General features: G+C 41.0%; 12 protein-coding genes across 31 annotated transcripts; 8 read left to right on the top strand and 4 right to left on the bottom strand.

The window, feature by feature from the left end:
• Positions 1–8,028: 8,028 nt before the first annotated feature.
• Positions 8,029–15,389, bottom strand: abtb1 (ankyrin repeat and BTB (POZ) domain containing 1). 2 transcript variants are annotated; one of them, XM_030424153.1, is made up of 12 exons: positions 15,110–15,389; positions 13,662–13,724; positions 13,507–13,562; positions 13,226–13,370; positions 12,940–13,099; positions 12,760–12,805; positions 11,243–11,359; positions 10,990–11,102; positions 10,799–10,897; positions 10,521–10,688; positions 10,021–10,221; positions 8,029–9,219 (listed from the first exon to the last, which is right to left on the bottom strand). In XM_030424153.1, exons 1-12 carry the CDS (start codon positions 15,163–15,165, stop codon positions 9,013–9,015), a joined length of 1,431 nt encoding a protein of 476 aa, XP_030280013.1. In that variant the 5' UTR covers positions 15,166–15,389; the 3' UTR covers positions 8,029–9,012. The 2 variants fall into 2 exon arrangements, with proteins under 2 accessions (XP_030280013.1, XP_030280014.1); XM_030424154.1 differs by lacking the exons at positions 13,226–13,370; positions 15,110–15,389 and having other exon boundaries at positions 13,662–13,726.
• Positions 15,390–15,911: 522 nt separating this feature from the next.
• LOC115585629 (deoxyribonuclease-1-like) lies at positions 15,912–24,371 on the bottom strand. 4 transcript variants are annotated; one of them, XM_030424161.1, is made up of 12 exons: positions 24,226–24,371; positions 20,230–20,281; positions 19,749–19,823; positions 19,567–19,657; positions 19,164–19,252; positions 18,987–19,073; positions 18,781–18,893; positions 17,952–18,064; positions 17,631–17,788; positions 17,421–17,517; positions 17,177–17,309; positions 15,912–16,117 (listed from the first exon to the last, which is right to left on the bottom strand). In XM_030424161.1, exons 2-12 carry the CDS (start codon positions 20,253–20,255, stop codon positions 15,996–15,998), a joined length of 1,104 nt encoding a protein of 367 aa, XP_030280021.1. In that variant the 5' UTR covers positions 20,256–20,281; positions 24,226–24,371; the 3' UTR covers positions 15,912–15,995. The 4 variants fall into 4 exon arrangements, with proteins under 4 accessions (XP_030280021.1, XP_030280023.1, XP_030280022.1 ...); XM_030424163.1 differs by lacking the exon at positions 20,230–20,281 and having other exon boundaries at positions 19,567–19,649; XM_030424162.1 differs by lacking the exon at positions 24,226–24,371 and having other exon boundaries at positions 19,567–19,649; positions 20,230–20,268.
• LOC115585627 (intermediate filament protein ON3-like) lies at positions 21,528–25,817 on the top strand. Of its 2 annotated transcripts, none has more exons than XR_003984730.1 (9): positions 21,528–21,857; positions 21,973–22,181; positions 22,304–22,364; positions 22,554–22,649; positions 22,791–22,955; positions 23,157–23,282; positions 23,622–23,879; positions 25,379–25,425; positions 25,537–25,817. XR_003984730.1 is itself a non-coding variant. In XM_030424156.1 (9 exons), the coding sequence occupies exons 1-9, from the start codon at positions 21,594–21,596 to the stop codon at positions 25,620–25,622; spliced, it is 1,275 nt and encodes a 424-aa protein (XP_030280016.1). In that variant the 5' UTR covers positions 21,528–21,593; the 3' UTR covers positions 25,623–25,817. The 2 variants fall into 2 exon arrangements, 1 of the variants encoding a protein (XP_030280016.1); XM_030424156.1 differs by having other exon boundaries at positions 23,622–23,842.
• Positions 25,818–28,062: 2,245 nt separating this feature from the next.
• LOC115585624 (NACHT, LRR and PYD domains-containing protein 12) lies at positions 28,063–32,668 on the top strand. Its single transcript, XM_030424151.1, has 9 exons — positions 28,063–28,285; positions 28,493–30,101; positions 30,181–30,342; positions 30,430–30,603; positions 30,700–30,873; positions 30,994–31,167; positions 31,262–31,435; positions 31,533–31,700; positions 31,798–32,668. Exons 2-9 carry the CDS (start codon positions 28,510–28,512, stop codon positions 31,865–31,867), a joined length of 2,688 nt encoding a protein of 895 aa, XP_030280011.1. The 5' UTR covers positions 28,063–28,285; positions 28,493–28,509; the 3' UTR covers positions 31,868–32,668.
• Positions 32,669–32,847: 179 nt separating this feature from the next.
• Positions 32,848–40,794, bottom strand: LOC115585626 (ceramide synthase 5-like). The gene is made up of 10 exons (XM_030424155.1): positions 40,306–40,794; positions 38,788–38,890; positions 38,504–38,634; positions 37,525–37,582; positions 37,339–37,389; positions 37,107–37,199; positions 36,499–36,627; positions 35,037–35,143; positions 34,710–34,866; positions 32,848–33,562 (listed from the first exon to the last, which is right to left on the bottom strand). The coding sequence occupies exons 1-10, from the start codon at positions 40,614–40,616 to the stop codon at positions 33,413–33,415; spliced, it is 1,290 nt and encodes a 429-aa protein (XP_030280015.1). The 5' UTR covers positions 40,617–40,794; the 3' UTR covers positions 32,848–33,412.
• A 59-nt stretch (positions 40,795–40,853) lies between these two features.
• slmapb (sarcolemma associated protein b) lies at positions 40,854–51,213 on the top strand. Of its 3 annotated transcripts, none has more exons than XM_030424159.1 (11): positions 40,854–40,994; positions 43,431–43,640; positions 43,948–44,007; positions 45,975–46,103; positions 46,201–46,275; positions 46,368–46,670; positions 46,971–47,241; positions 47,410–47,581; positions 49,106–49,240; positions 50,212–50,299; positions 50,718–51,213. In XM_030424159.1, the coding sequence occupies exons 3-10, from the start codon at positions 43,956–43,958 to the stop codon at positions 50,293–50,295; spliced, it is 1,221 nt and encodes a 406-aa protein (XP_030280019.1). In that variant the 5' UTR covers positions 40,854–40,994; positions 43,431–43,640; positions 43,948–43,955; the 3' UTR covers positions 50,296–50,299; positions 50,718–51,213. The 3 variants fall into 3 exon arrangements, with proteins under 3 accessions (XP_030280019.1, XP_030280018.1, XP_030280020.1); XM_030424158.1 differs by having other exon boundaries at positions 40,861–40,994; positions 43,427–43,640; XM_030424160.1 differs by lacking the exon at positions 50,212–50,299 and having other exon boundaries at positions 40,861–40,994; positions 43,427–43,640.
• Positions 51,214–52,871: 1,658 nt separating this feature from the next.
• Positions 52,872–61,768, top strand: abhd6b (abhydrolase domain containing 6, acylglycerol lipase b). 2 transcript variants are annotated; one of them, XM_030423818.1, is made up of 13 exons: positions 52,872–53,006; positions 53,151–53,280; positions 55,512–55,696; positions 55,911–56,025; positions 56,644–56,712; positions 56,893–57,024; positions 57,841–57,997; positions 58,296–58,409; positions 60,100–60,232; positions 60,648–60,805; positions 60,935–60,989; positions 61,070–61,170; positions 61,392–61,768. In XM_030423818.1, the coding sequence occupies exons 4-13, from the start codon at positions 56,012–56,014 to the stop codon at positions 61,569–61,571; spliced, it is 1,113 nt and encodes a 370-aa protein (XP_030279678.1). In that variant the 5' UTR covers positions 52,872–53,006; positions 53,151–53,280; positions 55,512–55,696; positions 55,911–56,011; the 3' UTR covers positions 61,572–61,768. The 2 variants fall into 2 exon arrangements, with proteins under 2 accessions (XP_030279678.1, XP_030279677.1); XM_030423817.1 differs by lacking the exons at positions 52,872–53,006; positions 53,151–53,280 and having other exon boundaries at positions 54,313–56,025.
• A 47-nt stretch (positions 61,769–61,815) lies between these two features.
• On the top strand, positions 61,816–65,498 carry kctd6b (potassium channel tetramerization domain containing 6b). 6 transcript variants are annotated; one of them, XM_030423822.1, is made up of 3 exons: positions 61,839–61,995; positions 63,470–63,571; positions 63,899–65,498. In XM_030423822.1, the coding sequence occupies exons 2-3, from the start codon at positions 63,545–63,547 to the stop codon at positions 64,583–64,585; spliced, it is 714 nt and encodes a 237-aa protein (XP_030279682.1). In that variant the 5' UTR covers positions 61,839–61,995; positions 63,470–63,544; the 3' UTR covers positions 64,586–65,498. The 6 variants fall into 6 exon arrangements, with proteins under 6 accessions (XP_030279679.1, XP_030279682.1, XP_030279681.1 ...); XM_030423821.1 differs by having other exon boundaries at positions 61,847–62,003; XM_030423824.1 differs by having other exon boundaries at positions 61,847–62,003; positions 63,470–63,526.
• Positions 65,499–66,709: 1,211 nt separating this feature from the next.
• Positions 66,710–72,355, top strand: tnni1a (troponin I type 1a (skeletal, slow)). Of its 5 annotated transcripts, none has more exons than XM_030423827.1 (9): positions 66,712–66,951; positions 68,838–68,868; positions 69,558–69,589; positions 69,738–69,744; positions 69,873–69,932; positions 70,158–70,289; positions 70,903–70,992; positions 71,106–71,282; positions 71,866–72,355. In XM_030423827.1, the coding sequence occupies exons 3-9, from the start codon at positions 69,576–69,578 to the stop codon at positions 71,968–71,970; spliced, it is 585 nt and encodes a 194-aa protein (XP_030279687.1). In that variant the 5' UTR covers positions 66,712–66,951; positions 68,838–68,868; positions 69,558–69,575; the 3' UTR covers positions 71,971–72,355. The 5 variants fall into 5 exon arrangements, with proteins under 5 accessions (XP_030279688.1, XP_030279687.1, XP_030279690.1 ...); XM_030423830.1 differs by having other exon boundaries at positions 66,713–66,951; positions 69,891–69,932; XM_030423828.1 differs by lacking the exon at positions 68,838–68,868 and having other exon boundaries at positions 66,710–66,951; positions 71,869–72,355.
• A 3,817-nt stretch (positions 72,356–76,172) lies between these two features.
• lad1 (ladinin) lies at positions 76,173–85,074 on the top strand. The gene is made up of 14 exons (XM_030421973.1): positions 76,173–76,421; positions 77,041–77,226; positions 77,566–77,878; positions 79,510–79,583; positions 81,161–81,332; positions 81,696–81,779; positions 82,104–82,147; positions 82,230–82,272; positions 82,588–82,631; positions 82,741–82,807; positions 82,908–83,042; positions 83,163–83,252; positions 84,735–84,860; positions 84,995–85,074. The coding sequence occupies exons 1-13, from the start codon at positions 76,384–76,386 to the stop codon at positions 84,831–84,833; spliced, it is 1,389 nt and encodes a 462-aa protein (XP_030277833.1). The 5' UTR covers positions 76,173–76,383; the 3' UTR covers positions 84,834–84,860; positions 84,995–85,074.
• An 800-nt stretch (positions 85,075–85,874) lies between these two features.
• tnnt2a (troponin T type 2a (cardiac)) lies at positions 85,875–98,861 on the top strand. Of its 3 annotated transcripts, XM_030423729.1 has the most exons (16): positions 85,875–86,032; positions 86,125–86,196; positions 87,037–87,047; positions 87,532–87,546; positions 87,931–87,999; positions 89,646–89,702; positions 93,465–93,494; positions 94,219–94,243; positions 95,730–95,793; positions 95,985–96,101; positions 96,208–96,285; positions 96,373–96,483; positions 96,583–96,692; positions 96,779–96,869; positions 96,962–97,002; positions 98,611–98,861. In XM_030423729.1, the coding sequence occupies exons 2-16, from the start codon at positions 86,159–86,161 to the stop codon at positions 98,642–98,644; spliced, it is 891 nt and encodes a 296-aa protein (XP_030279589.1). In that variant the 5' UTR covers positions 85,875–86,032; positions 86,125–86,158; the 3' UTR covers positions 98,645–98,861. The 3 variants fall into 3 exon arrangements, with proteins under 3 accessions (XP_030279589.1, XP_030279590.1, XP_030279591.1); XM_030423730.1 differs by lacking the exon at positions 87,931–87,999; XM_030423731.1 differs by lacking the exons at positions 87,532–87,546; positions 87,931–87,999.
• Positions 98,862–100,616: 1,755 nt separating this feature from the next.
• pkp1a (plakophilin 1a) lies at positions 100,617–121,258 on the bottom strand. Its single transcript, XM_030423728.1, has 15 exons — positions 120,872–121,258; positions 117,314–117,423; positions 113,982–114,182; positions 113,657–113,868; positions 113,057–113,198; positions 112,541–112,748; positions 112,264–112,432; positions 111,627–111,744; positions 107,669–107,833; positions 107,409–107,585; positions 106,959–107,112; positions 105,639–105,822; positions 104,066–104,150; positions 103,340–103,454; positions 100,617–103,196 (listed from the first exon to the last, which is right to left on the bottom strand). The coding sequence occupies exons 1-14, from the start codon at positions 121,053–121,055 to the stop codon at positions 103,380–103,382; spliced, it is 2,184 nt and encodes a 727-aa protein (XP_030279588.1). The 5' UTR covers positions 121,056–121,258; the 3' UTR covers positions 100,617–103,196; positions 103,340–103,379.
• Positions 121,259–121,896: the final 638 nt, after the last annotated feature.

Consider the following 121,896-nt stretch of genomic DNA (forward strand, 5'->3'; position numbering starts at 1 on the left):
CCTGCAGAGAACAAAAGCTCAGTCAGCAGGACAACTGCTTTCTGATGCCTGAGGGCAAAACGGCCAGGAAACAGGAAAGTGACTGAACAAAAAAAAAACTGCAAGTTTGGACGCTGACTGTTTGTAACTGTGACAAAAACCAACCTTGAATCTAAAGTAGCTGAACAAACACAGGGGAGAGAGAGCTTTATCTAACTTGTGTTGATTCACAACAGTGGCCATGCACACAGAGTAAACATCCTCAATGGTTTGATAAAGGCATGTTTGTAACAATTCGTTGGGATCAATGTCAGTTTTTATGACTCTCATTATCACGTTTGCAGACTGTTTTGTGACCTTAGGAGTATAAGCTTGTTATTCATATGAAGCTGTTCTTTGACAGAGTGTCAATATTTTTTTGTAGGTTTATTTGGACATTGGTGCATTCATTAAGTCTAAGTTGTGTCTGTAACATAATTCTCTATCTTAGCCCTTAAAGGTTCTACCTGCAATGCCCCAATCGGTACCCCAAATGTACACGAGGGAACCAGTCAGGTTCTACCTCTTCACCATGTGCCTCACTGCCTTGTTACTGAAGTGAGATATGGTGATGGTTCATGAAATGTTGCTGTGTTTCAGAGTCATTTTATCTGTCTTGTGTGAACCCGTTTCAGTGTTTTGCTATCATGCTAGTCGGCCTAGCTGGCTAATGTTTAGCCTGTTAGCCTACACAGATCATGCTGTTGGTTGTTTTCAAGATAGTATGATATGGTATGACATCGATAAAAGTCAAAATAGGTGAGAATCTTGGATAGATTTAGGTTTCTATGCTAATTGCTAAACAGTTTTGACCATTTTTGACAGTTTTGGTGCTCATTCTGCTGTACTCTAAGCTGGGTTTGCTTCTGTTAATGATTTGTTTATGACGTGTTAGCAGCAGACACACATTGATGATAGTGTATAAAGAGACGCTGGCATTCATGGCCCTGCAGCTTTGTTCAAGCAAAATTAGAGTTGAAGCTAATTTGTGAGCAGAAAAAAAAGAGCAGTCAAAGAAATGATTTCAACATCTCTGCTGAAAAAAACAGCATAGACCAGCACCAAAACACAACATAGCTGATCTTGCTGGTGACCAGTCATCCAGCGTAATCCGAGTCTCTGGAATCCCTGAAATCCTTTATTTCCGACTTTATTTCCACCTTTGACGCACGTAAGATGGGGCTGGCGCTAACACTTTTAGCTTAGCAGCTAAGCTACAGTGAGGCTCTTGGATTAAAAAAAAAACGCAGTTTGGGATCTGGGAGGCTTGTGCTGGATGAGCTCTATAATGCCATTTAATGTTTGTTTTTGTCCCCATCTGCTACAGTTGTTCAGGAGAATGCTGCAACTCTGGTTTCCTGTGAAGCTCCAGAATTGTTTTGTGGACTACGAAACTTCATGTGACTTTTCCGTTGGCGTGAGGGTGTGCAATCACTGAATTTTCATTTTAGGGTGAACTTATCCGTGGAAATTGTTGCGTGAACCAAGAGATGGCATGACAACCTTTTCTGCAAGATAAGAAAGACTTAACTGTCAACTTTTTTCCACAAGCACATTGCTTTCTGTCTGCTTAAGACCTTTTAATCCCAAGGTCAAGATTAGTCATCCTCACCAGCGCAGGAGCTCACCCAATTGTTTACATTTGAGGAGTTCCTGTGCCAGAGGTTGTTGTTCTGGATGGATTTAGCCTGTCTTTTGTTAGAGGTCTGTCTAAGGACAGACCAGTCACATGGTAACGGTGTAATCCTGTCTCACATGCAGACGCTGTTTGGATCTATCTGCAGAGCTGGCCCGTGTTCTCCACTGGCAACCTTGTGACTCACCTCGGGCGGAGCATTACATTGCATTATACACAAACACACAAACAAGGTGGACACATGATGAAGGATAAAGGGAAGACTTGTGAAAAATAAAACCACAAGTAAAACGACCCTGTGGCATGGGATGCATTGTTCCTGCTCCTGTGATCTGCGTGCTCATTGGCCGGATATTAACTCAGCATTCTCTTTGAGAGAGAGAGAGAGAGAGGGAGCCCACAGTGTCTGACAAAGCTGACTAATAAGAACACTGCTTGCTCGCTCGCTCGCTCATCTGTGTCCTGCTTGCTAATACTTCAAGGGAGCACGTAAGGCTTAATCCCATATTACCGTGGCTATGTTAAGTGTAAGCATCTGACTGTCACACACTTCCAAGAGGAGCCCCCATGCAGAGCCAGGAGATAAACAGAATTCCTGGTTGATAAGCTTGAGCCGCAATCAGTGTTTCTGAAACTTCATAGGCATCCTCAGAAAGCTGCCCGCATGTCAACGCAGTGGTAATGTGGAGAGTGGGGGGAAGTGACCGGCGGCTGAACATGAAGCCCTCTCATTTCAAGACAATCCTCTAAAGAGATCGTCTTGGCGGGAATCTATCATTCAGTTAAGTGCGTGTTTAGTCTTTACCGAGCCATTTCTTACGTAATGGCTGGCCACTAGGACGACACTGTGATGGCTCCTGTCCTGTCCTGAGTCGGTCTAATGAAATGTAAGCGCAGGCAGTCTGCGATGTCGAACCAGGACTGAACCTACAGCAAACGACACCAAAATAATCAATCTGCCAATACATTTGTCATACAGTATTGTTTATTCCAGGCATGTTCAACCATGGAAATTGGTGTAAGATGGAGCGAAGGAGTTAGAGAGAGAGAGAGAGAGACGCACAGCTTTCCAGGTCAGTCTCTAGCTAAGTATAGGCTTACCTCTCTCTCTCTCTCTCTTTCTCTCTCTGTCTCTGCTGGTAATCCCCAACTAATAGCAAATTAGGATAAAGGCAGTGACAGCCACCGTGAGTTATGTCTTCCTTCACTTGTGAGAACATATCAATACTCAGGGACAAGGTCACAAGCGTGTGCGTCGGAGCATCGCAGAGTTTAAACACCTCTGAGAAAAAGAAATGTGGCGCTGAAAAGTAGACGGTGTTGTAGAAATACAGCATCTTCACTCTTCAATTTCAGTTTATTTTTAGGCACTCTCGTTCCAATTTGTGACCCGCTGTGTTTGAGTTTCTTTGCTTTTGTCACAAAACCATGCCCGTTTCCTTTTTTATGTACTTTTCTTTTATGCTTCTTTCTTATTTAAATGGCAAATAAAGTTAGTTGGACTAGGAGTAAAAGCTGTGCACTCAAATGATATATTATTGTCTTATTATTACTGATTCATCGATGTGCAAGCGGTATTTTGAATTTGTAGTTTAATGCACAGCAATGCGTCCTGTTTTATAAGGTCATCATAGCTTCAATTGCATAACATTACATGACAGGATATTTACCCAGTTTTAAAGGTACTTTAACTTTTATACTTCAAAGTATGGGTGTTGCAATACTGAGATATTCATGATCACCACGATATTATGAAAGGAGATTTTGATATCGTGTTAATAATTGTAAGATCATCTGAATAATCCAGATAATGTTCAGCCTTGTGCATCTTTTGTTTATAAGTTCATGTGGTCACCTAACTACCTTAGCAGTTGATAGTAACTGTTCTTTTTATCAGTCAGTCACTGTAGGGGGCGCCAAATAGCGCATTTGCATTTTCAACATAATGTTGCTTTAAAGCACATTTTGCTATAAGACTTCTGTGAGATTTTGAATACAGGGCTCGTAGTATTTAGTTTATAGAAAATAAAGTTAAATTAAAAATTGTGCTTGCAAGACAGCTCATGTTAACAGCTTCATGTTCAACCTCCTGCAGCCTTTTCCATCTGTTCCAAGTGTAATGAATCCTACATGTGAGCCACATACACAGCAACATCAGCATGTTCCTGGAAAGACGGGCGGACAGATGGTAAGAATGACACAGCCCTGCATGATCTGGACACGCAGTCCATTGTATATAGCACCTGATATATAGAATGGATTACACGGAAACTCTGAAAGCTAAATGGAAGAAATCAGAAACATAAATTTGAAGGAGCAGAGAGACCTTTTATGTAAAGGGAAAATAAAATCCTCAAAAGAACAAGGAAAAAGAAAACAGTGAGACCAGAACCAGAACTCCAACACTGAGACGGATAATAATCTTTACTGTCAGGATGTGACAAACAAAACAACAAAACCAAGCAGAAATAGAGCTATTTCTCCATATGTCTGGCATATTTTTGCCCTTGCAGATTCTCGTGTGAGGAGAGACAGTGTCACGGAGATGTCTCAATGAGTCACGCAGAAGCATGAGGCAAGAGCCAAGAGATCTGACCCTTTCCTGCCCTGGTCAAGCTTTTTTTTTTCCCCCAGGAAAAACACATGGAAATCATCAAGGCATAATAATGCTTTTTAAGGACATTGCTGGACACATGACAAGAAAATACAGCATGAGTCATAACTTCGACAGAGAAAAGATGAAATGTAACTGATTTAGTAAAATCACTGTGTTCTGGAAAAGAGGCTGCGACTAAAAGATTGCAAACTGAACGCATGCCAGCAGGTTTAAATCCATTTTAAGAAGGACACACGATCATTTGAATCGCTGTCACAAGTGTAAAAAAGAAAAGGGGGGTAATGGATGAGCTGAAGTGCAACTCATAAACACCACGGGTCACATTGGATTATTTGGTGTCGTTAGTGTGAGAACATAGAGGACGCATGAATTTAATGCTATTTTACATGTGACCCTTTTTTTAATTCATGCCAGCTGAATATAATAACATTAAAAACAATGCCAGCGATGTTAGGCCTTTTTTATCATGAGTTTTTATAGGGCTTTGCTTGTAAACAAGAAAATAGCATCACAAAGGGCAAAGGGACAATCTGATTAATTGCTTGACAGGTAGCAAAGAGTTTTTTTTGTGCCACAGAGCCAAGATCCAAATAGATTTAGTCATGTTCACGGACAACAAAAGAGTTGTGCAATCACAGTGGACAAACAAGAGTCAACAGTCTGATGTTGGCACAAGATGAAAAGTCGGGATCATTTCAGTAATAATAAATCATCCTGAGGAGCATATGATAATAAAAATAGTGATTCTTATGGTGGTGCACTGAAAGAAAAAAATAAATCAGCGCCATAGAATTGAGTAGATGACAAGATCTGATGAGTAAAAACTTGGGTTTGTTTGTCAGCACAGTCACTCAGGTTTGTCCTCTGGGCATCCTGATATCAACACCAAATTAAGGATAATCTACAGAATAGTTATAGAACTATTCCACTTCAAATCAAAAGATTGCAGCCTATGATTCATCCTCTGGAGATATTGAGCATCTGTGCAACATTTAACACGTTCTCCTAGACATTATAGCGAGAGGCGACTGATTTACCTGCATCAAATAACAGATTTTCCTGGGTTTGGACATTTTTTGAAATAACGTAAGTACATTTCCCAACAAGGCAGGGTGACTTTATTGTCATTCTTTAAACAAGAGATTTAAAAAAAGAAATAATGATCAAGTCTTTGACTCCTGCTACATCTATTTTAGTCAATTGAGTGTTGAGGATGAGTTCAGGAGTCTCACCGCCTGAGGAATGAAGCTGCGCTCTAGATACTTCTGTATTGTTTGCCAGATGGCAGTAGGTTGAACAGACTGTGGCTGGGTTGGGTTGTCAACCTATCTTTTGGGCTCTGTGTGGACTTCTTACATCATCAATATTGCTGATGCTCTGCGGATGGTACCAATAATGTCCTAGGTGCTGTAGAACCTTCAACAAAACATTAAACACAATAAGTATAGCCATTTAGACATTTTAATGTGGACATTTGACATATTACATCTTTAATCTAAATTTGTCAGTAGTTAAAAGTGACATAGTGACAAGTAAATTGTAATGTCACAGTGCCGTAGTTGTTTAAATCATCTGCCTCCTCAAGTGGTTGCCAGTTTGGTTGCACTAGCTAATGATGCTAATGCTAGCTAGCAAGCAATAACATTATGCAAATATTTACATTGCTAACAGTAGGAAGCTATGGATAACATCCCTAACACTAGCTTACAAAAATTTTGCAAATCGTAGCTAACAGTGTTGCTAATGTTATGGCAGTACAGTCTGCTGGGTGCCAACTGTAGAACTCAGGCATTAAAAAAATCCATAAAAGTCCAACTACCACTGGCTACTGTTGACCGCTAACAAAAAAAACATACTGTGATATTAGTGACTTTATACGATGGCTCACAAACCAAAACCAGCCATCAGAATTCTTACATGGAGATAAACAAAACAATCATTTTGGACGCAACAAACACTTCAAAATGACTGATTCAGATCTAACAGTTTTTTGACTCAAGTATAAGAGATCATTTTATTCTGCACCTTTCTACAAGCTCTGGTTATGAATTATCTAAAAAAAAAAAAAAAAAGATTTGTCTACATAAAAATGTTATCAATATGACCTTTAAGTCTGGAATGTGGTGGATTGGCCGACATTGCCACAGCTAAAAAAGCCTTAGAGTAAACTGACCTTCTAAAGTCAAATTTAGCTGACAGAGTCCTCCTTTCAACTCGATCCAGCATTCACAGTTTATTCACTCTGTCCCTGCTCTGACTTGGGGCCGGTGTGGAGGTGTACAGACGCTGAATGGGATCCAACCGAGGCACCAAGCTGCCATCATAGAAAGGCTGGTTTGACTTGTAAACACGGTCTCCATGGAAATTACACAATGAAAAATATAAGTTGTTCCTGTACAGAGGATTAATATCTGTTTGACCACGCTGTGTACCGTCCGTCTGAAACCCAATAAACTGGACTTTCCCACCCAAGACCAAAACCACACCGAGTTGCTTAGCACCAACCACAAAACATTTGCAAAGGAAGCTTGCTGGGTAATAACTAATTGTGATGTTTACTCTTGTCTCTTTCAACATGTAAGCCTTCAACAGACTGGGCTGAAAGCCAAGGGTTTTGTTGTCTAAAGGATGGCCTCTGTGTTTTTCGGCTGAACTGCACTTTAATGCATCCTAACAGCGGGCCTGCTCCACAGTGTACTCCCTGTTGGGACGTGGGCTTACCCATTGTGCGGAACCTCAGGGCTCCTTTTAGGTGGTGTACAGCTTTGTCTGAGACTCTTTGAAATGAGAGTGATGGAGGCCGCAGGGACACCGATTATAAACCACAGCACAAGTACACTGACACACACATCTAAACATGTAACAGTACCTCACTGTTTACTGCCCGTCTCCACACCTTTGTGGACTTGTGATGAACGAGAGATTTGAAAAATGGACAACTGTCACAACACCCCCATTCAGAGGGCGTTCCCAGTAATTCAGAGACCCGGGTGACGGATTTATTTGTTCTCCACAATGCGTGACGAGGTGTGTCTCTTCTAAGAAACTGCCATTCTGTGTGATTAAATGCAACTCACCATTACCAATGTCACGAAAAGCTGAGAAATGGCGCCATCTTTAGGCTCCTTCATAAACTTAATGGAAGGTGTTCCTCAGACTGGCAGCTGAATTTTAATTAAGAACCAACTAATGGAATACAAATGGAAGAAAACCTTAAATTTTTTTAGTTTCATTCCACTAATTGCTGAATAAATAGTTAACTGGAAACTTGCACAGTCACCAACAGCTGTGTATGACTTTCTCAGGTGTGTTTTGAAAGTGCAAGCAGCCAACTATGACAATGCTAACAAGCTGTCGTCAAGCTGTTGGTTCACCACTAAGCATCTTAGTAAAGCACATTATGATATTTGCTTATTAACACAGTATATTGTATATTTATCTCTTTACATGATGATTAATACATTTAATAAATGGTTTGTATCATACCGTAATGTGTGTTTTCAGACGTTAATTAATGGATTGACACAACTTATGACTTGATTGGACTTGGCTTTGATGTCAAAAGGATCATCAGAGTCATCATAAATCATGCAGACATTCAGAACCATGACTGTCTGTACTAACTATTTTTGTAATCCATGTACCGGTTGGGCTATTTCAGTCCAGACCAAAGTGGTGGACGGACCCACAGGCTCAACAAGTCAATTTCATGAATACAATCAAAGTTAATGAGATATGTTAAATAAGACACCACTCATGCTTGCAATACCACGTTTAATTGCCGATAACAAAAGCAGTAATATATCTACTTTCATAACAGCAGGTTGAGACTGAGCAATGGGAGATATTCTGAAATAAATAAAAACAAATTTCTTCATTGATGGTGGATTTTACATGCAAACAATTTTGAAACAGCTTTACTTTCTTGTGCACAAAAGGCAAGGTTTGCTGTCTCAGAAGGCAGCACAAAATATATCCTTTTCCGTTTCAAGTTTAAACAAAGGACAGGAATAAGGTACGTTAGAGGCCGATAAGTGTTCACAATAGAGGAATGTTATGGGTCGAAGAGCAAGCACAAGTATTGCCACCATATCCAACATAAAATTTGCATGCTGCTGCGCATGAAATATGTCGTAAAATTATAATCTATGACACTTCAAATAAGAAGTTAGCGGTTCAAAATATTCTCTTGGATGAAGAAGCATAATGTGCTGTTCGTCTTTGTAGGCATAGTTTTCAAGTGCGTGTCAGTATATGGCAAGTACTTGTTAAGCTTTGAGCATAAAAATAAAATGTCATGGAGTTCCATGTGAGGGCTGGTGCTGAACCTTATTGGGCATAAGTACATTTAAAAGAGCCAAATCAGCAGGTAGTCTAAAATCTACCAGCTACAAATAATTCCTAAAGTGAATTTATACATGAGCAATTGAGCGATATTCTGTTGTAAGTACATAATCCACAATCCATAAGATTAATTGCCAATATCTTTTAGCGAATCTCATTCAAAGAAACTTTTAAGAGACAACATAAACAGCTTCCTCTGAAAATGTCCCTGTAACATAAGAGCATCCTTTGAAAATATATATTCCTTCCATCATACTGTTAATAAAACCTACAAACATACAGACATATGTTTTCTAACCACAGACTTTTGCACCACGTCCCCTCCCAAAGCATCCACCTTAAAAAACCTCAAACTCCGCAGCAGCTTCAGCCACAAACCACACTCCCTGCCGGCCCCTCAGCAGTCAAGATTAATGCTAGAGAGCAGCTCCTCCAGGGCCTCCAGCTTCTGATTGGCCTCCCCGATGGCGCTGTAGGTCTGCACGTTGCTGGCGATGTGGTAGCGGATGTCGTCCACCAGGGGGACGGAGTCGGTCGCATGTCGCTGCTCCACCATCTCAGCATCCTCTTTGATGATCTCGGCAAACTCGGCCTGCTCCACTAGCTGCGACAGACAGGTCAGACAGGTAACACAGGTGTGAAATTTATCCTGAGGGGCAATTGACAGTAGCAGACCAGAACATTCACAATGTCAGCTCAAAACATACAACACCAAATTATTATATAACTTCAGAGGTCTGTCTTACCGTAACCTTTGGTATAATGATAGTGATAGTTGTACTTCAGTGGCAAACTTATTGTGAATTGTGTATTTTTTACTTTTTTGGCTCTTTAGGTTGCTTCTGTAAACCATTTTATTAATCTGGTTTTGATGTTTTATGAGTTGTGATGCAGTTACCCACGATTTAAAACCAACAGCAGACATTTCATTAACTAGTTCATAACCAATGAGCTCAGTTTGTGTTTTTTCTGTGACTCTAGACCTCTGTACTGGTGTTTTTCCATACACATGTGCAGGCTGCACATCACTTGATTTGACTATCAAATGCCGCTAACAAAGCTTCGCTTATTTGGTTGTACACACGTTTTGTTTCCTATACATTTTTCACAATATAAGTCTCCTGTAATTATAGTTATTTAAAGGCTTATTATAAAGCAGCAAAATCTGGAAATGTTTGGTTTTCACTAGCATTAACTTGACAGCTAACACGATGAAACAGTCAAAAGAAGTGGTTATCTGAAAGGACAAATAGGGACTACAAAAAAGAAGCTACAATTGCAAAGCTACAAAATTACAGGGAGCTGGGAGCACAGAGAGACAATTTGCTTTGGCCCCAATACGCTCTTGTTATCTAGACATAATAAACCCGCCATCTACTGTCAACACAGAGACACGGACACTCACCCGATCAATTATCTTGGCCATGAACTCTGCGCAGTGATCCTCCAGTCGAGAGAGACGGAAAAGCTTTGCAGTCTTCCACATGAGCAGAACGTTGTCCTGACATATAGCCTTAGCGAGTGTCTTCCCACAGAGGCGCTTCAGCCCCGGCAGCAGATACATGTCGGCTACACACAGCAGGTCATACACGTTCTCTGTTGTTGGCTGGACATAAAAAGAATATCCAGTCAGCTGTCAGACAATAATGACAAGCATTCATGTTATATTAATATTATTATTAAAGGGGCTTTCATGTGCCCTGTGGTCCCCTTAACCTCAAAATGAAACCAGTTCACCTGCTTATTATTATCGACAGTCCAAAACTGACTAAAAATAAACTTGTTTAAATCTTTGATACTGTTGTACCAAAAAAAGTCACCATGCTAATGGAAATTGTTCAGGCAATTGTCCTATTCAAAACAGTTTGCCCTACTCTGAAATTCAAGTTTAATTGGTGCACTCACCTCTGTGTAATCGGTGTAGATGTAATACATGATGTGGATAAATATATCATGGGAAATGTTGTGTAAAGTAATGACTGGGGTGCTGGGCTGGGACTGCAGCAGCTCTCCTTCACTGAAGTGGTCCTCCAGTAAGGCTTTAAAATAATCACTGCGTCCACAGAAAAATGCCTGGGGGAACAAACAAACACACAGTAAAGCTCCGATATTCATTTTAGTGACAGGATGGGCGGGGTTGATACTATGACGGAGGAATGCTGTGTGAGCTTTGTAGTTCGCACCTTATGACACAAGAAATCGTAACCATCTACCCTGAAGCAGATGTCAGGATAGGTGGGGAAGCGGTCGACTCTGTTAAAGGGAAGTTCACCGAATCCAACCTTGGGAGAACCAACGGAAAAAGTCACACATGGGCTCATAAACACTGTTATTGGAACAGCTATAGTGTTAGTTTAATTTTTCATGTCCTCACTCTTAGTTCAGTGGGAAGTGCACAGTCTGCTAACTGAGCCATTTCCTCCTGAAGTTGACAGGTGTGAGGCTCCAGGCTGAGAACCTTCACACAGATTCCTGGTTTGTTGGACACTGGTATGAGGAAATAAAAAAAAAAGTAAAACCAAGCTCCAGAAAAAAAGGCCAAGAGTTTAATGAGACTGCTTGACAAGTTGTGTCTATTACATAACATGTATGAGAAGCGTAGATGTGAACCAAGAGTGCTGTCTTACCATATTCATACACCTGTTTGCATTTATTCTCCAGCGCCTCCATTAGATCTGCCATTTTGCACTGTTTAGCTAGTCGTCTTGAGTCCTCCACAAGGCTTATATCAATATCCATTCGTCCTGCATAAAAATGAAAAATAAGTCGGGACTCTTACACTCATGTTTTCATTTCAATGTCTCTCTTCCTGAACAGTAAACACACATACAGTAGATCAGTATGAGCATGGTTGTCTGTATGCTATGAAAAAATATCACATGGGGTTCATGATATTGGACTCACCTTGATAAAACTTTTTTTTTTTCAACTTCATCACTTTACTTTAGACCCTGTGTTAAAGCCATGGTCATACAGTACCAGAAGGACTAGATACAGTGTCAGAAGCAGAGCCCCATTTATTCCTATGAAAGCTGCTTAAGTGACACATGAATATAGATTTATAATAGAAATAGATAGTGAACACAGACAGTGGCGCCTGGTCAGTCCAACAACAATTTCTCGCCTGTTGGCCTCGCCCACAAGTTCCTGCGAGGCCCAGAGACTTAACATCGTGATGACGCCACAGATTTTTAAAATCCCTTTCCTCGGCTCCGAGACGGTTTTACAAATATGCAACCTCAACTGATCAAAAGCAGATAAAGGAAAAGAGTCACAGTTGTTTGCAGTTTGAGGTGTCAGGGCAACAGTTTAACAGACCTCTTTTTTTAAAAAGGGGGAAAATGCTTTTTGGACCACAGGGACTTCCAGCTGAGCTCTCGACTAACTTGTATGGGGATACATTTATTCTAGACTTTCCAAATGCTATCAGTCCAAATGGATTAATCATGATCATGAGTCATTTTATGGAGGTTGTGACACTCAAAAAAATGTATCCACCACATAACATCCGCTTCCTTCACACTGTAAGATTATGGGCAAAGTCTTTTTGGGTCACAGATTGGCTACTATGTCAAATTGGCTTCAAAGCCCAGCACACTTCCAGGGGGACTTGTTAAGGCCAGTGAGCTTGGATAACTGGCTTGCTAGCATTCCTTATTAAAAGCATTTTTTTCTTAAAACCTCCCATTCAATTAGTTGCTTGCTGAGGTATTTTCCTCACTTCATATTGGCTGTGAAGAGTTCCCTTCCTCCAATGAAGGTGAAGGATGGATGAAAATCAAGAGTCATGCATAAATGCATTCCGAAGTTCAGCTTCACTTAATGTGATGCTCCAGCAGTCCAGTTTGACTTAATCAAATTAAGATGGGAAGATGCTGAGTTACAATATCTTTAATGCAAAAATGTTTCCTGACTGAGCTGCAGTGGAGGGACAGAAACAAATAGCAGGGATTTGGTACAAAAAATACTAACTTTAATGGATACATTTTGTTTAAACTGGAATGTATCTTGCAAAGAAAAAGGAAAAGTGGATTTTTGTTCACCATCTCTTACATAAGGATGGGATCTCTTTATGGCCAGTATGAACAGGAGGCATGATTACAGCAAGAAGGGAGGAATATATACAGTTCTAATACACACCCACCTGTGTAGAAATATTGTAGGATGGCTCCAAAGGCTGCAGGGTTGACCTGAAATCATTACCACGGTTATCCATACCAGTATAAACACATCTGCTTGTATTTTAGTATATTAAACATGCCCCATCAAACAGCAACACAAAATCAATTAACCACAATACGGTCCAGAGATATGGGTTGTCTACCAGAGGGTGTTTGAGGGTGATCAGGTTCTTCCCTTTCCATTTGCTCTCAAACATGTCAGTGAAGTACTCCGAGCGTGCGCTGAGAACACATCGGTGGGCCGTGAATATTTGTCCGTGGACCAGGAACTTGACATCGCTGTGTTGACCCTGCTCCAACAACCTGAAGCGTGTACACATAAATGACTGGATTATATAAAGGCATGCAGGCTTACGTGCAAACTGTAAAGATGCCATACTGTGCTCATTTGCTGCTACTGAAACAGCTTTGTAAAGGAACGACCCTCACATGTGCAGGAAGTAGTTAAAATCATCCCGCTGCATCGCACGGACGCTGACGCACTTATAGTCTTTGAGCAGACGTCTCACGGAGTCGCTCAGACAGCCGTACATGCACCTCTCGCCATCGAACGTGTTGGCTTCACACTTGGCACCTGATACATTTTTTAAAAAGTCTGCAATTACACTACAGAACATTTCAGTGCCATTATAATGACACCACACTAGAACAGCTCTAACATTTATTATGCTTGCATTACTTCCAGTCAACCAGTAAAATGATTGCCGTACCACTCGCCAACAGGTACTGGACCACCTCCTCATGGCCACAGAGACATGCATAATACCTGAAACAAAAGACACAACACAACGCTCACTTATTAAGCTGATAGGATATTGATGCAGTGTTAGCATAGAAGTAGACAGCTTGACTGATTTGTACTTACAACGGGGTGCTGTCCCATTTATCTCTTACATTGAGGTCCACATCTCTTTGTTCAACAAGGTATCTTAGAGAGGAAACAAAACAAATGAGTGGTTACAGCACTGTGGTGGAACTGATTTATTAAAAACATCATCTATAGGTTTATTTTCTAATTCATATTCTAACTAAATGATCTGTATGTACAGCGCTGACTGACTTTTAAATGTATATAAATGTTGCGGTTTTTAAAGTTTTTTAATAACATGTGTTTTGTGATTCATGTGATTTAATTTTTTTAACGTATATATATGTGACATGTGATGTATATTATATTGTATGTGTTGTATTCAAAGTGTAGACCCCTGGAAGATTAGCTATTTGCCGTGGCATCTGCTAATGGAGTTCCTATACATAAACAGATACATTTTACGTTATCTGATGTCGAAAAGCAGAAAATCCTCACATTTAATGGGGCTCTTTGTAGTCTTGGAAAAGAAATTCAAACTCAGAATATGTAATAATAAGAGGTAATAACACTAATATGAACTCAGAAATATTGGTTTATTTTCCATAACTGAATAAACAAGCTGTTCTCAGAAGAAAAAAAGGCTCTCCAGAACACTGCTGCAGGGTAGAAAAGTGGCAGGGTCCGCCACATATAAACAAAGTAAAACAGTATGAAAGACTGTTGTCTTTTAAGGTCAGTTGGTTTATTCACTCGTGAAAACAAAGAGAGTTTGTTTACTTTCTCTTTCTCTTCTGATTAAAACTACTTTTTAAAAAATATTTTGGCTATATATATTTCTGTCGATCGACTAAACGATTAATCGACTTGCAGCTCTACTGATGCTGAAAGTAATATTACAATGTTTTCACCAGGACGACATTAACTGAAACACTTTTTAACTGATTTGATTTGATATATAACATTTGTCATATCCTACAGTGCTGCAGAAATGTATATTGCAGTCTGGACTGAGTTAAGTTGGTCGCGTCTTGCGTTACTGGAATACAATTACAGCTCTTCCATAAACAGAAGGACACGACTCGTCTGTCCCACAGCAGAGGACATGTCATACAGCAGCAAACACATATCGTCCTGTTAAGCATCCGACACTGACACGACTTAAGTTATTTTACCGACGCTGCATCTGGAAACTGAGCAGCTGACTTACATGTTAGCTAAAGTTACCTGCTGGCTCATCAATGCTAATGTTAGCAACCCTGCCTTCCGTGTTTACCTCCCATCTATTTACCAAAACAATGCGGCTAAATGTGGGTTAAGCTCCCAGACAGCAGTCCAGAGCAGGCCAAATACATCATTGTAACTGTTAGGCTGATGTTTGCACATTACCTAGCAAAGCAGGACTTGACAACATTGCTGTAGCCATGTAAAGAGAGTTAAATTAGCTTTAAGCGCACAGGCAGAGACAACCAAGCCAAAACAACGTTAGCTGAGCCGTTGGCTACCTGACTCTACAGATGTCGCCCTTCTTGCAACTAGAAAACAAGTCGTGCACGTCCATGATCCCCGCGGTGTTTTCGGTCCTCTGTAATGCATTGAGACGGCCTGTCTGCCGGACAGGTGGACGATGGGTCGGCGAAGCTTCAGAGTTTACTCAGTGGAAGTGAGAAGTTCGTCTTTTTGCTGGCACACCCTCGTCTCTTGCACAATTGTTGACAGGCTCGGTCGGGTCTTCTCTGTTTTGGTCGAAGAGGTCCGGCAGTCACGTGAGTAGGTTATGTCTACTTCACTGTGCGCGGAGAATGTCGGTAAACTGACGACGGTTCACAAAGACGGCGGACGTTCATCGTTCTCATCCAACAAAAAGTTATTACATCAAATTACATGAACCGTACCAACATGGATTTAATAAGGCGAAATAGTTGTCGTTTCACACAGCAGGGATGCCACTTGCAAGAGTAGCAACTTATATTAACGGCTTTAGAAATTGAAAATCTGAGCTCACTTGAACGCAGCACACGTCACTGTGCTGTATCGAACTAAAATGTGTCACCAGCTGTTTATTACGATAAACTGCATCAAAATACCTCATCGTTCATTGCTGTTTGAATTATTTCTATTTTTGTTCCATCAAAATGAACAATAATACGGAATAATACCATGTTTAATTCCCGTAATGACATTAAAAAAAATGCTTTACACATTCTGCCCCAAATTGTTCCTCTCACTGGGGTCAAACAAGTACAAACCACATAGTATGTCATATAAGTGCTTTTTACCTAATTAAAATAACAATGAAATGGTAACTAATGTGTATGAATGCTGTATTTATTAATTTGCAATATGCATTCTAAAGGAAAATACAATAACAACATTTTTTAGATCTTCTGGTCATTTGCTCAGTTGGAGTTTGGCAACCCGATGTTTTAATAATAAGATCTGAAGCTGAAGTTTCTCTCGCTCCAGCAGGAGGTTTTCCTTCTGCAGTTCCATCATATCAACCTGCAAAATCCCTGTATGTAGAATAACACAAAAAACATGTAAAATTAGTAAGTTAACAATATGTAACACATGCCACCTTGAGAGAATTCTCTACTCAAATAGGTGTATTTTCAATTCAACTTTTAAGGGAGAAAAGCACCCTGACACAGTGATTAATCAGTCAGATTTATGGCATGTTACGATTTATTTTCTTGTCATGGTCCGATGCTAACTTCCGGGTTAGCCTGCAAAAACACGTCATCACTACACCACTTTACTAGTGTATCGATGTTCTGGTTTGAAACCCTTTGAAATCTGGTATCATTTCATACATTTGCAGCAGAAGAGAAACTTCTAACTTGTCAGCAGATTGAGCTTCTATCTGAAAGGCTGATGAGTGTGTTGCTATTTACAGACAAGACCAAATTGTTCCTGAATCGTGAATAATATAAGCTTGTCTTTGCCAATTACTTCTTTTTTTATTCACTAAGATTAGATGTATCTAATGTTGTATTAAAATAGTAAAAACTAAGAGCATCATAATTGACTTTTCAGTCACAGGAAAGACTAAAAAAGGATTTTACCCTTTTTTACTTGTTACAACCAGCCTTAGCTAGCCAGGGTGCCCTCACTCCGTTATCTTGGCTCTCTCTGGGTTTTAAATTATGATTATCTGTTTTGGCTTTGTAGTGCAGAATAGAGGTCTATGGCAGAAAGTTAAAAGTTACATCAGGCTTTAGACACAAAGACAGTACTTGACATTGGGATCAGTTTATCATTGGTTTTTGATTTATAGAAAAATAAAGAATGTCATGTAATTTAGAAACTGAGTTGTTGTAACAGTATCTCTGCTCAACCACCAAAGTGGAAAGTTCCACGTTTGAAACAAGTTGAGCTGTAAAGTGAACTGACAAGAAAATTCCAAGCATTCCTTCTCATTATTAGCATCCACGCTGTTGTTCAAAGAGGCAGCACTGCACTGTAAAAATGTCAAAGAACAAAACATCTAGTACAACTATGTCTGCTCTTGTGTTAAATACGTAGTGTCTATCTGAGACGGGGAAAGAGTAAATTACAGTTTTGCTCTTCACCTGTGACAGCTCTGTTGTCTGATGCTCGCTGGGTATCGACGCTGTCACGTCTGTGGTAGCTACTTACCGCCCAGAAAGGAGGAGTTTTACGTAACTCTACCTCGACAGGGTAGTGGTCGCTCACCCTCAGGGCCTGGGGAAGGGTGCATACACTGAATGATGAATGTTCTAACAAAGGAGAACACTGAAAAAAGCCCTAGAAGAACATACATGTGTAACATTCTAGTTATAAATGACAACTCACCATTTCTTCTGTCATTGCAAACTCTTTGTGGAAATTGAAAGGCTTGGCTGAGTTTGGCACCATGGCTGCCAGCATCTCCTCTCCATACACAACAATCCTGTGAGAGAAACATAGAAATCGTTAATACACTCATAATGACAGCATGTGCAGTTTCTGACTAAACCATCCTCTCTGGATTTGCATGAATGGAGGTCATGAATGTGAACATGCCGGTCGTAAGTGTGGTCATTTGATGTATTCGCGGTGGTGTCAACGTCATCCCCAATCAGCCAGTGGAAATTCTTGTCGCTGCGAATACGGATCTTCTTCATTTCCTTACGGGTGACATACGCGCCATCTGCGTTGAAATCCCCCAGGATCATTATGTTCTAGAAAATAAAAATCAGAAATGGTATTTTAGTACTAGACTGATTGGTGTAGGAATACAGAGGAACCAACCCAAAGAACTATATGTGGTGTTAAATTTGGTTTTAATGTGTAGCATGGACTCATTAAAGTTTACCTTTCAGCTGAAACACTGATACAACTCACATCAGTTTTCCATTTGTCCTTAACCACCAGGAAGACTTCGTACAGCTCATCTAGTTCTTTCTCCGAGTCGCCCGGTTTGGTGTGGACTGGGATCAGCACTATATCCTTCAGCTCTGCAAACCAGAACAACCCTGTCAACTACTACAACAATGCTCGTCTCCAATAACATGCCCCACCGTTACAACTTCATCATGTATTCAAGCAGAAAACGCAGACTGACTCAACTTGATAAACCTGCCCTCTGATCCTTCTTCATCAGTCTCATTCAGCTAAGGAAAACAAACAGGTCCATATATAGCCATGACTCATGCCACAGACAGCAGCAGCCACAATGTCTGTTCAACCGACTGGAATAAAATCAACAAACACACATATATATTCAGAAGTCCCTGTTATTCGCTAAGGGATAAGTTCACCCAGTAAAGTTAATTAGCAATTAGCAAAACAGCGTTGTAGCATTCTCCTATACAACTGAAGTAGATGGGGACTTAAATGTAAACATTTTGATTTGAAAAGTCACTATTTACACCCTTGACATGGGGTTAGAAGGGGTGTATGCTAATGATTTTAGCTTAGCAGCTAAAGTGAAAATTGCTGCTTCAATAAGGGTGTAAAAAACATCTTTTGAAATCAATTCGGGATCTTTAGACTTCCAGAGACTTGGATACCAGTGTACAAGTTGTATGGACAGATTCTTATGTTTTGTTTTGTTTTGTTTTGTTGTGTGTCCCCATCTACTTCAGCTGTTTAGGAGAATGATAACGACTGAATTTAAGTTTTTCGGGATGAATTTATCCTTTCAACTCTTAAGTTAAGTGCAGGGACTGACCTGTGTTTCGTGGCTTGAAGTGGAGAATATAGGGCTCTCTGGCGAAAGCATCCATGTCGTTCACCTGGTTGTCTTCATACTGATAGCAGTCAATCAGGTCGACAACGTCATCCCTTTCAATAGGACAGCAACGGCTTTATAGTGCAGCTGTTTGACGATTACAGGACCAAAAAATATCATAGTGTGGTGATTTGATTTGATCTCACCTGTATAGGAACAAAAACTGTTCCTTGTATCTGCTCCTTCCCAGGCGGCTGCTGAGCTGCAGAGCATAGTGATGGGTTGTGTTGACTCTGAGATGGCATACAACAGTAAACGTAAGCACACATATGGTAAAAAGCAACAATCTTTGCTTCATTCATACGTCACAAATGTAAACTCACCGGTTCAGTTCTTCCAAAAGGACTTTAACAGACGCTCCGCTTATATCAACCACCTCTAGGATCAGTATGAGGTCGTAACGGGACACAATCTGCCCATAGAAAAGACTCTCAGTGTGTGAATTTTAGAGAAAACAAAGAAGAGCTCAGTCTCTGAGGAAATGTGTGACATTCAAGGCTTTATTTGCCCTGTGAACTTGTGACCGCCACACCAAAGACATAAATAAAAGGTATAACAAATATTTGTCATATTTCACACTACACGGCACAACCTTTTTTACGCTCCTCTTGGCTGCCTCCCAAATATCTTATCAGTGACTCCAAACATACATTCCCCAAACCCTTGTTATTAACGTCTGAGTTGAAATTTACCCGCGTGATGCTTTGAATGTTTCGCATATTTTACCTTAACCAGAGTTGACAGGACATCTGGATCCGAGACCTTCGCCAGACCAAATCTCTGCACGTTGAACGAAGCAATCTTCATATCTGACGAGCTCATGAAGAGATTTCAAATTAGTAAATGAATCAGTGTTGATTTAAATACACAGAAAGTTTTTCAAAACTCCTTCTCTCAACTTCACTCACCATGAATTGATGTTGTGACGGTGGAATGGCTTCAGTGGCACACGGCCGGGACAAACCTCTAGAATGAATGCCAACCTGATTGTACAAGAGACTTACTCTTAGTTGTTATGACAAAGGGAGGTGATTATTGCATAATCTGTCTCAGAAGAGGGAGAGGGAGTGAAAAGACTGTTTGACATCAAGAGGACAACCCGGTTTTTCATCTACAACAAGCTGTTGCTGACAAAACGCTGAAGCAAATATAGCAAAATACATTTGTTGCAACAGCTTGATTGGCCAGAGATTGGCTTAAAAACCACCGCATATCTCACAAACGTTAAAATACTGTGATAATCAATCATATGATATTGTGAAAAATACTGTAAACTTCACGTATAAATACATTTTTGATTCACCCAAACCAGCATATCTTAAATGGTTTTATAATATTTGAGCACATTTCCTTGGTATCCACAAACAGTCTGCAGTGTGTTATCATCACCTTTTATTTCTCTTCTTCTTCTTCATCTTTTTCCCCCTTTTCCTTAATGGTGCTAAATGTAAATTTAAATGCTAAATCATTACATAAAAGAAAACACAGACAAAACAGACTGATATACAGCAAGTCATTTGAAAAGTTACAATGAGATGTGATGTCTTGAAAGAGGGGTAGAGATTTTTTAGGTAGGGTGTGTGTGTGTTTGTATAAGATGGGTGTGTGGATAAAAGACAGTGACATAAAAAAATTATGTTTTTTTTGCTTCTGAGTTCTGTGGTCTTAATTTTTCATAAACAACGTGTGACATTCCTTCAAGTTAAACAACTCACTTCCTTGGCTTTTACTAGAGGCAGACAGATGTATCAGTTTGCCGATAATATCTGTCGATATCGAGCAATTACAAATACATCGGTATGGGCGTATATGTTGCTCGAAACATATCCTTTGTGAAGGGAGTGAACGTTAGCTGCTGCTTCGTATGGAAGTGCGCGGTCGGAAATCACGCGACAAAGGATCTTCCGTTAATTAAATTTACTTAACTTATACAGGCGCGTACAGAACATACAGTACAGCCGTTTACATCATGGACAGCAGTTATGCTGGGTAGTGGTCTCTAACTCGGGCACAGCACAGCAGGCTAGCACTGCAAATGCAACGAGCCGTGAGCACCGCCCAATCTTAAAAACTTACTAGCTCTCATGGACTCTTTTTTTTTCGCGTCACGTCAAAATACCATAGCATAAGCAACACATCTGGTGGACGAACATATTAATTGTGACCTGCTTAACAATATTTTTTCCACAAGTGTTTCATAACCATATTTAAGGGGTAATTGCAAAAAATGTCTAGTTTATGCATATACTCTGGCTCTACCTTATACCAGCTATGACCTACCTCCTTTACTTCAACTGTACACTACACTGACATCTCATACCTCAGCTGGACATAAAGCCAACATAACTATTTGGTCTGATTCCATGCATGCTTTAATCTATTACCAGATTCAAGCTCGGGATGACTTTATAGATCGCAGCTCTGTCTTTCCTGTCTGAACAGAGTGCTTACCTCGGAAAAAAAAATAAAAAATTACTGCAAAAATACAGCTCACCTGTAACTGCAGTGCATGCCTGAATTCCTGCAGAAGATCAGGAACAGTGCAACTTTTACAACAGGGGTAGGTGGGAGAACGAGTGGAATGTGTCAAACTGGTTTATCCACATTGGGGAGCCACATAACTTCCCTATCGGGCCACACCCAGATGTGGTTATAAAGTGTCACCCTAAAGATAGAGAGATGCACAGCAGAGCTTAACCCGCCGCCCGACATCTCCATCCTCTCTAGCAGTGCAATCTCCACACAGGATAACCATGAGTCTGAGGAGCAAGCGTAGCAGCCGCCCAGGGATGCGCATGTCCGCTGGGGGCTTCAGCAGCATGTCTATGGGCGCCTACTCCATCCCCAAGATCAGCACCGGGACTATCCAGGCGGCCCCGATTACAGCCGTGACCGTCAACAGGAGCCTGCTGACGCCACTGAACATTGACATCGACCCCACTGTTCATGCTGTTCGCACCAAGGAGAAGGAGCAGATCAAGAGTCTCAACAACCGTTTTGTCTCATTCATTGATAAGGTAAGAACTAATTTCACAAAAACTCTGATGTTTAAAGGCTAATGACTTAAACAACCTCTGTAAACGATGTAAGAACCTGTTTGATTCGTTTTGGTACTTCCTTCTGGTGCCACAGGTAAGACACCTGGAACAGCAGAACAAAATGCTGGAAACCAAGTGGAACCTGCTGCAGGGACAGACCGCCACCTCCTCCAACGTGGAGCCCATGCTGAAGACCTACATCAGCAACCTGCAGAGACAGCTGGAGTGCCTCAACAATGACAAGCTCAAACTCGACATGGAGAACGATGTCATGCACAAACATGTGGACGACTACAAGACAAAGTAAGACATTTTTGGTGAATGGAACTGAACAGCTGTTACTGTAAGTGTGTGAACTCGAGTGGTGTTTCAGACACATTGTGAGTGATAAGATCTGTAACCTGATGTGGGCTGGGCTGTTTCAGATACGAGGGTGAGATCAACAAGAGGAATGATGCAGAGAATGAGTTTGTTTTGCTTAAGAAGGTAAAGTATGCAGTCTTGATGGCTATAATAGATTATAGATCACTAGTCAGATTAAGCTCTGAACCATTTGTATTAACTCTCATGGAAAGTTTTGTCAGAAATGTGTTTGGCTACAAAACTTTCATCCGTTAGTGTCTGTTTAATACAGATCTGAGAAAAGGTTGTTAATTTTTTACTGATTGACCGCAGGATGTGGACGCAGGCTATCTGACCAAGGTGGATCTAGACGACAGGGTGTTTGCTGTCGGTGAGGAATTCAACTTCCTCACGGCTCTGTATGATACGGTACATAACCATTCACTGAAAATCTTCACAAAATGTTAAAGATATCAAATCAAAGAAAATATATACAGTATGTGAGACTGTTTTGCATTCAAGACCTGCTTCTTACTGTTGCTGTATGTGTTGTTTTAACAAAAAAAAAAGGAGCTGCGTGAGCTACAGGAGAGCCTGAAGGGGACCTCTGTAGTGGTCCAGATGGACAACTCCCGTGCCCTGAACATGGATCAGATCGTGGCTGAGGTTAAGGCTCAGTACGAGGACATTGCAGCCCGCAGCCGCGAAGAAGCTGAAGTCTGGCACAAGACCAAGGTATTAAGTGAATAACATTAATCTAGATTAAATAAATGAATAAATACATGTTGCTGCTGTTATTCCTGAAAGCTAGGGTAAACATATAACTAAAGCTCAAAAATCAACAAGAAAACCCTGTCTTTCTGACAGGAACCACTCAAACCTGTATTAAAACACTTTGTGTATGTTTCTTTCTCTGTTTGACCTGTGATGCACCAGTTTGACCAGATGACTGCTCAGGCGGACCAGTATGGAAATGAGCTGCGCAACACCAAGGGTGAAATATCTGAGCTCAAACGAATGATAGCCCGCCTGGAAAATGAGATCCTGTCTGCAAAGGCTCAGGTGAGTGAAAGGTTTAGAGGCTACCTGACAGGTTGGAAGCCAACTGGCAACTGGACTTGCAGATAGGTCTTAAATTTAGCTTGGTGCTGAAAGTCAGTAAGGAATCACATACAAATACGGACAAAGAAAATCAACTTCACCACAAGCAGCAAAAGCAACTCTTTCTCAGGCAGCATGAAACGCTTACCAGTCAGGACTGTCTAATAGCCTTTGAACACAGGCTTCAATAACATGAAACATCGTCAATTAAATATCTCCAATCCTCTATTTGGGAAGGGGTGATTGACAAGCTTGGATCTTACTGGATGCTTACACCATCTATCCCTGCTCTCTTTTCAGCGTGTCAACCTAGAGGACCAAATAAACGAAGCAGAGGCGCGAGGGGAGGGGGCTGTGAAGGATGCCGGGGCTCGCATCAGGGACCTGGAGCTGGCTCTGCAGAGGGCCAAGCAGGACATGGCTCACCAGCTCAGGGAGTACCAGGAGCTCATGAATGTCAAGCTGGGTTTGGACATTGAAATCTCCACCTACAAGAAACTGCTGGAAGGAGAGGAAGAAAGGTTTACCGAAGCACACATACTTACACACTGATTAAAGGTTATTTGGGCTATTACTTTTCAACAATTATTTTGTTTATTATGACTTTGCCTGGTGATGATCATTCATTTGAGAACGAATACAATTTAGATTTACACAATCTTGATATTGTCAAACTCACAGTGGAAAGTTTTTTTTTTTTTTTTAAAGCAGAACTAGATATATCGTCTTTTATGCTTCTTCGGTGACAAACCTTGCGCCTACAATACCCACAATGCAGCGCGACCCTCGACTCCTGCTCGACTATTCTCGGTTGAAATCGGGGCGACTCGTTTGTTATGCTAGTAGCAGAATAATGTTTCCATGACACTTTAGTAATGTTATCTATGTGGGAAGCGATACTTACTGAAGTTGGAGCGTTCAATAAGACGCGGATTCGCTAAATGAATCACTTAGTTTTCAACATTTAAGTCTTTTCTTTGTTAAACCGAAAAATGGTACGTTAAAACACTGCCGACAATCTAGTGCAGCCTCTTCTTCACTTCTCTATGGTGTGCCAGCCTGTAATAGGCTCATTACCGCCCCCCTGAGGCCGAGTGGGGGAAAACACCATGTGGTACTTGTTGAGAGTTGCTTAGATTCAGTGGCGGCAAAGGGGCAACATTGAGCTGATTTCACAGTTCAAACAAATTGAATTCTGCCAAGCAGTGTTCAACCAATTTTCTTCGATTTAAATAACCCGACAGGATGAATAAATAGGATTTAAACACTGGTCCAGACTCCGGAGCAGTATGCAGCTGTACTCACTGCCTTTGTTGGTTGTGTTGGTTGGATACAGAATGAGGGCCCTGGTTAGGTTTAGCCATGACTGACAACTGATGATCGGTTGACATTAGGGTAACAATATCAGGAAGCCAGTCAGAGACAGAGCAGGATGCTGTAGAGATCCGAGGTCGCGTCTCTTCCAGTGTTCCTCATGGGTTATTATTTGAAAAAACCTTTGTGTGGTAGAGAATGGAGAAAGACAAATAATTTTTGATCCCATTTGAAATGCGTTATGAATCACACATATGATGTTAGAGCTTCTTTTTTTTACTTGAGAAAGTCACATTTTCTCATAAAACTAATGAACTATGAGAATGTGTATATGTGTTTATGAAGACTACAAAGCCAACAGTCGTGTTAGTGGCATCTCTTTGAGCGACACAGTAGTTCACTGAGAGGTTTAACACAAAACTGGATGGCATTTTACTTTGACTGCGACTTTCTTCACATGGAAAATTATCTTTTAAATTGACAAACACCGTATGTGTACGGGATTTAAAAATTATTTGTCTTTCTCCATTCATTACCATACAAAGTTTTTCCGAAATTAGGTCCCATGGGGTCCACTAGAAGGGGCGTGACTTAGGCTCTTTATGACAGGAACAGAAATAAGCTTCCCTGATGGTTACCCAAGGCCTATGATATGAGCTTTAGACTTTGATGTGTTAAAACAGTGGAATCATTGTTTTCAGAAGATCAATACTAACAGTTCATTCCTGTCTTCTCCCCGACAGACTAGGTCAGAACTCTATTGTCAACATCCAAACAGTGCCTACCAAAGGTAAGCATTGTATTTTTAACTGTACCCCAGTATAACCAATGACATTGGGGTTGTTATGACAGCCTGCAGTGTGTGTTTTAATGATATTTTCTACTGTCCTCTTCCCAACAGCAATCGCAGTTAACTACGAGCCGAAGCGAAAGTCGGGTCCTCTTTACATTAAGACAGTGGAGACCAAGGACATATCATACAACTAAATCAGAAAAAAAACACATACTGAAGAATTCTATCTTGCTTGATCACTATTTAACTCTCACCTTGACGTGAATCTACAATAAGCCTAGTGCACCAATGAGCCAAATGTGTGTATTGTTTTTTTATTTCTCTTTAGGTGTTTGATGTAACATTATTTGCCACATGCTGTGTTTGAAATAAAGATGTACTCAGCAGCACGATCGTTTGTGTACTTTTGCTTGGGTGTAAGTGAACATCGAATGCTGCAGACTTTGGGAACAGTGCAACAAGTCAAAAAGACAATAATTGCTAACATCTACATCCGGTTGACTTTTTACACTGGTGGGTTTTTGGAAATATTTATATATTTTCAACCCTTGAAAATCTTGTCTACGCTGACCTCTAGTGGTTTATCTTCTCATCATGCTGCACCCTCCAGGCCTGGGGGACTTCTTGTGTGTGGTTACAGGTTGTCAGGTCTTTGGAAAGAAATAAAACATTGTATTGCTGCTGTCCAGTGCTTGTTCAGAGAAACTGCAGCTCACTTTACCCCGTTTCATAATATCAGACTGACCTCTGACCAGAATAGACCAATTTGAAAGGACTTGTTTTTGGGCAATGAATATTTTTTTACATTACCCTTTATTGCAAAATGCATTCATATTGAAATGGTCATATAAATATAGTATGGGTCACATAGCAAATGTAAGCATTGCATCAATCTATTGTATTTGGGTCTGTTTTTTTGCGCTATAACGGATGTAAGTATCCAAGTAAACCAATAAACACTAACCATAATTACACCACTCTACAGGCTTACGCCACAATGTGTCTGTTGATGGTAGTTTGTTTTATGATAGGCCACTGCAAAGTAACACAAAACTCAAGCTCAACTCAAATAAATGAAGTAGCACATCCTTTCCTTCTGAGATGTCCAATTCTAAACTGCTTTTAAACTGCTCTATCAAAAGTAACGTTTCACATAGTTGGACTTGGGGTAAGAGATGGTAAACAGTAAACAAAATCCAATATAAACAGGTGTTTCTCATTCAACTAGAAACCAAAGACAGAAGTGTCAAATGTTCAATTTCTAAAAATGTTCCTCCAGGAGGTGTTTAGGAGCCTGTTTCAGGCCATTTGGAGATGACTTGTGCCTACTTATAATGACATTTTTTAAAAATCACACATAGTTGGACTTAATCTCAAAATCATGACTTCCTTGCAGTAGCTTCCTGGTTATGTGACCCATTCACTCCTTGCCAATACCAAACTTTATTACTAGATACGAAAAATGAGACAAATTTGTTTTTATTACATTTTACTGTTTTTCTTTTCTTTTTATATTTTGAACTTCAGTTGTACTTCTTTCTTCTTCCTAATTCTAATGACCATAAACAAACACCCATATTGTGCTGCTCAAAACTGTTAAAAAATGTTTGCTCCAACAATTTTGCTATGTTGGTTTGTCCTATGTGGCCTGTGTGGTGATAAAAAATAACAGTGATGAAAATATACATAATACAATACAGAAGAAGCCGTGAAATCCATTCAAAAGAGGTTTGTCTTATGTGACCTCTCTAGGATACAATCCGGCATTGGTTTGGCGCCACTGGGTCACATGACATGGAAGCCATTGAAAAGAGATGCTGAACTTTCAAACTAAATATTAAGATAAAATAGCAAAAACAGTCAAATGCATTTAAAAGAGGTATGTCTCATGTGTCATTTGTAATGATACAATTCGGCATTGTTTTTAAGTCACTGGGTCACATGACATGGAAGCCATTGAAAAGAGATGCTAAACTTTCATAATAAATATTGATATGAAACAGAAGAAGTCAAATGTAATCAAAAGAGGTTATGTAGAGGTTAATTTGTCCAAATTATTAATACAACCCGGCAGGGTCACTGGGACAAAAAAAGAGCTATCGCGGGAGCAAGTCGGCTGTAGAGCAGTTGAGCAGTTGCTCTCCAGGTACAGGCGAGTCTAGACCCACCTTAATGACGTCAGGACTTTGCCCTAATTGGCTTTTTATCTACGCAGTTGTATATGACGTGTGTTTCGATGAATTTCCATATCCATAAGCGCCTCTTTTCTACTCAAATATCACATACTTTCAGATAAGTAGCAGCCGTGTGGCCGCACCTATGGGATATTTAACATGAATAAACCTATAAAATCCTTCATGTAACGCAACAACCCTGAAAGATCAGAATCAGAATCAGAATCCTTTTATTGTCATTGCACAGTTTGCACACATAAACAGAGTAAGTAGAACAAGTAAAAAGTACAAGGCATTAGTGCAATGTAAGTATATTCATCTTCGGCGCAGCGGCCGCAGGTTCGAGTCCTGGCCCTGGCCCCTTTGCTTTCTTTTGTTTTTTTACGACCTTATAAAACAGCTGAATATTGTTATTACTTGCATGATATTTACACTGAGCTATTTTTTTTAAAACCAGTTTACGTGCAGCACTTTCATGTCGCCTGTAAGGCAGCGTTCAGGGCTCTGAAGCACACAGCTACTTCCTGTTTCGAGCTGTTCGCGGTTTGTGTGGTTGTGGCGGCTGCAGACAGTGTCGGCGCGCCCCCACCACCAGAACTGCAGTCGGTGTGCTCTCCAGAGAATTCACCTTGACTACACCTTGTCTAGTTTTACTTTGCTTTGACAAGATCTCTGCGCACGAGGTAAATGTTTATTCTACTTCCGTGTTTTTAACAATTGTTTGTAGTCAGCTGTTACTGTACTTTGACAAACGTGAGTGTGTGTGTGTATGTGTGTGAATAAAGCTTTCAAAGCAGAATAAGTTCCTAACACTATAATTGCAGACAATAATATTTTTTTCCCCTGCAGACTATCGTGCTTAAAGTATATTTTATGTATTTTCACAACAGGGATTTTTTTTTTCAAAATGGACGAAGACACAGTGCTGGCTCACATCTTGAAGCCAAAGGGCATGTCGACACTCCTTGGTGGAGAGCTGCCAGCCAGTGTGATTAACAACTGTAAGTACATTTCCCCGCTGACTGATGAAGTTCAAGTCAGGGGGAGAAATGAGGAAGACAATCTGCCCTCCCTGGATAATGCAATCCTCACCGCTCTGTCGAAAGAGAAGAGAAATGTCATACTGAGCGGTCCTGAAGGCTCAGGTAAAACCACTGCTTTGGAGAAGCTTGTTGTGGACTGGGCCAAAGGAGAACACCTTCAAAACTTTTACTATGTTTTCCATTTCCGGTTTGGGGAGTTGAATTCTCTTTACGAGACGCTCTCCCTGGAGAAGTTAATGCTCCACCATCCCGGTCATATGCCTCCTGAGTCCCTGCCCCTCGTTCTGAAGAAGCCTGAGGATGTGCTGCTTGTTTTTGATGAGATGGATCAGTGCAAAGAGAGCCTGGACCCGTCCATCCACTCCCTCTGCTCTGACCCGACCCAGGCGACCTCACTGTTATGTTTAGTGGCCAGCTTGCTCAATGGATCATTGCTGAAAGGCGCCACCTGTTTGGTGGCTACCAGACCTACGGGATGTCTGAATTTTGTGAGTGGCACCCGGGTTCAAGTGTTGGGGTTTCTGAAGCCTCAAAGAGAGGCCTACTTTAACGGGTTCTTCACTGACCCAGCTGTTGCCAAGAAAGCATTAATGCACATGGAGAGAACTGTTGGCTTTTATGATATCTCTACCTCCCCAAGGTTTTGTTGGACAGTTTGTTCTATTTACAAGTCTCTGATGGATGCTGGAGCAAATCTTCCTGAGACATTATCTCAGCTCTACGTAGATATCCTCATCCACCTGATTCAGATGCTCTCGCTGAATGAGAATAGCAGAACAGAGTTAGTGTTGGCCCTCGGCAAGATGGCGTCTCACTGCTCCCTTGGCCAGCATTTGAGCTGCACCAAAGAGGAAATGGATTCCTTTGGTTTTCAACGGTTTCCGACCTCAGTCAGTGCCTACTTCCAGGTTTACGGGGACCAATCAGATAGACGTGTCTTCTCCTTCCACTCCCAGATGATGCAGCAGTTCCTCTCGGCCGTGTCTTACTTTTTGGACAAGTCGATGTCTGAGGGTGTGGAGAAGATGTTCAAAGAGCACAAAGGCAGAGCAAAGTTTCTATACGTCTTTTTGTCAGCACTCTCAGAACCAAATCAGCGCAGGCCGCTGGAGACCCTGCTGGGGGAGTTGAACCCAGATCGGATCACAGATTTCAGATGCTGGTTTAAAAGCAGCCCCGAGATGACACTGAAGAGATACTACAAAGAGCAGCTGCACCACTGCCTCCATATGCTTCATCAGGCCCAAAATGAGAGTTTGGTGAAGGACATCATCACACACCCAGCGCGAATGAACCTGAGCTATGGAGACCTGAGCCTCCAGGACTGCGTAGCTCTGAACTATGTTGTGAAGTGCCTCAGAGAGATCGAGCAGTTGGACCTGCGCGGTAACAGGATGCTGACAAAGGAGCAAGCAGAAGTGCTGGCTCCAGTTATGAGCTTGTCACATGAGATTAAGTAAGTAGTGAGATTTTCTAATCTCTTTTATATGTTCAGTATGCTGTCATATGTATGATTTCTCTTTTGTGTCATTCAGCTTGACAAACACCTCCTTGCTTATTGAGGCCAGCCCTCATCTGGCTTTGGCGCTCAGCAGAGGTATCACCAAACATCTAAGTCTTTCTCACACCGACCTCAGAGACGACAATTTCAAAATCCTCAGTCCTGGACTCAGGGACTGCAAGCTGCAAAATTTACAGTAAGATTAGCTCATGGCAATCACTTCATTGAAAGTCACTGAGTTCAGATAACAGGTCTTTCATACTTTTTCTTTTAATTTACCTAGTCTTCGAGGATGCAGTCTGACAGAAGCAAGTTGTGAAGATCTGGTGTCTGTCCTGAACTCGGGCGCCTCTCATCTGTGTGTGTTAGTGATGAGTTTTAATGAGATTGGGGACCAGGGCTTAATAAAACTCTGCAAAGCACTACACAGTCCTCACTGCAAACTACAGGAGCTTGAGTATGTATTTTTTAACAGGGCGTTTTTGTTTTTGGCAGAGTTTGAATAATTGACTTTCAGCTTAGAGAGGTAATGTTTTTTTATTTTTATCAAAAGGCTACAAGGCTGCAAGTTGACTGCTGCATCAATGGAGGCTTTATCAGCAGCTTTGTGTTCTGGCCATTCGGAGTTGAGAAAAGTGAACCTGATGCAAAACACTGTTGGTTCCAGTGGTGTGGAGGCTTTGTGCAGAGCCCTGCAGCACCCGCTCTCTAAACTGCAGGTCCTCAAGTAAGTGTTTGTGTAAAGATGATGAAACTGGGGACAGTTATGTCCCTTATCCCCCCCATCTGAATTAGTGATAAATATGCTTTTTTATATTTGTACATTTCAATTTGTTTCAATTTGTAGTGTCTTTGACAATGAGGTGACAGGTGAGTGCTGTCCTCATTTGATGGCGGCCTTGATGTCAGAGCGTTGCTCTCTGTCAGAGCTGGATCTGTCAGTGAATGATTTGGGCCAGGAGGGGGCGCTGCTGCTCTGCAAAGCCCTCAGTAGATCTGGATGCCCACTCAAAAAACTCTGGTACAGTAACCTGTATTAATCATGTTCTGACTTTTGATAAGCTACCACCTTTCACAAACATGCAGATGAATTAGTATTATTTTCCACCCTACAGCTTGACACGATGCGAATTAACCCAGTTGGTCTTCAAGGAACTTGGCTCAGTGCTCAGCAGTGGGGCTTCTCAACTTAAGACTCTCACTGTAGGTTTAAATGACGTAGGAGATCAAGGGCTAAAACATCTCTGGGATGCTGTTGCACATCCACACTGTCGGCTGGAGGAACTGGAGTGAGTCGACCCTCTAACACACCATTTGTATCGTTGTTATTGCAACTTTGCTGTGTTTTCCACATTCAAATTGCCAATTGCCTCTCCTTTATTTTAGCGTTGAAATGACTGGTTTGACGGACGCCAGCGTTGAGGACTTGTGTGCTGCCATAAGAGCCAGTAAGACTTTAAAGAGCCTGGAACTGAGGAACAACTTACTGACTGATGCCTCAGTCCCAGCCCTCGTCCAGGTCATGCAGGACAGCGAAAACATGCTGGAGATGATGTAAGCCTGATTCACTTCAGTTGATTGTGAGCCAGAGTACTACAAAAGCTTTTTTTAAACTAACACCCAACTCTGCTTATGTCTCTGACTCTTTTAGTCTGAAGTACAACGAATTCAGTGAAGATGTTTTTGAAAAACTGGACGAGTGTGATAAAATAAGATACTGAAGATGGATTAGTCCACTGAGGATCACCGACTGCAACCTGATGGATGGTTGATTTTTTTAATGTGTATCTGTGGGGGAATTTGAAAATCTAGAACTTTTGGTCAGTGTGGCTGTTCTTAAATTCTGATTGGAATTTTCTCCGGAAATTGTACCTATTAAGTGTTTGTTTGCTTGTTATCTCGTATTACATTTTAGCAATATATCGTTTACACTCATCACTACCTGTGTGTCCCATTAGTTGCTTTTTATAAATGTTTTATTGAATCTGTCATCACCTTCAATATAACAGTCTGGTTTGGTTCATTGTCCAACATACATCGCAACCCGCTTAACAAAATCATAAACATGAGCAGTAAAATAATTGGACTGGCACAGGAATCACTTCACAGCATCTACAATAGACGGACTAAACAGAAAGGTTTTCAGATAGCTTCAGACACTGCGCACACACTACATTGCCACTATAGTCTCCTACCTTCAGGCCTGAGATACAGATCCCTCACTTTTAAAACAAAGAGAGCGATGACAAGCTTTGTCCCAGCATCAATCAGATTACTGAACAGCTGACCCGGTCTGGCTTGTGTGTGGGGGTGTGTGTTCGTGTGTGTGTGAGCGTGTGGATGAGTGTCCTTCTCTTTTTAACATTTGTTTTGTACTTCTAATTTTTTTTTTTTTTTCTCTTTAACATTTGTATTCACCTTTATGTATTTATTTGCTTATTTATCTTGTCTAAAATTTGCACTGCACTGAAGCTTTTTACAAATGAAGTTCCTAACGGAAAAATAAAGTTCTTTGAATTGAATTGAATTGAATTGAATCTGTTGTGTGTGACAGCTGCACTTGTATGTTTGTATTGTGTCCATTGCTGTAACAATGTTTATGCCATTTACTTTGTCAGTCTTGAAATAGATAAGATAGCATACTCATTATACCCTCAAAGTCACCCACCATCACATGGTAAACATCCTGCACGATTATAACTCAATTTGATACGATAATGTTTTATTAAGAAATCTTTGGCAGTATAAGAGATATACAATATATCCAGTAAGGCAGTTGCAGTGATTTGTTTTACAGCTGTGTAATATATTACCAGTTCACAAATAAAGTCTATTTACATGTATAAAATTAGTTTTTAACTGTAGCAGTGTAGATTTGCACTTGCTGCAATTTTCTAACTTTGAACACACACACACACACACACACACACACACACACACACACACACACACACACACACACACACACACACACACACACACACACACACAGCGAGGTGCAGACAGACCACACACATTTCTCTGTCTACTCCTGTAAGCAGAAAGCAGATGTAAACCTCACACAGTGTAAACCTGACTCAGTCAGACAATGTCAAGTCTGTATTCCACATATTGACCTCCCCTGTATCCAAGTAATCACTCCATCTGAACAACTTATCAAAATGTTCTAATTAGAAAAAAAAAAAGAAAAACTTCTCAGCGGGTCAAATTGACAAGTTGGGACACACAGGTAGTGAACAAAATACACACTGGTGGTAAATATTCCCTCATTGCACACAGTGGTCATGTGTTTCTCCGTTGAGGTTACCAGTGTGACCATCCTTTGGTTTCAGGGTCTGACTGGGAGTTTTCCTGTTATTAGAGTTCATCTCCTCGTCTGAGCTGCTCTCAATGTCACTGCGGTCGTCTTTGGACACCTGTAAAATAAAAACATAAACAGGAGCAGCAGTTTTATTAACCTTTGGAATAGTGAGGAAAGTAAAAAACAAAACTAAAAACCTTTACAGCCACTCTAGCAGCTCTGTGAGGCTTTCTGCATGCTAACATATTCACATTGACAATGCCACCATCCTGACGCAGAGTGACTACAATGTCTTTCAATTTACAGATGTACCAAAGTATTACTTAAATGGACAAATATGAAACAAATTAAAGGGGAAACATTTAACTCAGAATGCTGATGGCACTAGAGGAATAGTCAAGGGATCACCAAAGTCGCTAGGATTCATTATCTGGCAACAAAGTATAAGCCCAAATCTTGTGACGATTCATTAAGTTTGGGGATAATTTACTGGATCAGGTGGTGCCCCCCCAAAAAAAGTCAGGGGTTCACCCAAGCTTGCCCCTGTCCCCTACGGAAGCCCTAAACAGCCATGCATTCATATATTTTATTTCCTCCGTTTTCCCATGAAAACGAGTTAATTTCCTCCGTTTTCCTGAGATAACGGGACAATTTTCTCGCAATCTCGTGATAACGAAACTTTGTTTTCCCGAGATAACAATATAATCAATTCGAGATCTCCAGAAAACAAAACGATAGTGTAGTATATTCAAATCATTGCAGGAAATATCATTAGGTGTAGCAATGTCAGAGGAGCAGGAGCATGTCGATCACTGCGTCACATATATTTTCAATCAAGGCCTGACACAGGCTGACATAGCATTATGCCGTGCCTATCTCGAGATCTAGAGAAAATTATCTTGTTATCTTGGGAAAACGGAGGAAATAAAATGTATGAATGCATGGCCGTTTAGGGCTTCCGTAGTCCCCTGGGGACCATGAATGACAAAATGTCATGACAATAGATGTAATAGTTGTAAAGACAATTTACTAAATTAGAAAAATGTCAACCTTATGCTGGTGCTAGAGCAAATGTCAGTAGATCGAAGTAAGTGGGAGTCATCCTGTGATGACCATGAATTTCATGGCAATCCATCAAATAGCTTAGATATTCTTAATGTGGACCAAACTGAAGCTCCTTTTTCTGATTATTACTATTTTATCCGACTGCTGGCAAGTAAATAAATTTTAAAAATGCACTACAAACAGCCAGTCCGACTGACCTTTCCCTTGAATATGGCTTTGATAGCAATGCGAGCGATGAGGTAGAACCAGATGATGTGAAGAGTCTGCAGCACCAATAGCAGCCCATTGAGTAACCACCAGGCCCGGTATGGCCCAATGATCTCCCAGCTGTCAATTAGGACAGTGTAAACAATCCTGCAACAAACAAACATTTAAGCATTATTGGAGCAAACAATATATTATTGCAACTCTTAGTTCATGAAGTGACACATTCAGTGTAATAATGGCTTATAAAACATTCAAATATGTGACAAGCTGGAAGAAGTATTTAATTTGATATATAAATAAGCACTCATTTGTCTCACCAGAAAGGATATATGACAAGTCGAGAGATGAAAAAGCTTATGCTGAACACCACAAACAGGCCATCGCAGAGCCTCTGGTACTTGGCATAGTTGGCCAACTTGGCAGCCTTTGGGAATAAATAAGAAATTAATGACAATAATGGCACGTTAAGAAAATATCACACCAGTATCTTTGCTGTAATTCACAATAATGACATGTTGCCACTTAAAAGTGCATTTGTGTTTCTGTCAGGCAGCTCACACCTACATTTTTTTTAACTACTACTACACAATGACGAATACTTTGTCCCCTTGGGTAAATCCTTTTTTCACTTTGTTAGTAACTTAAAGCACAGGTCCAAGCACACACAGAAACCTATACACAATTGATGTAGAAAGATGTCAGCGATGGGTCTACAGCCCAGTGCTCAATGTGAACTGGAACCTCTCAAGCCAACAGTGTAACCCCTGTATTGCCTGGCTCCTGCTGGACCATAACCAGCTACCCTCTGGTCCCTGAGCCAGGTTGCTATAGAGAGCCAATGTCAAATCCCTTTTGATGCGTTCCTTGGTACCTTATATCGATAAAAATGTACTAAGTTCTGTGAGCTAGCTTATATACAGGACTGGCTAACAAGGTATCAGTTATGGGTTTTAGTTAGCATTAAACAAGCTAACTCACTTATGCAACTCTTGGGTGTGTGGTCTTTCTAATAATGTAACTTTACAGTCTTACATTTCATCAGTTGTATGTCAAACTGCAACTTTCAAGTTGAAAAATTATCTTTTAAATTGACAAACATCCTAGGTGTAAATCATGTCAAAATTAAGGGTATCCAAACATTAGAAAGAGGTATGACTTCCACTCTCTATGGACTGAAGAACTGCTATCAAGTCACTTCAGTGCCATCTGTGCACCAATAAGAGATGGTTGTTTGTCAAGTCAGACAGGTAGCACAAATAATTCACTGCTGCTTTTACAACCTTGCACCTGTGCAACTACATTTCAATGGCATCTTGTCAATCACATTTTAATAAAAAATGCGTTTCTGTCAAGCAGGTATTACAAGTAGCTCACACCTATTTATATGACCTTCGACTTAAAACCACTACACAATGACAATTACTTACTTCTTGCGTCCCCTTGGGCAAATCTTTAGTTTCATTCTGTTAGTAACTTTAAACACACTGGTTTTAAGTGCACAACTGATGTGCCAATAAGATATGTGTGTGTTCAGTCAGACAGGTAGTACGAGTAACTCACAGCTACTTTTCCAACCTTTCACCTGTGCAATTAAAATGTCAATGACAATTTGCCACTGAAAGGTTGAGGTTAAGAGAGGTGCTTCCTTTGTTTCTGTCAGACAGGTAGTGCAGGTAACTCACAGCACAGCAATGCTTGTCGAGTCAAACTCAGACCACTCTTAAGATTGCTTCTTGGAACAGGCACTATAATAAAAATCATCATCTCTGAGTCATTTACCTCAAGGAAGATGTCGGACGCATCGTGCACAACCATGACCAAAGTGCCAGCTCTTATCATGTTGTTGGTATAGGAGAACGTGATGAGCATTATGGTGGCCAGATGGTGGACAAGCATGATCACAAAATCCTACCATCAAAGAAGACATAACAAAGAGAAGGAGACAAAGTGGTAAACAGGATGCTCAAGTTGCTTGCACTGTAAATTAAAATACATCTGCAGCTCATAGAACAACTAAATGAAGTTTCAGACAGACCCTAGCTGCTCGCTCTTGTACATCAAGATTGCTAGTTACTACACCAACTGAAAGGCCTAGTGTAAATACTGGTATGACAGGCAGAGAAGCTATATACATATGAATAAAAGGCATTGTAAACCTTTGTGGTGCAGCAGCATCTTATGTTTAACCTGTTCTGCCGGAGCACATAATGAATAAATGAGTAAAATAAACAAATCCTTATATACTGGTAACATGAAATGGTGTGAAAGTTAAGCCTGCAGACACACTGCCTTGATAGAGATATAAAGGGAATATAAAAGCCGTTCTGATAAAAAAGGTGTGATTGAGAGGCTGAACAATAGTGTCGGCTAAGCCGTTGTTGACTCACCTTACGTTTAATGTCTATGAACTGGGAAAACATCAGAGACCAGTAGAAAGCCAGTTCAGCTACATAGTAGTTGTATTGTCCAGAGCTAATAGCCTTAGGGAGGAAGTGAAGCAAAAACACCTTTTATAAATATTTAGCCCAACTGCCCAAATAACATAATGGTGCAGCATGGATTATAATCGTAATACTGGCAGCTGAATATGATTGTGAAGTCAAAATAAAAAATATAAACCTGAAAAGGATAGTTGTGCCAACACTCTCTGACATCCCACATCCAAGGCGACTGACGAAAATGGATTAAATGCAAATAATATTAGATCAATAATAACATTAAGCAGGCTTATTCAAAAAAGCTGAAGCTGTAGAAGACTTCAGTGCAACAATTTTGTACATTATACAGTATGCTGATTCAACTCACCACCCACAAATGCCGCATGGCATAGACGAAAATCCCGGAGTAAAATGTAAATCGCCACCTGAAGTAAAATAAGAGTAGAATTTAGAAAGAAAACAGAACCATGTCACATGTTCTCTTCCCAAAAAACAAGACGAGTTTACACGCAGCCTAGGAACAGCAGTGCTTTGAGCTTCATGCTAAGGTGAGCATGCTCACAATGAAAACAATGCTATATTACCATGCTCACCATCTTAGTGAAATGTTGTTAGAATGCTAACATTTGCCATCTTAACAGCAACATGTAAAAAATTGCATTTTGTGCAACACCACTGTAATAAATAGAAATCCTAAATTAGAAAAATACAGATAAAAAAGTTACATAATATTGCTTCAATGTAATCCATTAGTGTGTTAACATTTACCATGTTCACAATCTTAATGTAGTGTGTAAGCATGCTAATATTTACCATGCTCACTATCTTAATGTAGTGTGTAAGCATGCTAATATTTACCATGCTCACCATCTTAATGTAGTGTGTAAGCATGCTAATATTTACCATGCTCACCATCTTAATGTAGTGTGTTAGCATGCTAACAATTATCAATGCTCACTATCTTAGTGTGGCGTTTTAGTGTGTTTACATTTAACATATATTACATGATAGCATAATGAAAAGTGTATGTATTTGGACAGACATTTAATTTGACCTGATGATGGAACTCAATGAAAAGATAAGGCATCACCAAAATTCTTAGCCACTCAAGCCTGAGGGGGATATGAATGTCTGAACCAAGCATCATGACAATCCATCCAAAAGGTTGGATGAAAAAACACATTTTACTCAAAACCACAAGTGTCAACCCAAAGGTGGTCAATCCAGTACTTGCTGAGCTGGTTCAGTGTTTACAAAGGGGCTGGATGAACAGGCAGACAGCTGCAGGGCAGAAAAAATCCCCTTTCATTAACTGGGTGCACACAACAGTTTAGTAGGGAACCTACATGCTCTCACAGAACTTTATCTGCGTACTGGGTCTGTCTTGGTTCCGGCGGATGCGAAACCATCTCTGTAGTTTCCGCACATCCCAGTCCAGCTGCTTGGAGAGTCCATCCAGTTGTCTCGTGTCTGGACTCTAAAGAGACGGTACGGGTCAAATAGTAATCACTTGTCACTCCACATGTAGTATTTACTGAACATATTATTATGCCTGTGGTGGTTAACATCTGTATCACAGTGTGCAGAGGAACATTTCATGGAGTACAGAACAAACATGGGCCTTATGTACCGTTTTGGATTGATACACCCTCTCTAGGACATCATTGGGCTGAGCTCGGCGAGGCACTCCCGCCTGAATCTGAAGTATGTGGGCACAGGGCTTGGCCACTAGCCTGTGTACACACAGACCGTGGCACAAAAAAACAGAAAAAAAAGAGGGAGGGGACACAGAGAGATGGTGTGGTGTTAAGAGAGACATTCAGACAAGGAGAGAGTCAGAGAGAGAACTCAAGCACTTTGGTTACAGGAATGGATGAACTATTAGCTAAAATTGGCTACGGGCTTCCCCTCACTGACATGAACATAAACTGTTGAGCCTCAGCAAGTTTTCACCCCACAAGTAATGTTTGACATGCATGTGTGCGTCTTAAGACGGCGGGGGGGGGGGACCAGAACACAATAGGGCCTGTAGGGTGACACACGGGAAAGCGTTTACGAGGATTCCTGGGGAATGTAGCACCTCGTCTAAACAGAGCATAATGACCCATCATGTGAGGAGGGTGGGAGACGCAGATGGGAGGGCCGCCCTTTAACCAAAATACTGATGTGTATCACAAGATCCTCTGGTTGAGTTGACCAGTGTTCAGGCTCAAAACTCGGGAGCCATTTATTTAGATCGCAATCTCAGCGCAACCCAACTTATCTGGATGCATTCGTCCCCCCCCCCAAACATGGAAAGAGACTGAATGAACAAGAGTACAGACCGGAGGCCTTGGCTTCTTTCTTTTTTTTTTTCTTTCCCCCCCGTCACTGGTTATTTGATTTAGGATTAAGCAGAAAGTTTGCATGGCCTTTCAGTTTGGCTGGACTCTCCTTTCTGTCCATTTTGCACTGACTGGTTTCCTACAAGGCCAGGCTCAGTTTCTGTGTTATCGTGTAAGGGAATTAAGACTGTGTGTTAATTATATGCTACTTCTGGTTATTTCCCCTCCAGGGCTATCCTTAGTTCACCAAGGTAAACCGGTGTCTCAAGTCAGAAGGAGTTTTTTCATGTTATGGATAATCACAAAGGAATGTCAACACTGTTAATTAAGGGGGTTAAGGCTAAGACAACAACATTGGCTTCTTGTAGTCTTCTTGAGGGATTCCTGGGACCGGAAAGAGAGAGAGAGAGGAGGGCCATAATTATCTGTCACACAAAGCAGGCAGGCAGAAGCTGAGGCAATCTCATATGTGAATCCAAAAAGGAGTTTGAGCCCAACGTCATTATCACATCAAACTTTTTTTTTTCTGTGGAACACGCAGGGCACATGGTAACAGATCTAAGGGAGTCTTTGCACACGGTTAAAAAAAATGACTCACACGGTAAGATTGCTGCTGCTGCGGCAAGAAGGAGTGTCATTTATATTATTCCCATTTTTGAGGCTGCTTTTTCTCCTTCATGAACAACAGTTTCCACATGAGACCGAAACCCCCTCTCTTTCTCTCACACACACACACATACACACACCACAGGAACCGAAATGAGGAACTTCACCAAACATTAACAACAAAGAGGCCCTGTTGTTGTGTTTCTTTTTTTTTTTACCTTTCAAAAAGCAGTCGCAGTAGAAAAACCCCGACAGCCAGGGGAAAGGCGTACATTAAGTGTCCCAGCCGGGGATACTCCACACCAGGTGGCGGACGCTCCAGGTCCGCCCATGTAACATTTTCGGGAAACCAGAATCTCTCACTCCAAATCCAGGCTGAGATGTAGGAAGTCATCTGGGACCAGGAAAAAACAAAGCGGGCAAGTTTGTAGGCTAAACGCGGGGAGATTAGTTGTCGGACATCTGGCGGCAGAGGTGTACTGACAGAAACCTTTGAGCAGCAGTGATGTTTGCAGCTCCTCCCTGACATCAGCGAGTATCACTTTTTTTTTTTTTCAGTTCGCACTAACTCCCTATGAGTAAACTGCACGGACCGCAAGTCTGACACGTCAGGCAGAAGGGCAACACCCACCCCTCCGATGAGGCAACTTTAAAATGAAGTTGAAGGATGTTCATAATGATGTTGCCGGGGTGTGAGCCTCTGAGACCGCCACCTCCGGCGTCACCTTGTGCTTTTAACGTCACGTTACGGCCGTGATGCATGGAGTTAACAGCGGCTAGCGTTAGCTAACGTCAACTGCCACCTCCTGTTTGCAATTATCGTGAAACGTCATTTGATTATTTAAGGCCAAGTGAGCATTTACAAGCACCTAATGCTAACCTAAGCAACTTTTGGAGCTGTGTCGTGGTGAGTTACGGCAGCCGAGATACTTCTTGTCTTGAGCCACATGCAACTCTGTCATGTGTTAAGTAATTTATAAGGCAATAGCAGATAACAATCAAACAAGTAGCTATCAGATAGCCATCAGCTATATCCAGTAACGTTAGGTAACCAAGGCAACCTAGCTAACGGTTAGCTAGGTGGATAGTAGCACTCAGGTAAATTACTAACGCTAGCTAATTAAATAAATGCTAAGGTGATATACAGTGGTTAAATGTTAGATTACTTAATGGAATACGATTAAAGGCTACTTCAAAATATGAAAGGCACCAGTCATCCAGTTAAGTTTACAGCCTGATTAAATTAGTCTACATTACAACCTGATTTTCCCGAGACCCATATAGATTACTTTCTCTTCCCCTTAAAATAGCTAACATGCATTTCCACAACTATTCATATACATAATTACACACTCAGCTGCCACTTAACTAAACTAATTAAGTTCAGTGCAAGAACAATAAACAACAATAAACCCTGCATGTAAGAAGGTTATAGTCCTCATATGATTATAAAGTTTTAAACATGTCTATAGCTAATTGTAAACATAGAAGACATATACAAAATCCAGTGATGCATGTGTCATGGCTGCTATAAAATATGATGAAGCATATATAGGAGAAAAACCTGTAAGTATATGGCAGGAAGTGGATCTTGAGGTTTGAATTTTTATATCCTGTCTATGGGCCATTAACCCAGTGTGGGTTTACCCCTCACTTGTCTGTGTAGAGAACACTTTTATAGCATGCTCTAAAACTCTTAAGCTCCTTAACTGAATTTAAGCTATTTAGTGTTCTCTAGAGTTTAATAATGGTCCAGTGGGATACCAACAAACGGTTGGTAAATATTGTACATTTTAATTCGAAGTAGACTAGAAGGTTGAAATGGTTGATTATTGACAACTGTCAGTGATTCATAGTTTAATCTGTAAACCTTTTTACTAGTTTACACTTTCCACCAAGGTTAAGGTCTCATGCTGGAATCTGGCTACACAGCAAAACTCATTCAGAAACCTGGGTCTTACTTTTCTGAGCCCAAATCACTTGCTATTGCTATTCCTGATATTGTGTAGCTGCAAGCTGTAAGCTGTGACCTCATTGAACTTGCAAGCTGATTGTGTTGTGTTTTTTGTTTTTTTGTGAAAATGTACTTGTGATTTACACTCTTACAACTAGCTGGGTGACAGTCTCCTCTTTTAATACTGACTTGATAAGGTTTATGCTTTGTGTTCTCAATCATTCTCTGTGTAAAGCACATGATAGGAATTGCACAGCCTTAAATAGAAAGGTGAACTGATGTCAGAAAGATAATTTGGGCTACATTGATAAGTCAGCATTTCCACATCCTAGATTGAATTGAAAAGACAACATTTGCACCCTTGATGCACTGTTGAGCTGGGGTGTGCTAATGATTTAAGCTTAACAGCTACAATGAAGCTTAAAAAAAATGTCCTATACAAGCTGTATGGAGCCATTTTATGTTTTTTTCTGACGTCATTTATTTCCCTTTTAAAACAAGTCCCCATCTACTTCAGTTATTTGGGAGACTGCTGCATAGCTGAAGAAATGTTTTGTGGACTACAAATTCCTATCAGTATTGGGTTGAGTAGATAAGGACTACATTTCCATTTTTGGGTGAACTTTTCCTTTAATTGTGGATGTCCTCTAAATCGTGACCTCCCCTCTGCTCCCGCCCTCTTGAGGTGTGTGCATGTGCGTGCGTGTGTGTGTGTGTGTCTCTATCATACATTATTCAAGGAATTTGTTATGTGTCGCTACAAGTTAGAACAGCTTCCAGGGGTCAGCATTTGTTTGCTTACACATATAACCGGTATTTAAATATCGCTCTGACACTCTTTTCAATTCAGGCAACTGCTTTCTCACATGATGTCTATTCTACCCCGCCCTTATAAACTTTTCAAGGCACACTGAAGAGGCCAACTCTGATATTTCACAGTCAAATAAATCACAAATTAACCAAGCAAATTATTTCCCTTTAGTAGTTACAGCACAACTTCAGAATGACATGTAGCTCTAACCCTGAAGGCAAATAATTTATGTATTCAAAGTGACAAAACAGTGGCCTATAAGGTGGAAACGAGAGTGGAAACAGGATTGTGGATGACTCACACTTGGTTCTCCCTGTTCTGTGTCATCCTGTAGATTTTAACATCAGTACCAGTATCAGGCCAGAGAGCAGCTCAGCTCCCTGAACAAAACCCCTCTGTGTCAGTGTGCAGCTGCAGCTTCCGAGGTGCCCTACTCGGATGCATGACCTAGTGTGGAGGGGCTGTGGACTTGAGCCACAAAATAGGGGGGGGGTCGTATTTGAGGACACTCACCTTACACCCCTTTACATTAGCATTTTAGCCATACTTGAGGTGTCTGTCCTTCTTTTTTCAGTTAGATCTTTGTCTTCACTGGCTTCAGTCTAACATCAGCAGGGAGGTCCAGTACACAGCGTCTGCCACCCTCTTGGAGTCCCCTGCCTCCCCCTCACTGCTTGGACTATTCCATTTTGCATCTGAAAAAATCTCATAGTTGGAGAAGAGTTCTTCATGTCAGGGACTGCTGTAGCCTCAGCACACAGAGTACTGTAGCTCCCGGATCACCTAAGGTAATATTTCCTGCTAAGTGTTATTCTTGAACATTTATTAATCTGTTTTTTGCTGTGACCTAAGAGAATTTCTCAGTAACTATGCAGCTGCCTCTTCCATGAGTACTTGCTATGTGTTTATAGATGATGATGCATTTATGCGTTTACCTTTTTTTATGAATACTCAAATCCTTAACCAACGTCTTAATCATTTAAGACATTTATTTTAAAACTTAAAACAATAACACTTGATTTGATGCTGTATATCTTTATTTTATTGCCAGAATGTTTTCACACTTTTCTTTTTATTCTTTTTTTTCTTTTACAGATAAACAAATGGATGATAAAGAGCTGAGTGATCCCATGAATAACGTATCACTGATTAAAGGTAACCTTGCTGTATTGTTTTTGATTGTTTGTTTATTTCTGGAGAAATTGCCCAACAGAACTGAAGGGAATGACTTGGCAGTGTTTTGCTCATCGTGACTCTTACCTGACACAGCGTATCTTAGTAAGTGACAAGGTGGAGAGAGGGGAAAAAGCATGAGTCACACTTAAGAAGAGCGTCTGAAGCTATAAGCGCAGCTGGTTGGCTTGAGAGCTTTTTACAGCGCTGTGCTGTGATGGCCTTGTTTTAGAGGCTGATCTCTCTAGTGTCAACAGCTTATGAGAAGATGGAGTCTCTTTGCACGGAGGGCACTTCAGCTGACTAATGTGTGTTAGACACATTTATGGTGGCTTATTAACATAGAATGCAGCGGATAATGCATTGCCATGTGTGAGCATATCTGCGATGGAATCAATTTTGCATGATGAATGAATTTGTGATGCTACGCTGCACAGCATATAGGCAGCACAAAGCAAACAGTGTCCTCACAGCAGCAGTATTTTCAAAATGACAAGGGTATTCCTCAGTTTCACCCATATACAGCACATTCTGTGGCTGTAAATGAATATCACTCCCAGCACTTTGATCAGCAGAAATTCACTGGATATTCTGGGCATTTAGTCCAAGCAGTGCTAACCCGCCGTCACATTCATTGGGAAGGAAACCGACAGCGGGGAAAGCTAGAGCATGATGGCTCTAGCCCTCAGCACTTGAGCTAAAAAAAGACTTTCTCCTACATCTTTTTTTTTTTGTGTCATCACTTGAGGCAGCGTGATGCTCAGTATCCCCCAACTAGGCAGAGAGGTATTTTTACTCCCATTATTACTTTGTCATGTGTCAGTCTGACGTTATGTCATAATTGGTGTAATAACTAATGTTGCTAAAGATAACACGTTGGACGCCCTCATCTAATACCATCGTTACCTCGTCCGCTCCAGGGGATATTCATCTTTCATACAAACCAAGCACAGACGACCCTTCTTACAGGGAGCCCACACACATTTCTGAATCTCACTCATACATATGCATGCACTCACGGAACACACAACCTCATACACACATGCAGGACGGAGCACTGACCACCCATCCTTTGTCTGGTACACAGCAGGGTGGTCATGTGCTCGAGTCCGAGGGTGCCACCAGCCTCCAGTAGTCACTTCATACGCGTTCATTTTTGGGACATTTATCAATGCCACTGCTAACGACATGTGTGCGTATTTGTACATTGTGTTCATCCAGCCGTGTGTGCCAGACACAATGACAGTACAAATGCAGTTTTTCATAGCAGTCTCAGTCCTCTGATGTGTCCATTTATGGTGCACATGCTTGACCTGTCGCGACTCTTGTTTTCCCCTCTGCCAAATGCTCAGCCTGAGATGAGGTCATCTCTTTTCCTAGCCATGGTAGATTAGAGGATCAAAATATTCACTGGACATTGCAAAGCCCAAGTATTTGTGGGGTTTGTTTCCACAACTAGGAACACAACAGACCCTTGACAACGCTGGCTAGTCCATTCCCTTTGTGTATTGTTTACTGTAACACAATGTTAACAAACAAAGTAGATGTGCCAGAGACTCGTATGTTGCTGGTTTAATCGATGATTTTGAATGAAAGCTTGCAAAGAAAATGCAGATAATGCAGTTGTGTCTATTTCTGGGTGAGCAATTAGTTTATGTAATAGTCCCATTTTAATATCTTGGGAAATCATCTCGTATGTCAGCCCTGGCTGAATATTTGGGACTGAAGCAGAAAGAACATGGTGGAACTTATTCACTTATTCATCTATTTTTATAGTTTAATTGCCATCATTACTGCCTAATGTATCATTATGTTGTGAATTTTACATCCTTTACAGTGACTTTGAGAGAAGATAAGAATCTCTACCCTTTACAGCTAAATCCACTCATGTTTTGGAGAGAGGATGATCTAATTTGGATAATTATTCCTGTTTTCCCTCTCATCATCAGATGACTTGACCAGGTCAAACATGGGGTCCTCTGGTGACTCCGAAAAGGTTATCCAGCGCTTGAATGATGAGCTTCGAGAAGCACAGGAGCTAGCTAATACTGAGAAGCACAAATGCATGGAGCTACAAGGTGAAATAACATATACATCAATCACATCATCAAAGCTAGTACTGTGCACACGCAAGCTAACAACCACAGGTGAAATGAATGCTACTGTAATTCACAGGTATCCTGGAGGAAGAGAGGAAAGAAAATAAACACCAAGCTGATGAATCTGCAAAACAGATAAAACTTCTTCAAGGTAAATCCGGATGTTTGTGGATTGAAAAGTTTTCTCAATCTTAATCAAAATGTTTACACTCCTAATCTAAACACTGAACACTGTGTGTGCAGGCCAACTGCAGCAGCTCCAAGATGAAATGGGCGTCCTCAGAGAGCAGATAGATGTCTCCTCCAGTTCACACAGTGAGCTGCAGAGTGCACGTGATGAGTCGAAGGCTCTGAAACGTGCCCTGGAGGCAGCCACTGCTGAGCGGGAGCGTGATGTTGCTGCCATCCAGACTAACCTGTCATCCGCCTCAAAGGACCTGGACAAATGGCGTCAGACAGCCAACAAATATGAGCGTGAGATCGACAACCTACAGCGTGACCTTCAACAGCAGAGCAAGCAGTGGCAGAAGACTGCAGAAATACAAGGTACAACTGCACAAATACACAAAAATGATGATGACGATGATGGCAGGTGAAATGTAGTAGTATTTAAAAAAACACACAATATTCCTGAACTGTCCAATTTCTCTATATATGTAAAAACCCCAAAAGCAACATAATCTGCTCTTTTTGTTTCTGGCACTAACAGACTTGTCTACATACTTTAATGTACACTAGCCTGTACAAGCAGCTAGAAAATGTATCATGTATAATAAGTAAGCTAATTAAGAAAAAGGCATCTGCTCATAGCTTGCTACGTTACATAAAACCATGTATTTTTCACAGCCAGTGAGCTGCAGTCCATGCAGGTGGAGTGTAATGGCCTACAGAAGGAGTGTTCTGTCCTGCGATCTGAAAAACAAGACGTTGTCAATAAGCACCAGAAGGAAAAGAGCAGTCTGCAAGCGGAGTGTGCCTCCCTCAGGACCGAGAAGGAGGAACTCCTCAAGACTCACCAGAAAGAGAAGGGCAGCCTGCAGAGTGACTGTGCAGCACTGCGTTCTGAGAAAGAGGCAGCGCTGCAGAAACAGAAGCAGCTGGAGAAGGACCTTGCCAGGTCAGTGCACTGTGCTACATTATCCAGAGCTCAGCCTCACCCCCACCTTTGTATACTCCCTCTGTTTCATTTGCTTGACTCTGCTCCAACATGTTTTGCTACACAGTGCACCACACACCTTGCTTTGTGTAAGCCCTCACCCTTTTGAACTGTTTTTGTTTCTTGTAGTTCGCGTGCCCAGAATGCTGAGCTGAGCAACAGCCTCAAAGCCCTGGAGAGATCCCAGCAGGAGTTGGAGAAGAGGCTGGTGGCCATGCAGCTCCAGCACCAGGAGGATAGCACCAAGCTGCAAACCCAACTGGAAGAAGCAGACAGCCGCAGCAAGACTCTGCAGAGAGAGGTACGTTCTCAAAACTAAAAAGTATTCAACCAGGTGTCAAGTATCTCACAATCACTAGAAGGTTTTACTTCTAAGAATACTTCTACCTTCAAAGCTGACAGCTGAATATTGTCTACACTTGTTGTTCAGTCACATTTTTCACTCCTGTGACTGATGGAACAGATACTGTCCCTTTTTGTAACCAGAGCAGCTGTGTACTTTAGCTATACAATGGCTGGCACATGACTATGTTTATAAATTGTTGCCATTGTCAGTTAAATTTTCTGGTCAAGCTGAGTCTGTATATGTTGACTGCTAGATAACCAGTATGTTTTGATAGTAAGGTTTCTCTCAATTTAGATTTCATCCTCCTTTATGTTTGTACCAGGCGTGGGACGATATGAAAATGTCATGTAATGAGTATCCTGGCCCAAAAATAGCAGTTCAGGATACTTTCCTGATAATGAATATGTTTACAACTCTTAAAATGGCACTAAAACATTCCAGTGTCACTTAATGTTACATTTGGTCAAGGAGCAAATACTTTGATAGTTCACTAAAAACTAATACAAATCAAACTGAAATAAGGTAATCATAAATAATATTGTCTTGCATAAAAAAAAAGGATAAATAAATGGTAGGCACCTCATCTCTGTGTCGTTCTGTAAAGGACTGTATGTTAACAAGCTTTTTCTAGTCACTGATGTGAGGATATTCATGATTATCCTGATAGAAGTTCATCATGATACGCTAATTCTGAGTGTTTGTTATTGGGATCCACGGTAAAATCTTCTGTTGTCCCATCATTGTTTGTAGTTATTTATTTATTTATTTATTTTTATATTTTTTGGGGGGGAGTTTTATCTTGACTCTTTCCGACTGAGAAAGCTAGTAAATTAACTCTAATGACTAAAGGCAGGATTTTCTGCTTTGACACACATGACAATAGCTCTGATTCTTTATCAGCCCATCTGGCTGATATTTACCAGGACATGTAGTGTTTTTTGTTGAATTAGTGGTTTATTTGCTTGTGTCTATCTAAAATTTGATATCAGTTAAAATGTCATAACAATCAACTTGAATCTACAAATGCCAGGAAGCTTCTTTCTTATGGAAATAGGATTCAGTTGTGCTTCCACTCCAAACAGTCCACAGGTTGCTTGCTGCTGGCAGTGGCACACTACTGTATGATCCCGGTCGGATTTAGCAGACTGAATGGAAGTGAGCCACTGCTCTGACACCCAGACAGGAGAGCCACTGTTGAATAGCAGAAAGCAGGGATGAAGTCATCCTTGACCACAAGACATTCGTCCCAGTGTGGTGTTTCTCTTTCAGTCACTGAATAAAAGTGGAAACTGAGTGCTCTCACAGTGTCCTTTTTAAGACTGAGCTCATCCTGTGAAGCCCCGTTAGGGGACAAAGAATCAATCAGTGATTCTAAAATCAGCATGGCCCCAGTATGCTTCCTTTGTTAGCTATATTCACTCTGAAAATGCATAGAGGGACAGTTATGTGTTTAAGTAAGACATTATGTGCTTTATACAGTATGAGGAGGCAAAGACGGATTTGTTGGACCTAAAGGAAAAATATGAGAAGACTGAGCAAGAAAAACAGTCGCTTGCAGATGAACTTGAAGAATGCAAATCCAACATGAAGGACATACAGGAAAAAGGAACGAAGGTGAGTGCTGGTCCATAATACACATTTGACATAATGTATTAGGAGGTGCATGAAGTGAAGAAATAATGATCTGCAGTTAAGCTCAAAAACTGCAGCATAGCTTTTATGTGCATTAGAAGTCCAACTGGGCAAAATATCTTATATTGTCATCGTGATTGTATTTCATTTTAGAATGTTGTCTTTTCTTAGTTTCAAAGGCTGCATTGCGGCAAAGTGAGCGGCACATTTCTGAACTCCTTGATTTGTTAATACTTGCCTTTTACCCACTCTATAATTATATTCACATTACTGATGATTATTGATCAAAAATGTAATTGTCTTTATGGTGTAAAAAATATTTAGTCATGCCTACACTATTTTCACAGTACTTTTGGGGTATTTAGTTAAAAATGTGGTGCTACTTGATTTTGTTTCCCAGTCCTTAAGTTTAGGAAGAGTTCTTGAGATTTCAAAATGTCATATTGTTATTGTGATGTTTATTTTAGTATTTTCTATCAACTATTATGGCATCATATATGCCAAAATAATTGCAATAAAGTGTTTTTACTTCATGCAGCCCCAATTGAGATTTATACATAGCCTGATATAACCTTAATTTATCTAAATATTATTTTCAGGCCATATTGACAGCCCCAAAAAGAAGCTTTAGGTTTTGGAAGCATGAGCTTTGCTTCAAAGTTTTGCAACAAAATATTATATTTTGTGAAATATCTCCAGGCATTAAAGGTGAATCTTTTGTAGGATTTAAAGCACATAAATATATATTTATTTTTATCCCAGCACACCTGCTCCCCTGTACTCATCCACTGTCTTTTAGTGTTGCTTTTAGACATTGTCAGCTGTGTGCAAGATTTGTATAAACACCAATTACACACACAGACTATTGACTGACGGGTTTATTAATAAAGCTACACCCAACTAAAGTATGTCCCGTTGCAGCTGATTACTATAATATCCCTTCCCTTCTGTAGACATCCCTATTGCTGCCTGTTCAAGCCATAGTCATCGGCCTTATCCTGGCTTTGCTGTATTGGTGCTTCGGCGCATTGTGGTAGTAAGGTACACATTACTCCTGTCAAGTCGGCCTACATCCTTTCATTCTCATCAATGTCTTCTAGATCATTGCATGACTTAATCAGGTTTTCCTAATTCCCAAGAATGCCTTCCTCGGGGGGGAAACTGACAAAAATTGACGTCTGAGAATCTCTAACCTTTCTAATCATACAGTTCCAACATCTGACATCTGTTTGTCTTGTCTGGATGGCTAATGCTTAACAACTGTTTTCTGTCAGTTGGCTTGTGATGGGCCTACCTGAAAGAGCTAACCTGCGTTCTCTGTGCACTGCATTGCTCTCAATGGCAAGTTCCCTCTGTCAAAGCTTTTGCGGTCTTTGGGATGGGCGGGTTTCATGCGGTGACGCTCATGTTTCCATTTCTGTGTCACCACTTTTTTTTTTTTTTTTCTTTTTTTCCTCAGAAGCCGTGGATGATCTGGGGGCCGGTGGTTGCTGTGGCTCTGACAGCTGTGACTGCTGCTGTGCTCTTCAGGACCTGAGGGCAACATGCTCAGACACACACATACAAAAACACACGCACACTGAAGTGAATCCATATTTGTCATCAGATTTCTCCACACTTGCCCCCTTGTCATATCTGCACTATTAATTAGGAGGGCTCGTACTTAACACTGTTTAATTTTTAAGATGCTCTATTTTAGATGACAGAGAGGTTAATAAAAGAATGTCAGTTTTGTGTGCAAATAATTAAGTCTGTTTGTACGTCTATTATTTGAAGAGAACCTAGTTGGGCTGCGTTTGTGTTTACTATCTTGACCTATAGGATTATTCATTAATGAATGTAAAGTCTACACACTTAATATATGATTTTAGATGGATCACCTAGAGTTTGACGCTCCCTAAATGTAACACATCTCTGTAACTGTCGGAATAATAAATATTGTCACAATAATGCCACCCCTGACCGAGTGCATGATGAATACCTCAGATACATACCAACACATCAGTGGATGGTTACGATAAGATATGATCTGTTATCATAACCAATAACAATGTTGAAAAGGCCTTTTTCGGAATGTTTTGGAGACAACATGGAGAGGGTATTTGAGGAATTTATCTTGCAGTTATTCTGTATAGTTTGGATAATAGCCCTGAGAGCTGTTTTTCATTTATGATGGGTGATGTGTTGCAGCCACATTTTAAATATGTGAACTTTGGAAAAGTGGTTTCCTTTATCAACAGAATCTAGTCAAAGGTTGTAAGTACCCAACTCCTGTCTTGAGTGTTTGCTTTCTATTTTAAGATGAGCTTTCTAAGACGGTAACTGCAGTGATGATGATAAATAGTGAATTTACATTTTCCGCATCAGCCACTGTACATAATATAACATAATCGGATGCAGTCGACATAATAGTAAGTGATGCTATCTATTTCATAACAAAGCTGGATAAAGCAAGTAATACAAAAGTCTTAAAAGTGACAAAAACCACAGATAATGAGCAATAGGCATGTTATTGATAAAGGCAATTAGGGCTGCACAATATATTATTTCAGTATTCACATATGCAATGTCAAGTAAGGCAAATGAACTCAAACACATCCTGCTTAAACTTTTCTGCTGCTTGATACAAGAGAACAACTGTCTGATATGTTCTTTTGTCCATTGTAAGGGTTTCTTCCTTGTAAGTAACATGCAAATCTCATGCACAGCAAACAACCGATTATAATCATCCCTGATCAATTTATCAAATGAAAGAGGATCTGTTGTTAAAATCCCCTCTGCAAAATCCCCTCACCTCAATTATTGAAAGTGATTTAATTATTTCCAAATAGATCTTTTCAGGTTATCTGCTGCCAATTTCTGCATTTGTTTTCATAAGTAAATATATAAACAGTATATTGAAGAAACCTAAAATAACGCAGTGTCACTTTTTAAAAATGTCATGAAGCCATAGTAGCAATCAGCCATACATTGCATCACTTGTTTACTGAAGGGAAGTCAACATTACATAACATAATATGATTTAAAATCCTGCTATTTAGAGATATTGTATCGCATCCTGCCATGAGTCACCACAAGAAACTGGTGTAATACTTGAAATGACATGTTTTATTAACTGGACCTAACTCAAATCTGAATTTGTAAATAAGCTCATACATAAATCTGGTATTCATTCAGAGTTTTCTGATGGTTATATATTTGCATGCATCATATGATTCTGTGGAAAATCTCTATGAATATACATATATTGGTAATTTGCTGTATTTATGATAGTTTGCTCAGTCAATATCTGTATTTTGTAAAGAGATGGAAAGTTATATAGTTTCTTGGGATTAAAGTTTATGAATAAGTGCTCTGAAATGTAAGAGTGACTTCAATTAAAGAGCTCAACCTCATAATTGCACCTTACAGTCATTGCATCAGCAGGTGGTCACTCAAGCCACCCAGCCTGACGGAGATGAGGTCAGAGTTTCTGGTACTGTAGGTTTTGTTTGAAAAACCTAAAGAAGATACAGTTTATCTGAGGTAAGTTGTCCTTTATCTTGTGTTTTTAATATTGAGTGGAAAGTAAATATTTATTTTGATACATGTTTTTTTCTTCTACCCTTCAGCAAAACAGGCTAGATCTTATATTTCCTGTTGTATTTCCTTCTAATAGCTCCCTGTACTGCAGATGGCATTTAAAGAAGCTGATTGAAGCTGACAGCCGGGGGCACAGTTTGTTCTCCTTAAAGAGAGGTTTCCTCAGGTGAGCGCAGCGTGCACGTCAGCTTGCACCAACAATGCACCATAGGGAAAGATGAGCTTACCCACAGAATAAACAGTGGTAGGATTAATGCATAAAATGTGGGCAACCACTTAGTTGTAACCTGCAGTTTGACCTGTATGACAGAATGACCCTCTGGAGTTGTTGAACCGCAGGAACATGACAGGAGATGATGCACATCTCTGGCAGGTCAGACGGGACATTTGGCACGTGTCTGGACGTTCTGGTGCACAGCAGCTTCGGCTGAGATCAGCATGTAAGTCCAAGAATACATTACAAACACACATCTGCTCAGGAATCACACCTGATTGTTCATTTTTAGAAATTAAAAACAATAATTTGTGCATATAGAGGTTGTTTTATTAGTCATTAAGAGTACTGCTCAGTCTGTGACTTCAATAGTACAACATTTTGTGGCTCTGGGACAAGCTGAAAAATATACCACTAATGACGGCATAGTGATGTCATCTAGGTTATCTCATACTGAAGGTGTCCTGTGCACAGAAATTCAGACCCCTTGTTCAATTGAGTTTAGCTGGTCTGTTTTTATAACTTATGCTGCAACATCTTCCAGCAAAAAGTTGCAACTTAAGAAAAAATAGTTGTTGCCATGATAACTCCAGAATCAGAAATAGTTTAATGATCCATGAGGGGGAAATTGGATTACAATACAGTTGGTCCTGCTAGAATGGAAATATCATGCTATAGAGGAAGAAGAAAAATGAGGACAAAAGTAAAAAAAGAATACAAATATACGGAATAATTTCATCACAAAGGATGATATAATCTGTAACCATGCACACAACACAGCTCTCACACAACATCCTTCTGGTCTTCAGTGAAACCAAATACAATAGTGTGTATTCTTACAGTTCATAAGATTAAATAAAGGTCAAGTTACATCACTTTTGTATTGTGATACTCGGATTTATGTTAGTCTACATTTTATTAACAGTTAATTAGTTACTATCAGAATACATCTTCAAAGTAACAATGTAACTGCAGTGTATATATAATATCAAGTAATATAAAAGAAGGTAGTAATTGGCAATACAGTACACATAAATGCTACATTCCTGAAACATTAGTAGAATATTTCTCATGATATTACACAGAACACATTTTTAAGATTGAATTAGGTGAGTTAAAATATTACACCAAAGAAGTACTTTAATGAAATACAACACAGTGGGTAGTAATAGTAGTTTCCAGAGTTACAGAATCCTGGATGAGTCTTGTTTATTTCCTGGGCTGTCTCACAGGTACCTCAAACGACATGCAGCCCGTTGCCTTGTTTATTGCGGGGCTGTTTGAAGGATCAATCCCTGCTTAGACTACGAGTGTTTGATCAGCGTTTGATGATCTGAGCTAATGTGACAACTCACTGCGGGGGCCTTCAACATCTGCTGGGAGATTATAGGGTTCAACACTCAGTGCAATTATTATGCCCTTTAAGCAGGCTGACCACACTGATTCTAGGCCTGTGGAAAAGGATGCACCTTATTTCTCAACAGGATGTCTGTTTCTACATTTCGCCATACCTATCGGGGCCATAGCTGAGGAAATCAATGACTGTATGTGCGTGTACCACCCATCATGACACATCTGATCCTCATTTTTGTGGTGCTACATCGGTTCAGTCATTTTCTGGCTTTGCTGTGTCAAGGATCCCTCTCACGACACAAACAAGATGAGGAAGCTAATGTGACGTGAGGCTGTAGTTCAGACAACCTTCGGGAAAAACACTGTTATTGTGAGCAGACTGAGGACGAACGCTTCGTCCTGTGTAAACCCAAACATGAGAATCATTCCCACACACTGGCGAGCCTCTCTGCAGAGTTGCCGTGTCCATTTTGTTCTGCTCCAGTTTGTATGTAGGTCATCGGTAGTGGACTAGGGATGCAGCAGAATGGCAGCTGCGTTAGATGGTATTTTTACTGTGTAATCTTGGCCTTCATATTAGCTCTAATTTACACCGCCCTTGATTTAAGTCCTTTTTACATAGTATGTGAGAAACTTTCGTAATTAAACCGATATCCTAAATCCCAACACAGTTAATAGAGGCTTTCTAAAAAGGTCTTATCCAAGCAAAATGTTTATGTATCTACAGAATTTATCAAGAGTCATTTGATCAGCTTAAGCCAAGACAGTATCAAGAGTATTTCCTTGTTTTTTAGTATATTTGGGGTTTGATGTCATTTAAAAGAAAAACACTGACGAATTATTACTTTCCACATTTAGCTAAATCTTTAATTACCTGCCTTATTCATTGTGGCTTATTATCTGTTTATAGTTGTGATACACCACATGTTTGAATCTTTGAATATCTGTTTTTATACAAATAAATAGGCCAACACTATGCAAAAACACTGGCATGATCCTTTGAATAAGTCATCCACAGAGTATCTATCAAGTCAGTATCACCTCTGGAGGGCAGTGTCTTCATGGTGAGTCCTTATTGGTTCTGTTTTTTTCCCCTCAATCAAGAAAATCCCAGTGTCTGAGATCCAGTTGAAAATCTTGAAACCAGAGCCAGGTCAGATATCTGTACACACAATCCCTCAAAGCTTCACTGTCAACTGAAGCAGAGCCAATCGCAGAAAGCCCTTAGATCCTCCCTACTAAATGCAAACGGGACGCTCCACTGTCTGCCTCTGTCATGACACCCAGTGGTAAGTTTTGGACTTGAAGGAGCCATCATATTTCACATTTAGAGTCATTTGTTGCTAGATGCTTTTGTCCAGAGCAGCAAACGAATCAAGTGTTTTTATTTTAAGGGTGTCATTTTAAAAAATGTTAGTCTCATATCAATGATGCACTGCCATCAGAAATGTGTCAAGAGCATGACTGGAGTTTTTCTTTCTGTCATTACATAACCTGGAGCAGGTACCCAGTCAGTGATGACGGGAGGTTCTGGAAAGACAAAAAAGTCCTCTGGTTTTCTTCCAGTGGTGCAGCAATATGTCCTACTCACTTAACACCTTTACATGATTGGAAAAGAGTAAGAACAACACAACTTTACACCCTACGCCCTATTAGCCATCCAACATGAAACACATTTTGCAGACAAGTAAAAAAAAAAATCTGGACAATTACAACCAAAGCCTGAAAACCTTGATTAAGCTGAACTGAAGCTAAGGAAACTGTGCACTGAGAAATAGTGTTACAGCAATATCATGTATTTTCTACTAGTCTTAACCAGCTTTAGTGAAAAGAACACAATCTTTTTACTGACCAGTCATTGATGGAGGGCAAGTCACCAAGTTAAAAGCTGGTTATCCAAAATTTATTTTTGTATTTTCACGTGTTTCTTTATTGCCCTTTTGTGATGTACAGAATGCCGTTCAAAGTTTTTTGCGGAGAGTTTTGACTCTGTCGTAAGTCTGGCCTATGCGTTCTCTTTAAATGATTGACTGAATAATAGAGTGGCCCGGTTTCCCCAATGATGGGTAGTAATCAATAAGTTTATCCAGAGCAAACATCTGCTGGGACTAACTGCACTCCACCGGGACATGGTTCTTTTTATTTCATCTTTCAGAAAGATACGTTGATTATTTATCCTTTCGACGCATCAACAAAACCTGCAAATAAACTCAAGCATCTGCTCACTAATCAACAGAATCACTGCAGCGGTCACATGTTTCTGCCAGTTACAAAAGAAACCAGGAGGGAAGAAACCATCTGAAAAGTACGTTTTTACACTTTCATTTCATTTCATTTTCATGTGTTATTTTGATGACGTATTATTCACTATCAACAAAACATTGCATGGACTTTTGTTACTAACTTTCCCCCTCCCCCCAATGAGCTGTGCTCCAGAGAAAGGCTACAGCATGTATGTGTAATGTTGATTATTGTGTTTTTATAGGCGAGCCATGGCAGCTGATCTAGATGTGATCAACCTGTTCATCATTGCTGGAGGAACACTGGCTATTCCAATTCTGGCCTTTGTTGCTTCTGTCCTCCTCTGGCCCTCGGCACTGATTAAAGTGTATTACTGGTAAGGTCGATAACTGATGTAATGCCCGTCACTTGATATGTTTAATAACTGATGTGAAGATGAGCAACAAATACTAATTCTGCCACAAATATTTTAATTGCTGATGACAAAAAAAAACATACCTAAAAAGACTTCATTATCATATTATTCAGCTACACAATACTTGAAAAATATATTTTTGCATGAAGTCAGCACTGTAGATTTTGTGCTTCATAATTTACCTCGAATTGCGTTAATATTAACGTTGCAGTATGTAAGAATCAGGCACCTTGAATTCATACTCTCAACAAATGGGTGTAGCTACCATTAGCTTGTTACCTTGTAAAGGTTGTCGTTGTCACTGCTAGCACAGGAGCTGTGGACCTCTGGGAAAAAAAGGTTTTCAGGCCTGGGGCTCGCTGGTTAGCATGCTAACTTAAGTATTTATCTTATAAAAGCAGTACTTTAATGTCTTTGACATGATGTCAATTTTGTGATTTGTTGACATTCTGCCGAACATTTGAGTTAAATTGTGAATGTTTTGAACCAAAAGTCCTTTAGTCCTTGCACCTTTTGAAGTGAATAATGTACATCATCATGAGTGTTGTATTAAGATTGACTTAAACATTTAAATATCTCCTTTTTTAAATGATAAATTATGAAAATGACAGTGCATGTATATATATTTTTTTTATCCTAAACTTTACTCAATATCAAACCCTCACAAGCAGAATCCAAATTAGCAATATTGGCAACACATGCTCATTTAATTTGCATCATCATTTGGCTCAAATTTGAATTCCAGTGCTTATCTGTGTGTCTATGCCTCTCTTTCAGGTACTGGAGGCGGACTCTGGGCCTGCAGGTGCGCTACGCAGACTGCGGAGGCTATCGCTTCTGCTACTCCTACAGAGGAAAGCCTGGGATGAGACCTTCCATTTTAATGCTGCACGGCTTCTCTGCTCACAAGGACACCTGGCTCACTGTCGTCAAGGTCAGGAGATCTGAAACACTAAACATTACAGTTTGTTGCTGTGACCTCAGCTGTGACAAAGACCCCCAATCCCATTGCCCCCCCTCAGGCCTTCATCCTTGAACCCTCTCAGATTCAGCTGATATCACCTCATATGTGTTTGAGTGAGAGAGGCTATTTTTGTTTGTTTTTTAAGTGTGCACAAATTCAGTGTCCAATATTAAAATAAACTACATTCAAGTTTTGGGATCTATATATTAAAATGAGATCACTTCACCAGTTTAAATCTGTATTTTTTTTGGTCTTTTTACTGTTCTAGTATCTACCAAAGCATCTGCACATTGTGTGTGTGGACATGCCCGGCCATGAGGGAACAACACGCACCAACACAGAGGATTATTCTATCCAGGGGCAAGTCAGGAGGATCCATCAGGTACACCGAACAGAGAACAATTAAAGTCCGTGTAAAGCGGCAAAAAAATTGTGTTATGAGTTTGTCACACCAAAGAAACATGTATCATTGACCACTGAGCCAAATTTGAAAGATTAAAAAAATTGTTAAGTATATAAAATTAGGTCTCTAAATCATGGAAAAACAAGCACTTCTTTCTGCTGTGAAACGCTGGGGGCGTGTCAGTTAGAGGCGCTGGAACCACGCCCATGCGGCGGGGGCTACGCGTCATGTTAATGACGTCGGTGTCTCCCCAGGTGTTCCCCTTGTCTATCTAAACCCGCGGACAGTTTATAATCATATAGATGCTGTTATAACGTGTAGTGATTGAGATCCTGACCCACTAAACATCCTGGAAAGTGAAGGAGTGAAGTTTTTCGCGCTAAATTACATAATTATACATAATCACCATCAGTAAACAGGACGCTGTCTGACTCTCTCAGTCCCGGGGACGGAGGCTGTTTTCTGGGGGACAGTTTCCTTAAGTCTCGGTCAGGGGGGCTGGCGGTCGCGGTGATTTATTTTCGTCAAACACTCGGTGAGTTAAACACTCTTGTGACAAGCGTGACAGATGCTGTTTTGTGAGCAGAAATGTGAGGAAGAGTCGGGAGGACAGGGAGGGGACGGACAGGAGGACAGACTCTTCTCCACATACAGCTGTGGTATTTGTTTTCCTCATATAAGTTGCTAAAGACAGTTACAGTTACTACGTTACTTTTGTTCGGTCCTGTAACGTTGCTTTGTGGTACATTTCTCTGTATTTAGTTGAGTGAAGGACCTGTGCAGTTATCAGACTGTCAGACCGACACGCCCTCGCTCCGCGCCTCCGGATTATCCGTTCACACTGGGACGGCTCACCAATAATGCGGCCCTGATACTACCTCCACATACCGCCGGTGGGACCCGCCGTCAGCAGGACGGAGAGGGTCGGCTGCGGCGCGGCCACATCATGCCGGTGGGACCCGCCGTCAGCGGGACGGAGGGCATGCTGCGGCGCGGCGGCCACATCATGCCGGTGAGCAGGACGGAGAGTGTCAGCGGCGGTCAGCAGCGGTCACATCTCCTCGTTGGCGGAGGAGAGGATGCAAGCCGGGGACGGAGTTGACCAGCGTCAATGGACTCCCCCGTTTCCTTACGTTTCATCCGAAGGAAACTTAAATAAGCTAACAGCGCAGTCACCCTGCACACTGTGGCATCCAGGAAAGATGCAGAGCGATGTGGAGGAGACATGGCTGGTTAGCTGACTGGTTGGCTGGTTAGCTAGCTGCAAACTATTGTAAGCAATGCAATCCGAAACTGGAGAGTGAGTGGGAGAACCGCTGAAGCCGATGCGCTGAACGTATTTATACCACTTCCGCAGCAGGGCGGGGTTTATGCAAATCATATGGCCGCGTTACCTAACGCAGCCATGATTTGCATGATTTCTGACCCGCCCATTAAATCCTGAACACAGAAATGTTGAAAAACTGTTTGTGAGCCTAGCTCCAAAATTAAATTCTACATGGCCGAATGGCTTTTACATGTTTTAAGTAAACACATTTATGACCCGTTTAATGTGTTTAGAAGAAAATGGCTGATTTTGGTTTACACGGACTTTAAATATATGTATGTAATTTGTCAGGGGCTTGAATGATCCCTCTGAAATTTACTTTTTGTCTCTCACTCGTCTTAGTTTGTTGAAGCCATTCGCTTAAACAGGAAGCCTTTCCATCTGGTTGGAACCTCCATGGGAGGAAATGTAGCTGGAGTCTACGCAGCCTGCTACCCCTCAGAGATCTGCAGCATGACTCTCATCTGTCCAGACGGTCGGTCACAGTGTGTGTGTCTGTGTGAACACAACATTATTAATGCACGTTTGAGTGATTTTAATTTTAAAGAGACACTTTAATGTGTTGGGGAGCAAAATGTAAGAAAATAACAATGATGATGTCACAGTGATGTCATCTGGATCGTCTCTAGAATTTACTAGAAAGTAAAGGTCTTGCAATTTTGAACTTTAATTCTGACCATTTAAATTATCCTTTAACATTACCCTTAATGTTACAGAAGTGTAACCTTAATAAAAATCAAATTAATTTATACAGATCATGGATAAATGTTCCACCTGCAATCATTTGCTGTTTCTTCCATTTTATTTGATCACCAGCATTTACTGTTTCAAACAAAATACAAGCGTGTATCATGCATTTTCTAACCAAAAAATTCAAATGTATCCTGCAGGTATAAGACACCCTTGCGAGACCAAGTTTGACAATCATCTACAGGACCTGGAGCACAGCAATTACACATTAAACATCCCACTGATCCCAACGACACCTGAGGAGATGGAGGACATGTTCAGACTTTGCTCTCATGTTCGCTTTAAAATCCCCCAGCAGGTCAGGCCCACACTTGAAAATAAGCGCAGTATGGATTACACTCTATGTGTACCCACAGTTGATCACAACTACAGAAATGTTTTCAAAAGCAGCTGCATTTTGTTTGTTAAAACACATTTTCTCGTCTAGATTCTTCAAGGACTGGTAGATGTCCGGGAGCCTCACAACACATTTTACCAAGAAGGTTAGTTCACTTTAGTCTGGAAGTTTTTTTAAGCACACAGTCGAGCCCATGTGATCAGTGATTTGTGTCTTTTCAATCAGTGTTTATGGAGCTTGTTGGAGAGAAATCACGATACGCCTTACAGGAGCACCTGCATCTCATCACTGCACCTTTACAAGTGATATGGGGCAAACAGGATCAGGTAACGTATGAAGAACACCTAATACAGTGACTCAGCAAAGCCCATTTAAGTAAAGGAATTGATTACCTGGCAGCTTCTGTTTCTAAATGAATCCCAAGTTTCAGATTAAGCAATAGATTAATCAAAAAATGGGGTGAGGGTGGAGGCTCGGGTTTCTCTAGCCACTCAGGTCTGAATAGAGAAGCTCACATAGATATGATGATTATCTCATATTTGTCCAGGTGATGGATGTCTCTGGAGCCACAGTCATTTCAGAGGTTCTGCCTGGATGCAGGATGGACCTGCTGGAAAACTGTGGACACTCTGTGGCAATGGAGAGGCCCTGTCGGACAGCCAAACTCATCCTGGAGTTCATCATCGTGCAACAAGAGGCCAGGGGTGGCACAAAGAAATCCTCCTGAACCCAAAGACTATTCATCATGTCTCTCCACTGCAATGAATTACGTGTTCCCTGTACGTGACATGCATATGTAATACAGACGCCCGAGCCTCAGACATTAACAGGAAGATATATAGTGTCCCAGCATTTCTTAGAGGATGATATAAATCGCATTTCACTTGTATTATAAATCATGATAATAAAAAAAAGCTCCATGCATGTCTGTGTTTGTTCAGATGTGTGCTCGCAGAGGTGCCTGTGTCTGCAGCAGGACCTCCTCCCCTCCTTCACCCTCCCTGTGTGCGCAGTTTTGCTGCAGCCTGAAGCCGAGCACAGCTGCCCGGTGCGACCAGCGGCAAACATCACCGTCCGGCTCAACCGCTGAATGCTAACCCCGAGCCGCTGTTTGTGGATTGAAAAAAAAAAAAGAAAAAGTAGGCACGAAGGTGAGCTGGTAAGGCTTTGTTTTTAGCCTCTATGTTGCTCCAAGGCAGTCTGATTAAGAGCCCGGCGTTAACCCGAGTAGTGAGAGCAGCTAACGTCAATGGCTCGTGGGGTGCTAGCTAGATTAGCTCGCTAGCTAGCGAGCTCTACTAGCTAGTGTTCCAGTGTGGCACTCGCTTTGTATTTAACGCTAGCATACGTAGCTCAGTGCTACCAGGTTGGCTCCACAACTTTTTGTATTAATGCGTTTTGTCCGTCTTTTGTTGCCAGCTTCCTTCATTTCCGTTTCAGAGGGAGTGAACATATGTTGAACGGCTAACTACTTTTAACACCAGCTCTGTTAAACAAACATTAGCTAGATTCACTAGCATTCAACACTTAACGCGAAGCTACTTAATTAACTTGAGATACTTCATTTGCACTGTTGATGTATATAACAGGGTGGCATACGAAACGTATAGTTATGGGTTTAACGTTATGTCCATTCAGCAGCGCCAGGTTTCACTTTCACTGACTTATGTTGATGAATCACCTCTGCTGCTAAAACCTGATTAATATGCGTGGCTGCAGACACATCAGTGGCAAAGCTCACACAGCTGTCGACCAAATCTTCCTCAAGCTTTTGATCAGATCACATGACATTCATCAGCAGATGGAGTTTGCCAGGTGTCTTAGAAAATGCACTTCTTCATATTTCCTTGTTGTGGTTTCCTTGTTTTGTGAGCCTTTAACAGCCATATTGGTTTAAAAGGCTCAAAGTTGGCATTCCTCTTCCTCTCTTTAATTCCTCTGAAGACTGTAATATGATCAATAACTCCTGGACTGCTACTGAAGAGACATTGCAGTGATTCAGGAACAGGCTGTTGGTTTTGGCTGAGCAATATGCTCGATACTGTCTGAGATTTTGTGATATGGCAAAGCTGTTGTCTTTTCCTGGTTTTAAAGGCTGCATAACAGTGAAGTGATGCAACTCTGGAGGCTGTTCTTCTAACACTTAGTCATTACATCCTCATTTCTGATTTTTACTTATAAAAAAATCTCAGCTGTGTTCATATTACGTGAAAGTATCAATATTGAGGTATTTGGTCAAAAATGCCAAACACAAAATAGAAATTAAGATATGTCACAGAATAAACAATCAAGTGAAACACTGAAATACCTCAACATCCCCAACTAATTTTGAGAAGTGTATACACCATGCATCGTGATGCAATCGAAATATATGTGCTCAAATACATTATGTTGTTAATTAGGTCAACATGCATCAAGATAGAATATTTTTCTAGAGATGCACGATTACATGTCGAGACTGATATCAAAACCTATAATTTCACATTTTTTATATTTCAGACAGAGGCAATTTGGTTTAATATTATCTGCCCGACAGTATGTATCGGTTATACATTTCACAGATATAAATCTGCATAGCTTTGTTACAACTAATGTTAATGTGACTTTTTTTTTTTTTTTTTACAGTTTGATTGAAGTTTGCTGAAGCCACATCTGTTCCCTCTCTGTTTTGGTTCTGACCAAGTGGGTATTGTTCTACAAATGGATAATGGGGACTGGGGCCATAGGGTAAGCGATGGATAGAAGCCATCTTGTTTCTGATAAAGAAATATCTTCTGATTTGACTGAATTTACTCTGTTGCCAGTTTAGTTTGCATCCAGCGTCTAAAGACAAGGTTGTCTTACAACATCATTTTTATGTGTTTACTGAGCGCTGTAGTATTTACCCTAATCAGTATCGATGGGGTGGACACAAATATAAAAACACTTCTCACTATAATACAGTTAAACAGCACAGCACCGCAATGTTAAAGCTACGTGTGCCTAAATTCACACAGCCTGTATTATTGACCGTGACTGCAGAATGTTAACCTAACTTGTCCCTTTTCACCCTAGATGACCACTCCTGTTACCTTGAACGTGGGAGGCGTCCTGTACACCACCAGTCTATCCACTCTACAGCGCTATCCAGACTCCATGCTGGGTGCCATGTTCCGGGGAGATTTCCCCACAACTCGCGATACCCAAGGGAATTACTTCATCGATCGCGACGGAACACTTTTCCGGTACATCCTGAACTTTCTGCGGACATCTGAGCTTACCCTCCCTGTGGACTTCACGGAGACGGACCTCCTCAGGAAAGAGGCCGACTTCTATCAGATAGAACCTCTGATTCAGTGCCTTCACGACCCAAAGCCGCTGTACCCTCCCGACATCTTCGAGCAGGTCGTGGAGCTCTCTAGCACTCGGAAACTGTCAAAATACTCAAACCCAGTCGCTGTCATCATCACCCAGCTAACCATAACGACGAAGGTTCACGGCCTGCTGGAAGGCATTTCCAACAACTTCACAAAGTGGAACAAACACATGATGGACACTAGAGACTGCCAGGTGTCGTTCACCTTCGGACCATGTGACTACCATCAAGAGGTGTCCCTAAGGGTTCACCTCATGGACTACATAATGAAACAAGGCTTCACCATCCGCAACACGCGTGTGCATCACATGAGCGAGCGTGCAAACGAGAACACGGTGGAGCATCACTGGACTTTCTGCAGACCAGCTCACAAAGTAGAGGACTGAGTTACAGCACAGGTGTTACGGGTCACATTACTGTTTGATTTGTCTTCATATAACACAAATCATGATAAGAAAAAGAACAAACTTGACCCTTGATTGAGTAACGTATCAGTAATAATGAGCTTTTCACCCTCATTTTGATCAATGTGGTACAGTCCAAAGTCCAGGCAGACGACATAAAAACAAAGAGAATGTAAATTCTTGATTTAATGATTAATACTTTTTTAAGTCCACAAAACAGAAACGGCATTCCTTTAAAAGCAGAACGACCCTGTAGCAATGATTTATCTGTGGAGACCAAAATTCTGCAAAAAAATGTGGGAACAATGATTTTTTTTTTTTAACAAACAACTGTGAGTTAAAACGGCTCCAATATCTGCTTATGTTTATTCCGAAGCGAGAAATAAAGTGATTCTAAACAGATAGCCCTGATTTGAGACTCTATGCCCCCATACAGTATCAAATCTACATTTTAACAAGCATTAATGTAAATCTAGATCACAATTTGAGGGTAAAACACTAACATAAGAGGTCTTTACCGCATACACAAGCTGTCTTTGGTCATATTTTTGAATAGAGACACTGAAGAAAGCACATTTTTGGGATCCCAGGATGTCAAGAGGATACCTTTTTTAAACGAAAAAATTAAAATGATGATGCTCTTTAGCCCAATTTCTTACTTGAGTTTACAGTAGATCTTAAAATAGTCTCTTAGCTCTTTTATCTCCTCATACGGTACTATTTCTTAAAACCCTAGTAGTCATTGCATGTGTCCCAGTGTCTTGTGTATGTACATGTATTTGCTGTGTGCGCTTTGTAGTATTGTTATACTGTTACACTTTCAAGCTCATATCAACAGTGCTGTGTTTGGTCATTCCAGCCAAAATAAATCCATTTGTGTATTTGTCAGTCATTAGCTTTTGCTTTATGGTTGAACTTTTTCACCTTGACTCAGTTATTTTTTAAACATGTGTGACAAACAGCAGATGGCACGTGTGACAAGTTGTGTTATTGTAATACCACCGTTAGTTATGAGAAATGTGGCAGCATTTTTTAAAAATAATTTAGCAAAATGATTTCTGGCAGCTACGTGTAAAGCCATCAGTCAAGACTTAAGACTTTACACTCACCCATTTCCTGTTGCAAATGGCAACTAATAGCATCCTCAAAGACATTTTACCTGCCAGAGATTGTATCATTTAAAACAAACCCCTTGTTTTTCTTTTTCGTTACGATTAATCAACTACGATTTTACACTGCAGTCGTATTCTGAAAGATACAACTTGGGCACAAAGACCTAAGAATGAATTTTGGCATCTCTTCATTGTCCCCTGTAAGCCCCGCTTCCCACATTCTATTCCTCCAGTTGGTTTTGCTCTTTTCCAACTCCTAATCACTGTCAAATAAATTCTTTCTTAAAGACTTTGTCACCTCCATAAAAGTTAAGTATCTTGTGTCTTGCTGACACTTGGTTCAAATCAGGGTAATGTTGCCCCCTGGTGGAGCTTTGTCTACCTCACTGTCTAACACAGCTCAGTGTGTTGTATGGTTTATCTACTGACTGGTCTTTTACACATTTTATTTATGGATTCTTCAGTCTGCCTTTCTCTCAAAAGTACTCAAGTTTGCCATGGTCATTATTGTGCGTGATTTTAACTGTCACAGTGATAAGATACAACAATAACCATGATTTCTTTTAAAGCACAAATGCAATTTTAAAGAATGTTAAAATGTTTTAAATTTAAATGGGATGAAAGAATTGGGGTAGAGGTTTGATGCATCTTTGAGAACGCAGGTAGATACAAATTAAAATGCAATCGTTGAAACGGTTCAAAGGATAAAGCGGATCGATGGTGACATCTGACACAGAAGAAAAGATTGCAAAACATGGATTTGGATTCACAGCGTTTGATAATTACAAAAGTACAAGCTGCTGAAACAAATACCAAACTCATCAGCATAACATAACGCTGTTTTACTTCCTTGGTTGTGAATACAAACACTTGCCTCCCTGGGTGGGACCTGTTGTGGCAGCTCCATGGACGTGGCCAGGTACAAACACACAAACTCTCTGTCTGTAGTTCATCATTCTGAGTTCATCCTGCCGTGTCGCGCGTAGCCAAAGCTCCGGGGCTCTGGATGCTGGCTCAGGGGTTGATAATGAATCTGCATGAGACAAATGGACAAAGCAAGATTAGGCACTAAGAGAGAAGGGGCCTGACTAATAATATCCACCACTGACAAAGGAGGAAGAGAGAGCGAGACAATTTGGGGTGCGGTTAAATAGAGGGACACCACATTCTTGGTCTCATCTCTGTTTCGTCCATCCTGCCTCTGCTGTTGTCGCATCTCTCCTGCTTCTGACACTGGTAAGGTTCTTTCATGGTGTGGTCGGTTTAGTGTTAGGTCTATTTCTTTATTCGGTGATTACATGGCACACGTATCGATTGGATGACAGTTTGAACTTAGTTGATTAGTTAATTATTTAGTCCAATTCTGAATCTATATTATGGAAGTGTAGTTGCCTTCAGTTGGCTCTATCAGGACTGCTAATATCTTGTTTTTGAGGGACAACAATAAGCAGGGATATTCGTAGAGATTTAGAGGGTTATAAAGTGTTAATGTTGCTTCTTCACTGGGTCAACGGCTGCATTTGATCCACAGGATAATCAATTGAAATAATACAAACTAGTCGGTTTAAATCTGTAGCCCAAGCCGCTCCGATTAAAATCCGAGGCTGACGTGAACTTTCCAAAACACCTTTTTGAATTGCCAAGTTGGCGGCACCACAGATCCCATAAGCATCCGTGAGTTACTGGCGGTAAACCCCTAATCCAGACTGGGCACTCCAGAGCACAATCAGCCTCCACAGCTGTCTATCAGTTGTCCCCTGGTCTATTTGGGGAGTCAGACCACTCCGAATTCCTCTTGCCGAGATAATCCAGAAAAGAAAGATGGGGATAAGAGATGGCTATCAGTCTGGAATTTTCCTAATCCATTGGAGCAGCTTGTAAACCCCATCGTGATAGGAGGTCTTAGGTGGCATCATTCTCAACTAGGACCAAACTGTAAAATGGGAGAGGGAGAGCAAGATCAGAAGGATGAGATGAGGTGAGGTAGAGAGGGTGTGAGACCTGCAAATTGCTTGTCGATTTGATAAAGAGCAAGAGGCCACAAGACAGGAGGAGGGGAGCGGTAAGATAATGTGATGGCAGAAGTGAAAACAATTTTGTCAGGACGAGCTGGCAGGGTGAGATCGGTGACTCAAAGCACGTTCTCACCTCGTGTCTCCTCATACATGTCACAGTTTTTCCATAGATTGATAGACAATATTACCAAGGTAAAACTTTCAGCGTAAGGTGTGAGAATTGTTTTAAAAGCAGGGATGACCATCAAAGAAAATCTGTGGTGGCCTAACTTCACATTCCTCAGCTGCAGAGATCTCAAGGCCTCAATAACCTTCTATTATTGATAGATTTTGATGGATTCAAGGTTTCCATTACGTCTACCCTTACAGCCCTCTCAGATGAACTCAAGTATTCTTTGGCCTGTGTTTTGGAACATTTATCCTGAGGCTACTTTTGACTCTACTCAAAATGAGTTGGGGATATTGGGACATTTTAGTGTTTCACTTGATTGTTTATTCTGTGACATACTGTATCTGAATCTATTTCATTTTACTTTTATTGCATATCAAGGCACATACATATATGCACCCATATCCCAATATATCCCATTAGCTAATTTTAAGAAGTGTTAATTGCAGCTGTTTAATCACATACTGCAACCATTTATGAAGACCTAAAATTAACTTACTTTTTAAAGTGTTTGTCCATCGGTTTAACCTAGTTTTAAACCACTTACTCATGACTATATTTAGCCAACTAGCCTATCTGACTGTTTATCTATTAGCCACTTGTAGCTGCCACTTTGGTATACATTTGAACTAGTAAGCCTAGAGCAAGCTAACGGATGCAATTATCTCAAACCATTACTTTTTGCTAGTGGTTTCATATATTTATCCACAGTTTAACACTTGGTATCCATTAGCCTATGTTTAGCTTAATATTTCAAATGTTTACCAAATAGCCAACTTTACATATCTTAACTTTACAACTTAACTTTATTTATCCAATACTTTTTAGCTAAGTAGCTTATTTCAACCATTTAGGCTATCCATCACTTAGCTGTCTATTTTAACCATCCATCTATTGCTTTTAGCTAATATGCTACTACAACCATTTATTTCTTTTAGATATTTCAACCATCTAGCCTATTGCTTTCAGGTAGCCTAACTTTATATTGACTTTACTTTCAGCTATATGGTTAACCTGTGTTTAGTGAAGCAATGACAATTTGCTTGCTCACTAGCTAGTTTTCGCATGCTCTCAATATTGTGTTGCTAGTGCTAACTCAATGTATGGATGTTCACTTCTTTTGCTTTCACTTTGAGTATTTATTATTTTCAGATTAACTAAGCCACTCCACAATTTCACTCTACTTCTTAGCAACTTCCAGAATTACCCCACAGGTTGACCTACAAGTTGGCTACTCCACATTGGGAATCAGTACAGTGGACAACCTCAGGGTAGAGCTAATATGTGATTTGGGTAAACTAATCCTTTTTTACTCTAAGTAAAAGGGTCATAATGCTCCTTGGAAGGTCCTCAAGGCAGAAAAGATGCAGGTATTTGTTTTGTGAGCCGTGAAAAGCAGAAGCCACAGTCGGCTGCTTTAAAGTTTGTCAATCAGGTTGTCATGACAGAGATAACAAGCAGGAGGCCAAAGGTTAGTGTGATTGTTGTTAATGCGCCCGCTGACAGCTTACATGCATGGAAACAGGCTCCACATTCTGAGAGACTGCTTGTGGTGAAGATGGTGGCATGTCGATGTTGTTGTCCTCCAATTGTTGATGAACAGACACCGACAGCTGTTCTGTGTGTGTGTTTCTAATCTCGTCCATCTCTTCCTCCAGTGAGATTTCATCAGCAGGATGCCTGAACACGTGTGAGTAATTAGGCTCTATGTTCTTATTTTACACCATAATACTCATTTACACATGTAGACAAGAACACAAAACAAATGTGTCTGAGCTTCTTGTTTTTAACTTTTCTTTTCTTTCCTTTAAATCTTGTCCATTTTTTTTCTTTTACAGGCCAGAGGTAAGACAACTGAAATGTTTCTTAATGCTTGAAAAAAAAAATAAAAAATACTAGGAGAAACAATTCAGATGGTGCTGCATATGAAGTTACATGCATTTGAATTTTTTTTCGGCAATTTTCCTTTCCTGACTTATGTCTCCACCCAGAGGAAACCAAAGATCTCGGCTTCCAGGAAGCTGATGCTCAAGGTAAGAAGGATCCTGCCCAATTTTTTTCTGCCAAATGATCTTGTAATACATGTGTTTGACCAGAGGAGAGCAGCAGAGGTCATGTTGTGAGTAGCCGTACTGGGATTTATCTCATACGTCTGAATACCCAGGGTCTGAACTGTAACACCTGAACGTTTCACCTCGCATGTAAACACAAAGTAAATGGTTGTGTTGTTAATTATACGCCGATCCACATGTGTGCAGAGTCTGATGGTGGCAAAGGCCAAAGAGGAATTGGAACAGGAGATCCTGGATAAAGAGGAGGAGAAAGAGAAGTATCTGGCAGAGAGAGCTCCTCCTCTAAACACCAGCGGCCTGAGTCTCGCACAGCTTCAGGTAACTGGTCCTCCAATTCCCAGAATTCTCTCCTGTCCTTCGTCTATTCCTTGAATTGTTTCTCAATAACCTAAAATCTTTAAAATCTGCAACAGAAGCAACATCTTCCATTCTACTTTGGGCAAATGTTATTGAATGCTTTTCGTGAAATGAGCCACATTCAGCCGCGATTCCCTGAAATTAAAGGGCCAGTTCACCTCAAAATCAACAACATGTATTTGACCTCTTTCCCCAGTGCTATTCATTCATCTAGGCTGTTTTGGTGTGAGTTTTGGAAATATCGACTGTTGAGATTTCTGCCTTCTCCCAAATATAATGGAACAGATATTTTGTGTCGGTGTTGCTCCTGAAGCGTCAAAATGTATGTTGCTCCTGGACCATCATCACAGCCGACCAATTATGTTTTTATAACTCAGGGACCGAGACTGCAAACAAACACACGTGTTAAATGTTGTGAGAGGGTGTAAACTGGCCCCAAACTTTTTGTTTGAAAATATGTGTTTTTGATTTCAGGGGGAAACTCAAATTAGGTGAAATCAAACACATGGAAAGTTGTAAAGTGCATTCCAAATCTAAACTTTGGTGCACTTGGTTTATGCATGCATATATGTAGGACCTCTGCAGGGAGCTCCATGCCAAGGTAGATGTGGTGGACGAGGAGCGATACGACATTGAAGCTAAAGTAATGCTCAACATGCGCGAGGTAAACGTCCTCACTCCCTCCCACCATTTCCATTCTCTTCGGAGCAGAACTGTCCCCCTGAGAAAGTCGTGCTAATTCTAATCGCCCTCCTTCTCCCTTTCCCCCCGATCCAGATTAAAGACCTGAACATAAAGGTGCTGGACCTCAGGGGGAAATTCAAGAGGCCTAATCTCCGACGCGTTCGTGTGTCCGCTGACGCCATCCTCCGCTCGCTGCTGGGCTCCAAGCACAAAGTCTCCATGGACCTCCGGGCCAACCTCAAGTCTGTCAAGAAAGAAGACACTGAGAAGGTGCGTCTGGAGTAAAAGTAAAAAGACACATAAACACACAGAACACAATCAAACTGGCCCCAGCACGATGCGCGCCTTCCTTAAGGCAAGCGTGCAAAGTGAAGTTTCAGATACACACATGACGTAAGCGCCATTGAACACCTGAAAAGTGTGTTTCTGTGTGCGAAGGGTGTGTTTGAGATACGGAGCAGCAGGCCAGTGCAGGGCGGCGACCGTATGTTTGTTTGTGTGTGTGTGTGTGTGTGTGTGTGGTAGAGAGAGAGAGGAGGAACGAGACAATGATCCCATTGTACGCAGAAGAGAAGCTTTTGTGCCCGGTTCCGCTCACCGGTCAGTGTGTGCATGTGCAGATCAACAGGTGTGTATCTGTTTGAAAACCAGTTCTACTTGCACAAGTTATACAGTATTCTCACGAGGGGGGATTCCCAGGTGACATCATGGATCTCGAAGGCTTAGACACAACAATAATGACAATAAAAGATTTTGTGAGCCTGCTCTACTTCCACCAACAATAACCACCAGCTCCCATTCTTTCCCACCGTCTCTCACACTCCGTCTAACTGTCTGCTGTGTTTCCGCACAGAAGAGGCCAGTCGAGGACAGCGACTGGAGAAAGAACGTGGAGGCCATGTCCGGGATGGAGGGAAGGAAGAAGATGTTCGATGCTGCTAAGGGTCCTGCTCAGTAAACACAGAAGGTGTCACTGGTGTCATGTGAGCGACAACACTCCTCTAATGTCTGAACCGGTCTATCGCGTGTTCTGCATATCAGTCTACTGCTGTTCGTTTTGTGCATGCTCCTGCAGTGGAGTTGTAAAAGATGTATCCACACTGTCGAAAAAAAAAAGGTTTACCCACTTTCTTTAAGGACTGATCTGTTTTGCTGTTCGTTGATATGGTGTTGATATGACTTTATTTACAGTATGTGCCACGTGTTATTATTTGTATTGTTCTCATTACTGATGTTGCACCTGAAGCCCAGAGATGCTGGCTTATATTTGTACAGCAAATGTCAAAAAAGGCAGCTTGTATGACAACGTGTTTGTCAGAATAAATGTTGGAAATGTTCATTTGACACTTTACGTTTCTTTAGGTTACATTTATGTGAAAACTGACACAACAAAACACAAAAACGTGTAAACTGGGGATGAAATGACCTGTAAAATCACCTTGAATGACTAATGGTTGCAGAGCCTCTTGTGATTTCAGCCACGCTATCAGCGATTCTCTGTTGAAATGTCAGGCGGTCGGCTCTCCTCTTTTGTGCAGACGAAAATAAATTGAGGAATGGATGGCCAAGAAATTCGTACAGATATTCATATCGCACTCAGGATTAATTGTAATCACTTTCTTGATCCCCTGATGTTTCATCTGGCACCATCATCAGGTCAAAATCTCATCCATCTGCTACTTTGCGTTATCTATTGCAGCTGTTCTTTGTTTTTGGTGCTAATTAGCAAACTGCCTCCAAAGGACAGCACAACTAGCTGCAGCATGGCTGATGACTGTTTTGGTATGAGAGCAGGGCTACACAAACTTTGTCGCTTGGAGTGCCAAAATTGATACTTAATGGCTTGCGATGGGCACCTAATGTATTATTTTATTAAAATGCAAACCATCCGAAATGTCTTTTATTGAATGACTTCCTGTGTTGCTCTTCAAGTTGTGATTATCCAAATATAATTGCTAATTACTTTGAATTTAAAGAGCCTGAAAGCTCAATTACTTTGATTTTTATGACATCATTTAAAAAAAAAAGAAATACTATTATTGTTATTTGCCCCTGGAAACATCTGATGGGCCAAACAAACCTTAACTATCCAAGAACCAACAAAACTACTAAACACAACACCAAAATCACACTAATACATCCCAATACAAACACGCATATATTATCACAACCTTTACCACCAGGCCCAACAACCTAAATACATAACAAACGTTAAGAATGAAAAAAAAAATAGCACATAAATGAATGATATGCTTGATCCTACTTCATCTTTATACAGTATTTTCATTATCATATGTATAAAACAGAAGAAATAGAACAAAACAGAATATAAAAATCTTATTTGGTTAGATGAAGATGTCTTTCCAGCCTTCAGCTTCAATAAACTTCATCCATCTATAATGATATTTTTAAGGTTTCATCATTTCTTTTTGCAACATATCCTTCCAAAATAAAGTTTTAATAAACATTCTAAATGTATAAATATTTTTTAAAAAATCCACATTTTCAGCTTCCAGACAAAATAATCAAATTAATGATATAGGTATGTGTCTCTGAAACATTCTGTAAGCACAGAAAGAAAACCAGGTTGAAATGCCAACTTCGGCCCACAGACCCCACTCTTGGAAGCCCTGTATTAGAGGATCGTAAAAAGAACATAACATGAAGTCAGTCTCCTCTCACACAGCGGCACCTCTGCTGATATGTCTGCCAGCTGTCACAGCAGCATCCTGTCCGCAGCTGTAAAACAGTCGTCTTTAGCCGCTGTGTGTTTTGCATGCTCATAAAGCTCTGAAAGCTCTTCCATCATGGCACTTTAATCATTATCGCCTGATCAGGAAGATGCAAAGAACCTGCTGCAGCCATGTGTCACCACATACAGTTCTCTCTCCCAGCAGAGTCGCACATGGACACACAGAACCCAGTCATCAGTGTTGAGGACGACTGAGCATGCGTCGGTACATGCTTTGCTTCTTTGACCAGGGAGTGACATGCAAACTAGTTTCGTAAGATAGCATCTTAACAGTGGAAGCTAGAAGCCAGCCTTTTCCAAATATGACTGAAGCGGGCACATGTTAGCCAAAACACTCAGAAAAGGGAGGATCTGTATGTGCATCAAGACATAATAGTGGGTAAATATTTTTGCTGTGGCATCATGTCTACACAGAATACATCAGGTGCAGTTGTGGTGTAAGGCCAGATGAGGTGGAGGGTGTGTTTGTGTGTGTGTGTGTGTGCGCGCGTGTGTGTGTGTGTGTGTGTGTGTGTCTGTGTGTGTGTGTTGAACAGAGCCTGGACCTGGGTCAGAGTCCGAAACACTGGGCTCCAGTTAAAGGTGTGGCCTCCCTCACACAGCAGAGCAAACAGTCTGACTCACACTGTAAAGAGACTCACTGTCCACTGCAACAGCATCAAAACCAGTGTTGGAAAGAGTACCCAGAAGTCAAACTCAAGTAAAACTAAAGATATTGTGTTCAAATATTACATGTTACAATATTACATTGAAGTGAAAGTCACCCACACAAATAGTATTTGAGTAAAAGTCTTTAAGTATCTGATATTAGAATAAATATCAAAATAAAAATGAGTTATACGTGTATTTATCTCTGCTATATAAAAAGGGTCGATCAATTATTGAATATTCAACATTTTGCTAATTATCTGAATCTGTGTGTGTGGGTTTTTTTTTTCAATCCAATTGAAAATCAAATAGATTGATTTAAAAATGCACTACTTTGTCGTTGACGCAGCAATCTTCAAAGTAACTAGCAACTAAAGGTAAATGTAGTGGAGTAAAAGTACGAAGTAGCAGAAAATGGAACTACTCATGCAACGATACCTGAAAACAGTACATTTATAGTTATTGTAAAGGTTTGTAAACAACAGACACAACTTTACAACAGCCATCGAAATAATTTTAATCCATTAAATACACAGTTTTTATTAACATTAACCATTAGCTAAGTAGTACGTCAGTAGCAACTTTACAACAATTGCTTAATAAATGGTTTATAAGGTATATTATTGTTTGTTAATGCTGACATAACTAAGAATTAAGCAAAAACATGATTAAAAATCAACTAAAATGATCAACAGAATGTGAAGAAATATCAGAACATTATGACGTCGAAGTATTGAGTTGCAAAGATATCTGCTGAAGTTTGCATCCTTTCCAGCTCATCCCTGTCCAAAATCCCTGAGCCAGCAGTAAAAAAACATGGATGTAACAATTACAATCTGGATACATCATCAGAGGCAGGGCCCCGTTCAATCCTGTGAAAGCTGCTCAGTGGCGCGTGAAGCCAAAACAAACTCGACTTCCCAGGTATGACTTTACCTGGCTCATCTGAGTCAAGAGAGACTAACCGAGCCGGCTAACTTCTGGTTTAAGCTCCCGGTTAACTTGAATGGGAATAAAACAGTTTAATCTTGTGGCTCTTCTAGACTTTCTAAATTGTATTGGCTCGAATGGCCCAACATATAATACTGAAATGAGTCATTTTGCCGGCGTTGTGATGCACAGCTGCTTCTTTGACAATGTATCCTTATGGGAAAAACAGTTTTTGGGCCCTGATGCATCACAAGAAGTTGTAATTACAAAGTTTGACCACTCTGAACACTGGCTTCAAAGCCTGCTGCTCTTTCTTGGGGCTTGGTGTAAATGCACTTCGATCTGAGCTGACAGGGCGACAGCAGCCACAGTTAGCAGCAGTTAGCCGTTTTTCTGGCGACATATTGCCCCCTAATTGTTTTGAGTAGCCAATTCTTACATATTGCACCTTTAACTGAAATTTAATAAACTATAAAATTACTATTTATAAATGATGGTTATTGTCCTGCTTTAAACTTACACGGTAATTAATGACTGATTGATTGATTGATTGATTGATTGATTGATTAGTAATTACTGCTAAATTGCTGCTTTCCACCAACATAAACCTTGGTTGTTTTTAAATAACTCAAGCTGCATATTGTGTAAGCTTTGCCGCATGTCAGGGCCCCGAAAGACTCACAAAGTCATTATAAATGCCACATTCCCACCATACATGGAGAAGCTCTCTCTCTGTCTATGCCTCTCTCTCTCTCTGTGCCTCCCTCTCTCCCTCTCTCTCTCTTTCTCTCTCTCTGTGCCTCCCTCTCGCCCTCTCTCTCTTTCTCTCTCTCTCTCTCAGGTGGGGAGCCTACCTTTTGTCACGTGACATCTCTCTGAGCTGCACCGGGGTAAAGGTGGACTGCTTTTGTGTCACGCCGGCTGCAATTTGACTGCCTCCTTCAGAGTGACAGTGAGACAGTCAGTCAGTCGACTCTTTCACTCATTTTCTGTGTGTACGGGGAAGTGTACCTGGAAACTTTTACATTGTACTCGTCCAGTATGTCCATCAGTCGGAAGAACTGGTCGGCTTTGTCCAGGTAAGATTAGATCTGAGGAAAATATGACACCTGTGGCTGTGAGCACTATGTCACATTAGACAGTATGGAGTTTATTCACTCAATTAGCTTTAAAAAGAAAAAGAAAAGAGCAGGTTTCTGGCTTCACTCTTGCAGCCAAGCAGGCTATCTTGACCAAAAAATGTGTTTATACTTTTCATTTGGAGTGTGAAGGAGCAGTTTCTGTCTCCTTTATTGTCTTTATTGTTTTTACAGACCATTGCTATAATATGCTATAAAGTCACAGTTGGCTCTTCTCAGGTTAAAGTCTTGAGATAACTTGAAAATATGTTCAATCTTACCCTTAAATCTTACCCCTTATCCCTGCTGCACCAACAGACTGACTTGTTTGCTACATATAATCCTTAAAGTGAATATTTGATTTAAAGCTGCTTACACAGGCTACAAACTGAACTTAAGAACAGTGGATGAACTAGTAGAGCAGGTTCTGTTTAACTGTTATTATCACAATCAATCCTCAACAAGCATTTAACTGGATCCCTCTCTGCACATTTTGAGACACTTTCATGTTGAGCTCATGACCTTCACTTTTGCCTCTGCCTCTGTTTCATTTTCTCTTTCACGTCCTCTCCGTCCCCAGCCTGGCACGCCAGTGGACGATGGAGGATGAGGAAGAGGTGGAGAGGGAGAAGAGAAGGAGGGTGAGGGGCTCGAGCAGCACTGCCGACCCCGATGCTGACTTCAGTCAAACAGCCGGCGCAGTGCCCACTGATGACAGCACCTTCGGGACAGCCTTCACGAGTGAGACGTCCCAGGGGCTCAGCAGGTTGTTCTCACGGTTGATTTCTTTTCTCGTAAAAGTACAGATTGCTTAGTTCTTGGCAAAGCTTGATTTATAGACTGCCTGAACATGACTCTGTTGCTTCAGGTATGTTCACCTGGCTTATTTACTCTTTCTTATTCACTTATTTTGCCCCATGGGAGTCTGTCATCTGTCTACTGTCATCTGTATGCTTTTCAAAATGCACCAACAAACCTGATACCATGCATGATACCTGCAGAAGAAGCCGTCTTCAAAGGGAAAGAGACACCTGATCAGACACAGGACTGACAGGGCTGTCCATCATACCTGTCACTCACATGCATCTACCCTGTTGGTTTTCAGTGCAGAGCAGCTGCAGCTGGACTTTGTGGAGATGCTGCGTGTCCGTGATGAAAAGCGGAGGAAGAGGCACGTGGAGACGCTGAGGCGACAGAAGGAGTTAGGGGAGGATGAGGCAGAGGCCTGTGGAGGAGGTGAGGGAGGAGCCAGGGTGGAGCTACTGGGGGACTTGGATGAGGACCATGGTGGTGTGTTGCCATCTGTGAAAGCCCCGTCCAGACCACAACCACCCCCCAAAACAGCCTCTTACAGTCCAACTACCACCACCAGTAGCAGCAGCAGCAGCAGCAACAGCGCTAACATCACAAATAGACAAGTAAGATGGAGTCACTTGTGTCACTTAAGCAAATAATTATTTGACATAAATGTTGTCATTTAACTTTTAAAGCTGATGGAGTTATGACAGGACTGAAAGACTGCAGCCATGCTAGCAGCTCTGTATAGCCATAAGCACAGCTTTCTTGAGCTAAATGCTAACTTTTGCATGCTATCATTCTTACAGTAACAATGCTACCATGATGATTTTAAGCATGGATCTGATAAGGGAAATCTGGATAAAGTGTTCATTATTATGAGAGCATGAAGCCGAAAAAGTTCAACTTACTGGGTATATGTGACCACATAGCTTCTGGGTAGCGCTCGAAAAAATCTAGCTACTGTTTTACTGCTACTTCTTTCACAATGTAGACTCATGGGAACGTTGTGCATCACCTGATGATGGAATTGCACAGTTCGGCCACTATATCAAATTGGCTTTGAAGCCTGGCGCTGTTCCCGGGGGCCTGATGTTAAGCAGGTGTAATGTTTACAATGTTAAACATCTTATTTTTGCTTGTTAGCATTTGGCCATCAGTGAGAGGCATAACTATTAAACAAAGTGAGATTTTGACCGGGTGAGAGGTCAAAGGATAATCAAAGTGATTAGGACACATCCTCTGGGAACCGTGAATGTCTGTGGCAGATTTCATGCAAATCTATGCAGTCGATGTTAAGATATGTCTTGGGATAATATGAAACTTTTGATTGCGGTGATGCTAAAGAAAAAGTCAGGAGATCAGCAAAGTGATAAGGATTCGTCCTCTGGGGATCATGAAAAGTGAATGTGAAAGTCCACCACAGACCTCATTTCAAGGGATCATACCAAAACCACATTCAAGAAACCCGTTCACTTCCAGCTAAGGGAAATGGAAGCGCAAAAATGCTAGCTGATTTTCGGGCTTGAGTAGTGAATTCTGCAGCGCTCTGTAGCCGTTGTGATATTTTGGCAGACAGCCGCCAGCCCAGCTAAACACGAGTCTGAGGTGCCTTCACTGACAGCCGAATCCTTTGACAGGCAGGTGGACAAACAAACCTTGACTCACATCCAAACGATTAATGCTTCACCCAGTCATAACACAGCGCTACCAGCAGTGCCACCCTGCAGTGTGGTTAATCACAGTTAACTGTTACCCCACACAGAGAGTTAACAGACATGTTAATCATTTTCTACATTTTACAACAACAACAACTTGACAAATCTTCCCGTCAGTGTACATTACTTGCAAAGTTTTGATACAAAGTCGGACATTTGAAGTGAGAGGGTACGATGGTAGTTTTTAACGGCTCTGGTGTTTTTTTTTTTGAGTATACAAGCATCTGAATATCTAGATCAATGATCAAATTTGAGGAAATGACTGTGGGAACTACACAGGACTGGACTCTTCGTCTGAATCAAGTGACCATGCAAATCATCTATAAACTATGATAAGGCGTACTTTAGGTCATAATTTGAACTTTATCTTTTATTACACGTACAGGTGGCTTTATTTCAATGTATCTGCAAATGAGGCCATAACCGTACAGTGTTAGGTAATCCAAGGTGTGTCTCCTGTGACTCTGCACAAAAGCGTCTATGTTGTGTGCCCATGTTGATTGTCTCTCTCTCTCTTCTGTTTGTGTCTTTGTCAGCACGAAAATGGAGAATCGTCGGGCAAAGATCCCGAACCCAAGCCGCCATCCAACCCGGCTCGCAAGTTTGTCAGGTTAATGTGCACGACTTTGTCTTTTGTTCCTTTTTTTTGTTTTTTTCCTGTGGGTTAGCAGCAGGGTTGGGAAAGATCAAATGCAGACAAAAGATTGTTTTTAAGATAAGATAAAGGTTATTGATTCCACACACGGAAAGTAGCTGAGCGGTTAATAAGCAACCAAAAGAAAGATATTCCCCCCAATGATGGCTTTGATAATCAATCATATAAAGACAATCATATGTAACATTTATATACTGAGATGGCAGTTGATATAACAATTGGAAACTTAAGATATACCTGAAAGTTATCTCACCCTAACCCTTCTGTCTAATCAAGACCATCTCGTAAAATAGTTCAGAAAAAAGTTTTAGATAACATAACGTGGAGGCCGCCTGGTTTTCTGTTTGGATACAAACTGTTTACTTCTTTTAGTTTTATGATGCTTCCACCCTCTAAAGAGATCAAAATATTATTATCTGTTCAAGAGGCTTTTTGATATGATAGACTAACTTTATCATCCCCAAGAAGGGCAGACACGAGGGCAGAAAACAAGATTTCGAGGGGGAATGTTGAGTAGGGTGCAGTAAAGACCGGTGACCGTAGTGACCCACTATCAGGTCTCATATTCAGCATTTACAACTATTACTGGTATTAGTGTGTTTTTTCGTCCATTTGCAGATAAAATAGATTACTTTCAAACGTGTCTGTCTGTCTGTAGTCGCACAGTCTCGTGGTGGGACCCAAGAGAAATTGTCTGTCGCACTGAATTATGTGAATCTGCAGTGTAACTATAGTAACTTAAGTTATTAAAATAAATGTAGTGGAGTGGAAGGGAACTAACTAAATAAAAATACCTCAACATTGTACTTTAACATGTACTTAAAGTTCATTATGAAGTAAATGTTGATTGCAATGTGCTATAGATATAGACTAATGAACCCATCTGTGTTTACATTTCTTCCCTATAAATCCCGCTACCACTACAGTTTATCAGTTGCCTCTTTAAGAAAATATTGAAATTGTATTTAAGCTCGATAAAAATAAAAAGGGGAAAAAAAGAGGAAATGATGAGTTACAGATTAAAAATACATGTATTATTATTATTTTTTTTTCTTTAAGAACAAGCAATGCAAAAGTTACAGGTAAAAAAAAAGTTTGAAACCATTAATCTTATTCTTTGAAAGACAGTAAATGGTGACACCCAGTATTTAGGGGGCTTTATACTGCAGGTGGGAAGCATAGAAACTAGAAGCTGCTTCATCTTGCTTTGTTCCAATCCTGGGAACACTGAGTTAACCTGTCCCAGATGACCTGAGGGGTCTGGATGCTTCATAACGTACGAGTAAATCAAGAGATATACTTTTCATAAGAGGAAAATCTGCCAGTTTGATGATGCTGCCAGCTGGTCATTTTTAACGGATCAACATGTTATTACCTGTTTGAGAGTGTTTCATCATGGTTGACTGACTTTATTATTCCCTAGAAGTTTGGACAGAGACTGTCAGAAGGAGACTGTCGCACTAAAGACTTTGATTCTCCAGCAGCTTTCTTCAGCTGGCCCTTCAGCTCACTTGTGTGTTTGGTTGTTGCAGCTCTGTCTCCATCTCACTTGACAAAAGTCCGTCCGCCAGCGGGTGCACGACTCCCATGAGCCCTCGCTCTCCGACGGGCCCCTCGTCCCCTCGAGAGCACTGGCCCTCGCCTTGCCAGAGTCCGTCACCGAGGGGAGCTCAGAGCCCCGTTCAGAACGGACACACACGGGAGGTACTTTAACACACACACACACACACACACACACACACACACACACACACACACACACACACACACACACACACACACACACAGATGATGTAATTTACAACATAAGTGTATGCTTCATGTTTTGCGTGTGTCATGGCTGATATGTGCTGACGCTGCTGCTCATCAATGCAACAAAGCAACAGCACCTTCTGGTGTTGGAAGAGGGGAAGTGGCAGCATTTGTGCTAATAAAAAACAAATAATTGGCCCCATAGATGCATGAAGGAAACATCCATCTAGGATGGAGGAGATGCTCATTTGATTCTGGATAGTCTAATCTGATTTCATGTAGCAGTAAATCTCAAGTTATTTCACCTCACCTCAGAATGGCTCTTCCCCCAACGGCAACTTTGAACAGACGACCAAACCCGCGTTCGTCAGACAGAGCTCCAGGACTATATCTTTCAGGGTAAACACACACACACACACAGACACACACACACAAATGCATGCACACATTCTCCAACATTAACTTTTGCCCATTTGACTGGTAAAGCACGATTTAATCTCCCATCAGCTGTTAGACTATCAGTTCAGGGTCATTTGCTTGTGCCGCTGAAGCTTCGAGCTCATGCTGAAGCAATATTTACTGCTGAGTTTTACTGCTGACTGGCTGCTTTGTTAACGCCCTGACACACCACAAGAGACTGGGGCGACTGTGCTCACCTCATTAGCTGCTGGTGTTTAGACGACTGTAAGCTTCAACCATCTTCACATGCTCACTTTTCCACAGATGATGAGGAAGAAAGAGGAGGAGAGCGCGCCGCTGAAGAGGAGGTGAGCAGACAGTCTGGTCTTCATTCTGAGGCTCTTTGTATCCATCACTTCGATTTCTGACTGTAGTTATTATTCTGTTTAGTGCAAGCGTGAGGATCGCCTCCAAGAAGTTTGAATCCAACACAGTAAGATCAATATTGATATTTAGTTTTTATCATTTTTTTATTCCTGCCATGCATATTTTTTTTGGCGGGAGCTGCAACATTGGTTATTAAGAGTTACAAATAATAAAAATTAACACAGCGTTACATTTTTAGGTTTAAGTTACTTAATTTCTTCGCAAGAATGATAGTCTTTAATCACTAGTATTCTTTGAATTTGGGCTGAATGGCTGAATTTTATTACATTTTTTTTATTATAGATCATGATGTAATTGGAACTAAAATGCATATTATTTGAAAGAAGGCCTAACGTTTATTTTTTTCTTGGGTTTGGACCAGGACCAAAATGAAGATGAAGACAAAGCGTCATCTTTTCAAAGAAAGTGAGTTTTTATAACCTCTTCCAAAAGATTTAGTTAGTATTTATTATTTTAGTCACATTAAGTGTAAACAGCTGGATGCGTGATTATGTGTGAAATCTGTGTCGTCCAGCTCTCGGCAGAGGATTTCGTCCCGGTCCATCCAGGAGAAGATGGAGAGACTGGCTCAGGCTGCACAGGTCAGTAAAATTTAATAACTCCTTCTGATACTGCAAATTTGAATTCAGAAAACAAGTAATTATTTTGCTCTTCTATTGTTTTTTTCTCATATGTATGTAGAAGTCTGAAGGGACGCGTTCTCCAGACGTGACCCAGAGGACCCTGTTCCTGCTGGAGGAGGTGTCCAGGAAGAGAGGCCTGTTTGAGAAGGAGCAGCAGGCAGCGGGCCCCGCCAGCCCGGGAGTTTCCAGACAGGTTTGTTCACTCATCACCCACAATCCTTTTTTTTATTTTTCTGTATCAGATGTGCCATCAATGCATGCACTGTTATCCTCAGCATGATCTTATTGTTTCACTTCTCGTGGTCATTATTAGGAATTTAGGAGCTTCACATCAGGAATGTCAGACCGCATCAACCGCTGGATCAACAAGACCAACCAACCCGGGTCTCCACACAGTCCTGCAGTAAGTCTACTTTACTGTGTAGCATCCAGCAGCTAGAGGGCAGAAGTGCTCTGTAACATATACTGTGTGTCATGAACAGGATACATATTTTCGTTCCTGCTGCTTACATTTGATTAGTTTTACATTTTAGGGTTTGGTTCAGGGATGAAGGACAGTAAACCCTGAGCAAAACTAATACCTTTCCTGTTAAAGATGGATTTTATCCTCTAGCTCCAGCTACTATAATTATTTGTTATTTAGATTCAAAGGAAACATGAGTATTTTTATTCTCAAAAAAACATTCTCGGAGAAATGTATCTGAGAAATATCAGTATTTTAGTTTATGTAGGTTGACTCAGAGTCAGCGGTACAGTGAAATGTGTTGGATGAGGAAACAGGTCAGCTCAGCATTAAGAGCGTTAGGCATAGTCATATAAAAATAGATCTGAAAAATAAAACGGAGGACTTCATCTTAATGTTTTTATTAAAAGATGATAAAAAAACATATGAAAATGATGATTTGTGCATGAAGGTAAAAGTGACAGATACAGAAGTATTGCATTATATCATCATTATGTATCATAGTATATCAGCGGCGATGGAATGAAACTAAGAACATTTACCCACTGTGCTTGAGGTACTTGTACTTTACTGCGTAGTTCTATTTTCTGCTACTTTATACTTCCACTCTACTACAGTTTAGAGGGAGAATTATTGTACTTTTTAGTCCACTACATTTATTTGATAACTTTAGTCATCAGTTACTTTGCAGATTACATCCTGGATCAGAGCCAAATGAGCACATTTTAAAATACATTTGATTTTTTATCAACAATTGGGTAAAAAAACACTGATTCCAATAATTTGATAATCAGTCGACTGTGTCTAAAGTACACAGCCTATACAAACATGTAGATACATGTATAGTTTACTTAAACTTGCAATTTTGATACTTAGGTACAACTGATATCAGATAAGTTGTGACTTGTACTCAAGCACTGTTCATATGCGTGAAAAAAAAAAAAAAACTCCTCTAGTTCTTTGTAATATATTTTGTTGTGTACGTACGTTATGGCCGATGTTCAAATCCCAGAGAAATCCACATGTTTACACAAGTTAACAACGTGTTTCATTATAGCTGCGTTGCTACTTCCGGGTTAGGGAAGTCAGTGAACAAGACTAAATTAAACATGAATAAAACGGCCTGATAAATTAACAGGAGCGAAAACAATTCCACATTTTAATCCCGAAAGTTAAAAAGTCTTGTCTGAGCCCTCCTCTCGTCAGTAAACGTCTCCAGATCAGAGAACTTTGGCTGCTCTTCACAACACTGTGCATCTGTTCTGGTGCAGCAGCAGTAGTTGTGCCCTGCTGGAAAAACCAGGATAGGCCAGCACCAAAAAACACAACCAGACAGGCTGGTTTTGGTGCTTGTCTATGGTCTATGCTGTTTTCTCCCAGCAGGTCGTGGTTAATCGAGCATTTTCTATTCTCTATCAATAGGACTTGAGAAACGTGGACATCTCTAGTAAGAGGAGCCTGTTCGAGAGCGGCGGGGAGGACTGTGCCCCTAAAACCAGCCCTGGAAAAATCCTCAAGTGAAGGACGCCCATTGAGATTAGCCGACAGGTGAAATTACTGCATTTAGTGACACGACGGTGGCAGCAATACTTCTGAGGAAGCCAATAACTTTTAATTAGATATGGAATAACAATACATTTCTTTTTTTTTTTGCTTTTCTGTGCCTTTATTTCCTTTGATAGGGAGGACGAGGAGACAAGGAAGACAACCAGGAGATTAATGGACGCCATGACTGATTATTTCTTCAAGCTTTTTTTTTCAAATTTTTTTGTTTTTTTTCTTTCTTTCTTCATTGCCAAAGCACACAGATATGCGAAACACAGATAAAATTGTTAAAAAAAAAGCGAGTTGAGTTTTAGCTTTAGAGGACTGAAAACAGGGACGCTGCTTTTAAAGTTAGGAGGCTTCAATCATACACGTCAGCACTGCTTCTCGAAGTACAAAATACTCGGAAAAGAGTGAAAAGCAAAGTAAGAGGTGGAGAAAAAGTGTTGTTTTTGCTTTATAAAAAAATGACAGCTATTTGTCTTAACCCTGTGTAATTCTTAAAGCACTTTAAACAGGCGAGGGTCTTCAGGCTGATGTTAGCTGTTTTCATTGAATTACAGTAGTGGGGGAGAATTCTGGAGATGTTTTTATTCAATCGGGCCAAAATGCATTTTTATTCTGTGATGTTGTGAGGCGAGACGCTGCCTGTCTTAAGAAATAAAAATGTTTTATTACCACAAACGTCTCATAAATGTCTTTTTTTAAATCCTCGCTTACACACTGCAGACACGTCGTGTGGTCCTAATGATGAACACACACTCTTTAACATACTTATCTCGGTGGAGGGGAGGATAATAGCTGTGTGCCTGCGCTGTGTCAGTGGCAGGTTTCCATACAAGGCAGAGAGAAAAGTGTGTGTGTGTTAGGGTGTGTGTGTGTGTGTGTGGGTGAATCATTGTCTGTGAGCAACTGTGGCCTTTATCTGGACCTTTTTGGCACCGCAACCGGCCCTCTGGCACACGGCGGCCCTTTTTAGGGAATGGTGATAACTGAGGGGAACATGCTATCTAAAAAGTTATTAATAACACAACATCAAGGGGTCCTAAAGCCTCGTCCACACAATGCAGAGTGTCACCTCACATTCCTGTTGGTGAGAGCGGAGACCTCTCCTCTGCTGCACGCCGAGACTCTACATCAGTGCTGTTTCTTCATCGCCTCCGTCTGAACCCCAGGTGAGTTTTCACTGATTTTAACTTTGTGGCTACACGATGCTGTTGTGAAGCGGTAACATCAGGTGAATGTATTGACTCTGTGTGATGCTCAGATTCACTGCCGGACAACCCTGAACGCTCCCTGACATGTCTGACAACGAGGAAGTGGTGGAGGAGTACGAGGAGTAGGTTGAAGCTTGTTTCTTTTTTTAATGTTGCATTCAAAAGCTCATCTAAACAACTCTAAGATAACTGTGGACTTGTTTTAAAAAAGAAAAAAACAATAAAGAGAATAAAAATAGGCTCTGAACAGCTCCTCTGGTGTAGTTTAAGTCCCCGGAAGCCGTGAGATCCCAAATTAATTTGAAAAGACATTATTTACACCCTTCTTCAGTGTAGCTACTTAGCTAAAAGTGTTAGTGCACCTTTGATTACACTGGACAAACTATATAGAGTCTTGTCATTTCCTGATTTGAAAAAAAAAATGTTTTAAATATGCATCTAAATTTATAATAGCATACAAAGTCATTTATTGAGTTTAATGAGTTTATAAATAATATATTATACTGAGATCCCTGTACAAGGGGTTAAGTAATAGATAATGAGGCCCTCATAACACTTTATAAGATACTGATTAACATTAATCGCATGATGAAGTTCCCCTTTTAATGGTAGGTTTTTACATTAAAGCAGCAGTATGTAACTTTTTGACCTCAGAATAACAGCTTCAGGATCATGTTGATGGTACAGTGTCTTGTAATAGGCTAACTTCAGTGAGAGTCTAGGGTCACATCGTTACAGACGTGTTTACTTCAACATACAAGTTCTCAACACACAACACTGTGGTGAGGTAATGAGTCGTGCCAGCAGTCAACACCTACGTTACGTCTGTCAAATACAGACCTGTAATTTGTAGTTACCACAACGGCCTTATTATCTGTTAATTCGACTGATAGTCTACCACTGTACGCCACTGTAACGTTGCCACTGGGTTAATAATGTCCATGTGTGTTTGATTTTCACAGGGAGGTGGAAGGTAAGCGCTCTCATCGTGACTCACCATATTGTTTTAATGACAGGCGTGATCCTCGGCTGAAACTGACAGCATGTTGTTTTGACACGCAGTAATCCGGCGAGCTTAGCACAGTGTCTCCATATAACAGTAATGCACAGGTCTCAAAGGAAGATATTATTGTATTGTGTCTCCTGGGAGTGAGATTGTCAGATTGATGGATGATTTCTTTCCTAATGTGTGAGCCCCATCGTTCTCTAACACAAAGTGTGTTTTTGCACCAGAACACTTCCTCGTCGAGTAGGTAGATGTTTTTGTAAAGTCCACAGGATGCACAAGTTATTTGTTCGGGTCTTGATGGTGATTTCCTCTTCCTGTCCTACATTAGAGCAGCTTGTGTGTGTGTGTGTGTGTGTGTATGTGTGTAACATGCATTTAGTATTATGTTTTATATCATTATTTGTTTAATCCTTCTCTTGTGTGTTCCCCTGGCTGCGTGCTTCATAAGAGGAGGCTGCTGAAGGTATGTGACTACAGCTTTAGCGCCGACATTCATAAAATCAAAAGCTCTGCATCATCAAGGAGCGATGTTTGGTCGTGTTTCAGTAGCACACAGCACACTTGATCTAGCAGAGTGACAGGTGGAGTGATGACTGGTCTGTCCTGACACTCAGGCTGCCTGTGGTTTTTTAAAAATAAGACAGCTGTGGCTGCCATTCATGAACGATTACATGAGAATCATTCATGTTTCACTGCATCACTTCATCATGCTTTAAGAGACGCATCTTCCCTTCCTTCCTTCCCTCCTTCCTTCCGTCCTTCCTTCCTTCCGTCCTTCTGTTTGAATGTTGCTGGCTGCTCTGCTGGCTGGCTGGCTTTACTAACCAGCTCTTGTGCTTTTGCTCAGCAGGGGAGCAGGGGGTAGAGGAGGAAGAGGTGGAGGAGGTGGAGGAGCAGGAGGAGGAGGCAGACGAAGGTATTTTGCTTGCGCTTTAAGCTGAAGGCAGCTTCTATTATTCATTTTTTTGTGTGTGACCATGCCGGTTAAAAACAACTCGACCTTACAGTCAGACATGTTGTGATGAAGCTCACTGGGCACATAAACAACAACCGGGCATAAACATTAGATATCAAATAAAAATGTCCCCGGGTCTGATATCTCAAGATACATAAAAGTAATGTTGGGAAAAAATGGAAAATTTGGAAAGCACAATATTACTTTTAGATGGGTTAGATGAAATATAAACAATTGCTGAAATTACTAATGCATATGTTAGAGATTCATTTTAATCTTTCAATTGCTATTTATTCATGAGTGTTTACGTTCATGGATATTTTTTTACCTGTATGTTTTTTTTACATTTCCTTATTTCATTTTGCAGTCACACAATTATTCCTATATTTCTGTATTTTATTTTATTTATGTATTTTTCTATAGGGGCCTAAACTCCATGTTGGACATCTTTGCCAAAACAGTCAGATTTTTGTTTTCTTAAAATAATAGTATTGAATTTATAAGAAGCAAAATGGTTCCCCGAGTTCCCTTAAATTACTTTGTCAGTCTGCTCAACGAAAAAAAAAGATAATAATTAGGGATCCTACATATTCAAAGAGAATGTTTAGGCCACAGAAAAAAATTTATATAGACCGTAAATATTTTAGAATAGTTAATATTAATGTATTTTTTTTCCTGCCAGAAACATCTGGTGGAATCTAACCTCACAGCTACTTTTGGCTGGCGTGCTTTGAATTGATGAGAGAGGAAGTAATCAGGATACAGCCTTAAATTGACGGCTTGATATATATTTTGAAAATGTAAAAACAACACAGCTTACGTGTTCGAAAACGAGAAGTGAGTCGTAAACACTCACTTAATCCCACTCTCTCTCCACTGCCTCATTAGGTAAATTGTCAACTGTAAAAATATGAACTTCTTGTTTATCTCTTAATCCTGTACACATACACTACATAATCTTTCTTTTAAATCAAAATATAAATGTAGAAATACAAAAGAAATCTGCAGAAATGAAAATACCTTTTTTTTTTAAATTGAAGTCACAATTACCAAAGTGTTTTTTTTTCATCCTCCATGATGTATAACTGTCCTCTTATCTGGATCAGCAGTGCCAGCTATCGAAAAGCCCCCAAAAGACACTGTTTGACTCCACAGAGAGTCAGTAATGGAGATATTTCAGGAAGTGTCACCTGATGAAATCTTGGTGAACTACATTTGAACTTGTGGGTACACTTCTGTGTTTCAATGCATGCCTTGTCACAAGATTTACGTTCAGATGCAGAGTCAGATTTGAAAGGGTGTGGTTGCATCTGACCAACACACGCCCAAAGACACGCTCCGCTTCACCAGCTCTGCAGCGCTGTCTCCTTTAAAATACCAGACATGTAGAGCTCATTCTGATCCGATTATGGCTGTTTGAACAGACCATTCTCTGCTGGTTTATCAGATGTTCTCTCTTCTAATTCTTTTCACCGCGAACATATGGAAAATGACAGCTTACTGAAAAGGGAGAGCGATGGCTCGAGTAAGAGCGATGAGTCAGCATCTCATCCTGCGAGTGTCAGGCTGCAGCTGAAATGTCGTTTTTTCACTTCCTTCTCCGCCAGAGGCCGTGCAGGAAGAAGACAAACCTGCTGGGGGTGAGGAGGCCGACGAAGAAGGAGGTGAGGGAGTTGCAAAGTGGGAAAACATTGTCGTCAAGCAGACGTCAAGTCAGTGTTGTTACTGTGTCAGACACCACTGACTTTAAACTGAAACATTTGGATGTGGTTTCTTCGTCAGGCTCTATTATGACTTGATAAAATACTGCAATAGAATGTTTTTGTGTTGTGAACAGCCAGCACACTGTCTGAGCTGCAACACTCCCTTTCAACTTTAATCCTTGAAGTTTCACAGTCATTCCTTCAGCTCGTGCAATTCACTCCACAAGTCCCATCCACTGTTTATTTTTATGGCACAATTCAGACGCAAGGCAACTCAAAGTGCTTTACAAGAGCATTCAGAATGACACAAGAAGACATTTGGTGGAGCCGACCTGCAGTTTTCTGGGAGCTTGTTCCAGATATGTGTAATGACTGAACGGTTACTGAGACTAACATCAATTGTATCGTGGTGTGACGTGTTTTCAAGTCAAGATGATTAATTCATTCTGTCCGTAACCATCCGTCAAAGCTGATCTGCTATTTCAGTCGCACTTCACCCTGGTATGTGTCAAACTGCAGACACTTGATGAGTTCAGACCCACATTCACGTCTTTATCTGAGTCACGCCAGTCACTGTCACTGGGTGAGAGAAATCCCAAGATATCCCTCCCAGCCCTCAGGAGCTATCTATTAGTCAGAATTAGGTATTAGCTGTTGTTCTCAATCAGAAACATTGAGGCGTTCCTCTGCATTCATACGACAAGTACGGCGCGTTAGTCAGAATCAGTCTCGACTTCTTCTTCTTCTTCAGTAAACGCCCCGTGAGGCTCCTGTGAGCTGTCACCTTATGTGTCACACAAACTGGACAAGTGACTTGTCAACCTGCCAAAGTGTTTTTTATTCCTACCAGTTCAGTTCATCATCAGGGTGGTATCATTAGCCGGAGAGGGCATCGTCCGTCCAGACTGAGATATCTCAACTTTTTTTTTAGAATTCATGGATGAAACAAATTCAAGTTGTCCAGTTCTGTTACTGACCAAGTTCCTGCAAAACTGTCGGTCCCCTTAGCCTCAGCTGAACTTTGTGCTATGCAGTGAGCAATCTTTCCAGTGAAAAGAAATTGTGAAAGATGTCTACGGTCACCAGTGGAAAGACATCTACGCTGGTTCAAAAGTGAGCCTATTTTCACTGACTAGAAGGATTAAAACGTTCACATTTCGACCATATTTCACCCGGATTTACAGCACTGAAACATTTGAATGCGGTTTCTTCGGCAGGCTCGATCATTTGCACGCTGTAGATTCAGTAAAACACTGCGATAAAATGCTTTTGTATAGTGAACAGCCACCACACTGTCTGAGCTGCAACACTCCCTTTTAATTTTAATCCTTGATGTTTCACAGTTATTTCCTTCAGTTGGCTCATGTCCCAGTCCCATCCACTGTTTATTTGTATAGCGCAGTTCAGACACAAGGGAACTCAAAGTGCTTTACGAGGGCAATAAAAATGACACAAGAAGATGTTTCAACTTTAAGAGACAAGACGATAAAAGTTACAGTGCAGGTGAAGATGTTGGTCAAAGCTGTAGAACTGCTTCAATAAAAGGCGGTGGCAAACAAAAAAAGCTCCCCAGCCTGGAATTCAAATTGTTTCATCATGTTTTCGTGTTGTCGACTCTGTAGTAGCCCCAGGTGCATGCCCTTTTGATGTAACAATAATCTTTAATCTACTCTGACATCATACTGATTCCCCAATGACATTGCCTAAAATGTCATGAGTTAAAAACCTTTTCCTAAAATGTCTTCTTATGTTCTCGCTACTTTCAAACGCAAAGTGACGCCTTTGCCTGGCGCACGTGCTTTACGGCAGCGAGCGCAACGCTTTATTTTATATGAACTAGTGCAGTGCCCGTAAGAAAAGTGTATTCCTATAAAAAAAAGTGGGAGGTTAAGCAGCTTTTTCATGGATGGCCAAATGAGGCTGTGTTTGAAGGTGGGACGTCAGGGATATTTAGGTTTGTTGTGAAATCCGATATTCCAGGGTATAATTGGCTGTTTTTGACTATTTTTGATTTTGCCATTATATTTCACCTTAAAAGCTATTTGCTTGGTGTCATTATTTTCAGCACAACCTCACATGTGTGACTGTACAGTTATTTTTTCATTTTGACAAACTGTATTAACACAATGGACCTAAAATCACAAAAAAACATAAAATCCGAGTAGAAAAAGTTAGAATTTTTTACTGTGAAAACCACAAATATGTTTAACAAACCATTTTTTTTTCATTAAACAAAAAACTGACTCCACTACACACTAAACACACTACACCAAACACTACATAACACACTAACTACACACTCCAAACACGCTAAATATCACAAATCTCTCAACTCTCAATATCGCTGTCTACACACCGACCGTCGTTGCCTGTCAATCATCCGCCTACGTCCCTCCCACAACTTCCTGTTCCTCAACAACCAAACTTGCTGCTTGGACACTTTCGTGACAAAAGCCCGTTTTTACCGTTTCTTCCTGCACCAGACACAACGCAAACGTGACGGCAATGTTCGCGAAAAAGCGTGGCGGACATAATTTTTTACCCTAGGTCCGGTTTTGGACGTGCCGATGCGTCCGGTCCGTCGCCTCGGGAGGTGGGCCGTGTAGCTAGCGGCTAGCGGCTAGCAGCTAGCTAGCCGCTAGCCGCTAGCTAGCCGCTAGACCCGGACAGACTTGGTCCGGACTCGTTTAATCTCATTAATCCACAGCAGTCAGTTTAGATGCACAGAACAGAACAGAACGGGACCGAACCGCCGGCAAAATCCCGGTCCAGCTCACGCCGCTGCAGGTATAAATCCGCTTGTTTCTTCAGGTACGTCGTGGGCTTGAGCTCTGCAGTGATTGGCTCTGGTGCCCACGTGACTGTGGTGGCTCTGGTGGACTATCCTCGGTGGAATTTGTAAAGCATTTATGAAATAATTTATTCACAGTATCATTGCAGTCCAAACAAATGCTTAGATGCACACCACTGAACCACGCAGCAGCCATGTTGAAAGTCTCGGGTCAGTGTGATCCAGAGATATTTGACCAACAGACACATACACACACACACACACACAGACAGACAGAGATTCCGTGCATTTATAGATAGATGTGTAAAAGTACTGCCATTACGGTGTCCTGGGAGCTTCTTGTTGGCAGCTCACCACCTTGTGCACACTTGTGTGATATGTTGACGTTGAAAATTGGGCGAAAAGAAGTCATGCTAACACACTGAGCCATGATAACTGCAAATATGTTAATCTTTTTTCAAATCCGCATTTGATGGTTTTCAATGTGAACCTCAAAACGCTGCTGCTTTTGAGTCTCACACAGCTGCTAGCCTGGCTGTAGTCGAGGCTTGTAATAAAATAAATAACTTCCTCCTATCATAGCTTTTATGGTTTTATGGACTTGGTTTAAAATTTTTGCCAGAATGTCAATCAGAGGTCACGGATTCAGAACCCTCTTTGGGCAAGAGACTGCTTATTATCAGGACAGCCTCTCCATGGTGCTATTTATGAAATGTGAAGCATGCAACACTTTTGACACCACAACAGCACAGATAAAGGAGCCATACCTGCCTGTCGCCCTCAGGACTGTATTTTTTCAGTCTCGTCATGCTCCCCAATACTTCATTTTCTCTGTCAGCGCTCCGTGAAAAACTATTTACTGTTCTTTAATGTGCACCAATTTCACACGGTCGCACAAACACACACAAACCTCTCTTTATTTTACGTTTCAGATGGAGAAGGGGAGGCGGAGGAGGGAGAAGGTAACTATGTTTATCTAAAGTGCATCACGGTCGGCATGCCTTGCAGACATATTGTGTATCTGCATTTCCCTGATCTGAGTCACACCCGGAAAAAAGGTTCCGATTAAATTTCTGCTTAAGACAAAAACTGCTGGTGTAATCTCGTACGAGGTTGAAGGTCCCTAAAGGCTACAAACACAACAGAACAAAGATAATATGTATATCAGAGTGTGGAAGGTGAGTTGAGGGAACATTACAGCCTGAGGAAAAAAGCTGCTCTGTAGTCTGGTGGTGTGGCTGCGGATACATCTGTATCTTTTGGCAGATGGCAGCAGCAGGGTGAACAAACTGTAGCGTCACCCTAGCCTAACCTTAATCCTAACCCTAACCCTAACCTCTGTGCGGCCTCCTCACCTCACTAATGGTGCCCTGTGAATGGACACTCATGATGTTCCAGGTAGTTTTGTCTTCGCCTTCCGCAGAGACTTCCTGTCCGAGGCCCTGCACGAACCGTGCCAGTTTGTGATGTCTCCAGGCAGAATGTTTTCCATCGCTCATCTCCAAAAAGTTAACAAGAACTCGCAGAGGAAATTTTGGCTCAATCTCCTTAACATCTTGGTCGTTTTTACGAGCACACAATGGGCTACTTTGTCACAACTCGCTGGTGTTTCTTAGGAAATGTTTTGTTGTTGTTAGTAGGTGGTCTGAACTAACTTACTGCTTTCTTCTCTTTCGATAACAACAGAGGAGGAGGCCAAGCCCAAATTCAAGTGAGTAATGCCACAAATATTTGTTGCAGAGCTAATTCTTCCTGTACACACTGAGATTTGGGAGGGGAAAAAAAGCATTTGTTAGCCAATAAATGCTCATGGCAGAGAAAAAAACTGATATCACTCTCATATTTTTACAACATTCAACCATACCGCCAGAAGCCGCTTAGCTTAACTTAGCTCAGTATAGCACATGGAAACAGCTAGCCTGGCTCGGTTTAAAGGTCAATAAATACTTCTGCAAGCTCCTCTAAAGCTCATTAATTAATCCTTTATATCTTGTTTGTTTAATCTTAACAAAACTACCGCGCTTGGCCAAGAAAGAGTTGGGATCATACATTTTAGTTTTACTGTTGTTTGCGTTGATAAAAAAAACAAGATGTGTGGTGAACTGAGTCACCGTAGGACAGAACCAGGCGAGCTCTTTCCGCCTGCTTGAGGGTATTAAGATACTTTGAAACACAACATCAGATTGTTGCAATCTGTGTACAAAATCGTACTCCTTATCTCTGACTCACACCTGTTCCAAATCTAGATAAACATAAGAGTCACACGACATAACTCACCTAGCACCCTCTCGGGTTACATACCCCAGAGCATGGTGGGAAGCATTTTTGAAACTCAGGACACAAATATCCACCGAGTACAGAACAAAGAATAACAAATGTGATGATATACATAAAAGATTGCTTTTTTCATGTTACACTATTTATGTTTTTTGATATTACAATGCTTTTTGCAGATATTTGCCCTTAAAATGACAAAGAAAAATGCCAGATCAGGCAGAATTAACTGGGACTTGGGAATTCCTGGAGAGACTGATATTGGTATATAATCAAATTATCAGTCATCAGTCTTTAGAAATTCTTTTGAATACAGTGAAGAATGCAGATTGTAAGACTGAATCTTGAATAAGAAGTGGGACTCGGATGTCAAAATGGTCTGGTTTGTAGACTACAGTTCATGTCTGTGTGTTATATAATCAGTGTTGGATAAAGTCTGGGCGGCTGTAGCTCAGTTGGTAGAGCAGATCAGCTAGTGAGCGGAGGGTCGCTGGTTCAAATAACAGCTCCGGGCTGAGCTGAGCTGCATGTTGAAGTGTCCTTGAGCAAGATACTGAACCCCAAGTTGCTCCTGATGTGCGGTTGGCACATTGCATGGCGGCCTCTGCCATCAGTGAGGGCCCTGCAATGAGCTGGCGACTTCTCCAGGGAGTACAGGGTTAAAATAATGTATTTATAAAAATACATATCATAAAGGTGGAGTACATGAATAATTCACAAAGGAGCTCCTTCAAAGCGACCGTAAGAAGCACAGGCGCAGACATGCATCAATAGATTTAGGAGACACTTGTTTGGCCTGTTGATCCTGCGTTTAATAATCAGTTGACATCCACAGTTACAGTAATTGATGATAGTCTTCTGGTGTAATTTGACCTCTTTCTTTCTTTCTTTCTTTCTTTCTTTCTTTTCCTTTTAATCTCCAGGCCATTCATCATGCCTAATCTCATCCCTCCCAAGATCCCAGATGGAGAGAAGGTGGATTTTGATGTAGGTGACAGACTGGGACTCAAAAAACAGAGTTTATTACTGTGCTTTACATTTCTATCGCATGCTGCTTTTACTGAACTTACACCAAAACCCCTTGTGTTTTTGCTCAGTGTTGTCATTTTACTGTCTTTAATTTGAAACCAATAACAAAAAGTACACGAACAACAGGCTCTGATCTCCTGTTTCTGTAGGATATACATCGTAAAAGGATGGAGAAGGACCTGATGGAGCTTCAGACTCTGATCGAGGTCCACTTTGAGAGCAGAAAGAAGGAAGAAGAAGATATCATTAATCTCAAGGAGAGGATTGTGAGAGCCCCACAACACAGCCAGTCAAAATTCAACTTACTTGTCGCACACAATGTTAAAGGTCTGCCCTTTAAGATTTGCTGACGTGTGATGATCTGCCTTGCAGGAGAAGCGCCGCGCTGAGCGAGCAGAGCAGCACAGGATCCGCAGCGAGAGAGAGAAGGAGCGGCAGAAGCGTCTGGAGGTACGATCATGTTCGGGCCGCTGTACGTCTGCTGGATGAGCCACCCTAACCCTCCTTTTGTCTCCTCGTCCACTTTCTCCCTCATAGGATGAGAGAACTCGTAAGGAGGAGGAGGAGGCCAAGAGGAGAGCGGAGGATGACGCCAAGAAGAAGAAAACCCTCACCAGCCTCCACTTTGGAGGCTACATGCAGAAGTTGGTGAGCAGGTGGAGGGCTCACGGTGGGGTTTGTTTCCTCAGTAGATGTAGTTAGCATACAATGGATGTCAAGCGAAGCAATGTTTCATTTCAACTTTAGACAGAAAAACGCAGCGGTAAGCGGCAGACCGAGAGGGAGAAGAAGAAGAAGATCCTGAGCGAAAGACGTAAATCTCTGGACATCGAGAACTTGAGCCAGGACAAACTCAAGTAGGTGGAGACATCAAGTGTAGGCACGTGCTTTCACGTGACACATTAGGCAATGAAAATAAGCAACACTGTCCCATTTCTCACAGGGAGAAGGCTAAAGAGCTGTGGGAGTGGATGTACCAGCTGGAGGCAGAGAAGTTTGAATTTCAGTATCAGTTCTCCAGACAGAAATATGATGTGGGTGTTCTTCACTGTACAGCACTTTGAAGTTAACCGCAGGAACTAAGAGACCCAACTGGAGTGACATTCGGATCTTTTCTTTGTTTCAGATCAATGTGCTGAGGAACCGTGTCAGCGACCATCAGAAAACGTGAGAAACCGACTCCAGATCCCTTTCTCCCTCTGACACCACACAGTTCCACACAGTTCCACACAAAGAAAAGACAGTCAGATGATTCAAATGAGACAGAGCAAAAGTTCAGATATCCTGACTTCTGGTCTCCAGGATGAGTCAAGCCCCCAGAAACACTGATCCTACACTTCCAGTCATGTAACTAGATAGCGTAATTCGTTCCTGTCCTGTGTTTATCAGACAGGCTTTCTCTTAAAACATGATCTTTGGTGCCACAGAAGACATTATCAGCTGTTCCTTTCAGTCAGTGCGCTACAGTCATTGCAACACAAGCAAACAGAAATTGTGTCCTAGCCTGACCAAACTGAAGAACCTCTCCTTCAATGTCCATGACACGGCCGATGAGCCTGTCTACTCTGTTCACCCAATAGGCTTGCGAACCGCGGGCCCTGCTAAGTGCACTAAGTGGAATGGCCTCAGGAAAACAGAACAAAGCTCTCGGCTTGTTTCGCGCTCTCGAGGAATGTCGGTTGAATGCGAAACTCCTAGCTTCCAGAGGTTCACTCCCTACGATGAGTAACAAAGTAGTTTGTGAGGTTTGTTCTCAGGCAATAAATATCATAGGCAATGTACATTTCTGCAAAAAATCAGGGATAAGTTGAAACTTTGCATTTCTTTATCTTGCAACCTAACTCTTCAATAGGTTTTTATTTATTTATTTATTTATTTTTATTTTAACCTGTGACAGCACTGAGCTTACCCTCCGGTTAGGTTTGGGAACATAAACCACTTGGTCTGGGTTTGTTCGTGATCATGTTTCGGCAACAAGACTGGAATGTCAGTGGATTTGCACTTAGAATTCTTAAGTTGCAGTCTCAAACATTGATCTCCTGCTCTGCAGCACAGGCCCAGCACCACTACCGCTATCATGTCCATCTGCTGAACTAATTAACACATTAATGTCAGTTCATATACAGTACACGTCAGGTATGACAGGTATGACTGTGGTTTGCAGAAACATGTCAACATGTTATTCTGGTGACTGCCGTGTCTTGAGCCTGAAACCAGATTGCCAAATTCTGCACACGCGTCTGTTCATGCACAGACATATTAGTTCAAGTTTTAAACACATTTACATGCAACAAATATCAGTTTATTTAAGTTGCAGGAACACAGATGAGAAAGGGCAAAGATTGCAGACTTTGATAACCAGATTGATATCACTGCCTCAGTCACAAGGACTGTAATCAATTGAAACGCTTGGGTTAGAGAAGACAATCAGGTGCATATTCATCCGTCGTCACCTGGATATGTAGCAGCCCTTCATGCTCATGGCTGACCGCTTTTTGAGTCATAAAAGCTCCTCTCCTCCCCATCACCGCCCCCCTCCTTTCATTACTTTTGCCTGCAAGGGTTCATGATCTCCCCGAGGCTCTGTTCCCCTTTACTGGAAGAGTTTGCTGCAGACCATGTCTCTATGTGTGACAGCTGCCCCACTTGTCATAGACACGCTGGAAGCCTGTTTGAAAGTGTCTGAGTGTGCCTCAGTGTGAGTCCTTATTTTTTTGGAATTAATGGCCAGAGGATTCACCTGCCTCATAATAGTTTCTGTCTTGTTTTCAACAGATCTAAGAGGACAAAGAGAGGCCTGAGGAAATAGACGCTGACTCGCCGAGTGAGCTGTCGGCCTCGCTCTGTGGATACCGCCTTAAACCAAGCCCTGTTTTCTTCCTGCCACACCCCGGCCCCACCTGTTTCTCTGATACCTTCACCGACAGTGCAGTATTATATTTCCAGCTCCATCGCACACTGGTTTTAGCTCTGTGTTTAAGGTTGTAAATAAAACCAATCTAGGTTGAACCAGAGGCTTTGTTCAATTTCAGCCCTGTGAGCGTGGGCGCATTTGTGTTTATTTACACCCACAGAAAGTCCAAACGACCCAGCAATACATCCACAAGACATGAATGCAGAATGCCTCAGGCCAAAGACAGGAAGAGACACCTTCCTTCTTCGAGACGAGCTCTGACATGACTGGGACTGACATGATGATCCTTGGGCCAACGCCCAGACTTCCACCCAACATGCACACACCCACGTATACACACACACACACACACACACACAAGAGCTGAAAGAGAATGAATCATTTACCCGTAATCAATGTGGGAAAATGCTCTCTCTGAAAGAAAAAAATAAGTTCCTCCTCCAACTGCTTTCAACTTTTCTCCAAAGTGGATTTCTATGACAACGCTCTCGGTTTTGACCAGACTTGCAGATGCAAAATGAATGAAGTCATTATTATGGACCTAACGTGTTGGAGGGATTTAATCCGTTATTTGTTGTGACACTTGCATTCCATCCAATGGTAATATGGCGTAGTGAGTCATATCAATTAATTTTACACCGCATCTCTGGCAGTGTAATTTAAGTAAATTGTAAATTTAAGGGAGTTGAAAGTACAGATGTTTGTCTCAAAATGGAATAAAAGCAAAAAGTACAGATACCTGAAAAATCTACTTAAGTAGAGTAACAAGGTATTTTTTACTATCTTTCTTTCCACCTTTGTTCTCAGTGAAGCTGCAAACATCTGCATCATAAAAAGTGATCTAACAGAACATTTCTGGTTCAAATTGAGTTATACTCAAGAAAGAAAGCGAAAATATTAGCCATCTTTTTGAACATCCTGCAATTTTATCGCCTGCAATGCGGTTTAAAATGAGTGAACATACCAGAGATAGAGAATAGTGAGCTCTTTTTCTTTCAGCTGTCAGGACAGCACCACGGGCCAGAGTAAAATGAAACAAAGACACAAGCAGACAGGAGGGATAGAAAGATAAGAGTGTCAGTCATCACAGTTGTACAGTTAATCCTTCAAAGTATTATGATTACGTCTGACACCGAAGACAGTCTTGAACAGTCCCGAAGGCTGATTCAAATTCAGCCTTCGGACTAACTAACCTCCTCTTTCTGTCCGACTTCCACAGCCGGAGAATGGAGCCGAGCGGATTCCTCATATTTTTGTTTTTTAGAGTCGTTCTCCAAGTCAGAAAAATGGTTGTACACACACAAACCACAAAAACTCGGCTGGAATGACACCATGGAGCTTAATTGGTTCAAGATATCTAGAAGCTTCCAGCATGGCCTCATATTGTGTAACCATCAAATATGCAGTGTTGTGTAAAGCACCCATCAACAGTCGTACTTGAGTAAAATAGTAAAACTTGAGTTCAGATATCACTCTGGGAAACACTTGCATGAATAGCACATGAGTAAAAGTCTGAAAGTGTCAGATACTGACTACTTGAGTATCAAACGTGCAAATAAAAGTAAAAGTAACAGATAACTACATGTATGTGTATTCTGTATACAAGGGGCCGACTGATGATCAGATCTGATATGTGCATTTTACAGATGATCAGAATCAGTGTTTTTTCATCTGATTGATCATAATACATTTAAAAATGTGCTACTTTAGCTCTGAAAAATAACTAGTAACTAAAGTTATTAAAAAAGACTAAAAGTGGCGTTAAAAGGATTCTCCCCCTAAATGTAGTGGTATGAAAGTATAATGAAGTACAAGTACCTCAACATTGTACCTTTAGACGAGTAAGAAAAGACCACCACTTCCAATGTTGTCTTCATATCTGTTATTTATTCTCCATACAGACTCAGTGACAGTGAAAGCTCCTAATTATAAGCCACACACAGATTTCTCCAAAAATACATTCAAAGCAATACTGACATCAATCCTCCCCGAGGCAGACGAACCTCAGTGCGACTACAGAGTCTATAAAAGCTGTCCACTGCAAGTGCATCGTTGGAGCCACGGGGAATTCCCACAGATACCAACTGCCAACCCTCTCATCTCTTTCCCAAGAATGCTTTAGTGATTTGTAATGCTGGATCTTTAAAAAAAAAAAAAAAAAAAAAAGCAGTTTTAAGAAGATTTTAAACAGTTTTCGGTAGAAAGGTTTTGGATGTGAGAGCAGATACCCTGCGACGGGCCCTGAAAAAATTAAAGAGTAGAACACACATCTGTTTTCTGATTAAAAACATTTAGATATTACATATTTATTATTCAGATCATGATTCATCAGACTTATCTTTAAAAAGGCACAGGCTTCAGTATCCCCTCTTTTTTTTCTGTCAAACTAAATCAAAGGAGACGTAAAAAGACTTTCAGTGTGCCAACATCAGCTAATGCCGACTGGGTCAGCTGTTGATCCATTTCAAATTGTATTTCTAAGGTTTTTCTGGAGGATGACGGACTATCACTTTACACTTATAGATGACTAACCTGAATATGCACCTATATAATAGATAACTACTATATTCCAATCCTTTTCTGTCTCAGATTCATCAGTTTATCCCAGTGAACAAACAACATGAAAAAAAAAACACAAAAACAAAAAACAATTCAGGTAACAAAAAAAAAAAATCCAACCCTTGCACTTAAAGCAATAGTTTGAAACTTTGGGAAAAAGGTGCCTTTTCACTTTTTTGTCAAGAGTTGGATAACAAGATGAATGATGCTCTAATAAAAATGAAGCTACAACCTGCAGGCGTAAGGCTGATGGAGCACTGAAGGTGCTTACTCAAAAAGGTGCCAAATCTTCACCACTTAATGTTTTCTTTGTATACTTTGTGTATGAAAACACACACAGTGGTTTCACAGGTCCCATAAAGCCTGTAAAACAACAGCATGTCTGTTTCTGTATATGCTGTGTTAATTATTGAGCTTTAAAGTGCGCACAGCATCGATCTCCTCAACTCTCAGCAAGGAAGCACATAAGCAATTCCCAAAATTTTAAACCGTTTTTCTTACAAAACAAAAGTCTGAATCACAGAATCAAACAGAAAACAAAGCAAAAGTAACATGACATAAAAAATCCGCCAAATTGCATTAAACATTAGAAATGTAGCAATTCTTTGCTTTTGTGTGAATGTTATTTAAACTGAAAGTTTGCTCAGTCCTTAATAAAAATCCTTTACATACTCTGAGCACATTAAACACAATCTGCCATATTCTGAAAAGCAAACAAAACATTTTAAAAAGTATACTGCTTTGTAATAATGGAGCACACTCTTTAGACTTTTTTTTTTCTCTTTTAGCTTTTCATATGTTTTTGTCATTTTTTGAATTTTTTAGCTGCTTAATTCTCAAAGAAAGAAATATTTTATCTTTCACTGCAAGCTACTTTCACTGCAGGTATTATTGTCTATCCACCATCTGTTGTATCAACCTTATAAAAATAAACTACTGAGCTTCATCACACACACACACACACACACACACACACACACACACACACACACAGCAGTGTCCACAAGGGTTGTCATTATTTATGTCGCATATGATAGAGATTGGGGGGCATGTGGCCTGCTCTTGCATTTTTTTTAAACTAACGTTGAGTTAAAACTAAATTAAATTTAGTAACTGCAAATCTTAATTTTCCGTTGTCTGAAAAGTGAATTAGTGAATATCAGAGATAATTTCCAAAACGAGCCATCATTTGAAATCCCAGCGCAGAGAGCACATGGGCAGCATTTGTCCAATCAGCTGCTGCCAGGGAGCGTTTGCGAAACATTTAAGCCCATCCATATTGCACATAGCGCATGAGCAGCACAAAGTGCACATGGACCCTCTTGCTTTATTTCAGCACCAATGTTAACAGGTTAACTCTAACATCTTAACTCTTTATATGCCAGGTTCTGGTGTGTTCTTGTTTTTTTCTTACTACCTCTCACGACAAGGGTTAAGGAGAGTCATCATGTTTATGATTCACTAGCAAAGGCAAACTCCATAGAGAAAGATGACAGTCTGTGTCTGTGTGGACACACACACACACACACGGAGCCGCCGCATGCTGCTCAGGCATGTAATGTGGACAGACCGTTAGCCTGCATTGGAAAAGTGTTAAGAAGCGGCCCTTATGTTCAAAAAAAGCCCCTGTGGACACGCACCTTTACCAACCTAGAACACACTCACCCGCCTATATACAGAACACAGACAGAAACATACTCAAATTAAATACATACAACACTGCATGATTATTTAAGAAATTAAAGCTCTTGTTTCTCTAAAATATGAACAACAAATGATTGACTCTAATTGATAGGATCTTTCAACAAGGTCATAGAGTGAAGAATAATTTATTCCCCCTCGTTGCACGGGCGTGGCCTCAGCAGTGTCTATACAAGCTGGTTTCCATCTGCAAGCGCACACACACACACAAGCACAGGCAGAGAGAGAAACAGTCACATTACTCATGATACAAATTCTGCTAATTTTGGCCCCACTGAGCCTTTAGAATTTGAACACATGCAGATTGAAGCCTTCAGAAGCAGATCGTACCTCTCAGGCTCGGTGGTGCCTCTCCACTCGCGTGTCACACTCACTCGATGACTTGCATCGACCTGTGCACTGCTGTGGTGTTGTCGTTGACAAAAAGTGATTTGTCGAAGCCCAGCTGTGGAGGAAAACATTTTAAAAAGAAATCAGTTGAGGGTGTCGCATGGATTCAGACGCACACACACATACGACACACCCTTGCTCCAAGTGCGAGAGGATATGTACTGTGTCAGCGACTTAGAGGAGCCTCAGGCAGATCGTGACAGTGTGAACACCAGAGTGTTTTCTTTCTCTTGCCAGCTCTATCTTTATTTGAGTCAGTTGTTTTTTTCAATCATGGCATGTATCAGCATTTATCTTCCATGTATACTCTTTGCCCTGTCCACCACTGGCTCTTACTGTCTTGACCGCTTCTTCATTTCGCCTCTTTTTTAACAAGTATTCTACTTTTCTTCGAATCCTCTGTGAGCACTGAAAACCAGTCTGCCAGGATTCCAGCATGACTGTTTCTGTATTCACTGAACTGCTGGGTGTGGCAGGAGGGAAGGGAAAGTGACTGTGTGAGCCAGAGGAGTCATAATAAACCTATTTCAGCCAGGCCCTCCCACAGCTCCTGCAGGGCAGCGCAGGCATGTGCTAAGCTTTGACCTGATACACAAACACGATAAACTCATGTTGCTTCTGCGCTCAGTCACGCTTCTTTTGATTTACAGTTTCAGCATAATTTACCTTTTTCAGGGGAGCCTGCAAATTCTTCTCGTTCCATAAACTGTAGAGCAGCATGGAGGCTGCTTTGCTGCCTTTGGGGAAAGACCTGAGGAAGAAGAGCAGAGGTTATTAGGGAAGAGCAAACACAAGCAGGAGCATGCACGAAGAAAATCTGGCAAACAAGATCACCTTCATGACTGGTATTTCAGGCACTACAGGTGAATAGGGTAAAAATCGCCATCCTCAGTTGATTCCATAAAGTAGGATAATTATTTGTAGTATTACAAGTTTTCTGAAATGTTGTGTTTAAACACGCAAATAAGACATTTTCTTACTAAATCATTGAAATCTGAATTAGTCTACTGTCCACAGCGTACCTGCCAACCCTCCTGTGTCTCCCTATTTTAAGCCCTTCTCCTGCTGTGCTCCTGATTAGTAATTTCTCAGGTTAATCTCCCAATTTGAAATCAGAAAGAAGTGTTTTGGTTTGTTGTGGGTTGCGTCGAGGTACCTGGCGTCCCTAACCCAGAGACGCAGGTGAGCGTGTGCAAACGACTCTCTACACTGGCTCAAACCGTTCACTCTGCTCAGTTTTCTGGTTGAAACAGGTCCCACGAAGACGAAATATGATTCCAAAATTTCACTCAACTCGATGCTAGACTTCTCTTTGATATTTGCCTCCTGTCTCACATGCTTGTTCTCTGCAGATTTTCATCCTGCATCATTTTATCCTCCCTCGCACATTTTCAAGTTTTTTGTGATCTAAATTTCTTATGTTTGATCGCTTTTTTTAATCTATTTTACTGTGAGCTATAATCTTAAACTAATATAAAGTAATTTCACTCCTTCCTTGTGTTTAACCCAGTTATCTGTGGAGCAGGGTTATATGGTGGTGCTGGTAGGCATCTCCCTCCTTTTCACAGCCTAATGTTGGCAGGTTTTTAGGGATAAAATGTTCTCCAGAGCTGAAATCTGAACAAAGTGTATTTTAGATGTTTCTTTCCACTAGTCCAAAAGAATTTCAACAACAGTGTTTTTGCCTGCCTTGTCTGGCAGAAGCTAAGAGAGGCAGTAACTGTGTTTTTTTTTTGCAGTTTTCTCATTACCCTCAGTGGTTGAGATAGTTCTTCTGTTTTTGAGATTTCTGTTGTCACATCAACAATGTGGAGACATGGATGCGATTTTGTTTGTAGTGTTTACAGGACTGGACATAGAAAAATATGAATGTAGTATATACTTTTTTAATATAATGTTCCATTTTGCTCTGGATAACCCACAGAGCCTGCCAACATCCAGACTAACCGGACATTTATTTCTGTTCCTGTTTATATTTTGTGGTAAGCGCAGCGTAAAACAAAATTCTATTCACTGCTATGTGTTGGAGGAAGACGTCTCGGAAAAGATCTTAATCTCAAAGTTATCTGCATGACTCCAAACCACAAAACCAAAAAAACACCCTCTAAGGCAACACTAGCCCAGAGTCAGCTCAAAGTAATGCAGACAAATGCACTGAAGGTTGTCACCTGAATCACACACGCAAACGCAAACGCAAACACAAACGCAAACACAAACAGGTGAATAAATAAAGACTCACCCGTTCTCGCTGAGGTCTGCCAGCGATGACACCAGTTCACTACTGATGACCTTCTTGGCGATTTCAGGGTCCGCCGCCATCAGAGACCGGACTGTGCTGCAAGTTGACGCTATAGTCTCGTCAGAGTTTCCCATCTCCCGGGGGTTAGTGAGGAGGCTGGTGAGCTCAGGCAACATCTGCTTTGCTGCAGAGAAGACACAGGAAATTAGTCCACACATTCACAGGTATTTTTGGAAACAGGGTTTAAAGACAATAACGATCTCTGTCTAGATGAGTGTTTTAGCACCATTTCAGAAATAATCATATAATAAATAATCATTTTAACACACCAGAAAACACATATGACGTGGTTGTTCATGTAGCACGCACACAAGCAGATTATATACTCTGTCGCTGGTTGCTTAGTTACAGAAAATGAGGCAGGGAAATATGACCACTCCTCACAGAATCCCCCCTGATAATGCTGTTTTTATTGAAAGATTGTCAGCAGCTGTGTTTGAAGACTGTGTTATCAATGCCTGTTTATGTTTCTTTAAATATAAACAACATAAAAACCATGCTGTCTATATACAAAATCATTATGCTACAAACAACACTGATAAGGCCCAATTAGGAGGAGACTTTGGATGTTTTAAAAATCTCTGTTTCTGCTCGTCCAGATAAAAAACACTGACAGCAGAGTTTCTAGATATCTTCACCCTGGAGGGATTTTTCCAAAAGGTTTAGTGTCAGTGACCAAAAACGGCATCGTTTTAAGAAATCCCCAGCGGTGTGTGGACAGGGCTTTAATCTACATTTATGTACCTGCAACACTGTTGCCTGCAAAACAAACGTACTTCCAGAGATGAGAAGGACCGAAGTACAAATAATGTGTTACCGTACTTGAGTAGATTTTACCGGAATCTGTACTTTACTTAAATATTTATTATTCTGACAACTTTTTCCTTTTACTTCCTACATTTTAACACAAATATCTGTACTTTGCACCTTCCCGAGATCACAAGACCTATCTGTGCATATAACTAACTTTACCTTTTTGAATTTGAATTTTGTGTTTGAATGATTTTAATATGACTTTAGGTTCAGTTAGCTATGCACAGAAATGCCCTTCAGAGGGATACTTATTACTTTTACACTTGGAGTACAATTCAGAGCATGTACTTACATAATAACCCTTACTTTTACTGTAGTAATGAAGATGAGTCAGTACTTCTACTTTTTACCAGAGTCTTTTTTTAAGTATCTGAACTTCTTCTTGAGTGAAGAATGTGTGTGCTTTCGCCACTTCTGCATACAACAATGTTTCATGCTTTTTCTTACCCATGGAGGTCTGCAAATTGCTGCTCCGGGACATGTTACCCACCAGGGACATGGCCGTCTTCTGCAGGCTGCGGTTAGGAGACTTTAGAAGAGACGACATGTGAGCCAGTGCCCCCAACTTCTGAACCAGAATCTGGCTCATAGCACTGGAGCCCTGCGGGAGAAGAACACACAATAAAGACCTTCACTATAGCTGTCCACATTTGCATTGTGATACCATGCAGCTGACTTTCCCATGTTTCAGCTTCCTCTTTCTTTGTTTAATTACCTCTGTATCCCTGGAGACACAACCCACGCTCTCTCCAAAAACCGGTCAGTTATTCTTTTGAATGCTGTTGAATCATTATTCCTGCTACAGTACCTCTCTCTCTGTCTCTGTTTATCCTTCGTTAAATCCAGGATAAACCATTAAAACCACACAAGCCTGATAATTATCTACTTTGTCCTCACCAGTCCTCTGTTGGCAGTGAGGTTCTGCAGGGCGCCGCAGGAGGCTTCCAGGGTGGCATCTTTCTGGGACGAGCTCAGCAGAGACAGGTAGGTCTGCATGGCTGATGGGTGGCACAACCACTTCACACCTGATGGGACGCTGTCGTCTAGAGTCCCCCGAGACGCATCGAATATAAACTGAGGAAGAGAAAGACATCAGTGAAGGAGAAGGCTTGGTTTATTCAACAGACAGCAGTGGAGGTTTGGTGGCTATTGCTCACCTCTTTCTGAGCCTTGCCTGCCTTGGGGCTGAAACATCCAATCGTGGGGCTTTTCTTTCCAGCTTGAACGTCTGCCTTTGGGAGGAACTTGCTGAAGCACTCAGGGGACTCCGACTCCAGTTGGTAGGTCAAGTTGTGGAGGATGCAGACACAGTTCTCCACAGACTAAAGGAAAGACATCAACATGTTCACCTTTACATTAGCAGTTTCACAAATAGCACATTAAAGGTCATATTATGATATTTGTGTTCATTTTGAATATTTTACCAGTTCAAGTTTACCAGTTGCAGAAATAAGACACAAATAGAAATAGCATAGATTTAGAATTAAACTACATCGAGTTTTTTTTTTTCTTTTTTTGCGTATGAATTACTTTGTTTAAAGCCAGTACAGTACACAACTCTAGAGAAAGACAGATGATTATTGAGTCCCAGGTCGTCAAATAAAGACGGGTTCTGTCTGTATTTAAGGACTTGAGACTCAATAATTAACTATATAACTCTAAATATTGATTTCTGCTCTTACTTATTATGTTATTTATTTCCATCCCTTTCTTTGGATTTCAGGGGAACTACTCTCCAAATGTACTTATAGTCTAACTGAAAGAGTTGCATTAAGTTAAGTGTTAAGCATTTATTTTTTGACAAAGTTGAAAATAAACTTTACTTTTATATGCCGAATCTCTTCAACAGAGAAAGTGAGTAAAATGTCATCATGACCAATGTACAAAAATATGAGAATAACAACCAGGGTGACACATTCTGGAACTTCCCGTTAAGTCAATTTTTCTAACTCACAAAGGTGACTCATTTACGCCTTTCTGTGTAATCTGTGCTTTAGTTCGATTCCCACTGAGTAAGCAAACATCCTTTGAGGGGTCAAGCGAGTGTCAGCTAGAGCATTCATTTAACAGAAAGAGGATAAATTCTCTGTTCTGGTAGGTTAAGTTAACGGGGCGATTAACAATAAAACCATGCTTAAACAGAATAAAATTAGGAAAACATTGAGCTAAAGCTACATGCATGCAGTACATAACCACTATACTGTTACTTTCACTACAAGAGGGCAACTTCAGACAGCTGACACAAACAGTTCTCACACCCAGACAATCGTACTTATCTACATCATTAAAAGAAGCCTTTGTAAACATTGTGCCAGCACAGAGATGGAATTAAGCGTGCGTCCACACCCAAAACTTCCACTAATGAGCATGTACACATGAAACCAGCTAAATATATACATGCTGCTGACGCTGACAGCGTTATTTATCAGCTTCCACATGTGTGTGTTTATAAAACTGTAGACGTGTGTGTGTGTGTGTGAGAGTCTGTCAGTCTGCATTCATGTACATGTGCTTAAAGATGTCTTATCTAGTGTCCTGGCTGAACACATTCTGTGAGTGTTCAACTATGAGTAAACTACATCACCAGATATGAATCGAACCATAGCTGTTTTCTGCTGCTGCTCTCTGTCCACAGTTCAGTTTTAGAACGATGTGGAAAAAACAACAATGCCATGAGCAGAAAAACAACCCGCGACCTGACAAGCAAACAAATAGACTTAAATTATAAGGCCAGAGGAAATGTAGTCCCATCTTTCTGCCACGTCACCAGGATAAAAAGTTGGTTCCTGCAAACCTCTGACACATTCACATTTGTACCTGTTACACATTCCATTCTGACATTTCTACAAAACCTATTGTATTACACTCCCAGTATATGTTTATGACCTGACTGTCATATCTGGAGGTGGAGTGTATTGTGGAGGAGTTACATGCGTACAAGGCTGCCAAGCCAGGAGACCTTGGAACAATTTCTAGCCTTGTTTGTGGCGACCAAAACAGCTATTTTACCTTAAGTTTAAACCTAACCAGAAAATAAGCACAACAATTTCACAACATATAATTGAGTATTGAACCAAAAAAAAGGTAAAGCTGCAAAATAAAGAAATATAAAGCTTCAACCTACCATTATAACTATTATAGTAGTTCATCTAACTATACTGAAATTCAGGCCAATTCCACCTTGTAGCTCATTACAGGCTCCACACAGCCTTTGTTAATACTCCAAAAAAGAGCTCTGAGAATCTTACATTATGCCAACTATAGGTCACACACAAATCAGTTATTTATTGAATCAAGAATACTTAAACTATATGACTTAATAAACTATCGCACACTACAAATGATGTACAAAGCTGCTAACAAAAGCCTCCCTCATAATTTGCAAATACTCTTCCTAGACAGAGAAGAGAGACACAATCTCAGAGGGAACATGATTTTCAGGCAAAGTAAAGTACGAACTACGTTAAAATCCTTTTCTTTATCGGTCAAAGGTGTTAAACAATGGAATGTGCTAGAAGAAGATGTCAAAAAATCAGCAACACTAAGTGGCTTCAAAAAAAGTATGTACATTCAATCGTTGATCAGTACAGATCAATACTAGAGGGTTGATAAAGGTCAGAGGCACGAATCAGCAGACACTGGGCAGACACTTTGTTGAGACGGCATGTGAGCATAACAAATACCATTCTGTACCCAAACAATAAGTTGAACCTGAGAAAATTGTATGGTCCAAGGCCAATGCCAGTTGTACATGGCAGGATGTTGTTATAATGTGTATCAACAATGTGAGACAACTTAGGTACGAACACTGTGCCACTATTGTGAGTTATCACAAGTTCTTCTGAGCTGTGAAGGACTCAACCCTGTAAATCGGCACACAACAGTCATTCGATTGAGATTCGTCTAATATTGTCCAACTACGTTCTTAACCAATCAACCAATCGATCAATCCACGATGGAGTTGCTGAGCTGGTCAATGAATGCCATCGACAGAGTGTTCTCAACACGGCGTGCGGGTTCTGGTGAACCGACATGCCCGGACGGGACCTTTATGTCCGGCTACGTTAAGGATGGTTGGGAAAATTGGAGAGTCCTCTGCCTTGCCGCACTGGATGTGGAAGATGTCGAGGACGTGTACATGTTCACGTTCATGACAATTGGAACGATCGCATTGGGATTTGGAATCTTTATGCAATATTGGAAAATGAGAAAGATCGTTACTGAGCAGACCAGTGCGAGGGCGGACAACGCCAATACTCGGAGTGCTGTGGTCGGGATACGCTCTGACATCTCAACAATCCGCGACTTCGTGATGCAGATGCGAGTTGATGTAGCCACCAATCGGGAGGACATGGCGAAGCTAGCAGCGATAAAAGCTGCAGAGGAGACTGATGAATAACATGAAAATGCATTAAAGGGCTCTTACACCATCCCAACACCATCTCAACAAATAATAAATACACTGGACTTTTGCTCTCTCTCAATTGGATATTCTGACTTTGTGGCAAGCCTGGCTATAAGATGAGGCCATAAGATGAGACTGTTGTTCACTCATGATGGACTAATATGGACACATGTGCAGACACACATGTAATCTCTATGTACTGTCTAGAGCTTGAATTCAGCTCTGTATGCTACTGCTGTAATATGTTTTGTCAAAGGTCATAACAAAAGAAAAAAGAGAAGAAAGAAAAAAGTAAATTGCAAAAGACAAGAAAAGATCAGGATGAAGATTTTATCCTGTGGGTAATGGGGGCGGGACTTGATAAGCTTTGGCTTCTCCCGCTTTTCCCTTTCGGCCATGTGTGTTGTATTATTTGAACAATGATGAAATGTGATGCTTATGAATTGACATGCCCGAAACAAACAACATAAATAAATAAATAAATAAATAAATAAACAGCCAGTGACTATTTCATTAACATATTTGAAAATAGTGTAAAATGCTTGTCACAATTTCCTTAATCCCAAGATTAACCCTTCAAAATGCTTGTTTTTTCATTTGATAGTCAGTTCAATCATATAAAAACAAAGGAAATCAGTACATCTTCATACTTGTGAATGCGGAACAAATTAATCTTTATTATTTTTTGCTAAAAAAGCAGCTTAGTTTACCTTGTCATCAGGGTTTTCCTCTGCCACACATGACTGGACGTAACTCATGAGTGAGTCGATGAGCCCACGGCAGTCTCTCATCGCCTGCCTCTCACTTTTTTGGCCACAGCTCAGGTTCCTACAGACATTTCAATCATTCATTTAAATCCACGTGGAAACACCTACATGTTTCGAATACAATACGAGACACAGAGCTGAGTGCCTCGACATTTTACTTTCAACTATACACCCTGTTAGCAAACATGATCGTGGTGATAAGACACGAGGTTCACAGAGCATGAGTTGCAGGTGAACTATTATTCAATACATGTTTACATTACATAACTGCTGATCTCTTGTCTTACTTATCTGAAGAGGATATAATCCCTAAGTATAGATATAAAAAAGTGGGAAGCACATAGATGACACAAAAAGCCATAAAAGACAAAAAGGCTGCTCTTCTCAATGAATTTCCCATTATATTCAAATTCAATAGAGCAATGTTAAGAACAAACAAAGCCTTGACAAAAACGCTAAAACATTGCTTTATTTTATTAAACCTAGTTCTCAATGCTGCCACAAAACTGTCTGATCTCTCCCTTCAAAACACAAAAATCAACCGTTTACAGCCACACTGATCTGAATAAAATGTTCTCACCGCAGGCACCCTGTGGCGCTGTAGAAGACATCCGGGTGTATGTTGTTGTTGGCGCTGCTGTCTGACCAGCAGGTGAATGGCACCACCACATTGTCAGTCAGGGCGGGCAGCGCTGTAGCTATAAGTTCCCCCTTCAGCTCATCGGCGGAGGACAGGTTCCACAGCAGGCCTTTACATTGAAAGAAAAGTAAAGTTAAAAGCATGCTGGCCAATATTTTTGGGTGACTTGAGAGGGTCTGTCCCACAAAAAAAACAAAAACAAAAAAAAAAACCCTACCGGTGATTTGTTTCTGGGTCTCCGTAGAATCGGTCTCCTTCAGTAGCTGCAGGGCCTTAGCTATACCACTGCAGTGCTGAACCTCCAGCTTGTTGTCGTGGTGCTTGAACACCAGGTTCCTCAGAGCCCCGGCAGCAGCCTGGCTCACCCCGGGACTGGAGCTCCGCAGCAGGGTGACCAGAATGGGGATTCCTTCAAGTTCAAAAACCTGTCACGCAGAAATGTGGAAAGAACAGGTGTTGAAAATGTGTGACTTTAAGGCGTGGTGTTGACTGAAGAGACTGTAAGTTACAAACAGAACTAACAGCGAGGTGCGATGATGGATACTTTCCCCTCCCTTCCCCTCAAGGCAGGTTACCTTAAGGTCTTCACAGAGCACACCGACAACTGTATCACCACCACGAGACAATCCTCTTGGAAGTGTGATGTGAAAATGGTGCATGTGTGTCATGTTTGGAGGGCGTGTCTGCACATGTGGAGAACAAGCATTTATAGTATGATAGCGTGCCAGCGTACCTCCTGTTTGGCATGATCCTCTTTGAAGGTGGTGTGTTGGATGAAGGTGGCTCCACACTGCTGGTAATTCTCCTCAGGGTGAGACAGATACTCCACAGCCTCCTTTAGGGTCAGGTCTGACACGTTCACCGCGCTGTTCACTCTGCAGTAACAGGCACGATTTTTAAAGGTGTCAGATTCCAGCAGTTGAGTTAACAGCATTGATTTAATTATCATAATCATATACAAGAACTACTATTGTATGAGAAAATAGAAAAGGAAGTACTGTTAGTCAAGAGGCATAAATAAATGAAGTAAATAAAAGCAGTATGTATATTTTATTTGTGACCATAAGACCAGGGAATAGCAAAAATTCACAGTATAAAGTCGGAAGAATATTTCTCAATGTGCAAAATGGTGTTTTATAGTGTATTTTTTCCATGTAGGAAAGAGAGGCTGATGTATTTTGAAAGGTTTAATTCGTTAAAATATGGCCAGAATTTGAAGAAAGATCCAAAAAATATACAGTCCGCCTATCACCAGAGTAACTAACAACTGCTGCTCTTGCTCTGCTGGCTATCCCTGGATGAAGCTAGCTACTGTTAGCAGTTATCAACTCACGCTGATTGCTGCTCGAACTTAGATGTTTTGATGGTTCCCATCCTGCCGTCAGTCTGAGACAGGGTCGAGGGCGGTCGAACCATGCGCGTCTGGCTGTTGGTCATCTGGTTGTTGTTCAGCTGAGAGCCGTTGGTGACAGAGTAGGTGCTGTGTCTGTTTACTCGAGTACTCTGGAATGTCTGCTGGTTTTGGACAGTCTGCCCTTTGGCTCTCTAAAATAAAAAAGATTTACAATGCTTATACAGTGTGTTACCGTGGAGGTGTTGCAGTTTATTTAATGGTATTTGTTTGAAGGATTGTTTCCCTAAAAAAAATAATTGATCACCATAATCTGAGCAGACGGAGTGACAGGAGCAGGAGCTACTGAAAATGCAGGAGCCAAGGCGGGGTCACTGCGACTGGGTTTCAGCCCGTTGGGACCCTTGGGCCAGGTGGAGGCATTCATTTGCTGTTCCCATGTGCTGGAGGAGACGTGTCTTCCTCCTGTGGTTCTGGTGGATAGAGTGCGACTCTTCTGATTGTTGAACTAAAAACAAAGAAAGAAAAACGTGCTCATGGCGTTGCATCTGCATTGCATTTTACTCAGACTTGATTTAAAAAAATTCACACACGAAACATTAAAGGAATCAGTAGAGGAGCACTATGACTTAGCTGACAAAAACAGAAATATCTGCTCCATCACCACACCGTTTAAGGCTTCACTGCAGCGGCATTGCAGGTCACACAAAAAGAAAGTAGGTAACTAACTTTCCACAAGAAGAGTTTTGAATGAAATCTCCTGTAAACCAAGAAGGAGGAATTCGACCTGACACAAAGCCTGCATACCTCTTCTTTTCCTCCTTTTATTCAGTTTATGTTGAAAGAAACAGTATGCACCAAGCAATCACACAAAAGTAACATAATATCTGTCATTGGAGACCAAGTCTAGCAGTTTCTCACAGAGGATCTTTGTGCGCAAGTCTCGGCACCCGTTAGACCTGTCTTCACAATCCTGATGTCAAGAAATGGCTTAATCTCATGTAATTACATTTTGTGTATGCCTCCAATTATTATGGCTATTTTTTCTGGCTTTGGCTCTGTGCGCTTGAACAGCACACACTGTGCGCTTGAACAGCACACACAATATAAGCTTTGCTGCAAACCTGTCATAGCCTGAGCAAAATGACAGAACATGTCTCGCACATGCTTTAACCATGAGTCACTCTCACAATTAAACCTTTGTCTGCGATTAGCTTTTCTTGAAAAGTGACAGTGAAAAAAAACATTCCTATTGGTCGTTAAACACATTGAACGTTAGTGAGGAGGGACACGTGCACCACTGACGCAATGAAAGGAAAAACTTTCCTTTTTGTGAGAACCAAAAACCATAAACGTCAAAACTTAGAAACTCAAACAATTTTCTCACGTTTTATTGCTGCAGCTCTTGAAGGTTTGTATTCGGGGAATTTTGTCCAGAAGGAATGTCTGTTAATGAGGCAGCAGGTGAACCGCACATACACGCACACACACGCACACACGCACATACACACATGCACACACACCATGGGTTCTGTGTATAGACGCTCTTTCCTGTTTCAAACCGGACTGGTTGCTCAGTTACCAGCTGTACGTCAGCCGAAAAACACTTAGCGTTGAAACTGCGACGGAGGAGAAACCTGTCAACAAAATGTCCGATAAGCACTGGCAGTGTGTTTACTCTCAAAGTGCTGCATAGTTCCTTCATTTGGCTACAGCCTGACTGATCCACTGGTTGGGGCCTTCCTCATGTCAGAGGATGGATGGATGCAAATTCAGAAGAGCAGCACAGAAAGACAGACGGATGCCCCTCTGATGCTACCCACCAGTTTTCACATACTGTCCACTGTGTACTCACGCTTTCTGAAACGCTCTGTTTTAGCTCCTGTCTCTTTAATAATCCGACAGTGCAACTACATGATCTGCTGTACGACATGCATAACTCAAAGTGCTGTATTCAAGTCAGAATAACAGAATAAAGATGCAAACTGTGGTGGCTAGCTTGGTTTTAAAGTAATGAGGTGAGGTGACAGTTGATTTAAGCATCTGATTAGATTAAAAACAGAAACACAATGACAGAGTCGTATATCATGACGTGATCATAATGAGCCTTCATCAGCAAGACAGCATTCACACTCTGCCTAGACATGCCTCGGCTCACTGGTAGTAGGTCAGGTCAGGCCAGGCCAACGCATACTCCGTTGCACACACATGCATAAACACACTCAAACCACAGCGATGAAGTCAACATTACTCCTCTGTGGAATTTGGATTAGTCGAGTATTGCGAATGAGTTGAACTCACAACGACTTGAGAAAGACAAGTACGTGAAATATTTAATTATTTGCAGAAACAGGAAAAGACACAGAGCTGACTGCTGGATACACAAGGATGTTCCATTAACTGTTGATTATACTCATAGCTACTACAAACCATCTTTAGGCCACGACGGCCATTAACATGTTTACCTACTGACCCATGACTCAGTAGAATTTACTACATGAGACCACACCCATCTTCAAACTCGGCCTACATTTTAATCTCAACTACACACCTTACATGGTATATAACACATATCACGGCTGTGATGCGATCGCCCTGATAAAAATATATCCACTGACAGTACTCAAAACTGTTTCTTTGCTGATCTGGCTACAAAACCAGGACTCCAGTTTTCAACACAGACTCACAAAGTGAAACTTTACTCGCTGAATGGTTCACACACACACACACATACACACACACCCTTAAAAGTATTTAGAGGTAATTAAATATAACCATCAAACTGGTTTGTGCTGTGGCTAATCAATGCGAGACTGGCAAGATATGTGGCTACACCAGGAGCTTGTTCCCAGACTATTTTCTTTCCTGCTGAGAGTTAGACTAGATTATGGATACCTCTTTCATGTCAGTCCAGCCAACAGACTACGTCAGGAATGAGGAATAAATTAGTATTTTTGCACTGCTAGTTCCCTCATCTTGAAGTCAGGAGATCTTTTAAATATATATGCATACACAAGCTTAAGGTGTTCACATTTAGTCAGTAAACGCCCCACGTTTGATTTATGCAGTGTTTTTGTATTTCTAAAAAAACGCAGTTGCTAACAGGTGACTAAATGAGACAACAAAGGTTGTCGGGGACATCAAACAACATAAACCGAACACAGTGACTCATCTACTCACTAAGCCGTACAGGTGGACTTTAGTTGCAAACTAATCTAACACTAACTGTACGACTTGATCAATTTTACCTTTTTTAATTTATTGCATTTGTTAATCTGTGAAGATTATGTCGCTGAACAAAATATGTGAGTTTCATAAACTAAATAAGATGCAATAATCCACTTGAAAAATCCAACAGAATTTTGTCAATAAAAAAAAAAAAAAAACCTACAAAAAAACGTCATCCCTGCAGCTCTCTATAGGATGCTGGAGCCAGAGGATGGTAAGCCCAACTTGGCTTTGTCCAAAGACAACAGAATATGCCTACAAGCACCTCAAAGACACAGCTAGGCAAACTATACTCAAAAATGAACTAAAACAAACTATAAGACAGGATAAGACATTCAAAAAACCTCAAATAGATCAGAAGTAATCTGGTGTGTGAAAGGTAAAACGATGTGTTCTCTGATTAACAATTACCGATTTGCTGTAGCCTGACGATATGGAGCGGTGGATGCTGCCATTCGGTTTGGATGGAGCAAACCTGAATGATGCAAAGTCGTATGTTGTCAGTGTTGTAGGACCCGGGCCTGTGAAAAAAAGAGAGAAATGTATGAGACTTGAAATTAACAGAGAGAAGAAGAATGAAAAATGGACAGTCAGACAGAACAAAACCAGGGATGACTTTTTTTACCCTTGAGATGTTACTCTGTGCAGTACGACCGATTAAGAAATCTGAGACACTCTTATAGAGGTTAACGTTGTCTTTGTAAACAAGACAGGAAGGAGACTTTCTCCAACACACTGATAGGACAGCATGAGGGTATTGCTGAAACCTCTTGAAGTGGTGTTCAGGTTTCCACCACACTGATAAGGGACATTTTATCATTTTCGTGACATTCACACATTTATTTTTTTCATAAAACCAATGAATTAACCAATATTCCATTGGACAATTGAAATAGGGGTTTGTAAGAGAAATGTAAAGACTTTAAAAATGAATTAAGTAATTCACCACTGGAGACTTAGAAAACAATAACAGCACTTTTTTTAGGGAAATTATTGGTAACATCCAGAGTTATACATTAATCAACTTAATTCTTAACCATTCTTTGCATATTATGTCCTTGTTTCAGCATTTTTTTTTAAATAAATCTGCCAAACCCAAAGGGGTCCCTTGATCTACTAGCGTGCAAGATTTTCTTACCAAGTTATTTATTAAAGCACAGTTTGATTTAGTCATGGATTGATTTAATACTTTGTCAGGTATTTGTGTAATCTCAGATTAAATGTAAATTATTTAGATAATAACATTTGTTGTAAATAACATAATTTACTTACCTGTTGAGTTGTTAAATCTGTTTAAATCTGAATTGCTGATAAAAAATATAGCTATGATGTTTTCAAAAATAGCTCACAGACCTTCAACACACACATACGACAGGTGTAACGTTTGTTATGAATGACTTGGTCAGACAGACAGACGTGACATAAAGTCACGTCACAGTTACCAGGCTTGGCCCTACACTTTAGATGTAAGCTAAAGGATATTAAGCTTAAACACTCAGCCAGGATGTTTTATCACATTTGTCTGTCTTGTTAGATGACTCATGGGAACGTGTGGCTCACCGCCACCTTCTGCCATTAGCAGATTATAGTTGACAAAACAATGGCATACTCATCATATGAGAAGGCACGCAGGAAAGGAAGAATTCTTCCAAAGTGACCAGAGGACCATCTCAAATGGAGCCCGACCGGTATATTTGTTGGCTGATATTATCGGTTGATATCGGGCTCAGATACAGATGTATATGTGACCGACAACAAAGATTATAAGAGCAAAAAATATAAAAAGACGCTGGGTGCACTGATGTCACATCAGACAATACATTTTATTGTTAAACTATGAAAAAAACCAACGTGTGTTTATCAGCTTGATGTATATCCACCCCAGAAGTCAAGTATCGACTGGACTTTAATCTCAACAGATAAAAAGGCCTTTTAAGGGACTGTTCATCGATGTCACACCAAAAACATTTTCTCTCTCAGCCCACACACACTGTCTTGCCTAGCAGACTGTTTAAAATGTATGTGGTTTCAGTGTTTGTAAAATCTGCTGCCAATCCAATACGGTGGAGGTGAATGCATTAAAAGCTTTTTAGAGAAACTGCAGGAAGCATTTACAGTTGGTTGGCACATTGAAAGAGGCACAACAGAATCAGAATGTGCATTTTATTTCCTTATTCTGAACATAAAAAATATCTGGGGCAGTCTGATTGATTGGATGAAACAACTCGTTTTTGAACAGCCATCTCTTTTTGTAGACCTACTTGCAGATTTTGTTTACCTCGTCCTTTAATTCTTCGAGCACCATGAACAAAAATACAACCACCGCCACTGGGTTGGGGCAGCAGCAGAAGCATTATTGGCTTGATATTTCAAAACATCAGAATGTAAAGCAAAGCAATCTGCATGGCTTGATAGCACACGGAGGTAGGTGAGAATATATGCCTTTTTGTAATTTGGTTGACCGCCGCCTTTAGCAGTATTGGTCTTGGCTGTCAACTAGAAAATCCAACATTTATCAGTCATTTTCATCTTTGTCACTCAGCCAAAGATGGAACAAAATTTGGACACGGAAAATGTATATTTTCCATCAGAGATCAAAGTAAACATCACAACTAGAATCTCTAAAATGACCCCCAAACCAAATGTCACCTGTTACTTCACCTTATTCTTCTTTATCTTCTTTTTTTTAGTTTGTCTTTAGCTTTTTTTCCCTCCATGATTTGATAATTTAATAGAAAAAAAAGTAAACAAATCTACCCTGGACTCTAAAGTTAGTAATAGTATGGTAGATGATGCAGGAAGCAATAAAGGAGTAGACTCTTTTGATCAAAACAGGAACTTTAAATACACTGCATGTATCTCCGGAACACGGAAAAACAAAAAATTATTAAAATTATTACATATTAAAATTGTCCAGATAGCCTCAGGGTTTTGTGCAACTGTAATCATGTGGTTGTATTTTAATCATTCAGTGTTTGTTTACTGTTATGTGTTTGGATGACATTTGCCTGTCTGGTCTTGATCTCACTTTTCTTCGATGAGGACGCTCTTTCTCGTTATAATGATTACATAACAAAAAGACAAAAAAACTAAAATTTTAAGCCACAGGCGACAACGCATTTATCTTTCAGACACCACCTTTCAGTGAAGTTTTTGTTGTCTGCAGTCAACGTTAATCATTTTATGGAGGAGGGGAGTGTTGTTCTTATTATGCCCGCCATAAATAACGCAATCGCTTGAGAACTCTAAGTAAAACAGAGTACAGATATGATACTCTACAGAATCACGACCAATTCTACTCATACACTCCCCTGTTTCAGCACAAGAACCCATCTCAACTCACACATTTCACAATAACACACCAAATATTTGGTGTCTCAATTCTGGTGGGTCCCTCTTGCAGTGACTGAACACCAGAGCTGTTTTGAAACACCAAAATGTCATTTTCTATAATGTGTGGGATTTTATGAGTCCGTTGGCTGCATTCCCAACACACAGAGAGAGAGAGACAGGTAGAGAAAGACAGCTGTGGCACCCTGAGGTGAAGAGGGGGAAGACAAAAAAGAAAAACACTTTCTCGTTGAGCAGCAGCAGCAGCCAAAGGATCACATTCCGCACCGGTGACACGACCTGAAATCTCCCTACCTGTCACAGGTGATCACACACACACACCCACACACACACACACACACACACGATACCTCCATAATAATAATTTAAAAAAATTATACAACTCCTCAGCTGTCTCTTCGCCATTCTCCCACTCTGCGTTTGCTTTGACAGGCAGACATTTTAATCCCTACTCCTCCCTGCTGCGCTCTGGTTTCAAAAAGTTCCCCTACTCTCCCAACTTTTTTCAGAAGATGATACACAAAGAAGCCCAACAGAGACGTGTGAGGATGCCTGAGAGGCAGCAAGGATACAACACGTCTGGCTCGACTTTAAGAGGTTGTAAAAGAGAAGCCGTACTTGTCGGGGAGGGGCTCAGCGCGCCGTTCTTCCCCTGCTTGGACTTGCTCCTCTTGATGGTGTGCACCTGATCCAGCACGCGCTGCTGTCCCGAGCGCAGCCCTTTGTCGGAGGGCAGCGCGAGCGACGTGTCCTCCACGACCGGGCACGTTATGGCGGATTTCAACGGCTCCGGAGCCATCATCTTCTCAGCACGGTGCCCTTCCTCACTGGATAGTTGGACCGCTTTCCAAAAAAAGAAAAAGAAAAGCGCAGTGAAGAAGAGGAAGAAGAAGAGGAAGAAGTGCGGCTCGACGGGGACCGACTACTGCCGAGTGTGAAGACGGGCGGAGTGTTCCCCGAGCGGCTGTGGACTCCACCCTCAGGACCGCGCCCCGGTGAGGTGGGACTGGGGAGAGTCCACATGCAGGTGCGGAGTGGAGGGAGGGGCCGAGGAAGACAGCTGCAGTTTATAACTGAGTTGCCAGATTTGGCGGTTTTGCCGCCAGTATGGACAGTTTCGGGTCTCATTGTGCAGGTAAAATGGGTTCGGCCAGGCGGACAGAATTCAGGCTGGTTTACCATGAGTTGGGCGGGTTTTAAATACACCACAAAAGACATTATATTTAGAACGCATTCGGCAGTTTCTTTCCATTGGTTTTGGGAGCACATCCAGTGACCCAGCACAACTCTGATATTAGTTTTTACTGCAGCCGCCAAGGAGGTTGTGTTTTCACCCGTGTCCGGTTGTTTGCTGGTTTGTTGGTGTGATTTCACGAAAACTACTAAACAGATCTCCACAAAACTTGAATGGAGGCAGTGGCGGTTCTAGACCAGTTTTAATAGGGGGGCCAGGTTGGGGCCGGCTTTTTTGTAAGGGGGCACATACAACCCGGAAAAAAGGACAAATCCCTCATTCAGACAAAGCGGTGTTTACAATTTCAGCAATTTTGATTGGGTAGTAAACTGCTGAGACACTTTATTTCTGCCTTTCCCTTCAGAACAAAATCATTGCAAGAAATCTGTCATTGTATTATTAATGCAGA

Source organism: Sparus aurata, chromosome 7 (assembly GCF_900880675.1).
Source record: "Sparus aurata chromosome 7, fSpaAur1.1, whole genome shotgun sequence".
NCBI classification, from domain to species: Eukaryota; Metazoa; Chordata; class Actinopteri; order Spariformes; family Sparidae; genus Sparus; species Sparus aurata.

Coding starts and splice junctions, on each gene's coding strand:
- abtb1 (XM_030424153.1), bottom strand. CDS start 15,165: ATGGACGTGCACGACTTGTTTTCTAGTTGCAAGAAGGGCGACATCTGT. Junction 11,360..12,759: donor CCTACAATATTTCTACACAG/GTGGGTGTGTAT, acceptor ATTTTTATGCAG/GACGAATGGATATTGATATA. Junction 10,689..10,798: donor ACGATTTCTTGTGTCATAAG/GTGCGAACTACA, acceptor TTGTTCCCCCAG/GCATTTTTCTGTGGACGCAG.
- LOC115585629 (XM_030424161.1), bottom strand. CDS start 20,255: ATGAAGAAGAAGAAGAGAAATAAAAG. Junction 17,310..17,420: donor TTGCAATGACAGAAGAAATG/GTGAGTTGTCAT, acceptor ACCCTTCCCCAG/GCCCTGAGGGTGAGCGACCA. Junction 16,118..17,176: donor AGACAACAGAGCTGTCACAG/GTGAAGAGCAAA, acceptor TTCTACATACAG/GGATTTTGCAGGTTGATATG.
- LOC115585627 (XM_030424156.1), top strand. CDS start 21,594: ATGAGTCTGAGGAGCAAGCGTAGCAGCCGCCCAGGGATGCGCATGTCC. Junction 22,182..22,303: donor GTGGACGACTACAAGACAAA/GTAAGACATTTT, acceptor GGGCTGTTTCAG/ATACGAGGGTGAGATCAACA. Junction 23,843..25,378: donor CTGGAAGGAGAGGAAGAAAG/GTTTACCGAAGC, acceptor TCTCCCCGACAG/ACTAGGTCAGAACTCTATTG.
- LOC115585624 (XM_030424151.1), top strand. CDS start 28,510: ATGGACGAAGACACAGTGCTGGCTCACATCTTGAAGCCAAAGGGCATG. Junction 31,436..31,532: donor TGTCGGCTGGAGGAACTGGA/GTGAGTCGACCC, acceptor CCTTTATTTTAG/CGTTGAAATGACTGGTTTGA. Junction 31,701..31,797: donor GAAAACATGCTGGAGATGAT/GTAAGCCTGATT, acceptor TGACTCTTTTAG/TCTGAAGTACAACGAATTCA.
- LOC115585626 (XM_030424155.1), bottom strand. CDS start 40,616: ATGTCAGGGAGGAGCTGCAAACATCACTGCTGCTCAAAGGTTTCTGTC. Junction 38,635..38,787: donor GGGTGTATCAATCCAAAACG/GTACATAAGGCC, acceptor CCGTCTCTTTAG/AGTCCAGACACGAGACAACT. Junction 37,583..38,503: donor ATAAAGTTCTGTGAGAGCAT/GTAGGTTCCCTA, acceptor ATTTTACTTCAG/GTGGCGATTTACATTTTACT.
- slmapb (XM_030424159.1), top strand. CDS start 43,956: ATGGATGATAAAGAGCTGAGTGATCCCATGAATAACGTATCACTGATT. Junction 46,276..46,367: donor ACAGATAAAACTTCTTCAAG/GTAAATCCGGAT, acceptor CTGTGTGTGCAG/GCCAACTGCAGCAGCTCCAA. Junction 47,582..49,105: donor GCAAGACTCTGCAGAGAGAG/GTACGTTCTCAA, acceptor TGCTTTATACAG/TATGAGGAGGCAAAGACGGA.
- abhd6b (XM_030423818.1), top strand. Junction 57,998..58,295: donor CCTGGCTCACTGTCGTCAAG/GTCAGGAGATCT, acceptor TTACTGTTCTAG/TATCTACCAAAGCATCTGCA. Junction 60,806..60,934: donor GCTTTAAAATCCCCCAGCAG/GTCAGGCCCACA, acceptor TTTCTCGTCTAG/ATTCTTCAAGGACTGGTAGA.
- kctd6b (XM_030423819.1), top strand. CDS start 61,935: ATGCTAACCCCGAGCCGCTGTTTGTGGATTGAAAAAAAAAAAAGAAAA. Junction 62,004..63,898: donor GTAGGCACGAAGGTGAGCTG/GTAAGGCTTTGT, acceptor TTTTCACCCTAG/ATGACCACTCCTGTTACCTT.
- tnni1a (XM_030423827.1), top strand. Junction 70,290..70,902: donor TGAGTCTCGCACAGCTTCAG/GTAACTGGTCCT, acceptor GCATATATGTAG/GACCTCTGCAGGGAGCTCCA. Junction 70,993..71,105: donor TAATGCTCAACATGCGCGAG/GTAAACGTCCTC, acceptor CCCCCGATCCAG/ATTAAAGACCTGAACATAAA.
- lad1 (XM_030421973.1), top strand. CDS start 76,384: ATGTCCATCAGTCGGAAGAACTGGTCGGCTTTGTCCAG. Junction 77,879..79,509: donor CTAACATCACAAATAGACAA/GTAAGATGGAGT, acceptor TGTCTTTGTCAG/CACGAAAATGGAGAATCGTC. Junction 83,043..83,162: donor GCCCGGGAGTTTCCAGACAG/GTTTGTTCACTC, acceptor GGTCATTATTAG/GAATTTAGGAGCTTCACATC.
- tnnt2a (XM_030423729.1), top strand. CDS start 86,159: ATGTCTGACAACGAGGAAGTGGTGGAGGAGTACGAGGA. Junction 94,244..95,729: donor GAGGCCAAGCCCAAATTCAA/GTGAGTAATGCC, acceptor TTTAATCTCCAG/GCCATTCATCATGCCTAATC. Junction 97,003..98,610: donor GTCAGCGACCATCAGAAAAC/GTGAGAAACCGA, acceptor TGTTTTCAACAG/ATCTAAGAGGACAAAGAGAG.
- pkp1a (XM_030423728.1), bottom strand. CDS start 121,055: ATGATGGCTCCGGAGCCGTTGAAATCCGCCATAACGTGCCCGGTCGTG. Junction 113,199..113,656: donor AAGTTCGAGCAGCAATCAGC/GTGAGTTGATAA, acceptor CTGTTACTGCAG/AGTGAACAGCGCGGTGAACG. Junction 112,749..113,056: donor AGGATCATGCCAAACAGGAG/GTACGCTGGCAC, acceptor TCTGCGTGACAG/GTTTTTGAACTTGAAGGAAT.